General features: G+C 41.8%; 1 protein-coding gene across 3 annotated transcripts; it reads right to left on the bottom strand.

Annotated features, from left to right (window-relative positions):
• Positions 1-37,321: 37,321 nt before the first annotated feature.
• On the bottom strand, positions 37,322-94,656 carry DUSP22 (dual specificity phosphatase 22). 3 transcript variants are annotated; one of them, XM_077810712.1, is made up of 7 exons: positions 94,311-94,656; positions 86,799-86,832; positions 75,070-75,152; positions 58,760-58,809; positions 47,366-47,440; positions 45,542-45,713; positions 37,322-40,561 (listed from the first exon to the last, which is right to left on the bottom strand). In XM_077810712.1, the coding sequence occupies exons 1-7, from the start codon at positions 94,329-94,331 to the stop codon at positions 40,376-40,378; spliced, it is 621 nt and encodes a 206-aa protein (XP_077666838.1). In that variant the 5' UTR covers positions 94,332-94,656; the 3' UTR covers positions 37,322-40,375. The 3 variants fall into 3 exon arrangements, with proteins under 3 accessions (XP_077666838.1, XP_077666839.1, XP_077666840.1); XM_077810713.1 differs by lacking the exon at positions 58,760-58,809 and having other exon boundaries at positions 94,311-94,322; XM_077810714.1 differs by lacking the exon at positions 58,760-58,809 and having other exon boundaries at positions 47,388-47,440; positions 94,311-94,322.
• Between the last annotated feature and the right edge of the window lie 49,523 nt (positions 94,657-144,179).

Genomic DNA, 144,179 nt, shown 5'->3' with positions numbered 1-144,179 from the left:
TTAGCCATGGTTAAACATAACCATCTAAAGTATCACTAATATTTCCCAGAAAAGGCCTGATTTGGATATTGTTCATTAGAAGCAAGGATGATAACGATGGTATAAAGAACTAAGGCAGAAGTTTCATTGGATATATAAAAGTGTTGCATATTGATTTAGTTTAATTATAAATGGCAACTTTCCCCAGTCTGAAAGAACGAGCGCCTTCTCAAAGTGAAAAAAGTCAGAACAAGCCCTTCACGATAGAACTAGATCCTTTCCCCAATTTGGAGTAATGTTGTTGGTTTTTTATCTTACTTTTCAGCTGAAGTTAAAATAATTATTAGAAAAACCCTTAACCCGTAAGAGAAAAAAACAGCAGAACTTGCAAAAAAAAATATTTTATGAAGACAGTACAGATGACCAACAATGTTTGGTTGTCTTTTATCAACTTTGCCAAAAGCATTCTATGGGGGATTAGCCCCAATTGGCAGAAAGTTCAGACCTGGATGCCTAAAACTAGACTCCTAAATGCATATTTAGGCACTTCAGTAGAAGTGCCCTGATTTTCATATGCACTGAGCATCTGCAGTTCATATCAATAGGAATGTGAGTGCCAAGGGTTTCAGAAAATGAGGCCATTTAGGTGGATAATCAAAAGTTTAGGGGACTAATTTTAGGCATCCAGGTTGGAAAACTGTGTCCAATAATTAAATTATTATTAAATTTATTAAATTAAATTAATTAAATGTTATTTTAATTAACTATTGCAGACTGGTGACCTATATAATGTGCATATTGTATAGGCTGGAAATCCTAATCATCCACTGGCCTTGATTATGTTTTGAACAATACAGGAACCTTGCAGCATAATCTCCCTTTCTAGTGATCTAAATATTAATAAAAGGTTCAGCAGACCTGACACAAAACTCACATTTAGCTTCAATGGAATTTTCCTGTACGAATACAAAGTTTGCAGGCCTGCTGTCAGAAAGCTTGTATTGCTTTATAACCCCTATATTAACCACACTTTTAAGGTCACTGACTAAACTATCTAAATGTTTGCCAGGAAAAGTGGCTGTTTCTTCTAAACAGTCATTCACAAGTATTTCATGCACAGGGGGCTGATTCAGCTTACACATGAAGTCCCTGCTGACTTCAGAGGGAATTGCACCCTTGTATCCATGGAAAAAAATTAGGCCCATAATGTTTAAACATGGATGTGTGAAATGGTGCATTAGTCAGGGTCTAATAAGGTTGAGAGGATACTTGCATTAGAAAGTCCTGTTTTCAGAGGTTTCTAACTCATCCAAAAAAATTCCTTCCAAACTCCTTGGGCCCCATGTTTCCCTAGGCAAGTTATTTCCACGTAAATCAGTGTAAAGTCACATTTCAACTGGCAGAGTTTCCCTGGAATTCTTCTAGTATAAGGGTGAGGTTTGTCTCCTGGAGAAGAAGCTGTGAGCTCTACCGCCTAAATCAGAAAGTTATAGGGGAAATGTGCCAGCAGCAAAGCTTTAGTCTTACTGAGGTCCCTTGGCTCCACTGTTGCTAGAGGCCCCTGTACAGTGCCATTCATTCAGGTGTTCCCCCAACTGTGACTACCCTGAAATCCCCTTAGGGGGTGGTTAGAGGAGAAGGGGAGTTCCAAGCTGCACCAGGGGAACCTGTGTAAATTACTGCAGACTATCGGCCATGCTCACTAATACATTACTCCAGTTTACATCAGTGTATAACACCATTGGTTTCAATGGAGATGCACCAACATAAAATGGGAGTTATTACTATTAATCATGTTTATTGCAGTAGTGCCTAGGGACCAGTCAAGATCAGGGCCCCATTGTGTTAGACACTATAACAGAGGGCAGTAGCTAGTCCCTGTCTAAAGACCTTACAATCTAAACAAGTAAGTAGGTAAGGATGAATGCAATGGTGATTCAGGCTCTGTGTAGGCATTAAAGGCCCAATCCTGTACCATTTGAGTCAATACAAGTTTAGCCATTGACTTCAGCTTGAGTAGGATCAGGCCCCTAACTAGTCCCCTTCCTGTGAGTAGGTGTGGATCCCTTAAGAGGTGACATTGATTTGTTCCTTCCCTCCACCAAATCCCATGGTGCAGAGGGAAGGGAACAGGAGGCTCAGATCTGGTTTATATGAGCTTTGCCTAGTACTGAATAGCTCTGCCAAATTTGAAAGAAAATTAAACTGGTGCAGCCATTTTTGATTTATAGCAACAAAAATGCTACCACTTACGTCTAGGGCCCTACCAAATTCATGGCCATGAAAATTTACACGTCACGGACCATGACATCTGCCTCTCACTGTGAAATCTGGTCTTTTGAGTGCTTGTACCCAATACTATGCAGATTTCATGGGGGAGACCAGCATTTCTCAAATTGGTGGTCCTGAACCAAAAGGGAGTTCCAGGGAGATTGCAAGGTTATTTTAGGGGGAGGCGGTATTGCCACCCTTACTTCTGCACTTCTGCCTTCTGAACTGGGTGGCTAGAGAGCGCTGGCTGCTGACTAAGGACCCAGCTCTGCAGGCAGCAGCACAGAAGTCAGGGTGGCCATACCCTACCATACCATCCTTACTTCCGCACTGCTGCTGATGGCGGCTCTGCCTTCAGCACTGGGCTCCCGGCCAGCAGCCGCTGCTGCTCTCTAGCCGCCCAGCTCTGAAGGCAGCGCTGCCGCCAACAGCAGTACGGGCAGCAGTACCATAACCCCGCCCACTAACCTTGCGACCCACCCCCCCACAATGCCTTTTTAGCTCAGGACCCCCACAATTACAACCCCATGACATTTCAGATTTAAATAGCCGAAATAATGAAATTTATAATTTTTAAAATCCTACGACCCTGAAATTGACCAAAATGGACCGTGAATTTGGTAAGGCGGCACTTATGTCACCAGAGTTGGAGCTTCAGTGTCAGTGTTCTTTAAGAATCCAGTTAGCCACGTTTCAAAACACCAACTCTTTGGTAAATGATTTAGAGTGAATTTTTAAAAGTGCCCAAGTGACATAGGAGCCTACATGCCATTTTCAAAAGTGACTTAAGCACATAAAAGGATAAATCCCACTGACTTTCAAGGCTTTTGAAAATGTTATCCTTAGGGCTTATCTGCATGAACATTTACTCCGAGGCAAGCTGAAGCGTGAATCTGCTCTCACGAGTCTGCCTCACTCTGTAGGTTCTTGTGGACCCTGCAGACATGCATTAAGTTTGTTAGTAGACTTTGATCTACCCTGCTTTGAAACAAGAGTAGATTAAAGCGCACTAGCAAACTGTTAGTGTGAGTCAGCAGGATCCACCAAAACAGTTAGTATGCAGCAGGCTAGTGGGGGTTAGATTCACACCCTAGCTTGCCACAAACTAAATGTTCATATAGACAAGCCCTTAGTCCTTAATGCACACAAATTCCCAGGACCAATCACAGGCTATAACTATTTTAAAATAAACTTTGAATAGTTTGTCCTAGGGCAATAATCCATTTTAACAATTTTTGAAAGGTCTTGTTGAAAGAAACCATATAAAGTTATTATGGAGGGCTACTTTTATCTGCAAGCATAAAGAACTTCCAAAATTTATATAAGATCTTTCTACATTTCTAGGAGTGTCTAGTTTGATTGATTACAAATTAAAAAGAACAAAATATGTCACCACACCATGCTAGCTACATTTCTAACCAATAGTACAATCCTGGGGTGCAATCCTGCAAACACGTAAGCAATGAAGCAACTTGGTGTCATAGTTCCAGGGCTGCTGCACCTGTATTCCCAGTCCACGGTTTCTCGCAGGCATCCACTCTAGGCTCAGGTTCTTGAGCCATCACTTATCTTGGACAGAGACCCATGTCTCTCCCTGCTGACAGGGTTTTTTCCAGATTGCACAGTTCCCTGCTTATACAGTGATATCCCCAGCAAGTCAGACTGCCTAAACAGGCCAGAATTTGATTTTTGCCTTCTCTTCAAAGGCTCTGAACAGCTGTACTTGCCAGCAGTTACAAGTTATCATGCAACCCTTTATAAGCAAGCACATTTATTCTTAAGGCCAAAGTATTACAAAGAAAATATATACAATCAATAAAAGAACCTGCACTCATGCTAAAAGCTTACCAGACTTACAGGCTCTTAAAAGGTCAACTCCTTCCATAAGTATGCAGCAGGATTTGGGCCCTGCCTTGGCTTAAACAGAAGGTTCTGTCTGTTTGCTGGATTAAAGAGAAGGCCGTGAGTCAACAAACTCAGGCTATTTATCCAAAGGTCCTTTTTTTGTTGGTCTTTGGAGAATCCAGTTTGAACTAGTATATGAGGGCCTCCCTAAGAGATAGTACCTCTATGAGGAGATTACAACCTGGGTGATTTGTCTTCACCACCACCCATTGTTTTTAATTCCTGGAGGATCTGTGGCAGCCCTCCCCTCTGGAGGGAAACACAGCCATACATATACCATTCATGTAAAACAATGGACTCCAAGGGGTTGCAATCTTTGTCCCATCTTCTCCATGAAGAAGTTATATACAATTAGAGCCCACAATAATACATATACTTAATACCATAGAATCTTTCAAAGATATCACAAGAAATTGCCATATCTGTCACACTTGGGGTCAGATTTTCAAAGATAATTAGGCATCTAGTGGGATTTTCAAAAGTTCCTATATGAGTTAGATATCCATCTCGCAGTGAAAGTCAATGCCAATGAAACTCCCCTATGGCACGTCTAAAAATTCAACTAGGCACCTATGGACATCTTTAGACACTAAAATATGTTTATAAATCTGGCTCTTGTTGCCTAAGGCTAGAATTTTCCAAAGGCTTAAGAGTAGTTTCATTAGCCTTGACTTTCATTGAGAGCTGGGAGCCTAACTCTCTGTGGTCTCCTCAAAAATCCCAGCCTATGTGTTTGCAAGATGAAGTCCTGTAGGCTAAAACAAGGTTCAGCCATAAAAACATATTTACATAGCAAGATGGACTCTCACTTTAACTATGTTCAAGACTGTGGTGTTGAAACCACGTCACAAGTCCTAGTTGTTTTTACAATGTAAAAAGACCCTAAAAGTTGTCAACACAATTCAAGAGTTTAGAGCAAGAACCTCACAAACTCAGTTTCACACCAGAGCAGCATCTGGCGGCGTTTTGATGAACTAACTTCCACAGTAAAGAACATCTGGATCCTAAACATTCTCCCTTTTTTTTTTTTTTTTTTTTTTTTTTTTTGCCATGAGCACTGGTGATGTCTTATTTAGACATAGCTTCTACAGCTGCTCTTCCTGATTTTGTGACCTACTGTGCTCGCCTTTCATAAAATCCCCATATCATATTACTAATTATGTAATCATTTAAAACATTTAAAAGCAAAATACCACAGAAGTAAATGTAACTAAATATCTGCGTGACTAAGTAGAAAAAACCACACGCAATTTTATATTTTCTTACAACTACTTTTGTCCAAATTTGTTTACATTCTTTCCTTTTATTTCCCTTTTGCTTTGTAATCTAATGATCTAGAATGTTCCTCAAGACTTCATATTCCCCTAAATTAATGCGTGTTCTAAAAAGAGTTCTCTCATATGTAGTGACATCTGAAAGAGTAGTTGTAACCTTTCTTTAAAAAGAAAATTTAAGTAGATTTTCTTCCGAGGGTTGTTACTCTTTGCCACATAGGGTGAAGTCCTCTCCTAAACTTCAGAAATGGTACATCGCTGGCTGTGGAAGTTTCACTGTACTGTTGAACTAACATATCTCCCTCCTCAACTCACAAGGGGAAAAAAGAACAGTTCGTCCTCCATATCTATAGAATCCAGCAGTGAAATCCTGACTTCAGTGAAATCAATGGCAAAACTCCCAGAATTTCACCTCTTGCCTCTCTGTTGAGAGTCAAAGGGTGGATATTAGTTCCAGTTGGAATGGTGCTATTTTATAATATGGATACCTGTCCACCAGGAACTGGACTGAGACCATAACCCTTTTCACATATGGTAGGATACCAAATGGCCATCCTCAGCTGGTAACAAGGAGAGTTGGATGAACTATTTACAGTACATATTGTATTTTAGTTATCAAACACAGCTCTTTCTGCTGCTTGTGAATTGTCTGCAGACAGATCACATTTTCCATAAATATATTCATTGCTCAAAATTATTCAAAGATTGTACTATGCAAATATTTCAGCCTGTGCAGTGCTTGCAAACTGTTCACTTTGCACATTGCTTTGAGTATTTGATATTTGAAATTGGGAATTTGAGCTGTTTTAACCAAACACGCAGATTACATGGTACATTTTGTTCCCCTGATGAATGAGTTTAACTCTTAGAATAAGATTTCTGGCATGAATACTCAGGATTATAAGTAAAAAATTCACTTTCTATATTTTGTAATGTTTGCGTACATTTTGCTGGTTAGTAAATATTCATGTTGGTAAATTTGTTCTTAGAACATTTGTAAAAAGTTCACAAAAGGGGCGTGAACACAGGTGCAGCAAACTCCTTGAAAAATGGGAATGCTTACAAATAATCCTGCACTGTGTGCCCAGCTCTAATAATTACGTTTGGCTACTACCAAACTATATCTGATTATTTGAACCAATCCCATAGAGGTAAAAAGCTGCATATTCATAACCCTTTTCCACTGATGGACTATCATGAATTCCAGTGTGAGTAGATTTTCAAAACCTCTCCGGTCCCATTTAGGCATCTTGTCTACACTAGAATTTTCTTCGGTATAATTTATGCTGCTCAGGAGTCTGAATAACTCACACACTTAAGTGACGTAAATTACACAGACTAAAGGGCTGGTGTAGACAGCGCTATGTCAGCAGGAGAGCTTCTCCCGCCAACATAGCTACTGCTTCTCATGGGAGATGGAGTAATTAAGCCGACAGCAGAGCTCTCTCCTGTCAGCTTAATGCAGCTGTGCCGCTGCAGCACTTCTAGTGCAGATGCAGCTTAAATGAAATGGCCACATTGTGAAACGTGGCCAGCACGCAGGGACTTACACTGAAAAGAGCTGAGAACAATGGAAGTTGCTGAGGCTGAGCATTTTTGGAAATCTTGCCATATAATTTTGCTACTGATAAAGCCAATAAGATCAATTAATCAATTTTAGCTGTTTGTTTCTCAACATTGACGTACCTTTTATGAAAGTTACACTAGCTACAAAAGTATCTCACATCCCACCTCTATTTTCTAGTTATTTAGTTTATACTTTCTTCAACATTTTAAACATTGCTGGTCACTCTTATATCAGTTTCCGCATCTGAGAAAATTGGGATAAGCACTTTTCTACACCATAGGGAAGTTGTGGTGATAAATATCTTAAAGATTGTAGAACATTTTGAGATCTACTGATGAAAAGCACAATGTACAAGCTAGACATTATTATATGGTTATAAAATCTTCCCCCATTTCCACATCATGAAGATGGTCCTGTTCTCAAACTGCTGTCTGGAGCAGCATACTATAAGGCAGCCAAGGATGAAAAGCATCTATAGCTGGATATGAATTCTTTCTGGGGAATTGGGGTGGATGAATGGCAATAATTGGAAATACTACCAGAATTCTGACTTGTTTAGTCTACAGCTTGTAGTTAATTGTCCAAATGTAGAACTGGGAATTTTTTGGCTTTTTTTTTTTTAATTTTTTTTTTTAGGATGAGGAGGGCAGGGGCAGGATCAGTGACACCATAATGAATTTTCAAAATATTTTAGTTTCATCAAATTGTTTCAGTAAAAATAAAAAAACAAAAATGAAATGAAACATTTCAATTTTTTTGGTTCATAATTTTTCATTCCAAAAATTCCTTTGATTTAAAAGTTTAAGATAGCCAAAAATCAAAACAAAATGGTTCACTTTTGTCAAACCAAAATAGTTTGTTTGATCCAAAGTGAAATTCTCTCTGCGTTTTTGATTCACAAAAAAAAAAATTTTTTTTAATTTAAAAATTGGTTTTGGTTCAACCTGAAAGTTATTTTATTGTTCAAAATTGCCTGCAAACCATAGCTCTTTTCAAATTTGCTACCAAACTGTATGAGTCCTTTAGAATATATATATGTTATATATGTTTCCCAGCGTATTGCCTTGCCTCCTATCAAAGCATATCTGTCCATAACAGCAAATCTAAAAAGCAAATTCAGCCTGACTGGAATGCAATTTGGGATAATGGTTTTCATCAGGCCTGAATTTAGCTCTAAAGTGTTTAGACTTAGAGTAAATTTAGATTCAAGCCAGCAGGAGTCTTTCTACTGACTTTAAGGAGAGTTGGATCTGGGATGTATTTTGTATGAATTATATATGCCTAACCATATTTACCATATACAGTGTCTTATTGGATTCATATTTTTATTTTGCCTATGTACTTTTACAAGGTAATCTATCTAATTTGCTGTAGGTATCTCCATGTCTAGTTCTATTTAAGGAATACCCACTAATTATTACTGGGAACATCTGCAATACAGCCAGTATCCTGCCACTATTCCAGATGAGATTAATGTATGTATAATGTCAAGGAGAAAAAAATCTGTTGTGCGATAGCTCATTTGCAGTGCTGAGTAATGTGTATCTCAACCTGAGCATGACATATATGCCACATATCTCAGACCCCCCTTTCTCATGATTATATTTCTAAGAATCTAATTATTTTTGTTTTGGGAATATTATTGTTTTTGACTTGTGCAAAACATTGTCTTGTCTTCAGGCTGACTTGTATCTAGACATTTTTCCATTTAGGAGTTTGTTCTATCCTCATCCCTGCAGTAATCTGCAATTGCAGATTACTATTAAAGAATTATCCTTCATTAAAAAAATGAAAAGGAACTATATGAAAAAAATTACCTGTATTTGGAGCACAGATATTAGCTTACGTTTTCCTTTCACAATCAGTTTAGCTCTCTAACGTTAGGCTCTGACTTCTGCACATGTAATTTATCTCACATGAGTAGTTCTACTGAAGTCAATGGGACTATTTAGGTAGGTGGAGTGAAATGTGTACATAAGGCTATGTCTCTCTACATGTGCTCTTCCATCAGCATAATTAAATCACCCCCACAGAGCAGCTGTAGTTATGTCAGCAGGAGAGCTGTCCACACTGGCACTTCTGTCGGAGAAACTTATGTCAGTTAAATGGGTGTTTTTTAGATATAGTGTAGATATAGCCTAGTGTAGACATAGCAGAGTGTTTTCAGGATCTGGGCCTGTGTAAACTCCCAACTACTTGAATTCTCATATGAAACAGCCCACTAATTTCTTTTGACACTTCTTTTCCCATGTCAAGGTACTTAATACGTATCTTTTGCACGTGTCACCTGCATATCCACGCTCATCTTAAAAAATTAATGTCTTTTTTCTTAATATGATTCTTGTGAAAAAAGAAAAGCAGGATTTTTGTATATCAGGTTATTCTATATTTTTTTCCTACACGTTCAACTCACTGACATGCCCCATGAGTGCTATTACATTTTTTTCCCACTCTCAGGAATATTTTACTGGTGTTTCGTCTGTCACATTTAATGCAATTGTTATCATGGCATGTTATCAAAGTAGTAAACAGAGCTGGCGGAACCTGTCATTATGAACAACATTCTTTTGTTCTGATTTTTGACTATCTTAAACTGTTTTAAATCAAATTAAAGGAATTTTTGGACTGAGAAGTTATGAGCTAAAAAAATTATTTTTTTGGATAGCAAGTTGTTCACAAATCTATCCTGATTTCCATGAATATATTCATTATGAATAAGTATTTGCCAAATCATTTTCAGGTTATAGCTAGTTTGTGAACTCTTCATTTTCATTGATATTACAGACCAAAACAACTACTATAATAATCTATTCTTGCGGTCTGCATAATACATCTTATAGAATTGCTTCTGACTATTCTTGTAGTGGGACAGAATTCTTCCCTCGTACATCGATGAATATTATTGAGCCAATCACTGTGGCTGAACTAAAGCCTACCTTTTAGAAAGACATTTTGATAAAAAGACTCCAAGTGATGTGCTAAAAATTCATGGATGCTTCATGGATTAACATTCTTGAACACTCACACGTCATGTGACTACTCATTAGTAACTAATAATAGGGCCCGAGACAGCCGTAAACTAAACTAAAAGATTTTATTCACGAACATGTTTGCAAATCATGTTTGTCTTATGAAAATATATAGAGAGAGGAAAAGTATCACCAGGAATGGTTTCTTCTTTCAGTGATGGCCCTCATGACTGCAAGTTGTATTCATAACAAACATAATCCTCCTGTTTTGTGATCTGGGTCGCATGACAGATTACTATTTTGCACAATTCAAGATTTCATTTATTTAAAACATTATGGTTAGGAAGAAAATGTCTCCACACTGAACTTCTTCAGTGTGAGCCTGCAGACAGATTGTAAGAGCTCTGAGAAGGGGGATCTGCCCCCTTCATTGCAACAGGTTATTAACCCTAATCATACCAATTTGTGTATCAACATTGTCAGCCATTTTCAGCTAATCATTTTATCAGAAATACCCAGCTAACATGCTGATCATTATTGTCCACAATATTCACTCTTGTTGCATGCAATGGCAGATACCTTATGAGGGGCAGGAAAATGCACAGGTCTGAACAACAAGTAATCCTACTGTGCATCTTATCAATTTCCAAACGCCATCTCATATTCTAAGCACACCATGTGAACAAACCCTTCCTCAACAGCGAAGGAGAAAAATAAGTTACCTCTTGTTGAGTTTCTCCAGCCCCTACCAACACAGGACACCAGACAATTGAAACAGTACACTTCTGGTATGCTTTTTTGCTCCCTACTCATGGACTGTATTCTACGCTCACTCTCTCTGTAAATCTCACTGATACCTACCCTCTTCAACAGAAGAGCTTTAACACACATGCTCTAGTATTTTTTGTCCTCATAGAAGTGCTGCAAAGCGGCTGCCAAGTAGGAGACGATAGGCAGGCTTTAAGAGGGAGTGTTCACACTGGATGTGTGACTGATGTTCTTGGTGGGGTGGGGCTTTCTTTTCAGTGCAGTTGGAGGGTAGGGTTTGACACATTTGTTAGGGTTGTTGTTCATACAAGGGGATTTTGGTACCACTGGGCTGTGGTGTTACTCTGCCACTATTACAATCAAAATTGGGCCTTCAATGAGAAATTCTGAGGCTACGTCTACACTAGAGACCTTAAAGTGGCACAGCCATGGGTGGCAAGTGAAGCTTCCCCATGGGGAGGCCAGCCCCATGCCCACCTCTTCTGGCTGAGGCCCCACCCCCACTCACTGCTCTCAGCCCCTCCCATGGCTCCTCCCCTGCCCGGCTGGAGCTCGGTTGGGGCCACGGTGAGGGTGGGGAGGCTGAGAGCTTGGCCCTGGCTGGGACTGCAGCGGAGCTCTCAGCCCTGGCTGAAGCACCAAGCGTGGAGCCCCTCCCCCATTCTGCCCCTTCCTCTGCAGACGTGCCCCCATTCTGCCTGCCCTCCACCTCTCCTCTCCCTCTCTTGGCCTTGGCGGAGGGGGAGGCGGGGCTGAGATCTTGGCCCCGGCTGGGCCTGCCGCAGAGCTCTCACCCCGGCCTGGAGCGCCAAGTCCAGAGCCCCTCCCCCATTCCGACCGCAGCCCCACCCATCGCCCCATTCTCCCATACAATCATGATGGGCAGGCAGGACAATGGGATGGCAAGATTGCAACTGGGTCAGTGTTGTCAGGGCTCACTTAGCACAGTGGCTGTTATTTTAGCAGCACAACCATTATTTTGGAGAGCTGATTAAAACAAAAACCACAATAAAACAAATCGGGACTCAAGTAATTTAACATGCATAATGTGTTTAATATAGGTTAGTTGTTAAGGTGGGAATGTGTAAATCAGGTTAGAGAGACTCAGGCCATGTCTACACTACCACTTATGCCCACGTAACTTATGTCATTCAGGGGTGTGTTTTTTCATGATGGTACATATAACTGGAAATAGTCACATTCAAGGTGCAGAGGGTCGGCTAAACCTTTGGTATGTATCCATATTTTGTCTTCATTCTAATAAGAAACAGGCAATTGCATTCTCCACACAAGATGATTACTTTTTTCATCTTTCTCCCTGTAATTTTCCATTTGTGTATAATCATAAATGTTTAAAAAGAGTAAATATACAAATACCACAAGTTATAAAAATATAGCCTAACTCTAGAATATGAAGAGACAGGAGAACAATGTGCTCTCATTTTGAGACAACCCTTTGGATATGTAAGTGAGCTGCACAGTGGTTAAGGTGGTAGTTTCCATTCTCAGAACGTGGCTCCACGTTCTAGAAAAAACAGTGAACTCCTGCAGGCAAACAGTATTTTGTTCTTTCTTTCTGGGTTGACATAATCTATTTCACTTTATATTTGGGCCTTAAATTGAGGAACACACATGGAAAGCAGGCAGCTGCATGCTATCTACTACAACTTGCCTAAAGTGGGCTGCAATAAAAGTGGAGTTGGTATCTCTGAGGTATGAGAGGAGAGATTGTAACTGAAGTATTTTTATCGATAATTCTAAAATGGATACATAATATTACATGATAGTGGAAGAAGCAATAGTCTTAATTTTCTTCTAACACCATACATAATTTTTCAGCGAACAGAAGCTTTGCACCATGACTGAAATGATAAAATTGTGACCTGATTGAGTCATTTTATCATTCAGACGCTGACTGTGAGAGGTTCCGAAACCATCAATTCCTACTGACCCCCATAAGAGTTGAAGGTGCCCATGCCCTGGCAACACTGTTGATCTTACTTGCATGAAGATCATGGGAGGAATCCTCAGATGGTGTAAACTGTTAGCCCCATTGAAATCAATAGAGCTATATGACAATTTACATCAACTGAGGATTGGTCTCCATGTTTGAGCATCATAAGCATTCATGAACATCTCATGTGTAGTTCTTTGAATGGCTTCTGTATATCACTGTATGCTGGTCCGATTGCTAGAAGCGCTGAGTAGAGCTAGGCAATTTTTTTTTTTTGGCAAATAGTAAACTTGCCAAAAAATGCATTTTGGGGGGCCACCAAAACTATTCATAAATTTGGGTCAGATTCAGTGAATGATTTTGACTGTTTGGTTTTAAAAAAAAGAAAAAAAATAAAACCTTTCAGCATTTTCAAATCAACATTTCATTTAGAAAAAGTCATTTCAAATCAACATCTGAAATTTTTCATTTGAACCACATGATTTTTTTTTCAGTTTTCTGTTTTGGTGCGGGGGGGATCATTTTTTTGTGGAGGGAGGTGTTGATTTTTCAGTTAAGCCACTCACCTGAAAAATCAATTATTGGCTGAGCTCTAGTAATGAGTCTCCACTGTTCCTCTCATTGATTCTAATGGGAGCCGTGGATGCTTGGCATCCCTGAAAGTCAGGTGACCCCTATTCCAACATACCATTTGTGCATATCCCCTGTAATCCTTACTGAGTGTATAAAAAATGTCAAGAATTTCTCCTGGGGGTGGGGGCGGGGAAATAAGGAAGGGTGGTCGTCTGGATGAAGTATTTCATGTACCAGTTCCAGGCGACTTTGGCCATTTTCTGAGAGTTTCAATGAGGAATGTTTTTGCTTAGGGTTTTTCAGAGACCATACAAACATTTTTAAAGGAATATGGTATAGCTTGAATATATAATGGTTGACAGTGGACTTCTATGTTCATCCAGACTGCTGGTGGGCATGGTGGGGCATGGTTTTATGATGCCTTTATCCTAAAGAGTGGATTGTTAGGCTACAGTAATTCACCCCCATTCCCACCATTTATTTTGTTTGGTTTTTGTTAACTGCATAGGATGTTCTTGTGCGCGGAAATTTCAAAGAGATTATTACACACTGACTTACTGTTGGTTTCTCACAACCCAGAAAGTAACATCAAACATTAGATCTACTGCCTTAGCTAGTAAACGAATGCACTATGTTTTTTCAAAACCTTTAAAATCAATGCATGGGGTATTATGGTTCATTCAGCATAATATTTTACAGTTATGTAACAGCGGAGGATCCCAAAGCACTTTAGGAACACTCAGATACAACTTCACAACACCTCTCCGTAATAACATTCATTTTTAGAGTTGGGCTAATAATTGGCAAATAATTCATACAACAAATGTAGCGTGTCTTTTATTTTGTGATTTGTGCATGAACAGACTAGTTTGCTTGCATTTGTTATTAAAAATTTGCCAGATAAGGGCATGTCTACACAGGGAAACTGACCAGAATAGCTAATGCAGAATAAAATATTCTGGAGTAGCTCATTGTGTAGACACTCTTATTCCGGAATAGCTTTTAATTCATACCCTACCTGGACTAACTTCGTCATGCAGACGAGCCCTAATTCTTGGACTAGGTCATTTACAAACAGTTCACTGTATTTTCATTCATAAAGTGAGGTGTTTTGATTAGACACACAAGTCACACACTATATTTCTGTTCCTTCATTTTTGAGTGCAAATTCATTAGATTCCGGGTTTTGGTGCAAATAAAGTTTCAATTTTGATATTTGTTTTTTGCAAAAATTCTGTAATATTCATAGTTGAAAATCTAAATGAAGATTAGTAGATTATTTTTGCAATATTCACCCCATCCTAATCATATTATTGATATAAGTAAACAGTGATGCAGAGAAGGCTAATGACTTACCCATGGGTACAGAGAGAGAGTCTTCGAAAAGGCCTTCCCACTATAAAAATGATGCTGGCAATACGGACACTCTCTTCTACACACAAACACAAAATCAACCTCTCCATCCCCCCAAAAAATTAAACTAAACAATTAAAAATCAGAAACAAAACCCCCACACCAAAGTTCTTACCCCCAAAAGGGGGATGAGCCAGAGACTCCATAAAATCCACAAGGGACTTTGCTACTGCTATTGATTTTATGTGGTAGGCACTAGATAGTACAGCGATAGGCGCCAGCATAAAACCTTAACATAGTCCGTATGAACCTGGACTAGATCCCTGGTATTCCAACTCCCATTTCTTTTCACTACACCAGTAGGAAACACTTTCTCCTTTTCAAAAGCTGAAATATTTTACCTATTTATTTATTACTTCAGCAACTGATTTTTCCTTTTTTAAAAATAATGGGGGGGTGGGGGGAAGGAAATCTCACCAAAAGGAAAATTTTCTTCAAAAAATGATCATTCTGGTCAAAAACCATCTTTGTCAAAAATCTTTCAATGCACAAATTTCAACCAACAGAACACCTGACAATCAAAGAGGAGATGCATTACTGCTGACCCAATTACAGGAAAAAACTGGAGACTGGCAAAAAGATTTTAAAAGTCTGATATTTTACTAACCACAAATTAAAGTGCATATTACAATTTTAAAACAGGGAAAACACTTGTGCTAAAGCATCATATGACAATACATTTATAAATGCATTTAACACGGTCCCATCCTCATTGAAGAAAGCTTTTAGAAACACAGTAACATCAAAGCAATCTCTCTTTATGTCTCAGATATAAATAAACTAAAAGAAGTCATGCATGAAATGTGACTAGCCTGAGGAACACAGGGGCAAGAAAAAAATCACAAAAATAGCAAGCTGCCAAACAAAGTATAATTTCTAATTAGTAAAAGTCAAGATAAAAAATAAACATTTTCTTTTTTGTACTGGTAACAGTAAATATTTTCTCCTACTAATTTTTACACATAAGAGTGGTACAGTATTGTTATCTATTACATTAGGGGGCTCTTACACTGTGATTTGGGACCTTCTGGGATCTGAACAATCTCCCAGGAGCAAACCTGGATTAACTGATGTGCACTCTGTACATTTGCAGAGGGACCCTGATCTCTGCAGGTCCCACAACCATGTTTAGGCCTAGGTTTGCTGCCTGGCTGGTTTTTAGCTGGCCTGGCCAGCTTTTCTCCAGCATTGCCATTTGCAATATGCCTGGGTTTTTTTTCCCCCCACTTGTAACTAGGAAGGGGCCCCTAGGTGGGGAGGGTGGAGGGCTTCTTGGGCTGAGGCTCCTGAGAGGGGGTGGGTATAGACGCTCACGGGTCAGGAGAGTTGGAGGGTGATGATAGGGATGCCTGGGAAAGGAAGAGGAGGATCAAGCTGGTGGTAGTGCATGGGAAGGGAAGAAGAGGGTCAGGCTGGTGGGTGGGGCATCTGGGAAGGAAAGAGTGGCTCATTTTTGTGCCTCTCAGAGATGGCAGCCCTATTTGGGCCCTGACCAGGTTTGGCCCAGCTGCCTCCTCCTGGGTCATGACTCAAATGGGGCAGGGGAGGCAGGCCAAACTTCAGAGTGGTGTAATCCAGCCCAGGTATGGTGAACCAGCACCGTTCAGGTATGGTACTGTAGGCAGCTGGGTCTCTTCTCTGTCTAGTTTAAGGAAGATGATGGGGGGGGGGATTTCCCTAGTTCACAAGGTCCCCAAATTCTTTAATCTGGCCCTGCCCTGGGGGACTGCAGCACTATAGCTGCCCAATTTCTCCTCAGTGAGGAAAAAAACAAATCCCAAAATGTTCCCCACTGGGATTTCCTCCCTCCACCCCACACACAAAGGGAGGAGGTGTGTAAAGGAGGCAGGAATCTCTCTGCCCCCTTCAGCGTGGGGCAAGGGGAGGATTGAGGGAGTCAGGCTGTGCCAGAGCAAACTGTCACTGGGAATTAGGAAAGAAGCCTAGGTCAGAAGGATGCTGCTTTTTGACACATTGGACTTATTCTCCCTCTTTGTTAGGGCCCTGAGGCTTGTGTCCTGGGAGAAAGGTGAGTCAGAGCCCCCATGTCCTTCCACTATTAGCAGACTGAGGCAGCTCGGTTCAGGCAAAAATGCCAGAAAGCGAACATTGAGAACATTATGCTCAGCAGGGATTTAATTTTAGTAAACAACACTGCTGAGATTCTGAAGACCGAGCGCGTAGTCTCAGAGAGGTGCCGGTTCGACGTACGGGCATGTACTGGCTATTTGTGAGCCCTGTCTGTTGGTGTAATGAGCACCCCCATTTTTGAGAACCCGCTCTATCTTAGTCCTCCTATTTGCTGCTACTGCTGGGCACCCTGGCTCACTCCCATGGAAGGTGACAGAGAGGGGAAGTTGGGGGGGAGCAAAGTGGGACAGGGCAGCCAGAGATAGCCTAGAGCAGCTTGACAGGGGCGGGCTGGTTGTCAGGTGTGTGGGTAGGTGGTGCCAATTCGGATAGTTCTTGCAGGTGGGCAAATTCTCATCCTCCCCCTCCCCAGCAGGGGGGTCCCTGCTCATTCCCCTTCCCGCACGGACCCCAGGTCTCCCTTGACAGGGGACTGTGGGTCAAATTTCAGTGGTGCTGCAACCACGCAGCCAGAGGGATGCTCCAGACCTCTCTGGCAGCAGCCGTACTGCTTTAGTATGGAACCACTGCTTAAAAGTGGCGAGGGAAGGGGCCCCCCCCGGTCCATGGAACTTCCAGTAAGTGCAAAAACCTAGATGGCAGCAGCAGCGTTCCCCTCCCCCGCCTCACTCCTCCTAATTGGCACCACTGGGTAGCAGGTAGTGGGAGGTGGCTGATGAAGCGGGGTTAGGAGTTTCCTTGTAGACACCTTCTTCGGCCCCTGTCCTCTTCGGTATCTAGGGTTGCCAGCACTGCATTTTAAAAATAAGGGTCTGTTTTCTTAGCACTCCCACCCACCTCCCCTCCTGATGTCATCATTATTATGCATAATAATTAAGCAGCAGTACTCACCTACATTCGTCAGGGGTATTTCTTGCTGCTTTTTGCAGCATTCAGCAACTCCTGATCTTGTGGTACAGAGATGAAAAACATAAGGGGTTGTCCATTGTAATCAGGGACTGTTGGCAACCCAAGATTTGTATCCCCCCTTCAGCCCAGGCCCTATTCTGCTCTGATCCTGTCCCACTCCTTTAAATCCGTGTCATCTATCACATGCACCATTCTCTCCCCTGCCTTTCTGGCCTCTTTATCTTTCTTACTGCTGTGGGGAGGTTAGGAGAGGGAAGAGTTGGAGCAGAGGAGAGCTTTGTTCGCTCTCTGCTCCCTGGGTTGGGTGAGCAGCACTCCCATACAGCTCCACCTCCTTTGTTGGTGTGGTTAGAGCTTTCCTTTCTGTTTCAGACTTCATTGGGACAGCCAGGCACAACTCCTTTTCCCAGTTCCTTCATTTTGATTTGGATCCAGCAGGGGGAGCAGTAAGAGAGGAAAGCTTTGACTGCCTTATATTCCTCTCCAAGAGCTCAAAGAGAAGCTTTGGAGAAGGGATTCACCAAGGGTGCAGGCCTAAGATTCCAAAGGGGCAGTGGAGAGGTATAACAACTATATGAACATCACACCAGATGCCTGAAACTTGGCAGCCACCTCTGTGTTCCCAGGATTAAGCTCAGAAAAGTTTCAGAAGCCTCTCATTATGACCACCTGCTTGTTACAGGGAGGGGGAAAGAGGCCAGTTACCAGCACTTACATGCTGCCTTGCTCCACACTGGGAAGTGCTCTCTGGATCCCAATTCTTCCTCCTTCCTTTCCACCAGAAGGCAAGAAAAAGGGGAGTTGGGACTTAACCTCTATAGTAATTTTCCAAGACTAGGAGCTGGCAGCCATGGTTATAGACTTCCCATGCAACAATGAACTCTAGGAGCACTCCTTGTTTCTTTGAGGAAGCCAGGTCTAGTGGCCTGAACTGCTACAGGACGGAGGTTGGAGGATACCATATCTGATGTGGATCTGTGGACTTTAATGGGAATTATTAGTGCTCAGTATCTCAGAGAATCAGGCTGGTTATCTGGGTGCTTAACTTTAGGAATCCAGGTTTGAATATTCTTACCCTAACCAATTTGTACCTCCATTCACCCAGGTATAAAATGGGCATAATACTTAGATGGATGAACTAATTGTGCCTAATTTCAAACCCTCACAGACATTATGGGTTCAGAAGATCAGTTACATTTTGAAAGCTTCTGGGTAAGCGCTACCCTTCAGAGAGACTCAAAGTAAAGAGTAGAGAAAAACAAAAATGAACTGGGAGCAAAAGGGAGAGAGATTAGAGAAAAAATAGAGAGTCTAAGGGGTGTGGCGTAAAAAGAAAAAACCCTATATATAAGAAAGATATTTATAGGGTATTTTTCTTTTTACGCCACACCCCTTAGACTCTCTCTCACACTTTATTTTTATTTTATATATATATAAATAAATTAAAAAAGTGAGGAGGAAAAAACAATCCCGAAACATTCCCCATTGGGATTTCCTCCTTCCACCCCACACATAAAGGGAGGAGATTTGCAAAGGAGGCAGGTCTCTATCTCCCTGCCGCTTTCAGCAGGGCAAGGAGCTAGATCCTAGGGTACTTGTGGTTGTTTAGCTTTTGTGGGTGTTAGGGAATGGTCTTCTACCCTTATACATAGCACAAGCAGCTATGTATAAGGGTAGAAGACTTTTCTTAACTAGAAAATAAAGCATCTGGGGTTTTTTGTCCTTCTGTTTTTGTTTTTAAAAAAGACATCCTTGGGGTTTACATTACAGAAAAAAGGTTCATGAATGCAAATTTGTTTTGCAATCCCTAAGTACAGCTGGAAGGTTCACAACATCCCAAATGTCATGAAGTTCCCCAGCCCTGATGATAATATTTATTTGCCTCACGGAAGTTGTGAAGCATAATACGTGTTCATAAAGTACATGGAGATCCACAGATTGTAATGATATGTGGCGTGCATCTGAACATTCCAAGTGACTGCATGATCAGAGGTTTTAGAAAGTGAAAAATCATAGTGAAGGCACTATGTGCCTCATACAATTCAAGATATTAGTGTATTGTTTTGTCCTAACTGGATTGATGAGGAGCAAAGCCTCAACCCTGGGCCTGTTCAGCAACTGTTACTAGTGTGGTCAAGTGCTCCCTCTCCCAAAGCTTGTAATACCTTCTGAAAAGAAGAACTGCACAACCCAGAAAGAAAGACTGACCACTGAAGTACACAAGCAGGGACAAAATCTAAATTCTTCAAAGGAAAATCCCAGTGATTCATTATAGTGCTTTAGGCAGCTGAATAAACACATCTTTTTCTGTAGAACATTGGTCTCATTCGGTCTTCAGTTACATCACTACAACATGGTAGTAAAGTAAAGTAAGTGAGAGAGATCTATATGAATGTACACTGGCAAGTGCATTTCACTTTGAAAAAAGAGTCGGTGCAGCCCCAAAAGATGTGCAGAAGAATGATTTAAACAGAAATATCTGTAGCCAAGGACTTAATGGGGCTGCATGGTGTCTAAGTCCAGTCAGAATTTGTCCCACTGTCAGCGATCAGTCTGATCAATATAGAAGCCAGAAAATATTTCCATCTCATTCTCAAAAATAGATAACTCCCTCGCCCCTTGATACATGATGCAATCATACTTCAACTTACATCAAATATCCAAATGTTTTTTAAAGAAACATTTGTTTCACTTCTATAACATGTGGACCTGATCAAGTTGCATTGTGATTTGACAAGTGGGTAAATGCTGCTAGAAACAGAAGTGCAGGCAGTAGGTTGATTTTCTAAACGCCCTGTATCAGTGGTTCCCAACCTTTCCCATACTGCCTCCCCCACCCATTGCAGCTATCAGGGACATAGCTGGGATTCTTCCTCCCATTTAGCAATATGGGATGGGCAGGGTAGCCACAACTTCCTGATACCGGTCTGCAGCCCCCTAGATTGAGAATCCCATCTGATCGGATAGTTACCTAGATTCTGATTATTATTGAACATGATGGAATTACAAGGTTGGCTGCGAGCTCTATAGGGTTGAGACCATATCTTGTTCTGGACAGTGCTGATCACATTCTTGAGACTCAACAAATAGTGCTAAATTGTGCCTTTAAGGCATGGTGCACATTAAGGGGCACTGTAGAGATGCCCCACCCAAAGGGAAGCTCCTTGAGGCATTGTATCTCAGCCAATGAACCTCCTGAACCACAGTGAGACTGCGGTATTCCTTAGTGGGATAAAGTGCATGCTTATCCTGCCTAGGACAAGTTCCAGGGTGTGGAGGGGGACTCTTCACCGCCCTATATATTCTGGGAAATCCATTAATGCTAGATGCCTGGGGCCTAATTTTCAGAGGTTCCAAGAACCTGCTGCTTCCCCTGACTTCAGTGGTTGTGTGGGTGCTCAGCATCTCTGAAGATCAGGGTCATTGCATGCAGGAGGATACACAGCTACAGGTGATAAACTGAGCTGAGCCCTTGCTCTGAGATAAGGGGCTGTGTGACGTCTTAAAATGCCATGGGCAGGGGGCGTGGGGGGGGGGGGAAGGAGAATTATTTAAAAAGGAATCACGAAGACATTCAGTTAGAATCACAGCAGTTTGATGTCTCTGTGCTGGAGGGATGCACCTCTTTACAATAGTGAAGATGAAGTTTAACAAAAAAAAAAAATGGGTGGTGGTGGTGGTGGCAGCAAAGCCTATTATTAAGTTTGCCCAACACATCCCATTATAAGATCCTATTTTCAGTTGCTTATAACTTTGCCAAACTTTGACCATTTGGCCTAAAATTTTCCATGTCAGGGGTTTGCCTCAGGCTATGTGTTTTGGTAACATTTCAGCTGCAACAGTTGGGCCATTTCTGAAAACAAGAGTAGGGAAAGCAACAGTGTTTTTCAATGTTAAATACATTTTGGTAACCTTGTTTTTGAAAGCCCTCATACATTGAAGATGGGACTTGAAAATATTGCAGGTGGTGGACTGTCAGATGTGCCATTGATCTTCCCTTTGAAAATCTGTGCAAATCTGACCAAGTTTTAAGCCTCTGACAAATTGTAGTTCACACATGCTCAGTAGAGACTTACTACAGCTTGGCAGCTAAAATCCTTAAAAGTTCCATCCTCAGAGAGCTTCTTACAGTTTCTAGAGTTCTGACCAGAGCGTGCATGTGCCTTCCCCACGGAGCAACTCAACATATTCTAGCCCCAGGCTACAGGGAGAAAGCTGGATTCTCCCTATAATGCCTGCTCCAGCCTGGGGTGGGACTGAGCACTAGGACTGACAGCAGGTAACCTATCTTCAGCTCTGGGAAAGGTAATCAGAGTGTCTCAGCTAAATACAAGATCGATACAGATAAGTAATTAGCACATATTCTAGGGATCATTCAAGGGGAAGTGACCCCATAACAGTCCCTTAGTTTAGCATAAGTAGTTAGCATATATGTTATCTTCTCAATCTTATATTTATCTGGGACACTCTGAGTACCTTTCCCAGACTCGAAAAGCAACTCTGAGTAGCTTGAAAGCTTGTGTCTCACCAACAGAAGTTGGTCCAATAAAATATATTACTTCACCCGTCTTGTCTCTCTAATATCCTGGGACTGACACAGCTACAACACCATTGCATACAGCAGGGAACCCTCTCTCCTTTGCTATCAGCGACCCTCCTGCTGGCCTCCAGGCAATGTGGAGGAGGAAACCATCTGATTCAAGTGAAGAAAGGACAAGAGAGTGAGAACTACAGTGTTACGGGAGAAAGCTGGATAAGTAGATTGGGACAAGGACTCCTGGGGTATGGAGACTGGTGCTTGAGGCTAGTAGTGGGGCACGGACTAACCTGGCAAGGAGACTATGCCTGGGAGCTGAGGAGCAAAAGCAGTGGGGAAAGAGACTGGGAGTCAGTGAGTGAGGGAAATTGGGTCAGCAAGGCAAGGAGACTGGGCACAAGGGGCGTGAAGTAGAGTGCGGGAGGGGACGGGGACTAAGGGTTAGGGCAAGATTGGGATGGGTTGTCTAGAGGGGTGACACGTTTGTGGCACAACCTTAATTTGGCCCCTTTGTGCTTATGCATTATGATACAGTCTTTAATTACATGATCACATTTTTTCTGCAGTACCCCTGCCTCTAAGTTCACAGAATGGACAGTGCTCACTTAATGAACAAGCTATTCGATATTTCATTTTCTCCTTGTTGTTCAATGTGTGGCCCCAGGCCTTAAGTACTACATGCTATTCCAACCCTGCTTTGAAGATAGAATTAATAATTCCCTCAAGAGATTTTATATGATGCCTATGACTAATATCTGAGTGCTTCACAAACATTACTGAACATATTTTCAGCCTGTCTGAGAGAAGAGGATATTATCATCCCCATTTTACAGGTCGAGAACTGATGAAGAGAGAGGTCAAAATACCCATTAATTTTGGGTGCTCAATTTACGATGACCTGATTTTTCAGAGTACTCCACTTCATATGTTCAAAATTCAGCTCCCATTGACTTCAGTTGCCGCTGTGGGTGCCCAGCACTTGTGCATATCAGACACCCAGGTCTCTAGTAAAGCACCCAAAAAATGAGAAACACAATTAGTGACCACCTATGAAAAGCTGGGTGTAAGTGACTTGCCCAGCAACACATAGGAACAATGGCAGGAATAGAATCTAATTCCCCAGGGCAGCAATTAATTATCTTAACTGTGAAACTGTCTTGTCTCTTCCTGCTATTCCCTGCCTCATTCATTACAGCTCTTCCAGCTTCTGAAAATAAATGAAGCAGGGGTCCTAAAGACAACAGTCCCCTTCACTACACAACCCTGATTCATTCCAAGAGCTGGTCCATCCAGTGCACTGAATGAGGTAGGGGGCCAGTGGAAAAAATATAATCTGATCATGTACCAAAGATTGTACCATAATGCCTACATACAAGAGGGCTGCATTAAAGTTGCACCTGGTGTTGGCCACTGTTGGTAGACAGGATACTGGACTGGATGGGCCATTGGTCTGACCCCGTATGGCCGTTCTTATGTTCTTAACTGTTGCACAGACTACCTTAATTCTGGCACTTCCTAACTTTTGAGGGTTTCACTTTGCAACCTTGTTAATATTCTTTTTACACAGATTACACATGCACACGTGGACATAAAACCTCTCAAGATAGCTGGTGCCTTATTGTGCAATTTTAAAAACCTGTTGAATGGGCAGAACACAGAAGACATGTCTGTATTAATGTATGGGGAGGAAGGTTTCATGTACATAATGTGTGTTTTTAGAACTACTTACCCCACAGTAGCCGGTTGAAGCAAGGTACTTGGGACAGTAAAAGGGAGATTTTCAAAGGCAAAAAGAGGAAATCAACTTTCAGTGGCAGTTGGATGCCTAACTTTTTTTGTGCCTTCAAAAAATCTCCCACTTAGCCATTTAGAAACAAATGAATTCTCCGCCTTGATATTTCTATTTAACTTAAGGATATACAGGAGTTCTGTGATTTTCATCTGACAGTTGATGTTGGCCCACAATATTTTTGACAAACAGCCAGCTGCAGTGACTGTTGACAGCTGATCTAATCGGGATGGTCTATTTCATGAGCTCTGGCAACTTCTGTTCTTTTCTTCTGGTGGAAAAAAAAAAAGTCTCTGCCTGCATGGTTACTCTTGGTTAACACAAGCAGGAAGGACGTGCTGAAGGGGGAGTTCTTAGCATGGGCAAATGCTTCTCTTCTGAAGCAAAATAAAGCTTTGCACATTACTAATGAGGCAAATTTAGCCATGCACGATATGTTTAAGTAAAGCAGGATAGAAAACACCAAGAATTTCCCTCACCCACTCAATAGTACTCCATTTATTGCATAACTGTTTTGGTTTTTTTTTGGGGGGGTGGGGTGGGGGGTCTGGATTAGATTTAAAAATCACCTCTGTTCAAATAAATTCTGGCTCCTGTTTTTCATTTATGGTAAATGTGATTATACACATCACAGAAAGGGAGGTAGCATCGTCTAGTGGTTAAAACAAGGATCTAGATGTCAGGCAACCTGCCACTGCTTTGTTGGGACACAATGGACAAGTCACATGACACTCCATAACTCAGTTTGCCCAACTGTAACTTGAGGATGCTCATACCTAGCAGTCTTCACAGAGCGCTTTGAGATCCTCATCAGGCGTTATGTAAGTGACAGATGTTTTTATACTCCATGTACAGTAATAACTACTAAAGTTGGTTTAAAGACTGCTTATTTTATAGTAAAAATCTATTAAGTTTTAAGATCTTTATAACACCAATTTGCTTTCAGAGGCATGTATTCCTTTACTCCAACACACAAGAACTGTTTTTGCTGTGACGGGGTCTGGTATGTAGAGGAAGAAACTGACTTCTTTAAAAAAATTATATTTATACACACACACACACCCCACAGAATTCTTACAATATAAAGAATATTATAAATTCTTTTAATGATATGTTAGTGTTTACTGACAGCTCTCACTCTGTTCTCTTTTCTATAACACTGCTAGTGAGAGTGTTGAAAGAAAGAACTAAATGACCACATACAGTGAGTGTCCTTAACAAGCTTTGGGCCTGGGAAACTTAAAGATCGATCGTGTTCTCATTGTGGTCAATAGGAGTTTAGCCATTGATTTCAATGAGAACAGGATCCTGGTTTCTTGTCAATTACAGAAGTTGTGGACTGCAAGTGAGGAAGATGGTGCACTGAACAGATTGTTTCTGATCTACCTAGGTCCTAATACGTCTTCCATCAACACGGAATCTGAGAATCAAATACATGGGAGAGATTTCCACACGAACTGCAGGCAACTAGTTTTTTTAAGTATCTAGCAAAAAGATGGGAAGTAATACTTAAAAGGACACACAAGAAAAATCCTCACTAGTATAATTGTTCTCAGGTAAAAGTAAATGTCCTGTGAAAAACTGGAGCGACAAGGTGGGTGAGGGAATCATCTCTCTAATATCCTGAGAGCAACACAGCTACAACAGTGCCCACTGTGAAAAATTGTTCACTTATACATTTGTTACTCTGTGTTTGACTGAACTGAGAAATTAATTTGGATTAAGGGTGTGAATTTAAAGCAGACTATCTGTTCCTGATTAACTCCCTGCATGGATGCTCTTATTACAGAAGGGAAGAGCCTTATTCCAAATGAGCTCAATCCAAGTGGATGGGTGAGATACCACAGCTATATCTCATGCACTAAAACAGCACCAACAAGGGAGCTCAAGTTTACCTTTAAAAAAAAAAAAAACTTCAAGAACTACTCTCCCAGTCTACCCACAACTCACTGTGCACTTCAGCCAAGCTTCTCTGAGCACAAGATGCTGCAGAATCCCAATCTCCTATGCAATGGGAGGAAGGAAATTCCACTGCATTTGGGGTCTTTTGTGGCCCCTCTGCATGCAGGCAGAACTTTTCCTCTAACATATGAAATATTAGCATGAAGAGTCAAAGTTAGGGCTAGCATGAGGATGCCTATTAAAATGTCAAGATCAGCACCTGCACTGTAGGCTTTTCAGTCTTATATTTGCTTAACTAATCAGTTTTCTTAGTCTACATGATTATGGCCCTCTTTTGGCCAATTTAAAAAAAATCACTGTCTGCCTGGTGCTTGTTCCTGAAGAAATGCCTTCTTCATTTTGGTTTGCCTCTTTCCATCTAATAGTTGTAAAAACCGTATTGTTGGTCCTCTTTCAAGAAAGACATATTGCTCCTAAAAGCTGCCCTGGATCTCACATCTCTAGTTGCCACCATCCCCTATTTGTTTGATTATAAAGCCCCCACAGTTTGATAAAGCCACAGGAGCCTAATAAGCCAAAAATCAGAGTCCAGCCTAGCTCACATTTGCATGTGTTCCTATGTTTTCTTACCTTTAGTGACCAAATGAGCCAGTCCACTGTGACACTGGTTTAGTTCTCATTATCCATTATGATTTTCAGCGATCACACAATCTAAGCAGCTGTCCACTGCAGGGCAACACCACCAACTGTGATAGAAGCTGAGAGGTGGCTCATTGCTGTCATCCCTTGGGAGGGAGAATGAGTGTGGGGAATTTCATTATAGGACTGAAATAGATGATGACTCTGTGATCTTTCTTTTTCCATCATGTTCGGTAAATTACTTTCAAAGATGACAATCATTATCATCTGCATATCTCAAATGAAAGACTGTCCTGACTCCCATTCGAGTCATCAAGTGCTATGATGCTTTAAGACACACCACCTTACTGGAAATCCCTTCAAAATCTCAAACCAGCCTACATTCCATTTGCAATCTTGTAAAGATTACATAGAGCCCATCTGAGATAAAAAGTCTGCATGAAATGTTACCACACACCAATGTCTGATAGGGAGGCCTTGCTGCCAAATGAAAGAGGGCTGTTGTGATTTCACACCCTCTGATGGATTTCACACACTCTCCGGATGCTGCTAAACTAACTTCTGCCAGGGATGGCTTTTATCCTTAGGGCTCTCAAATATGCATCTGGAGAACAAGGCCCACTTTTTCCAAAGTGACCAATGATTTCAAGTGCCTCGACTTTTGAGTGCCCAACTTGAGACACCAGGACTAGGCCTGATTTTCAGAAAGCATTCAGCACCCATCCTCTTCAAAGGGGGCTAATTTTCAGCTTCTCAGATTGAGCACCCAAAATAAATTTGTTAGATGTTAGATGAAAAAATGCTCAGATAAATTTGCTAGTCTCTAAGGTGCCACAAGTCCTCCTTTTCTTTTTGCGAATACAGACTAACATGGCTGCTACTCTGAAACCAAAATCACTAGTCACTTCGGAAAAGTCTTTTTCTTTGGAATGCACCAAATGCCTGCAACTCCTGCTGAAGATTTGCATTCCATTCTTCTCCACGATCTGCTGCTTTCAATTCACAAATGGGAAACCTCCTACAATATCAATATACTCAGTATGTCTTTCAGGAAGCAGCCAGTGCGTGCACTTAATATAAACTTATTTGCCAAGTGGTGAAGCCTCCTTCGAGTACAATTTTGAGTTTCTATTTAAATGGGAAAACAAATGATTAGATTTCTCCAGTCCCTTGCCCAAGCTCTCTTCAAGCTCACGTACCCCATGCTTTATCTCCATTAAAGGATTTTTTTTTTTTTTAAGTTGTAGCCCCTTATTAAAAGATTGGAAGCACATCACTGTCCCCATATATATTTGTGTAGCTCACAGGTTTTAAAAACTTAATGGAACATTACTATCTAAACCATACTGTATTCTAGTCAATAACTAATTGTTTTTCTTTGTGGCTCATAGTGTTCCTGGTTTGAACAAAAGCCATGAAGAGACATTTTTAAATGAACCAAGCGGACTGATTCATGGATTGATGCCTCCTCCCCTAAAACTTTCCCATAGTAATTGGGCAAATTAAAAAGAACCTGTTCCCTTGCCCCACAGTTGAACTGTTTTCAAAACCCAAGTCCCTATATTATTTGGGGGGTGTATGTACATAATGTGCGTTATCAGTATCCAAACACTCTATTGTACACAATTAAAATAATCAGTTAAAGCATCATATTGATTCAAGTTATTTAATTGAACTCAGAGTTGAGTTGCCTTCCTCCTTCAACCCTGGAGTAAAAGGGGTCATTTGGGACCAGATTGTGAGTCTGAATCAATCTGTTTTCTTAGCTGCTCCTGGGCCAGTATAACTATGCACTGCCCCTTGCTCAATGCCCGTAGCAAAGCCCCAATTCAGACCTAAGGACCAAATAAATGCAAGGCTTTCTTGATCAGTACCAATATAAAGAATTCCAGCTCTTTGTTTGGCTGCAAGGTAGAACTGGCACATGGGTGTTATATGCTCTGTCTGAGAAAAACTGCTCAGAAGAGGGGCAGCCACATTCGGCAATGGCTGAAGTTGCCAAATATTTTTTGGGGAAAAAAGGCATTGCTACTTTAAATCAAATCCAAGCTCAACAGCAGCCCAGAAGCACCACCACTAGGACAATGGTCTGGCCCAATCAGCACTATTTTATGACCTGGTGAGTCACTTTGCCATACATTGTAACAGATTTCATTAAAATGTACTAGCTAGCCACATGTTTTTCCCTATAATGAGCCCATCTTTAACCACGGAGACTGTGGGCATCACTTCTTTTTAGCATTCTATTCATATGTCCAAAATACTGGCGGGACGGAGGTTCTCTCTCATTTCCATAGTGAATGAATTCTCGATCGTCTGGAATACCCTTTGGCATGTCTTATAGTGCTCACAATATTTTTGGTCAATGCTAATTTCTGATACCTTTGTATTCTCGGTATGCCATTTTACCTCTATGGTTTCACTGCTCTGAATAATACTATGGAGGGGTGTAGTTGCATGACAATTACGGCTCACTAGATCCTGTATATGGAAAGCATGTTCAGTGCTTTCCTTAGTTTAAGTCAAAATGCAGTAATTTGTAGCCAAGGTTTACTACCATGATTTGCCTCCACTAGGGTCAAAACTCGGCAAGCAAGCATGCTCGGTACGCAGCTACCAGAATGCACTCCACCTACCAATGGGAGTATTGATTTGCATATTCTCTTGCACCGAGGATTAACAAAATTCAAAAAGGAAATGTAATAAATTTTCTCCTATAGATGCTCACAATTTAATAATAAATACTTAACTCTTATGTAGTGCATTTCACCAACGTATCTCAAAGTGCTTTACCAAGGAAGTTAGCATCATTTATCCCCATTTTACAGATTAGAAACTGAAGTAAAGAAGTGAAGAGACTTGCCCAAAGTTTCACAACAGATCAGCAGCAGAGGTGGGAACAAAATCCAAACCTCAGACTCTGTCTAGTGCCTTGTACACTGGACTATGCTGCCTCCCTGACGGCTGATGGAAATAAATTGTGCCAATCATTCAATGTTTCCTTTAAAGTTGAATCTTTACCTTTTGTTGACCTCTGCAAAGGACAGTGGACAATTTAGGATCAAATCTCAGTCTTACTTACAGCATTTAAGCTGTTCACCTGACATTTTGAACCAGTCTTGAAATTTGGTGCACTTTTAATGGACCGCTAATTAGAGGGGAGCACAAGTTTGACATTTTTAACGTAGATAATCAAAAGATCTGTTAAACAATTTGCAAAAATTGAATTATTTTCCCCCTATCATGGTCATGTTTGGTATGAAGCATCCAATCTGGGGAAATTAAGGTCAGCTCTATTTACTGAATTTTAACCAAGAAAATTATTGAAGGTGAGTGTACTGCAGATGCTGAAAGTGATAGCAGTCTGTCCCTTGTGTGGACTCGGCTGCAACTAATATATTAATAGAATTATTACTGATTGTGGCTGAGTCTTTGTGAAACAGCCAAAAAACCTATTACTAATGATACAAATAACAAATGACACTGATAGTAGTAAGCCAGTAGGGGCTGAGAAAGGCCCAGGAAATCCTTGTGTGATCCCTAAGGTTTCTAGAATTACAAACATTATTCAGTATTTTTCCACCCAAAAGAGCATCTTATTTCCAGAGCAGAAGGCAGCATTACTTCTTATGGAGCTTAAAATGTAGGGCTGCCAATCAATCACAGTTAACTCACACGATTAACTCAAAAAAATTAATCACGATTAATCGCAGTTTTAATCGCACTGTTATACAATAGAATACCAATTGAAATTTAATATTTTTCATGTTTTCTATATTTTATATATATTGTAATCTGTGTTATAATGGAAATCAAAGTGTATATTATTTTTTATTACAAATATTTACATTGTAAAAATGATAAACAAAAAATAGGATTTTTCAATTCACCTCATACAAGTACTATAGTGGAATCTCTGTCGTGAAAGTGCAACTTACAAAAGTAGATTTTTTTTGTGACAACTTCACTCAAAAACAAAGCAATGTAAAACTTTAGAGCCTACAAGTCCACTCAGTCCTACTTCTTGTTCAGCCAGTCACTAAGACAAACAGGTTTGTTTACATTTACAGGAGATAATGCTGCCCTCTTCTTATTTAAAATGTCACCAGAAATCGAGAACAGGCATTTGCATGGCACTTTTGTAGCCAGCATTGCAAGGTATTTACATGCCAGATATGCTAAACATTCGTATGCCCCTTCACCCTTTGGCCACCATTCCAGAGGACATACTTCCATGCTGATGACGCTCATTAAAAAAATAATGCATTAATTAAATTTGTGACTGAAGTCCTTAGGGGAGAATTGTATGTCCCCTGCTGTTTTACCCGCATTCTGCCATATATTTCATGTTATAGCAGTTTTGGATGATGACCCAGCACATGTTCGTTTTAAGAACACTTTCACTGCAGATTTCACAAAACGCAAAGAAGGTACCAATGTTAGATTTCTAAAGATAGCTACAGCACTTGGCTCAAGGTTTAAGAATCTGAAGTGCCTTCCAAAATCTGAGAGGGACGAGGTGTGGAGCATGCTTTCAGAAGTCTTAAAAGAGCAACACTCCGATGTGGAGACGACATAACCAGAACCACCAAAAAAGAAAATCAACCTTTTGCTGGTGGCATCTGACTCAGATAATGAAAATGAACAGTCATCGGTCCGCACTGCTTTGGATCGTTATCGAGCAGAACCCGTCATCAGGATGGATGCATGTCCCTTACAATGGTGGTTGAAGCATGAAGGGACATGTGAATCTTTAATGCATCTGGTACATAAATACCTTGCAACGCTGGCTATAACAGTGCCATGTGAATGCCTGTTCTCACTTTCAGGTAACATTATAAACAAGAAGCGGGCAGCAGTATCTCCTGCAAATGTAAACAAACTTGTTTGTCTGAGTGATTGGCTGAACAAGAAGGAGGACTGAGTGGACTTGCAGACTCTAAAATGTTACATTGTTTTATTTTTGAATGCAGTTATTTTTGTATATCATTGTATATTTGTAAGTTCAACTTTCATGATGAAGAGATTACACTACACTACTTGTATTAGGTGATTTGAAAAAATATTTTTTTTGTTTTTTTACAGTGCAAATACTTGTAACCAAAAATATAAAGTTAGCACTGTACACTTTCTATTCTGTGTTGTAATTGAAATCTACGTATATTTGTAAAAAGTAGAAAACATCCAAAAATATTTAAATAAATGGTATTCTATTACTGTTTAACAGTGTGATCGCACAATTTTTTTAATCGCTTGACAGCCCTATTAAAATGGAAAGTCGACATGCCCAAGGCTTTAGCTCAGTGGTACAACGTTACTCCAAACATGGTTAGGACCCGTAAACATTAGAAATTGCAGCCATATTGTAAACGGGTCAGCCAGGTCCCGTGAGTTGGTGATCTTTGTAAAGAGGGTGGGACTTTAGACAGGAGGTAACAGCTGGCCAACCACTGCATGAGGCAGAAGATGTCCCCAAATGTGGGGGCGGGGGCCTAATCCAATACCCACTGAATTCAATTGAAGCCTTTCTATTGATTTTAATGGGTATTAAATCAGGCCCATGGGAAAGATACTACTAAAACTGAGCTAAATAATCATCATTAAAGGGTCAAATTAAAGAGCCACTGCAGTAGATCAAAGGCTTTATGGCAACAGACAAAGTTGGTCTCACATCTTTTTGAGGACACACAGGGATTGCAGAAGGGCTGTTACTTATTTATGAATGATGAAGGGAGGCACCCTCTGTGATGATACATGTTCCACAGGCAAAAGAATGGCTATATCAAGGTAATCTCTGCATTTGCTCAGAATATGGTGCCCCACTCTGTACTGATCACAAGCAGGATGCAAAACAGAAAGAATTAGGTAAGTTCATGGAGGACAGATCCATCAATGGCTATTAGCCAAGATGGTCAGGGACAGAACCCCATGCTCCAGGGGTCCCTGAACCTCCAACTGGCAGAAGCTGGGACTAGAAGACAGGGAATGGATCACTCAATAATTGCCCTGTTCTGTTCATTCCCTCTGAAGCATCTGGCACTGACCCTTGTCAGAAGACAGGATTACTGGGCTAGAAGGACCACGGGTCTGACCCGGTATGGCCATTCTTGTGTTCTTAAGCTGGATCTATGAGAGCGCCACTGCATAACTTTCTCTATAGCATATATGGATAATCAATAAGCTGATCACAACAGAGTGAAATGCTATTTAAAATCATTATGTAATCTAGAACCAACTTTTGGGTGGGTCATTCAAACAAAATCTCTCCGACATCTCAGGTAGAAGTTCAGGATCCTATGGCTCTTTTTCAAAACAGGTCAGGGACAACCTCAGCAATGTTGTGGGTCAACATGCCCTCTTAAGAGCAAACTAACATCCAGTGTTGTGAGAGCCATTACTGGGCACATGACTGTTGTAAATGAGGTCCACAGACGTCAAAGGACTGTCTGTACTTCAGGCATTAGTGTACACAGAGCAACAGCATACAAAGTTTGCAAGATGCTCCATGGCAAATATATTCAGTTGTATTAAATGTTAGTGATACTGTAAAGGGAGCACTCACCTCTTGAGTGCTTCCTAGCAGCTGGGTGTAGTACCACCGTCCTTTTCTCACCCCTCATGCCCACTGCAGGCTGCCAGCCAACCTTGGTGAATCTTCCCTGGCTTGGTTTCACAGTCCAAATGAACCCCTTCTGGGGTAGTAAAGAGTTCAATAAATGAACAGTCCCGTTGCCCTTGTGAGTGTCTTCCACTCCAGCTCTAGGCCCTTTAAATTCACCCCTTTCTTTGGGCTCTCAAATAAGACCTGTGCCCTCTTGGGGTTTATGCCACTGTGGCTCGTAGACAGGCCCACCCACTGCTCCAGGTTCCAACCCAGGGACCCTATAAACAGCAACTATGCCCTGCTTGACTTCAGTTTGTTGCTGCTGCTTCCCTGGGCCTCCTCCATACCTGGCCCCTTTTAGCTCCACCCTTACCTCAGTGTTAAGGTTCTTAGGTCCTCGTGCCCTGCAAACCCAGATCAAGCAAATGCAGCCAGAAAAACTCTCATTATCCATCAAGCTCCTTTGGCCAGAGAGGAGCACCCTTCCTTGCCCAGCCAGGAACTCACCTGCTAAGGCCCTGCAGCTCCTTTTATCGGAGCCTTCTGGGCTCCAACTGGCTGCATCCATGAGGCCTCTAGGCAGGCCTTTGCTGCTCTTTTCCTGTCATTTCGGTGCTTCCTGGGGAAAGGTGTAGCAGAAGCAAGGGGACTCCTGTAGGAAGCCGCAAAGGCCAGATATATCCCATCACAGACACAAATAAGAGATCTTGCAAAACTGTATAGTATGCTGGCATTTGCATTAGTTAACCTATCTCAGGGGTCCTGGGATAAACATCAGAATTTAAAAAAATACATATTTAAATTAACAAGGAAAAAGTTATTTAGAATTCACTTATTAAAAAGGTAGTCATAGCAAAGATTCTCTTCCTTGTGTCTGAATAGTCAAAACAAACATCACTGCCTTTTAACGCAACCTAGGCACAGATTTTCAAACAGGACCTCCAGTAAATGCATGTGCACAAAACTTAGGCTATATTTTTGCACCCCTGATTATCTGTTGGCCCAAGCAGCAGACATATTGAACTACATGTTTGAACCTGAAGCCAAGTAGTTTAGAGGTCAATCTCAAAATATTTGATCAGTTTACACCAAGCTCTTCTTCAGGTCTGGAAAACGTACTCAGAGCATCGCAGCTAAATACAAGATGGAACAGATTATGCTAAACAATTCATCCCACCTTGTATTTAGCTGCGACACTGAGTAAGTCTTCCAGACCTGAAGAAGAGCTCTGTGTAAGCTCAAAACCTTGTCTCTCACCAACAGAAGTTGGTCCAATAAAAGATATTACCTCACCTACCTTGTCTCTCTAATATCCTGTGACTAACAGCTACAAAGACACAACAACTTTTTATTCATAATTCGTTGGAGATGCAAACTGGAGGATACAATTTTTTATGTATGAGAATTGCACCTGGAATAGAAGCTGGAATAAAACCATCTGAAAAATCTATATTAGCAACCTAATTCTGCCTTAATTTGATGAAGTTGGACCAGGTTTATCTCAGGAAGACTTTGACCTTTCATTAGGATTATGAGCTCTGCTGTATTTCCATGGTAATAATGCACCTGCTTATACTGTTAGATGACAACTCCTAATAATTGTACTAGAAACGACACGAAAGCTACAGTATGTAATCTTGCAACTTGTGAGTGATTAACTCTTTGTAAACTGCAGTTTGCATAATTAGCTACAGCAAATGCAAACCTAAACTTGCAGATGTTCAGACAAGAATTTGCCCACTTGTCAAAGGATAAGAGAAAAATATTGGAGAGCTACAAAGTTTAGTCACAGATCGTTTAATTTAAATGAGCTCGGCCCATGTGGTAAAGCAAGAACCATATTTAAAGTTCTGCTGAGAATATAATTTATAAATAACTAACTTTGTAACAGTCACATATTTACATCTCCAGGGGATTCTATAAAAATATCATCAATGCCTTGAGACATTGCCCTCAAAAGAATCACCCCACTGTCACATTTAGCCCCCTGTATGCTAAGACAGGACATGGGAAGTTTAGTGAGTACTGTCATGCAGTCCTAATATGAGCAATAAAGCAACACTGAGGCTCAGTGCTTTGATTTATTAAGATCCCAGTAACCTAGGACACATCATCTTAATCTTCCTAAGTGAGAAGAGGATGGTGGGGAGATGAAAATGATCACTGGTGTCTGGTTATTTTATAGTCAGTGATATAGAAGAGGATGCACCTCACACTCATACTGAATAATTATTAAAGATTCATGGTCAAGTTAGCAGTTGGCATTGAATAGAGTCATGCAGCAGTCAGTTCTGGGTCTGATAAAGTCCAACATTTTTCATTAACACCATGGAAGATGGAATGGAAGGTACGCAAATCAAATTCACAGATAATACACATCTTAGAGGACTGCAAATTCATGGAAAGTATAGCATTACATTGGCGAAACAGATTAAGGCCCCCAATTCTCTCCTCATACTCGTGTCCCTTCATTTGATTTCTTATTGCCTACCATGGTGTAGATGAGAGAAAAATCAGGCCCTAGAACTCAGTGCTAGAACAGATTATGTTGAAAAAGCTGTGGTTCACAAAGGAATAAATAATAAAATGAATCAATATTATGGAATCATGCTAACTCCTCAGCTGACTTGGGCTCTGGCTCAATTCAGCAAAGAACTTACAAATGAATTTTACTTTTAACATGTGAGCAGTCCCAGCAATGGGCTCTGGATCAGACCCGATATCTGAAAATCGTTGAAATATATCAAATTTTGCATTAAATGTTTCAGAGCCTCAAAATTCTCTGGGACCAACATCTTGTTTATACGACAAATGCAACTCTTCCGTCAGCATAGCCGCATCTACGCTGGAAGTTTCGGAAGCATAGCTATTCCGGTTAAGGAGTGTGGGTTTTTTCCCCCCCATACCCAACCAACCTTTGTTGTGTAGATCTGGCCCGAAGTTCATTTGTTTTAAACCATGAAGCCATGTCTTAGGCAATGGCTAAACTGGTCAATAGTTTTGGTTTCCCAAAGACTACTGACCTGTTATGAAGCAATAATATCTTAGTGCCATAAAAACTATCTGAGTTAATTGGGCAGTTCTGGAAAGCTTAACTGTTTAACGCATTTCATATATTGTAAATGGAATACACTTTGTGATGACTGTCCCATAAGGGTCTGATTCATCAGCCTCTTTGATGGACCAGCCACTAGAGGGTGAACGAAGACCCACATTGTGGTAATGTGGGTTATAATTAGCACAGTGAGCTCCTAGGTGCTACGTTAGTAGAAGCAAGAAATACCACCACTGCCACACTGCAACACACGGTAAAATACAGTTAGTTGAATGAACAGCTAGAACAACGGCATACTAGGAAAAGAATACATGCCAAAGGGGAAAATGTCAGCAAGTCACTGCATGTCTTGTTCTAGCTCTCAGCTGCCTGGGGAACTGCGTGCAACAGTTCTCGTCTGCTACTGCAGTGATAACCAGTTCCAGACAGGCTACTTATATGAAGGGGGAACATAGATTCATAGATATTAAGGTCAGAAGGGACCATCTAGTCCGACCTCCTGCTCAATGCAGGCCACAGAGTCTCACCCACCCACTCCTGCAATAAACTTCTCACCTATGGCTGAGCTACTGAAGTCCTCAAATCGTGGTTTAAAGACTTCAAGGAACATGGGAATACACTAAGCAGAGCACAGGAGCTATTTAAATATATACATTAACACCGGGATTCCTGATTTTCAGTTTCAAGGCAGTTTTCACGCTAGTCTTTAATTGGCTGAACGCTGACAAGAATTCAGACTCTTACAGCCCGGGTACGGCAGACAGTGGCACTACAGTGACCAAGTTTAGCAAGGCTTCCATTGTTCAGAGTAAAAACATTTGCTAGTACTCCCTTCCCTTCCCCCTTTTTTTTTTTTTTTTTTTTTAAAACAGGTGGAGTGGGGTGGGGGAGGAGGGGAGAGGGACATTGACTCACCTGGCCGAGATCAATGAACCCATGGAAGGATTCAGGAGATCCTTCTTGGGCTGCAGAGAGCTCTGTGATGCAAAGCGCAACTTCACTTGAACACCAGAGTGAATCAGTTCATGGTAGGCTCTGTTTGTAAACAGTAGGGATGCTAGCCAAGGACCAGGGATCTAGCAGAGAATATTAATTTAGGTCTTTCAAGAAAATACACATATAGGCTATTAACATTTACTTTTATTTATAGAAAATTGTAGAACTTATTAAATACAAACCATCCAGAAAAGCAACCAAAGATGAGGCTTTATTAGAATGCCAAAAGGAAGACAGAGAACCAAGCTTACTGGGCTTATAGTTCCTAACTGGCTGAAGTATTTACTGTAATCTTTCACTGACGTAGTAATATACAGTGACCATTATAAACAACATTTTGTTTTGTTTTTTTTAAAGTTAGAATTTGCCATAATATTTTTCCAATCACCCCAGAAAAATAATCAAAGCAACAAGTGTTTCCAGGTTAAAATCAGGGTAAAATACTTATGAAGTTACCTGTAGAATCATGCTAAAAATGTTTGCTTGCAGTCACAAAAAAATATTAAGTTTACAAAATAGTACGTTATCCGTGTAAATCAGGATGCTCAATAAGTTGTTAAAAAGTTTCATGCATTTGATAGTGGAAGGCAAAATAAAGCAGAGAGGCTTAGAAATACAAATACAGAAAGTATGTGAAAAAACTGGACACAGTCTACACTGCTAAAGTCAATCACCTGAATGTTGACTGTCCTCTGGTGGATAATTATATATCCACATAGTCAATTAGCCCTTTAAGCTGCCACTGGAAGGCTGGTAAGAGAAGAGATTGTGTTATGTTTCTGGACAATGCCTGTTTCGCTCCTTTCTTAAAGGAACGGAGGAAGGTTTAGCTGCGACTGCCACCCCTTCTGTGCCTTGATAACTTACTAATGCAGGGGATCCTACCGTCCCACTCCCCACATGGACAGGGCAGCCCAGGCTTCCCTATGCTGCTGTTGCCCTCTCTCTCCCTTAATTCTGTTCTACTCTCTTGAAGGAGAGGATGGTGCAATTGTGGCCTAGGTTTAGGAGGGTAATACACAACCATTGAAGATCAGGGAGATGAAGATCTACTCTACCCCAGCTAAAAGTATCTATGCAGATACCTTCCTCTGGTCCATTAAAGAGAAAGTGTGTGTGCTGGGAACAAACACTCCAGTTCCCACCTATGGATCTTCTTACTTTACTCTTGAGTCTGCTTTCCAGTTGCAGCTTCACAAGTGTGTGGGCTTTATGGCTATTGAGACATGTCAACTATGCAGGCATCAAATGTTGTTTCAGAGGTTGACCCTTTGGAAGTCAACCAGCCAATTAAAACAAAAAAGCAAAGAACAAACCTGAACACAACACATTAGCAGATGTCTCCAACTGTTCCCAGCATAAAGGAACTTTAAATTTTTCAGCACCCACAGTGTTGCTGTGGAAAAAGAAATGCAACACCACATTCTGGAACATGTGTCATATGCAGTTAACATTGGTATATACAACTGTATGTTGTGTACACACACAGACTTACTTCTGCTGTAAATACTTGGAATACTTTTGACAACTGTGTCTTTTTTTGGTACATATCTTATTGTGAATACAGGTTTGAGTTCATCATTCTCAATCTTGTGTGTAAGACTCTTTTACAAAGAGGAAAGTCTCCAGTCTACAAAAATTAGTGACCGTGAACGGAAGCTTCCATCAGTTGGATGCATAGAAGGTAGTATTGTCTTGGGCAATTACTAAACCTGTCTCCTATTGAAATTCATATAGTCTCCTGTTTGCCTGCTAGCCAAGTGTTCTCTATGAACGATGGTGGTCTGCAAAGATTAAGTAACATGCACACATGGTATTCAGCAAGCTATTAGGTTAGAAACAAAAGTTAAGACTTTTCCACGTCTACAATATCCCAACACCTGCTACCAACAGAGTAACAATTTGTTCTGACCATATGTAATATACTAGCACTGTGTGGTGCGATGAGGCCCACAACATAAAGTTCTGGTGCAGACTGAGATGGAATATAGTAGTAATGTAAATCCTAATTTTTGCATTAATGGATTTTTAATATCCATACTTTCCATTCCATTAAAATGGATAAGATGTCAAAAATATTTTGGGGCTTACTTTACCCTTACAGTCCGTCTCCAGTCCATCCCAGAGTTCATCATTGTGTGAAGACATTGGCAGCAAGCATCAAGGGGACCACGTTAAATGTTTGTAAGTTAGGGTGTCATAGGACATGAAATAAAAAAAATTCTGGTTAAGTACAGTGTGCTGAATCTCTCTCTTACTGAATGTCCAAGTCATCCACAGTATACACTTGAAATGTCCTTGCAGGTTGGGAGAGCATCCTTTTCTGTTCTGGAATCTTTAAGCAATACCCCTGCATACTCTGAATCAAAGACTAAAAGTAAGGATTCTCCTCACCATAACACCAGTGTAAAACTGGAACAACTTCAGTAATTTGCTTGGAGTTACACTGTTGTAAATCCAGAATAACTACAACTGAGCTATTCCAGATTTATACCAGGATAACCAGAAGTAGAATCTGGCCTCTAGTTTTTTACTTTGGTTTAAAATTTAGTTTACATGTGCACTCTGACAAACTTGACCACTGGTTTTAAATTGGCAAAATAGATGGAATTCACACATCTTAATTTTTAATTCAAACCAGTGACAACTATGAATAATTTAAATGAAAACCAGAAACCTCTCAAATTTTTTTTTATGACACACACACTTTGCATTCATCAAGTGTAAAATTGAGATTATACGAGGCAATTTTCAAAGTTGCATTTACAACCTCAGTGACAAGAACAGCATTTTTGAGGTAGCTAAGTTCAAACGGCAACCCGCAGCACAAGCAAAAAATGCATAAGTACTCACACACTTTGGAAGCTCATTCTTTGGAGACAATGTTATCATGCGCATACGAGTGTCTTTTAGAGAGGCACATATTATGAAGGGGGTGGAGTTTGAGGGCAGTGAGAACCTGACATAAAGGGTGCCTCTCTGCAGGGAAGCTTACAGAGAGTGATGTTACATAAAACTGTAAAATTGTGTCTCACACACACACACGCTGTATAGTATTTTCATCACATTTTCCACAAGGGTACAGCTCGCATGACTTCTGTAGAGAGTGGAGGGGAAACTGGTGACATCTGTTTTTAAACAGGTCAAAGGAAAAAAGAAAGCGAATCCAGCCTGGAGTGATTAGGTCTCTGTTGTGTAGTTGTTGTATGACAGGGAAGGCAGTGAGGAAAAGTTATTATTCCACTGTCTCCCACCAGGACTTGGTTGCGTCATTGCCTGCTCTTTATATTTACTCAGAAGAACTTTGGCTTCTTGCTCATCCTGCAAAGAATTTTCTCCATATTCTTCCTTCAGCCACTGCCTGAACTGGAGAAGTTAAACACATAGTAGATATGCTAGTTATTAACACAAACCGGATGCAGAAAGAATACTCCTCTTACACCATCATTTAATAGTAAATAACATCTTTTTCAAGAACATTAAAGTAGTCAAAATAATGTCCAAATCACATAGTTTAAACCTTTTACAGTCTAACCCTGATTGTCTAAAGAAGAGTGCCCCAAATACTGCACTATATGGCTTTGAAACAGCAAAGCACTTAAAAACGTGTGATGAAGCATAGTTGTTGGCCCATTGAAGTCGATGGGACCACTCATACGCTTAAAAAGTTACACACATGCATAAGTGTTTTGCTGAATTGGGCTCTAAATTTAGAATAAGGGACTCCCGCAGCACGTGCTTGTCCACAAATACAAGCACACTTTGGGCGGAAGAACTGGCAAAGTAATGGCCATTTTTACCAATTTAAATGTCACAAAGGTAAATTATGGAACTATTCACAATCATGGTGTCCTTGTCTAAACAGAAGCATCAACAGAGGAGGTTTTAGAATAAATTAACAAATTAAACTGATAGTATTCACCCAAGAGTTCTGAAGGAACTCAGATATGAAATTGCAGAACTACTAACTGGGGTATAAAGAAAAGGAGGACTAGTGGCACCTTAGAGACTAACAAATTTATTTGAGCATAAGCTTTTTCCACTGAATGCATCCGATGAAGTGAGCTGTAGCTCATGAAAGTTTATGCTCAAATAAATTGGTTAGTCTCTAAGGTGCCACAAGTCCTCCTTTTCTTTTTGCAGATACAGACTAACACGGCTGCTACTCTGATAACTGGGGCATGTAACCTATTGCTTAAATCAGCCTCTGTACGAGATGACTGGAGGATAGCTAATGTAATGCTGATTTTCAAGAAAGGCTCCGGAGACTATCCTGGCAATTACAGGCAATTAACTTCATTACCAGACAAACTGCTTGAAACTATAGTAAATAACAGAATTTGTTTGGGGGGGAGGGATAGCTCAGTGGTTTGAGCATTGGCCTGCTAAACCCAGGGTTGTGAGTTCAATCCTTGAGGGGGCCATTTAGGGATCTGGGGCAAAAATTGGGGATTGGTCCTGCTTTGAGGAGGGGGTTGGACTAGATGACCTCCTGTGGTCCCTTCCAACCCTGATATTCTATGATTCTACCAGACACAAACATGAACATAGTATACTGGGGAAGAGTCAACATGGTTTTTGAAAAGAGAAATCATGCCTCACCAATCTAAGAATTCTTTGAGGCTGTCAACAAACATGCAGACAAGGATGAGCCAGTTAATACAGCGTACTTGGACTTTCAGAAAACTTTTGACAAGATCCCATACCAAAGGCTCTTAAGTAACGTCAGCAGTCATGGGATAGGAAAGAAGGTGCTATAAGATCAGTAACTGGTTAAAAGATAAGAAACGAAGGGTAGGAATAAGTGGTCAGTTTTCGCAGTGGAGAGAGGCAAATAACAGAGTTCCCCAAGAATCTGTACTGGGATCAGTGCTGTTCAACATACTCATAAATGATCGAGAAAAAGGGCAAACAGCGAGGTGGCAAAGTTTGCAGATGGTACAAAATTACTCAAGACAGTTAGGTCCAAAGCTGACTGCAAAGAGTTACGGAGAGATCTCACTAAACTGGGTGACTGGGCAACAAAATGGCAGATGAAATTCAATGCTGATAAATAAAAAATAATGCACATTGGAAAACAATCACAACAATACATACAAAATTAGGGGGTCTAATCTAGCTGTTACCACTCAAGGAAGAGTCTGGAGTTTGAGTGGCTAGTTCTCAGAAAACACCTGCTCCATGTGCAGCAGCAGTCAAAAAAACTATGATGAAAAGTTAGAGTGTCGGGAACCCTTAGGGGAGAGGGATAGAAAAGAATACACAACCCATCACAACGCCACTCGATAAACCCATGATGCACCCACACCTTGAACACTGCCTGCAGTTCTGGTTGCCTCAACTCAAAAAGGATGTATTAGAACTGGAAAAAGGACAGAGAAGGGCAACAAAAATGATCAGGGGGATGGGACAGCTTCCATAGGAGGAGAAATTAAAAAGACTGGGACTGCTCAGCTTGGAAAAGAGACGATTAAGCGGGGGGGATAGGAGAGAGGTCTATACGATCATGACTGGCATGGAGGAAGTGAGTAGGGAAGTGCTATTTACCCCTTTATAACACAAGAACAAAGGGTCGCCCAAGGAAATGAATAGGCAGCAGGTTTAAAACATAAAGAAGTACTTCTTTACACACACGATATACTCATTGTCAAGGGATGCTCTGAAGGCCAAAAGTATAACTGGTTAAAAAGAGTTAGATAAGTCCATGGAGGATAGGTCCACCAATGACTATTAGTCAAGATGGTCAGGGACATAACCCCATACTCTGGGTGTCCCCAAATCTCTGACCTGCCAGAAGCTGGGAGTGGACGACAGGGGATGGATCACTTGACGATTGTTCTGTTCTGTTCATTCCTTCTGAGGCACCTGGCATTGGCCACTGTTGGCAGACTGGGCTAGATGGACCACTGGTCTGACCCAGCATGACCGTTCTTATTTCAACACATCAATGCTGGGGCGGGGTGTAGTATATCGGCTGTTTAATACATACCTGGAAGTGCATTACTGTGCTTTTTAAATGGTTTAGTTGGATGTGGGGAGAAGGGAAGGAAAACTTAAATGTTTAACATTTTGTAAAATATGCATCTGCCAAAAAAAAAAAAAAAATCCATTGCAGAGTGTGAGAGTGTGAGAGATACAACTTCAGCCTCACATCCTGATTCTGCAAAGATTTATGCATGTGCTTAGTTTGATGTTGATGGGGCTACTCATGTGTGTCAAGTTAAGTATGTACATAAGTCTTTGTGGGATCAGTGGCTAAACCAGGCGTTTTAAGCATTCAACGTTTTACATAAGGCCAGTTCCTCAGCAGGTATAAGTCAGCATAGCTCCAATGACTTCAATGGAGGCATGTCAATTTACAACCAGCTGGTGACCTGGCCTATATAATCTCTTGCTGTATCAAATAAACACATTACAAATGTGTGCAAATTCTTTAACCTGCCTCTCCTTCTTCCTGCCCTGACTCTTCTCCCACTTACCTGGCAGTGAAGCCTCAATGCAGGAACAATTACAATTGCTCCTACTCTGCTCAGCTGTTGCAGGGAGGGGGAGGCCCTCAAAGAATAAGTGGTTCCTGCTCTTTCTTCTTGCTTTTGTAGCTCCACTGCTGTCTATCAGCTGGGCAAAGCAAGGCTGGCAGGCAGCACCTTCCCACTCTAAGCCCTGCTATCACTGATTAGCTATGAAGGCAAAACTATTTTAGGTCACATGACTCTTTCCTAATCAACTGTGTAGTGTTTGGCAAGTTTAGGAAGAGTATGAAATATATTAGATTGGAGGTATCCATTCAGTTAGTAACTATACGGAGATCGATTCTGTAAGAAACTCAGCAATTGCGCCGTGACCCAGCAAAGCACTTAAACACAGACTCAGAAGCATGCAAATAGTCGTAAAAGTATTAATGGGACTGCTCACGTCTTAGAAGTTGAGCACATGCTTAAGTGCTTTGCTGGATCAGGACCATAGTGCTCAGCATCTTGCAGGATCAAACATACTGAATAAGCAAAATATATTTATATTGTAGTCATATCAAAGATGAGAACTTAAGGCACATTTAAGGGAAATTTATGAAGGATACACAACACAACACGTTAGGATCTTCAATGCCTAAAAGCCTAGAAGATCAAATCTAACGGATCAAATGTCCTGAAACCCCAATATACTTTGTACAGAGCTACCATGGACAAGTGGTGCTGTAATTAAAAACTCAGGCCCAGATATTCAGCTGGTATAAATTGGCATAGCTCCATTGAAATGAATAGAAGCACACTGATTCACATCTGCTGAGGATCTGGTCCCAAAAGTTGTGGTTGAGAGATACAACCGTTTGCAACAAGTTATGTCCACAGGTGAGCATTTCTTTTTGTAGCCTAGTGCCTCCCTTTCAGGGAAGAAACTGCTGCACCCTTCCATTGTGACATTAAAAAAAAAACGTTACTCTCTTCTCAAGGTTATTTGCATATACAATGACAATTAGGGTTATTAGCTCAGTCCAATTAGATCTGAAATGACTGTAAACCTTCATATAAGGGAGGAAGGAGACTAGTCTGGAAAGTCCCTTTATATTGTATCTTAAAAAGTCAGTTACCCACCCATTAATATCAGTTCTGAATGATCCAGGAAATATTTAATTAAATAGTTTCCAAAAACAAATATTTACAGTTGAAAACTCCATTACTGAAATGCCACAATAATTTCTCAGCTCTCTGCTGCAAGAAATCCTGGAAGAAAAATGAAGCCACCTCCCTACCTCATTTACTTTCTTTTAAAAAAAAAAAAGAGTGACTTGAGAAAGTAGAGAGGACAAATGTGCTGAGCAATGTAAAATGGAGTTATGGTCAGAAAAGTGATTATGTAAAAACAGTGCCTCCTTACTCAACAGACCTGTTCCCAGTGTGTGTTCAGCTGTATTGTTTATGTTATTGACAAAAACAGGTTATTACTATTTTTCTGAACTCCCGTTAGCCCTGCAGAACCAACCCAGCTCAAGGAGAAGGAGCTGGATTCCATTCTGGTTCATGCATCATCCCCACAATTGTTAGTTAAGTTCCAGTGATACACAATGTTGGTTACTGGTGATGATGCATAAGCCAGGAAGAGAACCCAGCTTGACTTTCAGATCTCAAGTTTTGTTTACAGCATTGTTAATTTGAAAAAACTATTTTTTCTTGCTTTAACATCCTAGGTAGATGTGAAAAAACAGTTTTTACATTAGCATCATTTGTACATTTGTATTATTGCTGCATTCTGGGCCATTTATCTTCTAATCTTTAACCTTCTAAAGTTATGAGACAGTCCAAAACTTTATGGCTTAAGCAACCAAATTGGTCAACAAAAATCACCTACATGGTCAACATCATGTTTTTCAAACTCCTGTAGCTGCCTCTGGAAGCCCATATTAGGATTGGCACAGGATCTCGATGCTCTTACAATAGACAATGCATCTTCCCAACCAAAGTCTGTGATTGTCATGACGTAAGCGACTACCAAAGTTACGCTCCTAGAGACTCCAGCAAGACTGCAGCAGAAATGAGACAAAATAAATAGATACAAAATATAAAAAGTCTTAAAATAAATACGCTCATTGTCTCATATAGCATCATAAATTTACACAGCACTTTACCAGGTAAAATATATTACCTAAACTAAGGAGATTAAAGTAATGAGCACATTGTGGTGGCTGTTCCTATATAACATTAAAATATCTTTAGGTCAATGTACTGGACTTTAAAATGTAGAGAAGTGAATCCATGTGCAGTATGGGCACCCCAAGAGAGGAGCTGTACTGAAATTCAGTTCAGATGAGAGTTTTTTTAAACAAAGAACAAATACAAAGCCTCCATGAGAAAGCCTGAGAACAATTTTGTATTTGTTGTTTTTCTTAAAAACTAGATACGAGTCACCCAGACATAAAAAACAAAACATGCCCCCAGAGAGAATAGGGTCATGAAATAAGAAGACAGATCTATATGTGCTGGAAAAGACTCATTTTAATGAGATTGGGTTTAAATTCATTAAAAACTTTCAGACAGAGTTGAACATTAGAGCACAGGACTCAGAGTTCTCAGTTCTATTTCTGAGTCTGCCACTGACATGCTCTGTGACTTTATTTCTCAGTGCCTCAGTTTCACCATCTGTGACACTGGGAGAACGAGAGAACCTACCACTGTCAAGTGGTTTGACAGCTCTGGATGAAAAGTGGTGTTATTACTATAGATAAAGAATACATTTGAGTGACAGTTGTAGATTTGCTCACTTAACACTTCACACTCTCAAAGAATATAAACAATAAAGCACAATATCAACCATCTCAGAACACCCTCATGAAGTAGGTCAATATCCCCATTTTACATATGAAGAGAGCGAGGTACAGAGAGGTTAATCGACTTGTTCAAAGCTACACAATGAGCCAATGGCAGAACAGGATTAGAATGCTGGAGTTCCTACCTCCAAGCCCAGTGCTCAAACTACTGGACCTGACTCTAGATACAGGTTCTGAAATGCTAGTTAGACATTGCAGCAATGCACAGGGACCACAAGCAACGACAGTAAGAAAAACCATGATGGGCTTTCCTTTTCTATATTCTAACTCTTTGAAGGCAGTTAATGTCTCAGGACTCCCTCTCTAATCAGTAATCTGCTCGCAACAGCTGTGATATTTGAATGCTTCAGTGAAGCTTAAAACACCAGTTTCTGTTGAGAGGAACATTTCCAGCAGCCCTAAAGCAGCAAAAATAGTTGCAGCTGGAACTGATAAAATTATTAGGATCACAGGAACTGTCTGTGAGAGAAGAAAATGGTGACTAGCATGAATCAGACAAATAGATGATGCAACACTATTGTTAAAATATAACACAGGGAACAGATAGTCCCAAGGTCTGAATGGGGGACCGGAGTCAGCAGCTCTGGATTTCACTCCTGGCTCTGCCACTGACACATTGTGTGTTCCGGCAGCCACTTAACTTCTCTGTGCCTCAATATCCAGAGTGGAGCGAGGCTTAACAACCGTTTTTAATTTTGGCGGGGGATCCTCAGATGTGAGGTGCTGTATAAATGCAGAAGTATTATTGTTAAAAAAGAGCAGGGTGGGCAACACTAATTTATCACAGACTTAAAAAAAAATATGGAGGGAAAAAAATTAGAATATTCTTAAACAATTGACATACGTACCAGTGAACAAGACAGCTCTCACCTCTAAGCCGGCACTCATGGATAAACTTGATGCTCTCTTTGAAATGTCTTGTCCTGAAAACAGAAGCAAGAGGGAAACACAAAGGACTTAGTTTTAGTAAAGTCATGACTCAGAGAGAAAAAATAAAAACTGAGAAAAAGATCTGAAAAGCCACTTCATATTGTTCCCAGAATACAGTACATTAAAAAGGCAACCAACAGATACTACGCAGTTGCCTTAGATTATTCCTTATTTTAAATATGAATGGAAACTTTGGTATCTCAGGCACCACCGTTGACAAATACTTTCTGTGGATGACTGGCAAATCTCCTTCCCTCCCGGCAAGCAACTATGTTAGTTTGTCTTTCTGACATTTCCTTGTGGAGGTCCTGCCATCAACTGAAATTTAGCACGGCCAAAACAGAGCTCCTGATTTTTTCCTGTAAAGACCTCCCTTCCCTCCTCTTTCTCTGTCACAGCAGACATCACAATGACTTGAGCTCATCCAGGCCACATCTAAAACTTGCCACTTCTTCCTGCACAATATCTCCAAGATCCACCTTTCCTCTCTGATCACACTGCCAAAAAGTCTTGTTCAGCCCTTGATCACTTCACACTTTGACTACTGCAGTCTCCTCTTCTCTGGCTTTGACAATTCCGAACTCCGTCCTCCCCCAACTCACATCTTTCCAAAATGCTGCTAAGATCATCATTCTTGGCTCATTACTCCACCTACAGCAATCCACTCAAAACTCTTCACTGGTTCCTCCTCTTCCACTGCATGAAATACAAAATTTATTCTCCTTAATTTCAAAGCCCTCCACAGTGTAGCCCCACCACTACGAAGAACTTGCGCTCCTCCTATTACAATTTGTTTCCCTGTCTTTCCTGCTTTCGGTCCCAGCCTACTTGTTTGGCTCATCCACTCATTAGATGTCATCTTTTAGACTGGAAGTTCTTTAGTGTAGGTAGTCATTGTTATGTATTTGTACTGCACCTAGCATAATGTGGCCCAACCTGGTTGTGGCCATTAGGAGCTATTGCAATATAAATGTCTCATAACAAAAACCCAGTTACTTACTGGTACAGTCACGGTTGTTCTTCGAGATGAGTTGTGCACATGTACATTCCACTGTAGGTGGATGTGCACCAAACACACTCCAGCTGGAGACTTACCAGCCATACCAGCAGGCAGCACATGCGCCCCTGCTGTCTTCAGGCACCAAACCAAGGGTATAAAGGGGTGTGATCGCCATCTCCTTCTCCCTTTCTTTGCACTGCTGGTAAGCTAAACTCAAAGTAGTGGGGAAGGTGGGAGAGTCGCAGAATGTACATGTGCGCAGCACATCTGGAAGAACAACAGTTCCTGTACAGATATGTAACCATTTTTTCCCTCCGTGGAGCGACTGTGCGCACACACAGTCCACTGCAGGGGATTCACCAGCAGTTTCCTTGCAGCTGGTGGATATCAGATAACTTGAAGAGAGATCGCAACACCAACTGGCTGAAGCTGGCGTCCCCTCATGAACCTTGAGGTAACAGTATCTGGAGAAGGTATGTACAGATGACCACATTTCTGCTTTGCAAAATGTCTGCTATTGGAACATTACTCAAGAAGGCTGACAAAATGGAAGGAACCCTAGTGGAGCGGGCTGCTTTCCTTTGCAGAGAGACGTTTGCCAGATCATAACAAAGCTCAATACAATCTGAAATTCAGTGTGAAATATGCTGAGCTGTGACAGGTTGCCCTTTAACCCAGTCCCCAGTAGTGTAGGCAACAAAACAGTCTAGAAGAGGATCTGAAAGACTTTGTGCAGTGCAGGTAAAATGTCAGAGCCCTCCCAAACATCTTATCATTTTCACTGACAGCAGCAGCAGGGATGTTGTTGCCAAAGGTTCAAAGAGGGGTCTCATCAAATGGGACAGTATTAAAATTCAGGTCCCAGGAAGGTACTGGTTCAGACTCTGGAGGGTAGACATGGATAAGACCCCTTCAAAATATGGGTACCAGAGGATTGAAAACCTCTCCACTCATGGGCATACTGCAGAAATTGATGCTCAATGGAGAGCTGAGAGACCAGAGGATTTCAGATGCAGTAACAGTCTGGCATACATATGTCTAATCTCTGTGTTACCAGGAGATAACTGATGCAATTCCACCCAGACTGAAAACCTTTTCCATTTTGCTTCCTACATGGCTCTGGTCTAATCCTTTCTGCTGTTCACCAGAACAGCTTGGACTTTTCAGGAGCAGCAGACTTTCTCCTCATTGACCAACCAGAGATCATCAGGACTGTTAGGTGAAGAGATTGTAGGTAAGGGTGCAGTGACTTCCCTTGGTTTTGAGGCAAAAAATTCTCAAGCAGAGATAGAGGTGTGGGTGGCCAGATGGAGAGTTGCTGTACGTCCATGCACTAGTACTGCCTTGGCCAGGCAAGCGCTATGAGGATTAGGGTTCTTTGTCTTACTTTTCTTATCATCCTTGGAATCAGAGGAACTGGAGGAAACATGGGCAACACATGGGAAAAAAATAAAGCCATTGATAATGGAACCTGGGCTGTGACCTGCCCTAGAACAGAACCTCCTGCAGTTATTCTTCAGGTTGGTTACAAAGAGGTCTATTATTGGATAACCCCACTAATGGGGTTCTACTGCAGACCGGCCTCTTTATTGACCACTCGTGATGATCTATGGAGGTATCTGATGAGGGAATCTGCAATACAGAGTTCCTCTCTCCCAAGAGGTGAAAGGCATTTAGTGAGATATTGGTCTTTATACAGAAGTTCCACAAGTGGATCGCTTCCTGGCATAGCTGAGACAACTTTGCATCTCCCTGCTTGTTCAGATAAAACATATCGGTGATGTCTTTGGTAAGAACTGGAACCACCTGATGATGGTAATGAACATCTCACAGTCCCAAAGAATACCTCAAAGTTCCAGCATATTTATATGGAATGAAAGTTCCTTAGATGTCCAAAGTGCTTGAGCCTGAAGTTGACCCAGATAGGCCCCTCAATCCCTGGTGGACGCATCTATTATAAAAGCCATAATTGGTTCTGGTGGAAGGAATGGAACCCCTCTGCCTACATTCTGAGGTGTTAACAGGGGCTGAAGCTCTTGGGCAGATACACAAAGCAGCAAATCCAGAAAATGTTTGCTGGATGCTATGCTAAGTGAAGCCAGGTCTACGGACATCTGAGGTAAAGTCTGGCATGCTGAGTCCACTCACGCACTCTAGGCCATGTGACCCAACAATGCTAGACATTAATTCACTGTGGTCCTCAGGTTGGAACTGAGGCCCTCTGACAAAGACCATGGACTGGAACTTGTTTGTCGGGTGGTAAGCAATGGGAATCGTGGCATCAAGATCTACGCCTATGAAATTTACTTGCTGCATTGCTTGTAATGTTGATTCCTCTACATTCAGTTTTCAATCTGGACAAAAGAACAGATGTCTGACGATAAGATTGCTTTTTTGACTGTGAGATCCTGACCTTCCCTGACCAAGCCTACTGTCCAGGTAGAGAAATATTTTAACTCCTAAATGGTGCAGGTGAGCTGCCACTACCATCATACACTTGATAAATACCCTTAGGCCAAGGATAGGCTGGCAGGCAGCACAGTGTATAGGCAGTGCATGTTGTTTCCCATGAATCAAAGATACTTTCTGTGGCCAAGATGTATTGCCACGTGAAAATACGCATCCTGCAGGTCGAGGGCAGCATACTAATCTCTAAGAGAGGGATAATAGATGTCAGGTTGACTGTCTTTTTGATAAAATGGTTTGGATTTCTTAAATCCAGAAAGGGCCGAAGGCCACCTCTCTTTTTAGGAATCAGAAAGTAGCATAAATAGAAATCTTTCCCTGTGTGTTGACAAGGAACTTCCTCTCTTGGCCCCAATTCCAATAGAAACTGTAATTCTTGATGTAAAACAACCTCATGGGATGGGTCCCTGAAAAGGGACAAGGAAGGCGGGTCAGGGAAAGGGAAGTACATGAACTGGATAACCTATTCTTCTCTTACCGGGCTGAGCACCTATTGGTCCAATGTAATCTCCGTCCATGCACTATAGAAGAGAGAGAACATTTCCAAAATGGAGGGTCTGGATGTAGAAGATGAAACAGTCAGCATGCAGTCATCGACTGAGATATCAAAAAACTGCTTCAAAGTGAACAAAGTCTGATGAAAAGGGTCTATGATGCTAATGGGGGACATCTAAGTGGCTTAGATCTCCTTCTAGAGTCACCCTGAGATCTCTGCTGGTAGTAAGATCTGTATTGTGTTCTGGGCCTCAAACTGCTTCCTCTTTTTGTTACTGGGGTGTAAACACCCAGCAAACAAAACGATTGACAAGAATCTTTCAACATGTGCATTGCATCATCAGTTTTCTGAGAAAACAGTTTAGCACCTTCAAATGGTGGATCTTCTACTGCATTTTTAATTGTTTAGGAATGCCAGAGGCCTACAATCAAAAAGAGTGTCTCATTGAAATGGCTGTAGCCATCAGAAATGATGCAGGATCTGATGCACCAATAGCTGCCAGGACAGACGTTCAAGCAGTGAGATGACCTTGGAGACTATGACCAAAAACTGATCCCTATATTCTTCAGGCAGTTTGTCAAAAAAAATTCTGAGCAGTTAATAAAGGTGCATTTGGCCAAAAATGCCTTGTAATTTCACACCCTCATCTGAAGGGTCATGGTAATGTAAGCCTTTTCGCTATATAGGTCCAGTCTCTTACACTCCCTATCCTTCAGGGTAGCCTGAGGGCGAGACTGCCTCAAAATGTTCTTTTGTTGCTGTTGCCACTAATGAGTCTGGGATGGCATAAGTGAAGAAATACACAAATTCTTGCTGGGGAACCTGATACCATCTGTCCATTCATTTGGCAGTGGGTGGAATGGAGACCAGTGTCTGCTAAAGGATCTTTGCAGGTTCAAACAAGGCTTAATTAATGGGATGGGCAACCCTTCCCAGAATGGGAGTTTGTAAGATGTCCAGGAGTTTGTACAAATGCGGCCACCCTCCTAATGAGGTCTTGAAAACCTTTAAAGTCCTCAGGAGGTAGTCATGTTTCCTCTGGGGAAGAGGAAGAAATATGTGGGGGAAATATTCTGGGGTTCCTCTCTAGGTGCCAAAAAGGAGGGAGGTTGTAGATTAGGAGGAGGAGGATCTTCTCTGGTTGCTATAGATACTGGAGAAGTTGACTCTCTCCGGGACTGAGTGGCTGAGAGGGGGCATAGATGCTCTTGGACCAGTCCAAGAGGTCCCATAAGGCCAAGTTGAGCAGTCACTCCTCTGATATGGTACCCACCACCAAGAGCATCTTTATAATATTGTTCCTTGCTCTCGATATTCACAGCCCTGGCTGCGACTCTGTTCCTGGTCCCAGACCTACCCCCACCTGTGGCCCCAGCCTCATCTTGCTTACCCCGTCTTCCCTCCCACCCCTGTCCCCCAAGCCATGGCCCTGGTTCCAGGAGGGCAGAGACATGGACAGGGGTAAGGGGGACTGAGCGTTTGGAGACTACTGGGTTAGATACTAGGAAACACTTTCTAACTATAAGGGTAGTTAAGTTCTGGAATAGGCTCACAAGGGAGGTTGTGGAATCCCCATCACTGGAGATTTTCAAGGACAGGATGGACAAACCACTTGTTAGGAATGGTCCAGGTTTACTTGGTCCTGTCTCAGCATGCCGGGAGGGATGCATTTGATGACCTCCCAAGGTCCCTTCCAACCCTACACGTATCTCTAGGATTCTATGAATGACCCTTTCAGAAGAGGATCTCCTGGAATTGCAGAATTCCTCAGACTTTAAAATGTGTGTCTATTCTAACATTTTGACTAGAACTGGTCAGGAAATGTTTTTTCCTTTGGATAAATTATTGACATTTTGTTGAAAAGATGAAAGCTGAAATATTCTGGTTTTCAGTTACTGAAAACCTGAAAAATGTAATCTGAAAACTATGGTTTTCAGACATAAGTTTTTTGTCTGAAGACAGACAAAAGAAAGAAAGGTTGATACTTTGCGCAAACATTTTCATTCAGTCAAGAAAACTATTTTCCACTGAAAAAAGTTTTGACCAGCCCTAATTTTGACACCATATGGTGCTTGTGTTTGCTTGCAGGGATATAACCTGTAGGCAGCAGCTGAACCTAACAGACTTTATTAGCGGTATGCATGGCTTTTTAAAAAGAACTGTATCACAGTTAAGCAGTATTTCTCCAAGATCTAACTGCTTAGGTCAGTTAAAAACGTGATGCTTTTATCTGGATTTTACTCGACCCCTTTTTGCCCCTAGATCTCTAGAAAAATGACACAGGTTGATGTATGCAGTATAGTTGTAGCCTTGTCGATCCCAGGATAGAGACTCAGACAAGGTGGGAAGTTGGTCCAATAAAATATATTATCGCACCCACCGTGTCTCTCTCTAATACGTTGGTGTGTTTTTCCACAGTAGCGCCAAACACCAATACATCTTCTACAATGACCTAACAAGTTTTTCTCACTTTCTTATGGAACATGCTTTGGGATGAAAAAATATCGAAGGTAAAGGGGTGATGTCTTTCTCGGGGAGGGAGGGAGAGAGAGTAATTAAGCATGGCTAATAGTGAACTTTAGGTCCAGTTTTATTAGTCATTTTCCAGATATGACATTTAGTATGCTGAGTCACTATGCAGCTAGTTTACTTGTTACAGCATCAAATTTAGATGTGTGGTAGTGTTCACCCGCGATTGTCTTGTTCAAGTTTCATAAAAGTTAGAAGGGAAATCCTAATGCAGTCACGCCTGTCGAATTCATTACCAGTTCATGGAATCATGGAGCCCTGACTCTGATCAATGGGGCAGTTCACACGTCTTAGAGCTACTGTTTCAAGCAATCTGCCAGCTCAGCCCGGTACTGGTTTATGTTCACCCCTTGAATAGCAAATTATTCTATAAAAAGAAAAGGAGTACTTGTGGCACCCTAGAGACTAACCAATTTATTTGAACATGAGCTTTCGTGAGCTACAGCTCACTTCATCGGATACATACTGTGGAAACTGCAGAAGACATTATATACACAGAGACCATGAAACAATACCTCCTCCCACCCCACTCTCCTGCTGGTAATAGCTTATCTAAAGTGATCATCAAGTTGGGCCACTTCCAGCACAAATCCAGGTTTTCTCACCCTCCACCCCCCCCCCACACAAACTCACTCTCCTGCTGGTAATAGCCCATCCAAAGTGACCACTCTCTTTAAAATGTGTATGGTAATCAAGGTGGGCCATTTCCAGCACAAATCCAGGTTTTCTCACCCCCCCCATCCCCCTCCAAAAACCACACACACAAAATCACTCTCCTGCTGGTAATAGCTCATCCAAAGCGACCACTCTCCCTACAATGTGCATGATAATCAAGGTTAACAGTGAAATAGGAAATCAATATTTGCTACATAAAAGTAAAACAACTGTCCTGATTAACCATCTACGCACTGGACTGACAATTCAGTGTAAAGACAATGTATTGTACAACATCCAACTTTAACACTTCTCTTGCCAACTTAATATTATGAACTGCAGCTTCTTTATAGTATCACTGGGCACATCCCACACGAAGTAAAGTAGTGAATGGGCTCTCCAATCATGCTTTAATAAAAAGGGTAATCTGATACAAATTAAATGAGGGATTTTCCATGTCAGCTCTACACTTCAGTGTTTAGTTGAGCTTTCAGAAATGCATTAGGGTTGAAAAAAGCATCAGTAGGGAAAGAAATGTAGTGGTATTGTCTCTTCAGCAATCCAACCTGGAATAGTCAAGAACTAAGAACTACTTAGAACTTTTGTATGATTCTTTAGCATTTTGCTACTGTAGCACTATCAGACAGACTGGCTGTAATATTAAATCTAAGCCAAAAGGAAGAGTTCAAAAGGCAACCATGAAGCCCAATAGGCTCAGGATTACCATACATCCCATTTTGGCAAGGAGAGTCCCTTTTATTGGCCCTGATCAGTTGGCAAGAGCAAACAGGACAAATGCCCATTTTTTTTATTTTTATTTGTTTTAAATAAAAGTGGGGTGTGGTGAGGAGGAACATAAGCAGAGATGACAGCCCCGTGCAGGGGGGAAGCAGGGTTTGAGTGACTAATGATAGTCCTGTGGGAGGGGGATGAGGGAGGGCGCCAGCAGCAGCCTTGGGCAAGTGGCTGTGGGGAGCTTGAGCCAGCACCCCATGGTTTCCTGTTTTCACTTTGGGAAATATGGCCACCCTAAATAGGCTAGCATAACTGGGTATTAATTCCCTAGAAACACACAGTACAGAAATAAGATGGAGTGAGGAAGGGTATATTTAATTTCTACAGAATTAATTTTAGAGTAAAAGTTCCTTAGGAGAGGACATTGTCAGGGAAATCAGTGACCAGCAGAAGTTAATGGTCTGAAGCCAAATTCCCACTGCAGAGGCCAAACTCACATTAAACTCCCAGGAAATGACCTAGGCCTCAATGATTGCTTAATTCAAATTCTAAGCAGGAGCAGAAAATGCTAGTAGAACTGAATCTTCTCACAGTTTGAAAGAACGTGAGCGTATTCTGTTTTCACTGTTGTATTTTATTGGGAATTGATTTCTCTCAGGAACAGGAGAGCCCTTAATATGCTTACTGTAAGTGCATCATGTATATTATACTTATTGAAAAACAAATTTCCGTGAGGAAAACATAGCTCATGTGAACTTAAGTTAGCAACTCCACAGTCCCAAGATCCACTCTGACCATGCATCAAGCCAGTCCCCTTCGACAAATGCCAGCAGCTGCAGAAAAGTAGTACCACCACCTCAGAAGAACTTTACCTGAAAAATCAGCTGCTGAGTAATACAGACAAGCATCTTATGTGATCCTAGTCAATTTCACTCGGCAGCAATCACTAGGTAAAAGCACTTTATATGCGATGCTATTGTTTTCCTCTACAGCTGTCAGTCTCTCTCTGAGAAGGGGAGAGACACAAAGAAATCAGAAAGGGACAGATCCTCTCTTTCCACAGCCCCCTCCCCCCTCAAACTGATAAACACCCTATACTTTTAAACAGTGTTTGGATAAGATCATATTACATTCTTATGACCTGAATAAAACAAACTTCTTTTGACCTTATGAAGTTTTTATATTAAAAGCAAGTACCATCAGTATTTAGAGGCACCGTGCATTATACTTGAAGTTTTCCATCGTATAAAGAAGAAAAGAAAAGTCAGTTACTCATCCAGTTTTCTTTTAAGTGATCAAATGTATCAATATCAGAAGTACCAAATTTGTTTGCAACCATCTGATACCGAAGCAAGAACCGTATATGCTTGCAGCATAACAGAAACAATACTCATGCAAATATCTTATCTTATTAATGCTTTAAGAATCTTGGTACAGTGCCAGAAAGCTAATTACTTTTGAATGCTTTTCAATGTATTTCCTTGACATGCAATGACTAGGGCTGGTTGCATTGCATGTGTAATTAACATTCGCTGGAAATTGTGTCCTCTTTCTATTCACAAAGTGGTCCAGATTTCTAACACAGACGGCAGATTTGCAAACATTTTCACAACTACCCAGTACAATGACAGGTTTCAGAGTAGCAGCCGTGTTAGTCTGTATTCGCAAAAAGAAAAGGAGAACTTGTGGCACCTTAGAGACTAATGAAGTGAGCTGTAGCTCATGAAAGCTTATGCTCAAATAAATTGGTTAGTCTCTAAGGTGCCACAAGTCCTCCTTTTCTTTTTACAACTACCCAGTGGATCTCCAACTACTGACAAACGATTAATGACTACCCAAAAAATGCGAATGAGGCCTCTGTAGTTTCTTAAGTTGCTTCCTTCCTAAAGGAAATGAAATGAAACTCCACAATTTTTCCAACCCTCCCTCAAAACAATGCAAAAAATTGCTTCCATATCCACCGTCTTAGTTCTGAAAATCCTATTCTGTTCTCTAACCTGGATTCCCACTTAATAGCCTATGGACTACTATTATTTTTAAGGGAGTAATACACTCAGGGTCTGATTTTGAGAAGCACTGAGAACATGCAGCTCATTGACTACAGTTGCCTTTGAGGGTGCTCAGTACCTCTGACAGGGAAAAAACAGGCTCACGGGCTATGTTCTTACTACACAAAATTGTGTTAAATTGATTTTTATAAGTGCAGAAACATGCCACTGAAAAGGGTGAAAAGAACAATTAAGAAACATCAAGTGTCATGTTGGAATCTCTTCAAGGTATGAGAAACAAAACACTCTAAAAATATCCACTGAAAGCATCAGCCGGAATATTGCTCTGATCTGAGAGAAAAAGCAGTGCTGCATTTCCTTCCGTAGGTACCAGGCCCTTTCAACTACTTCTGTTTCTCTACATAACTAGTTAGCAGGAAGTGGCTGAAACCCCCCCACCTCTCCTCAACATAAACAGTGAGCACTAGAAGACAGAGTTGGTCGCCATCCAAGTCTTCTTATGAAATATGTTTTGATTACTTCAAGATCATGGTTTCCTGCATACCATCAATTCAAAGATTTGGAATGTTAAACCCAGGGTCAGCTCAACTAACTTTCAGGACAGTTACATGGACAGTGGATAGTTAAATAAAATAACAATTTAATTTAATTAAAAAAGAAGCAGCTTCTCATAGATATATTCCTATTACAAGAAGCATAAGACCATAGGAATGGACATACTGAATCAGGCCTAACCCAGTATACTGTTTCAGCAGTGGCCAGGACCAGATGATTTGGAGGAAGGTGTAAGAACCCTACAGTAGGAAGACGTGCCATAATCTGCACCCCACATAGGTCTCCTCCGGGTCTCTAAAATGTAGAGATTGGCTACGGCTAAGGCTCTCTCTCTACCAGAAATGCTACAGTGACGCAGCTGCACAGCTGCAGCTGCACTGCTGTGGTGCTGTTTTTCCATCGTTGTATTAAAAGTCGACTCAGAGAGGTGGTTGCTAGGTCAACAGAACAATTTTTCCATCAACCTAGCAGAGTGTACGCCAGGGCTTAGGTTGGCTTAATTACATCACACAAGGTCTTAATTTTTTCATAGTCCTGGAGGAATCTAGTTAAACTGACCTAACTTTGCAACACAGACCAGCCCTGAAGCACAAGGTTTAATATCCCTTCCAAAAATTTTGCTGTAACAACTCTGGATATTGTTGGTAGCAAAGCAGACATACCAAGTAGGAAAGCACTTAAAAAAAAGGGGTGGGGGGGCGCTATTCTTCTGTCACCTCAATATAAATCAGGAGTAATTCCCCCTAAACCAACAGATTTAAACCTACATTGGTGTAAAATTGCTCAGAGATCAGAATCAGGTCCTTCAACATATTTCAAAACAAGCATTCGTACTGAATTAAAAAAAAAACCAAAAAACCAAACTTACAAATTCTGCGAGGGTGAATCGGCAGCAGGAATGCACAGATATTTCACTCCCTGTATAAAGCAGTAAACAGGAATGAGAACACGACATTAGGACAGAAGCATAATGGTCACAGATCAATGGGCAAATTCTGCTCTAGTAGTTGTGCAGCTCCATTGATTATGGAAGAGGTGTAGTATTGCAAGTAACTGCAGATTTTGCCTCATCTGCCCAGATTTAAAACAAAGACAAGGTGGGTGCGGTAATATCTTTTGTTGGTGAGAGAGACAAGCTTCCCCAGAGCTCTTCTTCAGCTCTGTGTAAGCTTCCATATGGGCTGGGATGGTTCAGCTTGGAAAGAGAGACGACTAAGGGACAGATAGCAGAGAGGTCTATAAAATCATGACTGGTGTGGAGGAAGTGAATCAGGAAGTGTTATTTACCCCTTCGCATAACACAAGAACCAGAGGGTCACCCAATGAAATTACTAGGCAGCAGGTTTAAAAACAAAACACAAGAAAGTACTTCTTCACACTATGCACAGTCAACCTGTGGAACTCATTGCCAGGGATGCTGTGAAGGCCAAAAGTATAACTTGGTTCAAAAAAGAATGAGATATGTTCAAGGAGGATAGCTCCATCAACGACTATTAGCCAAGATGGTCAGGAATGCAACCCCATGCTTGAGGGTCCCTAAGCCTCCAATTGCCAGATACTGGGACTGGAGGACACGGGCTGAATCACTTGATAATTGCCTGTTCTGTTAATTTCCTTTGAAGCATCTGGCATTGGCCCCCGTCAGAAGATAGGATACTGGGCTAGATGGACCTTTGGTCTGACCTACTATGACCATTCTTATGTGATGAACCCACCCACCTTGTCTCTCTAATACGGGGGTTCTCAAACTGGGGGTTGGGACTCTCAGGGGATCACAAGATTATATGGGGGGTCGTGAGCTGTCAGCCTCCACCCTAAACGCCGCTTTGCCTCCAGCATTTATAATGGTGTTAAATATTTTTTAAAAAGTGTTTTTAATTTTTAAGTGGGGGTCGCACTCAGAGGCTTGCTATGTGAAAGGGGTCACCAGTACAAAATTTGAGAACCACTGCTCTAATATTCTGGGACCAATGTGGTTACAACACCATTGCATACAGACTTAAAAAGTTGTTTTCACAAATGTTTTGTCGCTAAGAGACAGACAGCTTAGTCATGTTTACTCCAAAGATCCTTAAGTGAATTTTTTAAATGGCAGCATCTTTATTAGAAAGGTGTAAAACTTGTTATATTCATCATCTTAAACTATTATTCTTGTTATGTTTCATTGGAAACTAGTCACATCTTATACCGTTCTGACTTGTCAAAAAGAATGCTGAAAATGAAATTTGTGAAAAACTATTTCTCATGCAGAATGCCACATTCAGTTTTTCCCTTATGTATTTAGCAACACAAACAAAAAGGAGGGCATTTTGGAAGAGAAAATCGGTTATTTTTTTGAAAGCGAGGACTTTAAAACTCAGGCGTATCTTCCAATAAGAAGTCCTCACTTTATTAGTCAGCTATTAGTGTAATGAATTATGTACTGAAATAAGGAACCGCAATATATATTCTTAGAAGAACTCTGATCTGAAAAGTCAAGTAGGCAATGCCTTTTCAGGAGTGTTTTACAAAGGGCCACAGAAACAAGTTTAAAAAATGAGCTTGTCACTTTATTGTCCAAAGTAATAGATAAGTAACAAAAGGAGCGATGACAAAAGAAGTTAGTACTCCATACTAAACACACTAGTTTTAAATATACCTAGTTACTTCCCTCTTTAGGACATCTCCAGGATCTCAGATAGTGATCAGGCTCATTATGACCTCCTCAAATATAAACCTCTCCCCAGGCCATGATCTCCAACCCCACCTCTGGCTACTCCACACCTGAGCCGACAAACCTCTGATTGTGCAACCGTTATGTTCTCAATCTGAAGAGCCAGAGGTGGTATGTCAGAGCAAGCCAATGCATTCTTCACAGCCATTCCACTACCGCTTTCCAACCTCTTCCTAGCCCTTTAATCCACCTGTGGATTGTCAATTTATTTCCACCTGAAGCGTGTCACAGAGTATACTGGTGCACTGTCAATGGTTCACTGAATAAGTGGCACAGACAGAGCGTGGGGATTACTGGAAGTGTGGAAGGCATAGCTGGGGGAAATCATGACTTAGGGAGAGGGGAACATTTGAAGAGGGGTTTACAGTGAAAGCGAGCATAATCTCAGCTAAGCTCCTGCAGAGTGGGAGCTGGTAATATTTCTGGAAGGTAATGTGGGGAGAGTTGTGTGGGCATGACAAAACATGGTTGGGGGTGGGGAAGAGAAGAGATTCAGCTGGTGAACAATGGAAGCTTGCCAGCTAAATGGCATCTCTGACATCTGTCAAAAAATGAAAACTGTCGAACATGGCAGCCACCCCCACTTGAATCAGGGCAAAGCAGCCCTAGTGTGGATGCAAGGATAATAAACCTTACAGAGTCAAGATGGCTAGCGGAGATGCACTCAACTGGTGGTAGAACAATGTGCATATAAAACAATAGATTGCTAATATCATGGATTGATTTCTCTAGACTAGACAATGCTACAATATAGAGCTGGTATCATTACCTCCTTACACAGTGGTATTCACCATGAAGCTTTAGCTTTGAACTTAAGAGGACTGCTCAGATGAGTAAATTTTATAGCATTAGGCCCTACATTTGCTGAAGCTTGGCAATTTACATTTTCAGGTCATATTAAATGCTCTTTTCTCCTTTGGACAATTCAGTACCAGGAGCCCAGTACTCATTAGCTACCCTTCAACAAGGCAGAACATGGGAATGAAAAGAAGGTGGGGAAGGGGAGAGAGAAAACACATTGAGGCCAGCATTGTATCATGCAATTAAAGGTCCCAATCCTGCATCCCATACTCATTTAAATAGTCCCACTGATTTCAACAGTTACCACACATACTGAATGCTTCCAATAGCTGAACTAAGAGGGGCTTTCAGAACATGTTCACTTTAAAAAGAAGAAGTACTGTCAGTTTTAGAGCACACAGTGTTCTTTTCTGTCACAGATGGCTGATTCCCATTCTGCGTGATGCCAAGAGTGACGTGAATTCACAGCTACCACAGAACCACATGCAAGCATGAAACTAGCCTACAAGAGACCACATATTGTGCAAAATAGCTCCTCCAAGGCCTGATCCTGGGAGGTACAACCCAATAAAGCCAACGGGAGTTACACTCAATGGGAGGTGCTCATCACCTCTCAGGGTCAGATTAACAGGGCCATTCAACACAAAGGTTCTGGAATTCTGTGCTTTACCAATGCGTGCCACCTTGGAGCGTTTTGGAAGGCGGTGCTAATGAACTCCCCTCCCAGGCCTCCCAGGAAATCCCCCCTCCTCCAACAGGAAAATGAAAATTATGGGTAGAATCTCAAAAATGCTCAGTGTTGGCCTCTCTCTGTCCCACTGAAATCAACAGTAAAACTCCCAATGACTTCAACTGGAGCACAGTTAGAACAGCACCGAACAACTTTTTAAAATCCCACCCCATAATCAGATTTTGATCCTAGATAGTTTTTTTAAAAAAAAAAAAAAGTCTTAGAATCAAAAGCGTTAATTTTAATTGCATGAATTAAATAGAGGGACTATACTGGTTGATACTGGGCAGTTGTTTGTAAATGAAACACTTCGGCCACTGTCCAATAGAGATAATTTATGTGTTACTGTTGATAACAAGACTTGCCATGCTGAATTCGCTTTTCTTCAGGCAATTTTGATATATTTACAAACTTAGTGCACTTTAAAAAAAAAAAAAAAAGGATATTGGTAACAGGAAGTTATTTAATTTCTGAGCCCTCTTGTCTATGTGATAATTAAAAAAAACCACCCAACATCGTAGTGTTCTTGTGCAGTTATGCCCCAGAGACATCACAGTCTTTCCTGTGCACGTACAATGCATATAACATCTAAGAATTGTCCCAAAGGGACTCTAAACAAAGCAGAACAGTTTGTGTCAACGTAACAAGTAAATACTGTAGACTAAGATTTTCAGATGCTCATAGCTTGTTCATTAGTGTGCAAATATGCCATAGACTTCACAATTTCAGTAGTTAGTAGCGTTTGCAATCTTAGAATCGTCAACAAAGACCAAGCCAAAGGAGGAAGCAAAAACATCACTGAGGTGTCTGCTTCCTTGCTTGGGTATGTGCTCATCATGACAACAAGGAGTCTGTGCCTGGTCATAAGATTGCTGAAGTCAATGGGAAGACTTCCAATGCCTCAATGGGCCTCAGATTTATTCAGGAAGCTATAATATTGCTAGAAAATGTCAAGAATAAACCCTACTATGTGATTTAAATTAATAATATTAACAAAGATGGGACAGGCAAACTAAACATTAAGTGTATGTGTATAACTCAGTATTTCTTTCAAAAGGAAACTTGCATTTTGTCATCTGGTAGAATAATAGATGGATTTTTCAGTGAAAAAACTGGATTTAGGTTCCAGCAGACCAGTTCCACTCATTACATTTGTTGAGTTCATAGAATATTTGCCCTTCTCAAAAATGGAATTTTTTTAGGTCAGAGATAAAACCTTATTACAAGAGCTGATGACAAAGCAAATTATTATAAATCCAACGTGAAGGAACGAATCCACATTACTTATTTACTGCTGCAGTTGGTATATTCACATTGAAATATTCCTTCAACCGATATCTTGCATGCCAACATTTTTTCCTCTTTCTCCCTCCAAACAGACCCTTCCCTGGATTAAACCAAACCAGCTTTTTCATAAAAAAAATTAAATATTTTCTCAGAGTTATGAAAAATGACACATTGCTGTAAAGCAAACCGAATTCTATGCTCCAACTGAGGGAAAAAAACAAACCCTCAGCAGTTCACCACACAAGTTCAAGTGTTCGTACAAGCTTCCTAGATCTATACATAAGCTGAATAACCAACTACATCATAGTGCCTCTCTCATGACCACTTAATTCAATGCTATGCTCCAGCTGTTGCTTCTAAATCCTTATCATCCCACCCCCACCCATACACCTACATTCATTTTTTAAGATGTTTTCTAAGGTTATTGATATTAGCTAGTTTTCGTATGATGCCAGAAGCAATTGAGGTCACGCACGTTTTTTCCAGTGCAGTTAATGATACGTGATAGACTGGAGAGCTAATATACTGAAAAGAAAATGATCTTTTAGTTTTCTATTTCAGCAGACAGAGTAACCACCAAAACTAGAATTTTGTCTCTTAGGCCCTGAAACTAAAGGCTACAGTTAAACCGATACAGTGAGAGCTAACAAAACCAGAACAAGTATTCTGATTTCAAGATCGTCAAAGCTGAAACAAGCGAGAGTTAAGTAAAATTTCTAAAATTCACTGTTATTTGTGAAACAATACCATGCTTGCACCATTTCGCCATACATCGTAAAATAAAGCCAAATCATTACACTATCTCTCTCAAGTTTCCAAAAATGAGAAACAAAATTTAAATATATTTTATATAGCCAGGGTTTACACTGAGAGCTAATAAAAACCTATCAACTGAACAGCAAATATGTTATAACTTCTAATTATTTTAGGTGTCATTACCTATTAAGTTCTGAACACTGCACACTTGTTTAATGTTTGGAATCTTCAATGAAACCATAACAGAGTGAGTGTGAGAGAGAGTGTGTGTGTGTGTGTGTGTGTTTATTAGCTCTTTTTTTTTTTTAAATATAAAGTCTTACATTTTTGGATTATATTCAATATTTTATATAACACAAGAAAAAAAGTACAGGAAAAAGAATGAGTATCTTTTATGACCTAGTTTAATTTTTTCCTATTCTACTTATCTGTGGCTAATTTGAAATGAAAAAAATAAAGTGGATGTTACTTTCCTAGCTTAATTTTATCAACCGAACTTAAACAATTTGAACTTTCCTATGCAGAACAAGACTTTGCAGCAGCAAAATGATGCAACCACATCTAGTGCACTTGAGATAGTAGGTTTGTATGTGAGAATGGGAAATCCAAACAGCACATTGCAGATTTCATCTTGACAAAAGCAATACCAAGAATCTCCAGCAAGAATAAGCTAATAGAAGCATGACAAAACAGATACGTCTTGTTATTTCTTCAGGTTACAAACATAGGATAGTTTGTTATAATCAAAGACACATTCTGAATTCACCAAGAATGATGCCTGATTAACTTAAAACTATAAATAAATAGTATTGTATGGTGTATTCAGAAGTATAAAAAAATCTAATAAAGTATTGGGGTATTTTTGCTTTAATGTTTTTGAGTAATCTAGCAACACTATGTGGGGGGAGGGAGAAGAGAGTTATAGAACTTAAAAAACAGACTCATAATGCAAAGTAACACTTAAGATAGAGTTTGACTTCAATGCTCTATCCCCTTTGAGAGTTCTCAGTTTTGTAACTTTAACATCTCCATTTCTAGTCAATCAGTGGTGGGGGGAAGAGGGTGGGGGGGAAGAGAAATACGAACCCTGAGTTGTCCAAAACCACCACCACAATTTCTATTCTAAAATCATTATTTTTTAAAAGATAAATGTTACATTTTTGGCATTAAACTTCTCGGTATTTAAATTTATGTAAAGATACCATCAACGACTTCCAAGAAATTCTTTTTTTTTAAAAAAACAACCAAAACCCCTCAGCTTAAATTTGTGAACCCAGATGCAAATAGGAAACCTCTAGCACCTGGCAAGTTCTTTCAGGTTAGTCAAAAGCCATGTGTTAATCTGACTTGTCACATCAACAGATGAGGATGGGAGTACTTATTTTTGTTTAGGGGCATTTCAGCAAAAAAGCTAAAGTGGGAAACAGCCAGCAGATAAGGTTTCCTCAAGGCAAACCAGCAAGAGGTTACCAAGAGTTTTGTCCAGTACAGCTACAGAACCATCTAACTGAAAACCAGTCAACCGTTGTTTGTCCTTTCAGTTACTTTCTGGAGCAGTTACAAATGCTGTTGATTTTATTAATGACTCATAGAAAACACATTTATATTTCAGCAATAACCATTAATCGACCACATTGTAGAGTTATTTCATGTTTGCTTTTGAGGGCATCATAAATAAATGAAATAGACTTATGGGGAATCTGAACTATTGAAGCTGGGAAGGTCCTGTAATATTTATTTATTTTTAATAATACAGTAGCCTTTTTATATTCACAGCACTTGATTACATAAGGATCTTACAGCAATCTTATGAAGTATTTTCAGATTTTTTAAAAAAATCATTAAGATCAGAAACAGCTACATCTATTTTTAGAAATGAAAATTAACACACTTTCCACATCTTTTCCTAGATGGAAGTAGAAGGGCTCATTGTGTTCCAGTGAATGTGGTATGGGTCAATAGTGACCCATACCAATCAATGGGTCAATACTGACCCGTACTTTCAACAACCTAACCCCTAGTAGAGGTGCCTCAATAGTGGAAAGATTCTAGAACCACCCTTCCACCAGATGTTAGTGCTACCCAACAAAGGCTGGAGTTCTCCTGGAAGGTGGAATAACTAGGGAAACCAAAGAATGAACCGAGTCAGTATATCGCCACAGCAGTCTCCACCAAAGATGACTAATGTTGAGTGTCTAACTTGAGACACTACAAGGAACCAACATCAAGGGGTAAGTGCTCAGCACTTCCTGGAATTCAGGCCTCTTTCAGGTGTCTCATTGTGGACATACAAAATCACTAGTCACTTTTGAGAAATTAGGTCAGAGTTCCCAACTCCTCATGAACTCAGCCAAAGTCAGAAGAACTGTATTTTGAATAAAGGAGTCTTCTCGCACCACTACAGCTGAAAGAAAAATGGTAGCTATTTTGCTCAGCACAATCTTTTGAAACCTCTCGTGGGGAAATTCTTCTAATCATGAATAAGCAGTGAAATGTATATGAAAATTATATTTATTTAAAATGGGCACTTCTGAGCTTCCTCTTGATTGTGACCAGACTGTTGAAGAATAACAATTTGTGACACTAGTTGAGGTAGGAGCCTATTGGAAGAGACTCAAACAGAACAGTTTAAATCTGACTTTAATTATTTAACAACTGGAAGAACTAATTTTCACTCTGGTAGCATGTTAATGACTTGGAAATTGCATTTTGTTGTATGCTATCTGGCCAGCAGAACGCACTCATTAAGAGTCCCCTAAGACTGGCCTACATACAAAAAGATTGCAGAGCCAGTGTACAGAATGTGCTACACAATCACTACTAAAGGATCCATTTCTTCTCCTCATCGGTTCCTCAAGAAGCAATTTTTATTTACAAATAGCTTCTTGCATCTCAAGAGCTGCTCCATGATATACAGTACAGAAGCTGTATTTTTTTAAAAGGTCTGGAGGTTTACACATAATGAGCAGCATCAGTCCAGATTTAGCCTGAACTCAAAAAATGCATGGATTGATAGGGGAACATTAGGAAACCAATTTAGCCATCATGTGTCAGAGCAATGATGCACTTCTAGTCCAAACCAAAGACTTATGGGCTGGTTTCTGAGTGTGGATATTCCCTTGAGATTACAGAGCTAAAGAGAGAATACTAAGGTTAGTTATCTTCTGCACCTGTAGTTCTACCAATTAGGGAGATGGAAATTGCTTCTTTCATCTTAACCCAGGGTTTTTCCCCAGAATTTTGGAAATCTCTTAAAGTGCATCAAAGGGGGGGGGGGGAAGAGTCCATTTCAAAACTAAAGTTAAAGGTAGTGGAGGAAGCTTTCAGGACATGGAACATGGTATTAGAAAACTGAAACATGGTGTGGCTATCACCATTTAATATTTCAGTGGAAACCCTATGCTGAGCATGCCCCAAATAACATTCTTAGGCACCAAGAGCTGATATCTTAGGCAGCAGCAGGAATATCAGCCAAAGACTGTGTTGAAGCAGCTGATCTGCTCTATGCCAAGAAACTAGCTAGTTCCTCCGCTCTATGCCAAGAAACTAGCTAGTTCCTCCGCTCATCTGGAACTTTTTTGAACCCAGAAGCTGCAAAATGTACAGCCCACTTTAAGTTTGATATCTGAAATGTTTGGCCATACACAGAAATTTAAGAAATTTCCACAAACAGCAAATCTAAGTGTAGGCCCATAAGGATATATTATGATTACCAGGTCTCTAATAAGTATCAAACTGACATCTCTCTTCCAGGATAATAGCTGATAGTAGAGAGATTGCATGGCTTTTGCTAGCAGATCAGCCACTTTTGTTAAGTTTCCTCAGAACTCCTAGATCTTCCATCCAGTCCAAGGAACTTGTTATTTATCAGCTTGTTCCAGCACATCCTCTTTTGACTTCTCCATCCCTAAGAGTGCCTGAAAAGAACAGGTATGTCCGCAACATCGTCTGTGGTGAAAAACTGACGCAGAGAAGCTAAATGATTTCTTTGCAACGTCCTCATTCTTTTACTTCCCCTCATTCTCTCACACTTACTGATTTGAATATAAAAACCAAGATACTCTAAGTATATATTTGCCTCTATACTCAACCATTCACTTGTTCCTCTTAAACTCACCTTATATTTTACCTGCCATGATTTGGGTTCCTTTCTATTAGCTTTAATTGGGCTGAATTTCCATTTTTTAAGAATCCCTTCAAAAAGTATGTGGGCTTTACTCTAAATCAGCTCTTAACTGCAGGCCTCAAAGAATTTGGCACACACTTTGTTGGAGAACTATTATTTTAATCCTGGAGTCCAAATTAACATGCTGTCAACCTCTTGCCACTAGATGAACTAGCATCATTTATGCTAGCAGAACTGAAAATAAGCCATGCATTGACTACTTCTGCAAACTCAAGGAGCTTGAAGGATTGTTTTCATGGCTCTCAGAAATATTCCTTCTTGCCTCCCCCCCATCAGTTTCTGAGTGACTGTATGGAAGATCAAATTTGGGATCTAAATTCTTTACAAGGGTCCCTTGAAACTTCAGTCTTAAAGCTACAGTTCATTCAAGATATGTGACGACCGGAGCACAAGAAAAGCTAATAAAATTGACCAAAATAGATAACTGCATTAAATTGTCTCGAGGTTTTTTGTTTTTTCCCTTTCTACAGAGCATACAAGCCATAGCTTATTTTACATAGCTATTAGTATGGGGGAGGGGAGGTATACACAGCACTATTCTGGAAATATTGTGCACAAGATCTATCTTGGCATAGTGAATGGGATCTGAATTTTTTTTTAAAAGAACAAATAACTCTGCTTCCTGCAGGTGCTCTGGTTAACTATAAAGAATGAAAAAAACCACACTACAAAAATTTACATTATAGAAGAGCTAGTGGAGGCAGATTATGATATTTCATTGGCATGCACCATAGAATGTTTCCTAAGCAGCAATCACAACTATTTTATGCTCTAAACAACTATGTATAATACTTTCAAATCCCTATATTTGCCCTAGAAAGAAACTGATCATCAAACCACAGAAGCTCCAATGACAGGACTACCTTACTGATGGACCACTTATACAGACTTGTATCCCCACATAGGCTAGATATCTCTTATAGACCAAAGACTGCACCGGTGTGTGGATGGGCTATAGACATGTATTACAACTGCCTACAATGTAAAGGGAGCGGTCTGATCTTAAAAAACCCAAAAGCTTGTCTAGTTTGGTGGGATTTAAATATAACTCAACTACTTTAGCCTCACCTGGATGGTTTCAGATTAACAATTGCAACTATATATCCCTTTCTCTTCTAATACCCATGAAAAAAAAAATCAATTCTTTTAGAAACAGAAAGCAAGAAAAAAAATCACACACGTGCACACAGCACAAAACCTACACAAGGGCCAGCTTCAAATGTGACTCACTGTAAACGGAATGGTGAAGATCCAAGCGTTCTGTGACAGAAAACAGCAGTACAGGCTACTTTAATGGGAACATTAAAATGCCTCTAAGGTCATGCTACTCTTCATTTTTTCCAGAAGCATGAGTCTCAAAATGAAAATGTCTTAATTACGTCATAGAATCATCAAATCATAGAAGATTAGGGTTGGAAGAGACGTCAGGAGATCTAGTCCAACCCCCTGCTCAAAGCAGAACCAACCCCAACTAAATCATCCCAGCCAGGGCTTTGTCAAGCTAGGCCTTAAAAACCTCTAAGGATGAAGAGTCCACCACCTCCCTAGGTATTCCATTCCAGCGCTTCACCACCCTCCTAGTGGAATAGTTTTTCCTAATATCCAACCTAAACCTCCCCCACTGCAACTTGAGACCACTGCTCCTTGTTCTGTCATCTGCCACCGAGAACAGCCAAGCTCCATCCTCTTTGGAACCCCCCTTCAGGTAGTTGAAGGCTGTCATCAAATCCCCCATACAAATCTGCTATACAACAGTGTTCCATCACAGCAAGTTCTGTACTGAGGCCAGTCTGCAAATGACAGAATATTGTAAATTAATGTCAGGAGACCAGATAACCCCATGAGACGGGGGAATAGGAATCATACACTTACTGTTTCAAGTCTGGTCTAGCTTAACAGCAATAATAATGTACTAGTAACTGACAAACATTTGTTGGATTCTATAAGAAGAGTTCATAGTGTTAATCCAGTTCTTGATGGACATATGGCTACTTCTCTTGCACACATCTTCTAGAGAAAATCCAGCCTTGACTTTACAATTGCCAGTAATGGAAAATCCACCACAAACCTTGATAAGTTGTTCCAATGGTCAATTACCCTGTCTGTGAAAAATATGCATCTTCTTTCTAGGTTTGAATTTGTATAGCTTCAACTTCCACACATTGGATCTTGTTATATACCTTTGTTGGATACACTGACGAGCCCTCTATCAAATTTCTGTTCCCCAGGCAAGTCCTTATAGACCGTGATCAAATCACTCTTTAAACCTTCTTTTTGTTAAGCTAAGCTAATGCTTGAAGACAGGCTAATAGTAACTTACTTAAGCCCTGCTCCAAAGCAGAGTTGGGTGACATTTGCTAAAATAGAAAGCACTCAAATGCACTCTCTCAGTATTTATGTTGTGCTCCTCACTGCCGGCTCTGAGCACCTCAATGAATGCAACACAAGAATAAAATAAAAACAAAAACTTCCACCATGAAACAATATGGGGAAAGCTCGTATTCCTGCTGCCAGTGTTGTACCTGCCTTGAGACAGATTCAAAGCCCACAGAAGTCAATGAAGAGACTTCAGTGGGCTGTGTGTCGGGTCCTTTGTGATAAGTTATCTCCCGTCAGCCCACAGCAACAGAAATGAAACCTGTAAAAATCAGCTTTAAGGATCATGTGTTGGCATTGCTGAGAGCCCTTGTAGATTCTTGTCTTCAGAGGTTTCAGAGTGCATGTGGACAACAACTCTAATGGCTTGGATATTCCTGGAAGCCACGGACTTTTTGGGTGTTCCACTGCAAAAAGCAGGGCTGGTTACATGCTTGTTCTCACCTCTGGGTTTTGTCTGAAGATCAGATATTTTGATCACACCCCTGGGTCAGGTCTGCCCATCAACCTGTGCATGTTGATGCTTGGTCTATTCCAAACCTGTGTCACCACCAGAGCCTATTGCTTGTTGCATCAGAGGCGCTGATGCTAAGGCATAGCTGACATTCCCTTCATGCCATGGAATCCATCAGATCACTGACCGATATTATCTTTTAGAGGAGGCTCCCAGCTCACCGATTCCTTGTTATTTCTCATGCCCAGAGAGCACTGGAGTTTATATCTGGAATTTGAAGCATCCAAGCAGCAAATTGGTGAGGTGATGGCCTGGAATCTGAGCATCTTCTACGCTAGGATTTTGTGTGACATACAGATCTATGAACAATCATCTGTGGCCATGCAAGTTCAGCCTCTGCTCTGGAAGAATGCTTGGATTATACTGAGGAACTAACATGTCAGAGATACCTACTCCTTGCCCAGGCAAAAACAGAAATGATGCTGGTAGATAGAGAATGGTGGCCCATGTGTCCCTGTTTATTGGGGGCACTCATTTGAAGTAGTTCATGATCATATTTTGTAGTCCCTAGTGTGTTGGGCCCACCACAATCACTTCATCCGTTTTTTCCTGACAAACTTTTAGGCATGTCTTTTTAAATTACAAATGGCTGTATGCATTGCTAGGATATCTGTATGAAGACTGTGTTCAGCATTTAGATTGCTTCAATATTGGGGCTTCATAAACAAATTAATTACAGGCTCTTTTTTTAAAAAGATAACGCTAGTTTACATTAAAATAGTGTTACATAGAGAGCAAAAGAACTAAGCACACAACAGTGACAGATTGCTCAATTCATGTTCTGTTAATTTTTTTCCAATTTAAGTCATGTCAAGCTTCACCACATACCTATAATATGCCATACCCTTCCCTACAAAAAGTAAAAACAATCCTTTAAAAAGCTGTTTTCAGCCTTTATTGTACCACAAGTAGAATACAAGACTTTATTTACTTTAAAAACATTTTGTCTGCAGATATTCCATTCTGAAAGCAAGCAATAGCTTCCTGAGCCTAATCTTTGTTAATTAGCTAACTATAAATAGCAAACTCAGAGGATTTATAGAGTTGAACTTTACCAGAAAGGGCTTCTGAAAGCAAAACCAACTGAAAAGTTATTGGTTTCTCAATTACTTCTCCTGAAAAAACTTAAAGCATTTTTATATGAACCCCAACCAGGCAATCATTTTCTTCTGATGTGGCAAGCTGTGGGGGGGGCAACAGACATTTCATACTTCCTAATAGTGCAGAAAACAAGGAACAGAACAGGAAAAAGTAAGTTATGAAGGTATTTGGTTCAAATACACAATCATTCTCAGGTCAAAAATAATTTTTAAAATGTCCTCATCGGCATCAACAGATTTTTAAAATTAGATTTTAGAATATACACCAAATATACTATTCATTGTTTATGATGGCTGTTTGCTTTTTATTCTTGACTCAACGTGGACAATGAAATTAGACTGATCAATTCCATTTTCTGGTTCTCACGTACTAGCAAGATGCTACCGTGTTGCATATTCAAATTGAACAGAAGAATTATTATTACATCAAAACAAAAAACTATTATTGAAATTACAAAAAAAAAAAAAGTAACACCTGGTGGTAGTAGGTTTTGCAAGAATTTTTGAGAGCTAACCTATGTGACAGTGACCCTTTAAGCATGATTCACTAGAATGAACACAATTTTTCTGGTCAATAAAAAGAACTTAACACATTATGTGAAAATGAATGTGACTTCATAGTACTGATCATCAGCTAACTGAATACAGCCATCACTTTAATGTACTATAGTTATAATATTTCTTAAACTTAGGATAGGAAATTAAAAAACAAACAAAAGAAACCCCACACACTTTGGCAAATGTTCAATTCAACTACCATCTTGATTTTTAGGGGTGACTATGGTATCTATGTAAACAGGAAAGTTTACTAAGGGTCTGATTTTAGTGTCATTCCCTGTATTAATCTCAAAATGATTTCAGTGGAATTTCCACTGACAGAGCAGCTACAGAACTGGGTACTTAACGCTGTGCCATTGAAGTCAATAGGAGCTTTGCCGTTGACTTCAGTGGGCAAGAGAAAAAGCCAAAGCTACTAATCTTTTAAAAGCAAATGGAATTTATAGAAAGCCTAAACCCTAAACATTATTTTTCAATGCTCCAAGAGCAAGACAACCTGCAAAGTACCAACACATTGTTTTCCACATATCTTAATTACAACCTGACAAATAATCATACCTAAATAGAACTAATGAAGTGCTGTAACAAGATTTTCTAAACCTTCGTTCATCAGTAAGTACTTAGTTGCAAGTGAATACCGGATTAAAACCACGAATTAGAATGTAATTAAGAATAATTTTGCTGAAAAACAAAAGGAACTTGCAATCTTCCTTCTACTTAAAGAACTGTGGACAAATTGTAACACTGGTTTTCCACATGAGAGGAGGTTGTAGACTGAATACTGTGACTGCACCTGGATTCTGCATCGAGTAGTTCCCCTACCTTGACTAGAAAATCATGACAAGACAGATGCAAGCTTCTGTTTATTTTAGAGGACAACACCCCAGAGGAAACACATGCAGCACAGACATAAAAGTGTGATTACATCTTCCTTAGTGAGTGCATCTGTATATCACTCCAGTTAACAGCAGTCTTGAAATTCAATGTGTTTTTAGACCATACAGTAGGCACACCTTAATAAGTCAAACACACACTCAACGAAAAGTGAGCAGGTTTAGTTTTGCTGATCCACAGTACTGAGCCCAAAGACAATCTTCAAATTCCAGTTCACCTTTAACTGCCTTTCCCCTAGGGATGCCAGCCCTCCAGGATTGTCCTGGAGTCTCCAGGACTTAAAGATTAATTTTTAATTAAAAGATTATGTGATGAAGCCTCCAGGAATACATCCAACCAAAATTGGCAACCCTACTTTCCCCAGGTAGGAATTTTTTTTTTTTTTTTTTTTTTTTAAATACACCCAACCTATTCACTGGCTTGCCAGGTCAAATGGAAATTTTACAGGAGTGGCTAAATCCATTGCTTTTTTTTTTTTTTTTAACTGGAGGGGAAATGGCACTAGAAGCAGAAGCCCTCTGATTGGTGGAGGCATTAGGAAACAAACAAAAAAAAGCCATATAGGCTCAGAAGGAGAGCAGTAGCGGCAGCAGCACCAGCAGTCATCTTCTATATTGTGAATGCGTTCACAATAAGTAAAATAAAATGGGGGAAGGAATGGATTAATTTGCAGAGGGGGCAAATATCTGCCCACGTAAATTGAATGAGTGGTTTTTTGGGGTGTAGCAGCACAGGTGTATTCCCTCCAGGCTACTAGGCTATGGCATTTTTTTTTGTCAAGCCTGGATAATTACATTTTAGATAGAAAAGGATTTGAAGCCTCTTGCACAAACAATTTGCCGTGCAGTGTTAGCAAGGGGCATGTTATGGTAAAGGGATATTTTTAAATGGGTTTTAACATCCTAGAAATCAACACAGAATATTTAGTAATCTCTGCTACTGGGCGAAGAACATGCACTCTCACCAATAGAAGTTGGTCCAATAAAAGATACTACCTCCCCCACCTTGTCTCTCTCATAAAACAGAATGTCAATCGATAAAACACCGTAACTGAATCCTCCTTTGACAGCTGGGATTGCCTGTTGTAACAATACCAGTGATGAAAACTGTGACTGACTCACAAAACTGTGACTGCCAAATGTTTCCAAGAGAAAATACGGAAAATTGTGTCAAACAACTGTAATAAGGATCAAATTAAATGAAGGTTGACAGGCCATTATTTCATGTTCAGTTTAACGAGAGGCATGATGGATTCCCCCTTACCTCAAGCATAGGCCTAGCACCGTCATGGATTGACAGAATGTGTGTAACATTATTCTTGCTCAGTTGCTCCGCATCTCGAGCATCTGTAGTGGGGGTAAAAAAGATTATTTTTTTAAGTTTCTCTTAAAAAGCTTTGTTCCTAGTTCGCTCACACATGTTGAAAATCATGATCATCTGTGAAGTTCTTCTAAAAACACCACAATCAAAAAGACAAGAACTCCAAACCAAACGATATACTATATAAAGAACAAGGTTAAGAAAACATCCCTAAATTATTAAGTCAACAGTTTCACATATTTTGCATCTGAAAATTGAGTGTGTCTGTGTCACGCACACACACCACGTGCGCAGATAACAGACATATGATAAATTTTAGAGCCATGTGATAAATGCAAGTTATCATACACCTTTGACAGTCTCACCTATTCTCTGCCCACTAATACTAATCCATCTGCACTTGGATTTATGCTTACATTTCAAACCCTGTAGCACTAAGCAGCTTCAAAACTGCCATCGTTGTTTAAGATCAATTTACCACACAAGTGTTCCTACTACCTTCCAAATAGAGAGTCCCATCCTTCATGTCCCCTTCCACCACCCCAACACACAAGTTACACTGGCCAAAGCAGGCAATATTCAGTCATTAAAGGTTTATGGCCTGATATCTCACAATTCTGCAGAGCTAGAAACATGAGATTTCTTACACTGCACAGGAGAAATTCCCAGCTTCCCAAGAAAAAACACCCCAATTGCTTCTAACCCTGGAAGACCCTAAATAATCACATTTTAAGTCGAGAAAAATAATGTTAGAGTTTTTTTTAGAGGGGGCTTACATTTATCATTTTCTCTTCCATCCAAGATTTGTACAGTTGTATCCCTTTGTTGGTAAAATCAAAAGTCCAAGAAACAGTGTATGTGTATATATACACACACAAAAATTGAGGAATATGCAATACATACACTATATACATAGTGTATGTGAAAATGTGGTATTACGATTTTATAGATATTTGTTTGAGATGACCTGCAAAACTCACTAGGAAAGTTGGTGGGGAAAAGTTTAGGATTTTTGTTTTGTTTTTAATCTCCCCCGCCCAAATATTCAACATTTCATCAAAACTCACAAGATTTCTATTAGCTCTATAGGAAGCAGAGCAACACGGGGAAAGGGAAATTTATAACAATTTAATCAACTTTTGAATTTTGAAATTTCTCATTACTTCAACCAGCTCCACTCATGGCTAAAGTAGCCACCCCAACAAAGCCTTTACATCATAGTACCCCATCATGTATTCACTATGCATTATGCACAAAACACACACAGGGTTACCCTCACAAACAAAAGTATAATAGAGTCCTTGCCTGAGATGTTTAAAACAAGATTAAAAGTTTAATAGTCATCAGTGAGGAGTGAATCTGTGGAAAAAAGCAAAGGCCCCTGCCACTTCAGCTTCTGGAGTACCGTCAGCGTATAGCAATACTGGGTTCTTATTCTCTGTAGACTAGCTACTAGAGAGGGACATAGTAACTGTAACATACCATACCTGCTCTACTCCTTTTAAGTTCGGCCAGTGCTTATAAAAAGATTTGATAAGTTTCAACATGGGAGAGGTACCAAACCACATCTTTAACTAAGTTACATCAAAAATAAGAAAACATTGTACTAAATAAAATCAGATTTATTTAGTACATTTTAATACATTTTATTAAGTAACTTTGAGGAAGAAATTTTCCCAAGGTGACTTTTAATCTTGAGCCCTTCATTATAGGTACATGAGTATTCAGAATTACCATTAGGTGCTCAGAACTGGAATGCAGGTTAAGGCCTGAAAATTTGATGCTAGACATTTTAAAGAAGTTTAGTTGGATTATGTCTACATGAACGGAGTTAAAAACAGCAGCTCTGGAGACTGAAATCTTCTGTAGCCACAGTGCAACTTCCCTACACTGGCCCATCAACAAGACCAGGAGGGAAGACCCATGGGGGTCAAAGTTCAGTTTGTCTCTAATCTTTATCTCTTGACTGAGAAAGGCTGCCATACGTGTCAATTGTAACAGTGTTCTTTGTTATGTGGACACCTGTCTTAAAACCAGCCTATACAATTAGTTTGTGTTAGCCTGGTTAAATAGATTTGAAACCTTTGTGGTCTGTGCTTTTTTAAATCGGCTCTTCCTTGGTACAAAAATAACAATAATATCACCTGTATGTTCTTTATGTACGTGCAAAAGATCAATCAGCATCTCTTAATTCGAGTCATTACTCTCTACTATGAGGTTTCAATACCCTTTTTAAATCAGAAAGCAGAAGGTGGCATTTAATCATATTGTCCAACAGACAAAATGCTGAGGATCTGAACACAATAGAAGAGAGTTAACAAGTCCATACCCGATTATGAAAAATACTCTATCTTAAAGGTCTTAGCAGCTCTTAAAATCAGAGAAAAATCAAAACTGTCTAGTTTCACCTACTCTGAAGGTCCAATATGTGTGACGAGAGCATAGGTGTTTATTCATTTGGATTCCTGTGTCACCATTTCAGACAGAATTCAGCACCAAATAATTCAAATTCTTTAAGGTCTCTTCATAACAAGAATGAGCACTTCCAAGGATAACTATGAGACTTGCTGACACTGTAACCTGCTAGAGCTTCAGAGGAACAGAGTTGTTAATAATATTAAGTGCATCCTTGATTATTGAGGTCTCAGAAATCACCTGTAAAGTGATGGGTTTGGAAAACTACAGAAGCCAGCCCAGTTGGGCTTTTAAGTCTGTACTGTGCACCCTCCAATATAGTTGCATACTTCAGGGCCAGCTAGCTGGAACCTAAATTTTAGTTTTAGGGAGGTAGCATTTCCCAGTGGATACGACACTGGATGGGACACAAGGGATGTGGTTTGGCCACTGACCTAAATGTAGCCTTGAGCAAGTCACTTCATCTCTATGTGCCTTCGTTTCCCCCTCGCAGCCTTTAGCTCTCTTGTCAATTTAATAAGCTTTTCAAGACAGGATCATCTCTTATTATGCGTTTGTACAGTGCCTAGCATAGTTGGGCTCTGATCACAATTAGTGCTAGTGTAAGACAAATAAATTATAATTTAAGAGAATGCTAATGGCTCAGGAGAAACTGTGCTCCAGGTTCCCAAAGCCCTGTCAAGGCAAGCAGCTTTGCAGCTCAGCCAGCTTTACAATACAAATGATTCCCTTTAAAAGTTGACTGGCTAGCAGTGTCATTAAGAACACGCAGTACTACCCTTGCAACATTTTAGTCCTTCAGTTAACTGGAGTTCAATAAAATCAAGGCTGTGTAGTAAGACAGTGGTTTTGGGATATTCATAGAAGAGGACAGGAGAACTACACATTGATCCTGAAACTGTGTACCGAGATCAATGAGGTGGGTGAGGTAATATCTTTTCCCTTACCCACCTTGTCTCTCAAATACCCTGGGACCAACACAGCTAGAACAACACTACAAACAATGCCAAGATAAACTGCAGTTCACAGTATACATAATTCAAACAGAAAATATACAGAGGAGGAAAAAAATACAGTCCCTGGCTGGTATGTTATCCAAGTCTCTAGACCCATGGAATATATAAATTTAAAGAAGGGAAATTCCCTTGCTTCTCCCCAATGCAAATCACTGATATAACAGACAAGATTGAGAAGCTGTCCTCAGTAGCTATACAGATTAGATACCCTGTTCCTCACAATATTTCTGCATAACAGAGATGTTCAATTTCATATCTAAAATGGTTATGTTAAGGGACCAAAAAGCAAGAACATTCAGTGCTAGAACTATAATTCTGATTCATTATTTAGCATATCCCTATAGTACTGCACCATACAAAGCAGGCTGATGTTTCAAGGTCACAGTGTTAGATACACTCTCTAGAAAGCAGAGCTAAAAGAAATCTGTTTAGGTCCTGCACAAGATTCTTTCCTACAGCAGGCTGTCTAATGCTTCATCCAATATAATTTAAAACCTCTCAACCCATGGGGGCATCAAACAGTTTCCTTGGGAGAGTCCTTCCTCACATATCTTGATATATTTCCCCCTTTCTCCTCTTCCCCCCACATTCAGCCTAGGTTTCTTTTGCTTCATTTTCTTCCACGCTCCTAGCTCTAGCTCCTCATACTAGTATGGACAGGGTCACAGCCACATAGCCAAGGAGGAAGATTAATTTTGTAGTTAAGGCACTGGAACAGGATTGGTAGAATCTGGATTGAGTCTCCACTGTACCACACACTTCCTGTGCCTTATTTCCCCATGTGTAAAATGGAGATAGTACTTCCCCTACCCCACAGGTTCCTCTGAGAATATGTTAATTAATGATTGGGAGGATCTTCAGTACTGACATAATGGGGCCAAGTAAGTACACAGGCAGACCCAACTCATCATTAATAATCCCTTCAAGAGATGTGTGGTGAAAACAATTATTTCCCTTTCATTCGAATGACATAAGAAGAATTTCTCTAAGATTTTGTCACCTCCCCTTTCTTCAAAATTCCTAGAGTTTTCCCCATCCCTTCTTATCCAGTAAAAACCAAAACCATTCTGGTGGAGAAAGCCAATTACACTGATGCAGGTCCATGTCTGTGGCATCAGACTGTGAGGCATCCCGCAGCTAAAATAATCAGATCAATGAGATTAGCTCAAACTAGATTTGTATTTCTTGGGGTTTGGGGGCGGGAGGGGGGGAGAAGTGGTGGGTTATCATCTTTCTCTCACCATACAATGTCCTCTAGTTCAGGGGTGCTCAAACTGGGGGCTGGGAGGTTATTACATGGGTGGTCATGAGCAGTCAGCTTCCACCTCAAGCCCCGCTTTGCCTCCAGCATTTATAATGGTGTTATTTATATATAAACTTATAAACTATATATAAAGTTTTTAATTTATAAGGGAGGGGGGTCACACTCAGAGACTTGCTATGTGAAAGGGGTCACCGGTATAAAAGTTTGAGAACCACTGCTCTAGTTTGTATGCAGTCTCTCCCTCCTCCAAACCACACAACCCTGCAGCCTTGCCTTCACTAGGGAATAAAAGTTGTGCTCTTATGTGTTAAACTAACACATAACTAATGAGGTAAAACCCTAGTGAAGACAAGCCAGCTATAGTTTTATCACATGTTAGCAGCTTGAGGCAAACTCTCAGCTTCCTGCTAACATTTACCTCAACCTGTGAATACATTTGAAAACTACCTTGCCTTCACTAGGCTTTTAACACATGGTAAGAACACATCTTTTCTCCTAGTGGATACACCCTGACGATATTTTTGAGAAGAACTAGCTGGAGGCCTAGGCCAAAACTTTAAAATTTTGGTACCTTAGTTAGGCACACCTACATAATAGGTTTCCCAGGTGTTCCGTTTTCAACTGGAACATCTGGTCGAAAAGGAAAACTGGCAGTGTCCGGTCAACACAGCTGACCGGCCACTAAAAGTCCTGTTATCTGCAGGTTTCAGAGTAACAGCCGTGTTAGTCTGTATTCGCAAAAAGAAAAGGAGTACTTGTGGCACCTTAGAGACTAACCAATTTATTTGAGCATAAGTTATCTGCAGTAACCAGCCTCCACCACTGGGGGTGGGAAGAGCAGCAGCTGCTGCTGGAGCAGCCTTGCTTAGCAGCTGCTACTCTCCCTACCACTCCACAGCCTGACTCCCAGACCAAACTCCAAAGTATATACTGGTGCCGTCGGGGGGTGGGGCGGGGAGACCTGTCTGCCCCTCCCCCCACCCCGCTGTGCCCTGATTTCCCCACCCCCTCGGTCTGGGGACTGACTTCTGTGTCAGCTCCTCCCAGCCCAGCTCTACAGGCAGCAGGGGAGGAGGCCAGGGGATGGGGGGTGAGCGAGCGAGCAATGGGGGGAGGGAGGGTGGACAGGTGGGACAGGGGGCAGAGCCTCGGGGGAAGGGGCAGGGCAGGGGTGTTTGGTTTTCAGGTATTAGAAAGTTGGCATCCCTACTACATAAACTGCCTAGTTTTCAGAGATACTGAGCACCCACAGCTCCCACTGAGGATTGTTTCCCACCTCCCCTCGCTCCCCACCTTAGTTCCATCCATAATATGCAGTTTGTCTGTGACATCACTGAGTGCCTAGGCAAAACTTCCACCCTTCCTGTTCCCGAAACTTTAATTCCTGTAAATAAACTTGTTCAAAATTTTAAGTAGTTGCATTGTAAGTGGGGGGGGGGGAGGGGGGATCCTGCAGGACTCGTGGCCATAATAGCAGGTAAAATGTACTTTGCTGCAGGCGGGGGGGGGGGGGGGTGGGTGGGGGGGGATGAGGGGGGAAAACCAGACTGCAGTAATTTGTGGGAAAACACTAAATCTCCGTTTGTCAAATAGAATTTCGGCAATTTTTTAAATAAAGGTTTTAATATGTAAATTTAAGCAAGGGATAGAAAGAGTTGATGTCTATTACAGCAGGAGTTAATGTATTTTTTTACATGGTTTAAGCAAGATTTATTTTATTCTTTTAGTGGTAAAAATTGTGTCTGAATTCCATTTTTATTTAAAAAAAAAGTCTGTTAATGTATTTTATAAAGTAGCATGGAGGAATCGGTCTCTCTCGTGGGCTTTGTGGGATCTAAGGTTTTTGTGGGTCAGACCAGGATAAAAATGCAAGAAACAACATGGGAGCAGATGGGAGTGGGAATTGCAGGGCAGGACAGGAGCGGGATTAAAACAATAGTCCCACAGAGGGCTCTACCCTGTACCTTCTTCCCCTCCTAGGGCAATCCACATTTGAAGCTTTCGCTGTACTAGCCTGTAAATCTAGATTATCTGTGAATTCCAGGAGGGCAAACCTGAAAGATACTAACCCCCTCTTCTTGCTTGAAGGCTGAACCCCAAATGGGCCCCCACAAAGGGAACTTTTCCTGAAAGAATCTCGAACAAGCTTATTCAGAGGAATTCAATGGCACTGTGAACACAGCAGAATCATTTGCTGTGCACTGCGTCTTATGTTGAGGAACAGGAAGAGTGGAAACTTCAGCTAAGCTGTCCACTTCATCCATAGTGCCACTGGACTCTTTGGGGGAAATTAAGCCTCACATTGTGGCTTTCCCCTCAGAATCAAAAATCCCCCAAATATTCCATTGGAAAAACTCAAATCTTCCAGACACGTTTGCAAGCAGAAAGGACATGTATTACTTTGTATTCAAGCTTGAAGAACTGCATGGCCTTTAACTCTTATTACAGTTTATTGAGCCTTGGTTTTTGGAATCAATTGTACTTGAAAGACCCAGCTGGCACTCATGTAGATGAAAAATATTTCCCTACTGCTGCATGGGAAAAGAGGCAAAACCCTTATACTGTCCCACCAGGGTATTAGAAAAAAACAGGAAATTTCTTCAGATGGGAATACAGAAAAAGCTGTCAGCTGCTGCACAGCAGACACCAGCTTTCTAGTGGGAATAAAGGCATACGGGGGCTTTCAGACCTACAGCTGTTGACTGACAGCTTTGCACTTCATCAAGGGAGATTACACTAACTTGTGAGTGGACTGCAGGACTTTGATTTCCATTTGACAGACCAGAATTCTTTCAAATCGGGGGGGGGGGGGGCAAGGATTTATTTTGAAGAGGGCTTCTTCCAACCTTCAACCCCTCCATCCCCACATCTCTTATCAAGCTACCAGTCCGAAGATAATCAATCTGTAAGATTAATTGTCTCCTGGGTTTTAAAGGTGAACTCTTCCTCAATATTTTGTAAGAAAGGCAGCGGTTCTGCTTGAACTGCTCAGTTCTCTGGATGCACATTCTCCTAAACTTTGTACCTTAGGAATGTAATTCAGTTTTAAGTTTTAGCTGAGGTCCCAATTCAAGAAAGCTCTTAAGTTCCTAAATCCATCTCTCTTCAGAAAAATATTGTGAGCACATGCTTAAAGTCCTATGGACTTCAATGGTTTTCTGAATCAGTACTCTACAAAGCTTTCCACTCCCAAGGATCCCAAGACGCTATCAAGGCACTCTCACTCTGCCTGAAGCAGTCTTTTCGAAAGATTAGAGCAGTAGCCTGCAAGTCAGGAGTCCGGAGTTCTATCCTCATCCATACCACTGACTTACTCTGCAACCATTTCATAAACCATGCTTCAGTTTATCCATAAGTTAAACGTGTCTGAATCTATTTACCTTACATAGACAATTTGAGGCTTAACTTCAGAACAGCAATTCAGGAGCCCTGAAAGACAGGTTCTACATAGCTACAAAAGTAGGACTGCTAGTCTGGTAAAAAAATTCCATGGTCAGAACATCCAGTCCCTTCCAAACAATGGAACTTCCAGAAGCACAGCACCCTCTAACATCATGCTGGGGTATTACAACAATTTTGATGAGAATGCAGGGAACCACCTGCTTGAATCACTCATACCACTTCCCATAGCATCTCAGTTTCCTTAGAGGTTTCCCATGCAATTACTAACCTAGAACAGCACTAGTCAGCTTGTGAAGATCTGTGATTTTTAACCACCTAAGGGGACGTCTGTATCACCACACATTTTTAATACTCAAAAAAAAAATCACTTGCAAAACCCAAGCTTTCTTTGCATGAGACACCATAGAAGGACCCGATTGTCAGAAAGCACTGAGCACCAACTCTCTGACTATGGGTGTCTCAAGTCCAACACCCAAATCACTACTCACTATTCAAAGTCTTGTCCTGTCTTTCGTACATTGCATGTGATATAAATCAGAACATTTGCAAAAGAACTCAGTAATCAAATTCCTCTAGGCAAGCTTATATTTGCCTTGTTTCAGCAGCACTGTATTACTTCGCAATGTTAGCACTCTGTCACTGTTGCTATTAGCATTATTAGACTGTTAAGAAATTTTTTTAGAAATTCAAAGATTAACTTTATTAAAGTGTTGTATCTGTGCACAAAGTAGATGAGGTAATATCTTTTATTGGACCAACTTCTGTTAGTGAAAGAGAGAAACTTTTGAACATACATAGAGCTTTTCTATAGGTCTGGCAAAGGTACAGTGTCTGAAGAACTCTGTGTGGCTTGAAAACTTGTCTCTTTCACCAACAAAAGTTGGTCCAATAAAAGGTATTCCTTTCCCACCTTGTCTCTCTAATTAACAAAGTGCTTTAACAGCATCTGATGCTTTAATGCATCCGATGAAGTGAGCTGTAACTCAAGATAGCTTATGCTCAAATAAATTGGTTAGTCTCTAAGGTGCCACAAGTACTCCTTTTCTTTTTGCGAATACAGACTAACACGGCTGCTACTCTGAAACTTAACAGCTATTGTCACTCTTCTGCTCCAGAGATGTAACTAACTCAGAGATCAATTTACCTACTGACATGACCTCACAATGGTGGAGAGTATTGATTAAATACTATGTGAGCAAAGGCCATTTAAAAAAAAAAACCCCACCTTTATTTTTATTAAACAAACAAACAGCGACAGTCACTCAAGCAGACATTCATATTGACACCAGCCCTTCCCCCAGATAAGAAATAGCTGATGCACTTCAGCTTCATTTATTTTTAACTGGATCCCAATACTACACACTCATCCCACCTTCATTAACACCATGTTTTTATCATGCTAAAAGTTATTTGACAAACCATTTATAGACCATTTTCAAGGCACATAGCTGAATGGTTACGGCAAGACAAGCCAGAAGGGTTCTAGGATCTAATCTGGGCTGAGGTGCTGACTCACTCTGCAACTTTGGCCTACTCCCCTTCATCTTGCCTTGCCTCAGTCACTCAGTGGGTGAAAACAGTACCACACTGAGAAACAGATGCTGGGTCTGAGTTTCACTCTCTTGGGAGTATTATCAAAAGTTTTGCCACCACGGCTGGCATGACGACAGGGCCAGTTTCAGAGTCAAACACCATGCACTATGGGCCCCTCCCCCTCTCACTGCACTTTGAAAAACTGAAGCAATCCGACATCAAATGCGAGATATCATTCACCCCTCTCCAGTCCTCTCCCACTTTGTCTCATCCAGCAGTGAGGCCAAGATTAGCTGTCAGTCACAAGCAGAAGGTACTGCCTCAACTCAGAAGATACACCGTCTCTGGATTTTCTCCCTCCTTATTTTCTCCTCCCAGTCCCCCCACGCGCCCTTTCTGATTTCTGTATGTTCTTTAAAAGAAAAGGAGTACTTGTGGCACCTTAGAGACGAACCAATTTATTTGAGCATAAGCTTTCGTGAGTTACAGCTCACTTCATCAGATGCATACGAAAGCTTATGCTCAAATAAATTGGTTCGTCTCTAAGGTGCCACAAGTACTCCTTTTCTTTTTGCGAATACAGACTAAACACGGCTGTTACTCTGAAACCTGTATGTTCTTTGTTTCCAGACCCTGTATCCCATCACAAACTTGTCATTGCCTCCACTCTCGTTTCCTTCCCCTCCATCCATCACCTACACAGCTGACACAACCAACTTCCCTCCACCCCACACAGCCCAGCACCATCCTCATGTTTGCCACCTTGCATGGGAGTGCCCCTCAAACTTGTCCTGCATCTCTGGGCACGTTCCAAAGATGCTCCACACAGAAAGGGGAGCAAAATAACTATCAGGATGGACCCTGCAATTCTGTCCCCCTGGCAACAAGGGACAGCAGGATCAGATACAGACAAGACAAACAGTGCCAGTATCCTGTTGCAGGTTTATGCTACCAAATACTTCACAGGGGGAGGGGTGGAGAGGAATGTTGGTGCAGCACCACCTAAATATGAAATGAAAGGAGCAGACCTTGTCCAGTCACGTGAACAGACCAAATATATGGAGGCATGTGCAGTTTCCACTCAGCACACTGCTGTTGCTCACAACTAAGCGTAGCTCTAGGTAGACGTTACCAGTTATTTATTGGCGGTATTGCAATAGCACCTAGAGACCCCAAGCTGGGATCAGAGTAGCAGCCGTGTTAGTTTGTATTTGTAAAAAGAAAAGGAGGACTTGTGGCACCTTAGAGACTAACAAATTTATTTGAGCATAAGCTTTCGTGAGCTACAGCTCACTTCATCAGATGCATGCAGTGGAAAATACAGTGGGGAGATTTTATATACACTGAGAACATGAAACAGCCCCTCTGTGCTAGGTGCTGTACACATATGTAATGAGCAGATGGTCCCTGTCCCAAATACTTAATAAGTAATTTCAGTGGGAACTGCTGGGTGCCAGGAACTTTTCTCAGCCTTAGCCTTCTTAAAGATAAGGCTCTACAAGTACTAGGTTAAAAATCAAATGGAAAGAAAAACCACACACAGAGAGGGAGAGGGAGAACAGGTCTGAGTCTACAATATGAACACTATATACTGCTGCTCAAACATCAAACTCTGTATTTCTCAGTTTCACAAGCATTTATAATAGGGCTCCTGAACACTTCTGATCTATAACCACAATAATGAGAGCAATGAATTGGAGGCAAATTAAGCCACTAATAATGAGGAGGGCTTGCAAAAAATGGTCTGGCTCACAGGCCAGTCTGAAAAGTGCACTACCAATTTACAACAGAGGCCAACATTTGGGAATTCTAGGTGAAGCATGCTCCCAGGAGAGTGTGTGCATTTTTAACCAGTTGTGCAGTGCATGTACAGGTGACAGAGAAAACATTCTCTTCTTAGTGCTAGCAGGTAGATTCAGAAATTAAGCAAAATGGGGATAAAGAACTTGCACAGATTTTAGCAAATATTGTAGGGCTGTGTATGACCCAACACTTTCAGACTTTTAAATAATCCTAAATTGTAACCATAAAACTAATCTTACCTTTAAAGTTGCCAAGGAACAAGCCAGGCAGAATCTGTGAGAAAGAAATATAGTATCAAATATAGAGGTCTTGTGGTAGCACAGTTTGACAATGTTTGATTTGCATACAGGATGGAACAGATTTCTGTCGTAGACTATTGTCTAATGGAATCTAAAGGTGCTGGCAGCATTATATATTTCTCCTTGTAACTTTCCCATTCTATAATGCTTCAGGCATGCTGCACTTTGAAGTGTTTCCAACATGACTAAAGGTTGATAGTAATATTTGACAGTTACACACCATCTTCCACCCAAGGATCTCAAAAATAGGCCCTGTAAAACCCTTGTTGTAATGTATTATCCTGATTGAATCAATAGGGAATCAAATACAAAAAAGGTTAAGTGACTTGTCTAAGGACACAGAATAAGTCAGTGAAGGGACTGGAAAATAAAATCCAACAGATCTTGTAGTGCTTGAAGCGGAGGAAGGCAAGTCAGATCACTGTCACCCTACATTTCAGTAAGAATATATAAGAAATATATAGAATATATTTAAATATAAGAAATCACTGCAAACAGCACTTATGAACAGAGTGAGAATCAATGAAAGTCACTCAGTTGCGCTTCCGCGCCCCTCTCCCCCAAACTATGTGCTCCTCAGCAGTGCTCCCATATGCTCTTGCTATTCTCAGTTACATTACTTTCTTTAACTTGGGAGTTTCAAGGTCTTCTTCAGGGTCAGCTCTGTGCAGTCCGAGTACATATGGTTAACAGTGTGATGTTACCCATTCCCACCCTTTCATAAACCTCCTCTACACTGAAGCCAACACACAAAAGAGCATGTATGGAAAAAAAAGAAAAGAAAAGGGCACACACCACAACACAAAAGTAAAACCTTTGTTCTCTCCCACTACATGACAGACACCTGGACATCTATGACCAACATCTAATTCCCCTGAAGAAGCAAAAACAAGATAGCTAAAATATGATCCATTTTCCTTTACACGCCTGTAAAGCATACCACCATCAATGACATGTCAGCACCAACTTCCTACTGCCTTAGCAACGCCCTAATGTCATCACAACTGCATCAACAATCTCCCTAGCACTGCTATTTAAAGGAAAAACTCCCCCCACTTTGCTCAGTCCAGCAATTCGGAAGTTCTAAAAGGTATGAAGTACTTTTGCCAGGGATTGGCATTTGAGACCTTTCTTCACAACAACCATCTTGTTGAAAAGGGACATGATTTGTGTCATGGAGCGTAGCAGCCCAGCATATGGGACTGTAAATTAGTTTCTAGGATGTTTTACCATATAGGTTGCACAAACAAAAACAATCTTTAATACTTATTATGCCACTATCAATCAGGTAAGAAAACAGAAGAGCCACACTTTCAGGCCAACATTATTTTGCATGAACCTCCCTCCCCTACATCTTTAACTTACATTCCCTCTCCATGTCAGGTCACATCATATCCAACCCTCGGGTTCAATCCTGTCAAGCTAGAAGGCCATGTTGCCTAGACCCAATGGACCTTTGCAATTCCCTTAACTATGTACAGGGCTGAACGACGCCCATCCATTTCATTTTTATTTTTGATTTTGCCATACTGGGATCTGAAGGAACGTGAAACTTAAAGCGAAAGTCAAGGGCTGCAAAACCACATGAACCAAAGCTGACAATGTTTGACAAAAACCTATGCAAACAGAGACCTGCAAGTTTAACACAGCTAATGCGTGCTCATGATTTATCCCTGTAGCGGGAAAAGATTCACCAGTGCAGCGACTCCTGCTGGTAGTCCAGGGAATTAGCTCTTCACCAGCACTGGAGCGCCCTCTACACTCCGGTGTCTCACCTGTCACTGGCCCCATGTCCCTTCCAGACCTCAGTTCCTTTTTCCCTGGGGTTCTGCCCCAGCAGGATCCCCACTCTGGGTCTCCCCTCACAGGGAACCCCCAACCCTCTAGACCCACCTTGCCTCAGTGGCTACTGCCAGTCATCAGCTAGCCCCCGTTCACGGGGGCAGACTGCAACGTAAGCCACTCATCATTGGTAAGAGGGTAGGACCTACTGCCTTTGCCTATCCTCAGACTGCCCCTCTGCAGCCCCAGTGCCTCTGTAGGCACTCACCAAGGCCTGCAGCATTGGGGTTTATCAGGCTGGAACTCCGCAGCGCTACTCTGCTTTAGCACTGTTTCCAGGCAGCTAGCCCTTCCCACTACAGTGGGACTCTTTGCTTCTAGCCCCCAGCCTTCTTATAAGGGCCAGCTGGGCCCTGATTGAGCTGGTCACAGCTGTGGTCAGCTACTCCCTCAGCTTCCCCAGCTGTTCTTAATCGCTGTAACCCAGCTGCAGCCCTCTCCAGGACTGCTTTTAACCCCTTCAGGGCAGGAGCAGGGTGACCACCCCACTACAACCCCCCTTTTGGAGTTTTACTAATTAACATCCTTTATAAAGAGAGCAAAGGATGACCCATCTAGAAAGTCATTACTTCAAGAGTGCATGTAATTTGGTCTCCTTAGTATGGACCACTGTGGGGACCCATCCCTGAAACTTTTCACTCTCTCTCAAACGTGCTTGAAAAAAACAAAACAAAAAAAAAAACAACACACACACCTCATAGTACTCTGGTTAGTTTTGTTTTTTTTAAAAAGATGTGGTTGTGTCTCTGACTCAGCTTCAGTCTCTCCTAGTTAAATAGGTGTGGGCTATTGCCTCTGTTCACATTAGCAGCTTCTCCCAGGAGTATTGTACCTGTGACATAAGTGAAGGGCCACTGGCCTAACATGCTCCCAAACAGATCACAATGGCACAAAATTCAACAACCCAACCCAGCCAACTACCTCAGTCTGAGTTTAAATTTCCAAATACAAATGCAATATTCTGTATGTGTATGTATGCTATAGTATTTCAGACTGGACTGCAGCATTTATCTAACAAGCGTATATTCCCAAGAGAGGATTATAGCTTACATTCTAGTCATTACCACTAGGGTTAGAAACCATAAAGAGAAAATGCCCAGACTGGGTAGACGGACAGACTGGAGGAGGGATAAAAAGGAAGATGCTCTTTAAATAGGATGTCCTTAGTGAAGGTGGAAAAAACACAGAAGTGTGTATTTGTGCATTACGAAACCAATAAAGGAAATTAGGATGTCTTGCAAGGAAGAGGCTGCCTCAGGAGTCATTCTAAAAGAATGAAACCTTACCTAGGAGGAAAGCTACCTGGAAAAAGGTGACTCTTCCTATAGTGCTTACTAATATTTCGGCACTATGCTATGGTTGGGAACTTTCAGCTGTGTCATCTCACCCTAACTTCAGCAAATGCAATTTCAGACTACGGAGAAGGGAGGATTAGAACCAAATGAAGAGTGATGGATGGGTGTTTACATGTGAGAGAAGAGGGGAGGGAGAGGAGAAGGGTGGCCATATCATGAACTTTTCAACCACTGCTTTGTGAATAAAACAAGAGCTCTTCATATGAGCTGAAGCACAATATGAAGCAAATGCTATTTAGTAAATACGACCATGGACAAGATCTCTACTTTGCCACCAATCACCAAGGCCATCTAAGTCAGTCATCAGTTCCTAATTGCATTAATGAGAAAGTCAGAATAAATATTGTGATGGCACAGCCCTTTTAAGAGAGCTACTGATACTTATCAACCTCCTAGTAATTCTTCAGATCCACTTAAAAGATTTATGTATGTCTGAATGCCCCATTATTTTCTAAATAGACACATACTCTCAGACTACATTAACATAACTTACTGCATAAAGTTGTTTTGACTAATATCTATTAAGCAATCCATGGAAATTCACTGCAGTTTAATGGGTTTTGTGCAGAGATTATGAGAAGAATGTGATGCAGGGCAAGAACAAGAGGATTAGCCTATTTCACTAAGCGTCACAGGAAAGTCACATAGGTCGATGGGCCAGATCCTCACCTGATGTAAACTGACATAGGTCTATTGATTTCCAAGGAATTATTTACATCAGCTGTAACTATTAGATTAACTTAGAAAAAATGTAAACCAATCTCTTTATTAAATACTATTTACCTATGCAATTTACATAAGGCACTTATTACAAGATCACTAAGCACATGATATATAACACACCTACACGAATAAATACCAAATGCCATTTTAACAGTGCCACTAAAAGAATCTTCCCCTATGAAATACTGAGACTTCCACCATCCCTTCAAGAAAGCCTGAGTGAATAAGAAGAATTGATCTTCAGAGTATCAGACCAAGAAGGGAATGAATCCCAGTGGAAGGCTCTTCACTGGGAATGCCTTTCACTAAGAATGCCTTGCTTACAGATAAATAAATCTAAGTTTTATCAGTTAGAGCATTATCTCCCATCTGATCTCAGCTGCCAAACCACAGAATGAAAAAGAGGGGGTTCTAAGGTCATGCATGATTTTGAAACACAGAAATCAACATGAATCTTGAACTAAAACCCAGGTCAGAGATAAAGCATGAGCAGTTAGAATAAGAAAAGGAAAATGTAGACTATTAAGAAAAACTCTCTAGCAATCAGATCAGTTGGACTGCAGAATAGTCTTTCCATGGAAGTGGTGGAAAGCCCATCACTGGAACCATTTTGACTGGACTAGAAAGATCTCTAGAAACTACTGTGATAGAGGATGGGCTAAGTAAAGAAAAAAATCTGCGGGAGTTTAACCCTCAACTGAAGAGGTTAAAGACAGAGAGAAGGTTAAAAGAAAAGGAGGATTGTGGCACCTTAGAGACTAACCAATTTATTTGAGCATAAGCTTTCGTGAGCTACAGCTCACGTCATCGGATGCTCACGAAAGCTTATGCTCAAATAAATTGGTTAGTCTCTAAGGTGCCACAAGTCCTCCTTTTCTTTTTGCACATACAGACTAACACGGCTGCTACTCTGAGAGAAGGTTAAGGCATTGAAAATTAATTGCAGTTAAGTGATGAATTTGCAGTTTGAGAGGGCTTGCTAGCCAGCCATTTTCCCATAGTTGTGTTGCATGGGAATAATATTACAATAATAATAATATTACAAACAACTTACTTTGGAAGAACCTGGAGGATGACTAGGTGCCAGGCTTGAGAACAACAAGCACAGCTGTTTTTGCTAAGATGTAACAGACAAAAAGTGCCTCAGTCCTCTGCAAGCCTTTCTATAAGCTGCAAAACCCATATAAAAATCAGGTACACTTACTCCTATGAAATACATGTATACCACATTTCTAACTAAACGCAAAACATAGGAACCCCACTGCACTCGTGACTAGAAAACACAACAGTGACAAGGGCTCAAGAACCAACAGACGCTGTAACAGTCTCTGGAGCTTTTCCATTTCTGAACCATTAGGGGCAACAATTAATCTTCTCTTGGCTTCAGTACAAAGAGATGCTCTTAATTGAAATAATCCGCCATCTGATAAGCTGCTCAAATCATGTCCCTCTGTAGTCTCCATCATATATGGCTATACTGCAAGAAGCACTCAAATTACCAACTAATGTCACTGATACTGAGAGGCACTGATGACTCAGGGGGCCACATGCATCCAACAATCAGCTTTGATGATTCCAAGCCCCTCTTAATCCCTTGTGTTACTGCTGGCTCACAACACTGACAGAAAAGGCAATATGCTTGGTGCCACATTCTAACAATTCCAAGAATAAAAACAGCAACCAAGATCTTCAAAAATGATTCTGGATTTTGAGGACCTCAATTTTTGGGTATCCAATTTGAGATACATTAAAAGGAGCCTGCTTTTCAAGAAGTGTTGACCACCTACCATCTGTGAAAACCAAGTAGTTAGAAGGTTATGTCCTAAATAGCCCAAATAAAGCAGAGGGAGATCCATAATTGATTTTCAATTGACCACATGTCCCCAAAGTCACATATAAGGCAGGTATGTGTTACTATTCCCGTTTTGCAGAAGGGAAAACAAATAGGGAGAGGTTAAAGATCTGATCCTGCATCCATTAACTTCAGTGGATCCAGGATCAGGCCCTCAGTGATTTACCCAAGGCCTCACAGCAAGTCAGTGTCAGAGCCAGGAAATCCTGGCTCCCACCTCATGTTCGGTCTACTAATCACATGGCCTTCAAGTGCTAGACAGATACATAAAAAGTGGGATCCTTGACACCCCCAATAGTAAGTGTGAGGCAAAAGAACCACCAGGAGTGTGTTAAACCTTCTGCCTATAGTAATCAGTAAACAATCAGCCTCCATATGTTAGTTTGAAAAATCTAATTAACTTGCATTAAACAAGCGTCTGAACACAAACAGAGCTGACGCTGGAAGAGAGAAGAAAGACATCCAGATTCCTCTGTACTGAATGGCATCAGCTAGGAAAATCCAGATAGTTATAGGTTTCAGAGTAGCAGCCGTGTTAGTCTGTATTCGCAAAAAGGAAAGGAGGACTTGTGGCACCTTAGAGACTAACCAATTTATTTGAGCATGAGCTTTTGTGAGCTACAGTAGCTCTGATGAAGTGAGCTGTAGCTCACGAAAGCTTATGCTCAGATAAATTGGTTAGTCTCTAAGGTGCCACAAGTCCTCCTTTTCTTTTTGCAGATAGTTATAGAAATTCAAACATTTCTTCTAGAACACACCCAAAAACCCACTTAAGAAAACAAATAATACAACAAAAGAGCCAAGAACCACAACAATCACGATAAAGGTTTTTTGACTTGGCTTCTTCAAGGCATGTGGTATAACACATGTCCTGAGACTGACTCATGGGGGGGGGGGGGGTTACTGTGGAAGTGTTAGATGCCTAGGAGATTGCGAAACATAAAGAACGCCATTTATTTTCCTCCAGCAGCTTCACTAGATACCCACGCAGTCAACAAGTCTGGCATCTTGATCTTTCTACCCCTCTGCGTGATGGATGGTTTTAAAGAGGGTGCCCAGAATACTCCTTGAACATCTAGGTAGCTGTAAGGACTCTGGCTGCCTGAAGCATTTCCGTCTTCTCATGCAAAACCGAGAAACACACACACAACAAGGAAACGACAACCGAGAAATATACATATACGCCCTGAGTACTAGTCATGTGGACAGCAGGTTTATAAAGGCGCGTGAGGGATCAGGAGTAGAATTGTCTAGCTCTCCCACTTTGCTAAACTAGTCTACAGCAAATGTATTTTGCAGGGAGAGGAAGGAAGACAGACCTACTTAGTACCAGCTGAAACCAAATCATCGTGCATGCATGGCAGCTGCAGATTGCTAACCAGGAAACGCACCCCCAAGGGGAATTTCAGCCATCGTCTCCTTCCCTTTCCAAAAAGCCAAAATCGAAGTTAGGCAGAAAAACCTCATTTGACCTTAGCTGGCCATAAACGCCTATAGCAACGGCTCGTTACCCCTCATTGTATAAGGATGTTTACTGCAAAACAAAGCAGGGAGGGGGAGGAGACGATGTGGGGAGGCGGTGGATTGATCTTTACAGCAGCTTTTCGATCCTGGGGAGCCCCGCACACCCCGACGCACACGCACACAAAGAATAACAAGAAGAAGCAGCAGCAGCATTACCTTGTTCATCCCATTCCCCATGGCTCTAAGCGGACTGAACTTTAGTACTGCGGGAGAACTCTTGGCTGCAGGCTAAGCTTGCTTGCACGCTGCAGGTCAACGTGCATGGGAAAGTGTTTGCCCTGTGATGAGAGTGTGTATGGGGTGAGGGGGTTACTGTCAATTCTTAGCTGCAGCGCGCAGGATCATCTCTGCCCCCAGCGTGGCCAGGCTTTTCTCCTAGATGCCTTGTGATCAGAGGAGGTTTTCCGCTTGGCTACCCCTGGACCTCGCTGCACGGGAGAACAGCTGAACTAGTCACCAGGGCGTCATTGCCAGGAACCACCTCTCGGCTCTCGCCCTTCTGTTTGCAGGGCTCGCCACCCCCACGTGTGATTAGAGCCCAAACGCCTAGGAAGCGTCCTCCCCCACCCCCCGCAGGCTGCCCTGGGGCTTGTAGTTCCGCCGCTGCCGGCTCCCCCGCCGAGACCCGCCTGAGAAAACTACACGTCCCGCCGTGCAAAGCGACCCCGGCCCTCCCCCGCCTGTAGCACACGCGGAGAGAGCCGAGGGTGAGGCCGGCCCACCCTCATTCCTGGAAGGGTGAGTAAGCGGCGGCGGCTGCTGCGGGTGTGTGGGATGAAGCGGGAGGTTGTTTAGTTTCCTAGCAGTCAGGGCCAAAATAACACAAGTTGCCACACTGAAATAATCAAACCTATTTCTTGCCGTTTATGCAAATCAGGCTTGGTTTTAAAAAAGAAAAACAGGAAAAAAAAAACAACACCTTCTGTTCAGGGCCCTGCGCCAGGAAACCGCTGCTGGGCTTTAGGCTGATCTGTACAGCGGTTTCCAAGGGTCTCTGTAAAAGCCCCGGTACCCCAGCTTTTTTCCGGGATCAGTCTGTGTTCCCAATAGGGCTGTAGTGTAGACGCTACTGCGATGGAAGGGGTTCTTCTGTTGTGGTCATAAATCCACCTCTCTGAGAGGTGGTGGCTAGGTTGAGGGAAGCTTGGGGCTGCTTAGGTGCCGCACAGGGTGTGAAATTGCTCACCTGAGCCATGCTGTGAGGTCGACCTATTTTTGTAGTGTAGACTAGGCCTTAGGACGTGTCTACATTGCAAAGTTCAGTTGACTGAAGTTACGTCAGAAGCCACTTTAATTACATCCACCGTGCACACCCACACAACGTTCCTCGTGTCGGCGGAGCGTGTCCACAGTTGGTGCTCTTGCATCGACAGAGCATTGCAGCGTGGGTAGCTAGCCTCCTGTGGAACTCGCCACCCTCTGCCGCTGGGAGCCCTGGGAACAGATCGCAGCGCATCCTGGGGGTGCGCTCTCCATCCCAAGATGCAGTTCTTTCCCTCCCATCATTCCATGGGCTTCCAACTTCATTTTGCACCTTTTTTGAATAGCCCCTGTAAACCCGCCATCTCTGCCCCCGCCATCTCTGCCTGAAAGCCTGGATCCTGAACTGCTGACAACAAGCTCCCTAGTTGTTTGATATGTTCACAATTAAATGGGAGATGAGAATTAAATGGAGGCAAGGGCAGGTACAGCCAAGGTCTCAGAGTTTGGTCCTGCTCCTGTTGAAGTCAAAACCAGAAGTTCCATTGACTTCAGTGGTAACAGAATTAAGCCCTTAATTTGATAAACTGGCAGTTATTTGGAAAGTTTAAGAATCACTGCTTTAATATAGTCATGACAAGGCCATAGCTGTCTAAATGCCCTACAGTGTCATTCCTTATGTCGTTTTCTGATGACAGCAGTTCTGTTGAAGGAGAAGAACATAAATTGGTCCGTGTGCAGTAGTTAGTGCCTTCCTCCTCCCCTCCCTTGTGCCTAACCAATGGAGAATAGGAACAGTCTTTAATATTTCATTGGCAATGCTCCCCCAAATGTATTTTATTACAGTATTTTTGTGAAATGTAGGCTAAAAAGAAATTAATTGCAGTTTGCCATAATATTACTTCTGCTAGAATTCTGCACCATTGCGCAATGGAGAATTTGCACAGAATTAATGTTCCTCGCAGAATTTTATATTTTCACACAGAATTTGTGATTTCCACCAAAATGTTTTTTTTCTGGTTTTGCAAATCAAATGTATTAGTTATGTATACACATAATGTCTTTGCACACACATGAGCACTACTGCTGTGTGAGCAGCAAGTCTCAACGTAAAAACCTTATGTATTCCCTGCCATCCTGAACCCATCCCCCTCTGCTCCAGCCTGAGGGCGTTCATACCACCTCCAGAGATGAATGGGTGTTGGCTGGCAAACCATGTACACGACCCAACCCACACACACAGAGTTTACCCTGGGTCTCCTTTCCCCATGCTAACCACTGGCTATCCTACAATTAAACTACCACAACTCACCAACCCTCCCACCCATTACAGTGGCATGACCCAAAAAACTTACAATACACATAGAAGCTTGAACTTGGACAAGACATGACAGACACAAAACAGTCCTTAAGGCTGCTATCCTCCTTTTAGGCCAGGTCATTACAATACTTTTGTATAACATACTTTTGTATAATGATTTTGTTTAAATGAAACATTTAGTTTCACTGAACCAGAAGATAGTTGTCAACAAAGATACATCAAGTTCAGTATTAATATGCCTACTAAGGAATCTATTTGTCAAAAAACATTTCCTGAATCTTTTTCGTTGTCTATATTGTTACAGACATACTTGCTGACAGGTATTTTGAAATAAATTACCAAAATAATTGAAACTGGCATGATTATATTGTGCTATTTTGACAAACAAAATATGTAGAATTTTGCAGAATTTTAAAATATGTGCAGAATTTTTAATATTTTTTAGTGCAGAATTTCCCCAGGAGTATAATATAGAAATGTAGAACTGGAAAGGACCTCGGTAGGTCATCTATTCCAGCTCCCTGCATTCTGTACCATCCCTGACATGTGTTTGTCTAACCAGTTCTTAAAAACCTCCAATGATGGAGATTCCAGAACTCCCTAGGTAATTTGTTCCGGTGCTTAATTACCGATACAGTTAGAAAGTTATTCCTAATGTCTAACCTAAATCTCTCTTGCTGCAGTTTAAGCCCATTACTTCTTGTCCTGTCCTCAGTGAATAAGGAAAACAATTTATCACCCTCCCTTTTATAACAACCTTTTACATACTTGAACACTTATGTCCCTCCTCTGTCTTCTCTTCTCTAGACTAAACAAACCCAGTTTTTTCCATTTTTCTTCATAGGATGTGTTTTCTAGACCTTTAAACAATTTTGTTGCTCTCCTTTGGACTTTCTCCAGTTTGTTCACATCTTCCCTGAAGTGAGGTGCCCAGAACTGGCCATCCACACAGTATTCCAGTTGAAGCCTTATCAGTGCTGAGTAGAGAGGATGAATTACTTCTTGTGTCTTGCTTACAACACTCCTGCTAATGCTGTTCAATTTTTTTTTTTACAACAGTATTACATTGTTGACAAATATTTAGTTTGTGATCCACTATAGCCGCAGATCTTTTTCCTACACAGTCATTTCCCATTTTGTATTTGTGTAATTGGTTATTCCGTCTTAAATCTAGTACTTTACATTTGTCCTTATTGAATTTCATCCTATTTATTTCAGACCATTTCTTCCGTTTGTCAAGATCATTTTTGTCAAGATCATAATCCCCTCCCAGCTTGGTATCACCCACAAACTTTATAAGTGTACTCTCTATGCCATTATCTCTTGCACTACCAGGTTATTCTTAGTACTTATTTTCTTATTTTGTTGTTGTATAATAAACTATTTTATATTGCACACATGTCCAGATCCTCAGCAGATACGATCAGTTAAAGTGAATGGAGCATACACTGATTTATACCTGCTGAGGATGTGATCCATCATGTTAAATATATGCATTGTTTTCAAGCCTTTAAAGCCAAAATAAATGATAGAAATATAGGGCTAGTAGGGACCTCAAGAGGCCATCTAGTCCATCCCCCACGGCTAACGCAGGATTAATTACATCTACACCCTCCCCAACAGGGGTTTGTCTAACCTATTCTTAAAATCCTGCATTGAGAGGAATTCCACAATCTCCTTAAATAACCTGTTCCGGTGTTTAACTATTCTTATAGTTAGACAGTTTTTCCTAATATATAACCTGAATCTCCCTTTCAGCAAACCAAGCCAATTACTTCTTGTCCTACCCCCGGTGGACACAGAGAACAATTAATTACTGTCCTCTTTATGACAACCTTGTACATAACTGTCTTCAACTATGTCCCTCCTCTGCCTTCTTTTCTCTAAACTAAACAAACCCAGTACTTTCAACCTTTCCTCATAGGTCATGTTTTCTAAGCTTTGGATCATTTTTGTTGCTCTCCTCTGGATTCTCCAATTTGTACACATCTTTATTATGTGGCATCCAGAATTGGACACAGTTCTCCCCCCGAGGTGTCACCAGTATGGAGTAGAAAGGAACAATTATCTCTCATGTCTGACATACAACACTCTTGTTAATACATCTCAGAAAAACATTTGTCTTTTTTTGCAGCAGTATCATATCGTGTTCAGTCTGTGATTGACTACAACCTTGACTGGCAAGAGCAATCTATAACCAAGGTGATCACATTGAATAAACGCACACTCTAGCTGGGTATGAAAGCACTTGCTGGATCTGATAGCTTTCAGCATTCCTGAGAAGTGGCATTATTTTAGCATAGCATATAACCACAAAAATCCTATTTTTTTGTATTGCCAGGTAACATGTGAAGCATATGCAGAGCAATAGCCACTTTTTGACATTGCATACGTGAGTTCAGTGATGCTAAGTTCCCTGATTGCTGCATCTGTCTTTGAGGCAATTGTCTGGGTAAAAATCAGAGCCAAACTGATGGCGAAACTGACCATTTTTTTAAAAATCTAGTCGTCTGCTTTAACTGCAGGTTAAGTTTGACACCCTTAAAAGAAAAATAAATGAATAACCCATGCCTGTTATCTTCTGATCCCTTGGTAAATACAATGGGCTGCTGTGTTTACACTATACAACAGGCAGAAAGCAACCTCATCCTTCCTTTATCTGGCAGAAACTGATTCAGAGTGGGGCTGGCTTCCAATGAAAGGGATTCATGACTAATTTTGCAGGGCTGGCAAGGAAGAAGATTTAAAAAAAAAAATCAAAAAGTTTCCAATGGAACAGTTTTCAACTGGAAAATGCTGATTCTATGACATCGAAAAGTTTTGTGGGAAATAAATTGAGCTTAAAACCAAATTAATAAACAACAAGGGGTTAGGTAGTGATTGGTTTGGGGGAGTGGTCAGTAAAGGAGAGAGAGCTGGATGAAGGGCAGTCTCACCGAATTCTGGGATTCCTGCTGGATAACTGTAATGTATATAGTTACATAAAACTACTCTAGCCCATACTACATTACTAGTGCACTGCAGAAGACATAGCACTTTGAATATGAGTGATAAGCATTATCGTTTATTATAATGATGGTTTCCACTGAGCTGAATTCAGACACAATTTTATTAATTCAAGGCCTTAAGGGCAAATTTTGCTCTCATTTATGCTCGTGTAAATCTAGAGCAACTCCACTAAAGTCAACTGAGTTGCTCTTATTCAAATCCCCATGTAACTGATGAGAGCAAATTCTGACCTTTAAATTTTATAGCAAACCGACTTAGGGCTGCACCTGCTGGCCAGAATAGCTGGATCACAGTCCTTCCCTAATCGCACCCCTGATCCACCCCTCCAATCCTCTCCACCAGAAGGTGGCCTGGAGGACATTCCAGGATGTATGGGGTGAATCCACAACTGAGGACGTAAGGCAGAAATGGCACAAAGGAGCCTTACAAGAGGTCAAGGACCTGGCCAAAAAAGTAATGGACAATTCAGACAGAAGGAGCAAACCTAGCAGTCTATCAAAATGCTGTCGGAGGAATGTAAATGTAAAAAAATAGCTCAGACTTGTAACGCTTTTTGGAGAAATGTACAAGATAATCTAGATGTAGGTTAGCTGCCATAGCAACCATTGATCAAATAACTGCATTTTCATATCTGTAAAGCTATCATTCAGCAACCTCTGTTTACATGTACCTAAAGCAATTAAAAAATTAATCTAGCTGAAAACTCAACAGGAATGGCTGATGGGTTGCAGCTACTTGGTTTATTTGACTGTTACGAATTTCTTGGTTAAAATATGTGGAAAAAGAGTACTTAAAAGGCCTTAACAATTCTGATTTTACTCCATTTTTGAAAGGCCGTTTTGGGGAGGTGGGACAAGTGGAAAGAACATGTTAAAAATAGATCATTGCTATAACTTTTAGAGCAGTGAACTCTAACCAATGACTCGTACTGCCTTGACTTTACCATATCCACTTACCTGATCTGTCTTCCACCTTCACTTTTGCTGCATATGTAAGAAAGTAAATGGTCCGGTCAACAATTCGGTTTATCTTTCATAATTAGATAGCAAAGTGTTACAAAAATAGTAACACATTTTCCATCAATTAAGAATCTTCTTCAAATATAATAAAATACTGAATTCTGGAACTCTACGTTTTGCAAAACATTAAACATTTTCAATGGAGACAAGAACATTAAAAAGCATATTGCATATATGATTAGTTACTATAAATAACCCGTTGTTGAGTGGGAGTGAAATACCAAAATTTACTCCTGCTCATAAGCTAAAAATTTATTTGTTTCTGTTGCTGTTCATTGTATACAAGGACTCTAGAGGAAAAATATTGTTTTAATAGGCCATTTTCTGCTCTCAGTTTACACCTGTGCAATCTCACTAAAGGTAATCTTCACAACTCTCCTGTGCAGCAGGTAAGTAAATAGCAATATGTGGAAGAGAGATCCCTAAGAGGCGACAAGAACTTTTTGGAGTGGGCAGAGCTCAATTTCTTGAAATTACCATTTAAAAAATTACTTTGAAGCTTGGTGAGGAGCAGGGGTCTCATCAACACAGAACCATCAGGAACATGAGCTGACGTTTATTGAATCCAGTAGGAGTCTTTGAATCAGGCTTTAAAAGAAGCTGTGACTATGCCCATGAGGTTAGCCTAGCACATTGTTTTCAGCAGACATGCACCATAGATGTTTTTCTGGAAGACACTGCAAACTGCTGGGTAGCAAGACACAGGAGACAGTCTCCTCACCCGTTCCTTTCAATTTCTTGACTTTCTTCACCTCACTGCATGTGAAAATACTTTGCATGGTGGGCTCTGAAGAGGAGAGCGCTCTAAAAAGATCCGATCATTCTGCTTTCATACTGTAAATATATCTGGTTGTCCTTTTCTCCATCCCTGCTTATTTGTTTAGATTTTAGAAATGCTGATGCAATCTACAAGGTTTGTACGACTAAGGGAAAGTTACAGTCAGTCAGATGTGGTCTGCTTCCATTCAGTATAGCCAAATGGTGAACTGAGAAATGGCTAACATAAGTTAGACCAGCAAGTACGTCCTCCTCCATTCTTGGAAACTTGACTGAAACTAAACGCCTTGGAATGTCTTGACTGAATTTGTGTTTTGATAGTCCAGATGAGCTGTGTGGTGCACCAGAGAAGACACAGCATAGCATTGCTCTTAAAATGCCACTAAGCCTTTCCCTGAGACAAATGTGCAAACTCTTGGGTCAGATTCCCAGCTGGTATGAATCATCAGTGTAGCTCCACTGAAGTCAACAGAGCTACATGGATTTACACTAGCTGAGGATCTGGCCTTCTTATGTTTAGCAAGTTTTGTTTTGTGTGATTTCAGTAGGAACAGGATGGGGCCCACGAAGAACAACTGTAGCAAAAGAATCACTTGACCTTAGTTTTCTGTAAATAAAGAAAGCAGACGTGAGGAAATTTCACAATATCCTTTTCTCTTCTTCTTATTTCACCTGCTTTGATGGTTACTTTATTTGTCACTGGCAGAAAATGAAACTCATCTTATTCTCTTTTAATATCTGAATAGCACCATAATACATACAGATGGATTTATATTTAGGAGTGGTGCCAGCACTGAGTAATTTTACTATTTAATATAGTTGATAATATCTGACCAAATATTCTAGAATAAGTCACTATAGAAATGAAGGTAGGTTTCCTGTGTGGCTTGCAATATCATGCTAAAGTACAAAAGAAACCTGACTTGGTTTCAGTTTTGAAATAATAGATACTGAGCCATTTTCAAAAGTTCCTTTGTATTTTCTTCATTGTTTAAACAGGTGTGCTTCTCAGACTTAAAAAAACAAAAGCTTAGCTAAAAGCAAGTTGACGTTAGGAAGCAAAACCAGAGCTGAGTGATAGTGCTTCAAAATTGAGAGACAAGAGTGGGTTTAAACAAGAACTGAAAAGTTGCATCAGTGCTTTTAAAGTGTCATCTCTTGTATTTTAAAAAAATGTACTAAATGTACGACCGTATTCTACAGTTATGTTCCAAAACACTACAGCTTATAGTAGTGTTACTGCAATGTTTTGGATTACAACTGTAGAATATTACAGTCCTTTATTTTTAATACAAGGGATGTTACATTTTCATGCCAGTCGGATGCCCTGTAGATTAGGAGTCAATGTTCAAGGTCATAAATGTTCAAAGCTTATTTTTTCAGAACATTTGCTTTGTGTATGCGGAAGACGGGCAACAGTCTTTTAAAAAACACTCTTGCCTTCCCACTGCCAGTTTACCAGAAGTAGAAAAACCCATATATAGTGAGCACAATTTCAAGTTATATACAGGGTATTCCACTCCAGTGACAGCTACAAGAAGACAGATTTTCAAAAGAACTCAGCTCCTGTTTAGGTACCAAAGTAAGTGTCAAGATTTTAAACAGAGAGCTTTAAAAGTACCAGTTCACAAAACCACTGTCTACTGACCTACTTCAGTCTGAGCAATATGACAGGTCATCTCTCTGAAGCAGGATGAGACCGGACAGCAATACAAATATTGGTCTCTGAACCAAATTCTGTCTGTAGGTGCATGTGCTCTCTTCCAGTGAAGTCAAAGTTTGGACTCTGACAGTTTGGGAAATTTGTCTGGGTAAAACTTAGGAATTCTGGTTCATTTTTAAGAAATTGCTATATCATGGAATACCTCAGTGTACATTGAATCAGCCATTTACTAACAGGGGCCTTGTCTTCAATGTTAAAAAAAGGTGCATTTTTTAACACAGGGTAACTAATAATATGTATGAGCTATCCTACGGTAATGACACAGTGAAGACCAGACACCACGGTAAGGTAAAGAGCCCTATACCTCTTCCAGGGGTTAACCTCAGTACATTTACCTCACGGTAAAACTAATGTGCCTGGTCTTCCTGAGGAAAAACTGAAAATTTTCCAGTAAAACGGTTTTTGTTTGGTTTTATCCAAATTTTCCATGGGAGGAGAGGGAGAAACCATTTTCCAGTCAACTCTACTCACCAATGCTTTCCTTTCAAACACCATGGTTAAATTCAGGAGGGTTAGGCCTTGAGAATTAATTCCAGGTACATCTCACTTGCACCCCCTTGACCCAAAAGCAATATCTTTTCATACGTTAACACCTACTCCATTCGTGTGTTCCCCTACGGCAGTGTTAGACTTTAGAGATTAGATAAGATTCAGCATTTAAAGTGCAGCTCTATTCTGAAAAATGATTCAATACCAATGGCAGTGAGATATCATGTTTGCTATCTCACAGTGGTTTGCATAATAAATGTGTTCAGCTTCCAAATACGATGTTTTTATAACTGCCAGTGATATAAACTCAGCCAGGCGTTTAAGAGTCAAGATAGAATCTTTCCTTCTTGCACATCCTCATCTGTAATAGAGGGTCTGCAAACCAAATTATGTCCTCAGCTGATGCCTTTAGCCTTCCCTGGGCACCTTGATGTGGTGGGAAGGCTTTTGTGTTCCAAGGATTCCGAGAGGTATACCAGTGGGAGCTTTAACTCCGGGTAGGGCTGCATAAGCCAGACAGGTCAAAGGGTAGGGTCCAGACAAAAAACAGGCCACTGGGCCTCCAGGTTGAGGGAGGGCAATAGGCCAACAAACTATCCTTGTTAAAAACAAAAAAAATTAAATGCTAGAAACAGATCAAGGTAGCCATTCCAGGAAACAGCATGGTAAACAGGGGTGTTTGTGCCCTAAAGTGATGTCTGACAGCACAAGAAGGATTCAGATTCAGTCTGATGCCTATATAGTCTCATTGTCTTCAATGAGTTTGAGCATGTAAAATGGACAGGAATTTAGCCAACAGCTCTGCTGCTGATGCACTAGATGGAATGGAATCCAGTTCATTTTCCCTTAGCGGTACGTGGCTCCAGAGGACTCACGGGAGTAAAAACCAGGAAAAAACTTACTTTGGGCACCAAAGTGAGCAGCTAACTCTAACTGCATGCAGGGACTGCTTCTATAGAGTAAGAAGGTGCCGGTCTTCCATAGTGGCTTTTCAGAGTAGAACCACACTTTAACCAGCTTGTGGTTCTCCTTAGGCACGCATACGACTCTCTTCTCAGGGTGGATTGAAGCATCAGGTACTGACCTACCATGGCATTAATTTGATGGTTGGGAAAAGAGAAAATTGTTACTTCAAATAAAAACACAAATGGAGACAAACATATGGGTGTCAGCAAAGTCAACAGAATCAGACTTCTGGAAAATGATGGCCAACCAGATCTCTCCCTAGGTCAAAGTGCTCATATTGTAACCATTATTAGTAGTTTAATGAATATTTCAGGGGTTACTCAGCAATAAACTTGTTACATACTGTTCTTGGTATTCTGAATATTGTTTCAATCGTTTGCGGCTTTTCAAATTTTCGTTTAATGATGTGGTGGCTTTTCACCTGGTAAAGGCTGAATGCTGCTACTCTGTTATATAGGAGTCATTGCAGGAGTGGTATGCGTGTAAAAAAAGTTGAGCTGGTCTGGCACCTACACCAAAAATACATTTCTAGACTGTAAAATGTAACCCCAATCTTAGATTATATTAATTTTAGACATTTTCCCATCTCAGCTAATATTCTGAGCAGTGTCATTAATCATCTATGAGTGGGATTTTCAAAACCACACTGTATTGGCCTAATTCGGCCTGTATTACAGTCACTTGTCATTTTACCATTAGCTTCAATAGGAGAAGTTGTTGAAGGTCAATGCTGAGCACATCTGAAAATTCTGCCCTGTATTTTTTAAACCTGAGACCATCCACAAAACCGAATGTTGAGGAGAGCCTCTATCAAAATATACTCAGGGCTAAATTAGAAATGTCTAAATTTCACTCTTAAAAACAATCCTAATTTCTAATTGTGGTTCTGTACTTTACCAGCAAGTTTCTGTCATCCTGCTGTGGATCTGATCCCCAACATTTCACATGTTCAGAGTCGGGAATCCAGGTAAGAGAAAGGGGCAGTTTAGCCATAGGAATAGGTGACATCTATGAGAGAAGTAGCTATTTACATAAACAAAACCTAAATAGGGCTAATTCATTTCCCCCATTTCTAGAACGCACAGGTGCTGCTTTTTCAAAGTCTCAACATTTTCTATGCCAAATTTCAGGGCCTGCACAAACTTCTCCTGTACTTGTTGGCTGACTGACACTACTGACCATATTCTTCTTGAAATCTTGTCCTTCCTTAGCTTTTGACACCCCACTTTCACCTAGTTCTCTAATCATTCCTGCAGAGATTTTGTTTGGGGGATCATCATGCTTTCTCACATTTGTTGGGGTCCCACCAAGCTTCACCCTTGACCTTTCTTTAATCTTTCTATATATTATCACTAAGGCTAAGATTTAGTCATGGGTATTTTTGGTAAAAGTCATGGACAGGTCACAGGCAATAAACAAAAATTCACGGCCCCTGACCTGTCCATGATTATTACTATAAATACCCATAATGACTAAACCTCTGCTCCCAGAGCCTGCTGCTTTGGGGGCCCCCTGCTCCAGCAGTGGGGGCTGACCACCCAGCAGCCACTGCTCCAAGGCCCCTAGGGACCACTCTCCTGATGGCCTCCAGGGCCACCAATGCTCAGGTGCTCCCCAGGGCCAGCTGCCCAGGGCCACCCAAGCAGCAGCCAGTGCGGCTGGCCTCAGGGTCACTCCAGCAATGGCCAGTGTGGCTGGCAGGCAGCCCTGGGGTCAGCCACACCAGCCACTGCAGCTGTGGAAGTCAGAGGTCACAGAAAGTCAGAATCTGTGACCTCCGTGACAGAATCGCAACCTTACTTATAACTGGGTGATTTTGTTTGAAAACAGTTTCAGATATCATGTCTACATTGACCACTCACAGATCTGACTCTAGTCTGGATCTTTCTCTTTCCATCCAAACTAAAATTGTGACCAGTCTTTCTGGTTGTCCAGCCAACAACTTAAGGTCAACACAACTAAAACTAAGCTCTTTATCTTTCTCCCTCCTGTCTTCCCCACTATCTCATGTACCATGGATGTCACCATTATCTTCCACTGAGACTCATAATCTAAGTGTCATCTTTCACTTATTCATCTCTCTAGACTTACATTTCCAAGCCATGTCTAATTCTTACACAACATTTCTAAGACCCATCCTTCCTTTCCTCTCAGTCTATAGAGCTAAAACTCTCATCCAAGTTTGAGATCCAGAGATACAAGGTTTTCATTTGGGACCATCTCTGCTACTTATGCATCTTCACTCTCTCTGATCTTTTGGAAGACCCTTGATACTCTATACCAGTGGTTCTCAAACTTTTGTACTGGTGACCTCTTTCACCCAGAGCCTCTGAGTGTGCCCCCCCTTATAAATTAAAAACACTTTTTATATATTTAGCACCATTATAAATGCTGGAGGCGAAGCGGGGCTCAGGGTGGAGGCTGACAGCTCGTGACCCCACCCCCCATGTAAGAACCTCGTGACCCCCTGAGGGGTCCTGACCCCCAGTTTGAGAACCCCTGTTCTATATTATCATTAATTCTCTACTTTCCATTGTAAAAAGGTATATTATCTACTACATATTCTTTTACATCCTCCTAAAATAACTGACACTTCAAGTTAGTTGAAAATATTAAATTTAAAAAATATCTTTAATCTAGGTAGGCTACAAATGAAGATGGCTCCCTTGATCTTAGTACCTTTTCTATCAATCTGTATTTTTGTATATTTCTTTTCTTTTTTAAATGAGAGAAGGACGCTCTTGTGGTTAAGCCACTGGATCTGGGATTCAGGAGATCTGAGTTTAATTCACACCTTTGTCACAGACTCTGTGCCCTGGGAGAAGTCATGTAATCTCTCTGGGCCTCGGTTTCCCATCTATAAAATGGGAATAATACTACTTCCTTTCCTCCTCACTTTGTCTGTCTGTGTAGATTGTAAAATCTTTGGAGCTGGGAGCGGCTTTTAGTATGTGTTTGTAAAGAACAATGGGGCCTCAGTCTTGGTTGGCGCCTCTAAGCATCATCTCTCTCCACCGCCTGGTCTACACTACACAGTTAGGTCGATATAAGGCAGCTTGCATCGACCTAATTATATCAGTGTCTACACTGCAGCCTTGTTGTGCTGATATACGTGTCCTACCACACTGACATAATAACTCCACCTTCACAAGAGGCATAGTGCTTATGCTGATGTAGTTAGGGCGACAAAGTGTCTGTGTAGACACTGCATTACTTACATTTGCTGTTGGCTGTCTTGCTCCTGGCTCCACACTCCCAGCTGGGCTGCTGCCTGGAGGCTCCCTGCTCAGGGAACTGAGAAGCTCGGGTCGCTGGCCCCTTCTCTCCCCCGCATCCCCAGCTGGGAGTGGGGAGCCAAGAGCCCTGGTAGGCAGCTGGGCTCTGGGTGGGGAGCAGCCCAGAGCTGAGAGCCTCTCAGCCCCTGAATTTGCTCTCTTTCAGTCGGTGGAAGCACTCCCGGTGAGGATGTGCGCCACCAACAGAAGGAGGGTAGTATGCTGTAAATTGGCCTAACATAGGGTGACTTAGGGCTGTGTTGTAGACATGCCCCACCACTCACTTTCAATCAGCACAACATGAAGCCCAGTGACATCACAACATGGAAAAGAAACTACCTTGTTAAATAAAAAGCACTTCTGCAGACCAGCTGGAATGAGAGATCCTCTTGCACAGAAATATTATAAAGGCAGTAAGGAAGCTGCTCTTGCTGTGTGTTTAATTCCCTTCAGTCAGGTCAATTTCAACTCTGTTGCTGATGGTAGAAGATTGCATTATAGTAATACAAATAACAACAATAAAATACAAACAAACCTGTGTACACTAAAACTAAAGTGCTTTTCTCCCCTGATGCCGCTTGAGTAATTTCTCTGAGTATGATAGTTACCGTGGTGCAATTGAAAGCATAATTTTGCACCTCATCCATTTTTTTAAATAAGAACATAAATGAATGCAAGTTTTGTGTGCAATTTTTAAAATGTACCAACAAACTTTACTAACTGACCTTTTAAAAAGATACTCAATGTGGTCTTGTGCAATATGCATTTCCTGTTTCATTGCAGCCTCCAGTTGAGATTCCCAGTTCCTGAAAGAACGACTGAGATTAGCTTTTGTGATTCACTTTTGATCCTGCAAGTAAGGATAAGAAATACAGCTGAAACTAAAGTCTTCCTTAAACGTTCTTTCTTCTGTGAGTACTTTTGAATATCAGGTGTTAAATGAGTGGGTGGGGGAAATTCAAGTTTGGGTTGAACCAAACCTCAGAAAAAATGGTTTTGGTGGAACTTCCCAAACCTTTTCTCACCCTCTGGTCCATTATGAAAGATTTTGCTGATTTTTGCATGATTTCCATATTCAACTTGTTTTGGGTCATTTACACTTGCAACATTTCAAGTGCCTCCAAATTTAGTTTTGTAAATCTGATCCCTCTATTTACTTTTCAATCCTAATACTAGTTCTATAGGATTGGATGATACAGTCCTTATTCAGGCAAAGCTCACACTGACTGTAATGAGAGCTGTACCTAAATAAGGAGTGTAAGATCAGGACCTCAATTGTCCTCTATCAGCAATGGAGTTGAAATTGACCAGACCGAAGGGAATTACGCACTCAGCGAGAGCAACATCCTGATTTTGTATTAACAAGATAAAATGAAAGATGCCTTTCAATATTTCTGTGTAAGAGGAGTGTTCATTCCAATTAGTCTGCAGAAGTGCTTTTTATGTAATAGGGTAGTTTCTTTTCTATGTTGTGATGTCACTGGGATCCTTGGAGTGCTGACTGAAAATGAGAGGTGGAGAGAAAGCAAACTACACATGGCGGACTATTTTAATATTTCTTGCATGAAACTATTAAGCTTTAACCACCAAAACATGACATTATAGAAGTGAAATGAAATTTTAAGCTTTGAAGCTGAAACTGAGATACATTCTCATCTCATTCTCACCTGAGGTCAATGACAAGTAAAGAAGGTAAGATGTTGGGAGGTAGGGTCTGAAATCAGTTGGGCTTTTGCCTTGGACATCACTAGAAGCAGGTTCAAGTCCATTTTCTATCAAAATTATTGTCTTCATTAATTTTGGTGCATTTTGAGGAGCGGTACCTATGGAAATGAATAATCTGATGGAATGTGAACACATCAAAAGATAAAGTTGACTGCACACATAACACCAAATACAAAACTAGCTCAACTTTAGGCTGTAAGTTCTTTGGGGCAGAGATTGTCATTTACTTTATATTTATACAGTACCTAGTACAATGGGGCTTCAACCTGTCAGGGTGGTGGCCGACAGTCCATCTCAATGGTTAGAATCGGGCTCAGGGGGGCCGGAAGTCGAGCTGGAAAGTAAGGGTCAGAGCTGAAGTTGGAAATCAGGAACCAAAGGTCAGGAAGCAGAGCCAGTGTCAAGAACCGGACCAGAGGTTTGACCCTAAGCCAGGAACCAGAGCTGGAGTCAGGTGCCGGAGCAGGAACCAGGAAGGAACATGGGACTGGAGAAGGACAGGAACAGGACAGGTTAAGAGCAGAAATGTTGAGCAGAAACGTTGAGCAGCCGGCAACTAGCTGCTGCTACTGATCTTAAAATCAGGGCTGTCTGACTGCCTTCAGCCAATCCTACCACAACCCAGCTTGCATGACCAGATAGCAAGTGTGAAAAATCGGGACACTTTTTTTTTTTTTTCAGGGGCAGAGGGATAGTTGCCTATATAAGACAAAGCCCCTAATATCAGGACGTCTGGTCACCGTAAACCCAGCTGAGCTCATTAATTTGCCTGGAGGCTGGCCTGGTTAGTCCTCAGGCTCATCTGGAAGTGCTCAATCCTGACACAGCCTGGCTGAGGCTTCTAGGCACTGCCGCATAATGAATGATAAATAATAATAGATCTTGCCAATTTCTCCCAAAATAAAATTGATAAAATACAATGACCTTCCCCTCAGCTTGCCTTCTCTTCCCCTTTCCCCTCCTAGAACTCTCTCCTCGTCCCCTTTCACAGACACAAGAATTTCTCATCCACTTTCCTCCTCTAACCTATCCACTTGACACAGTTGGCCATGGTCTTCTTGAAATCTTGCTCTCCCTTGTCTTCTGTGACTCTGTCCTCTCCTCTTACCTCTTTAATTGCTCCTTCAGCATGTCCTTCGAAGAATATTCTTCATTCTTCCTTCAACTTTCTGGGGGGTTCCACAGGGCTCTGGGCTCTGTCCTTTGTCCCCTTCCCTTCTCCCTCTACACTTTACCTTTGGGTACTCTCGTCCACAAACACAAATTCAGCCACCTTCTCCAAGCTGATCACTGTCAGAGCTATCTGTCTCCTTCTGTCAAAACTACAGTTTCACCTGCCTTAAAGCTGGTTGGAATTTTTTTTTTGAAACTGGGTTTTTGACGGAAAATGCCAATTTTAAAATCAGAACATTCAGAAAAATGGATCTCTTTAAATGACATTTTGTTTAGAACCCCCCGCCCTGAAGTGAAGCATTTTGAAAATGTTAAAATGTCCCCTGACAACATTTTCAGAACAAAGCGTTTTGATTGTTTATTTTTGAAATGACTATTCAAAAGAAAATTTATTGTTTTTATATAAGCCGCATTGTTGAAGGTTGAAATCAAAATGGAATGCTTCAGTTTTATCTAAACAAGACATTGAAATTGACCCCAAACTAGTATTTTTGTGGAAGTTTGTTTTGTGGGAAATTTTCAATTTGTACTTGTTTTTTTCTTTTTGTTCCATTTCAGAATGGAAAAAAATTCAATATAATGGATTTTCCCATGAAATGGAATATCTGGTTCCTACCCAGTTCTAGCCTGTCTCTCTGATGTCTCCTCATCAGTTTAAGTTCAACATGATCTTAATTATCACAGATCTTAATTATTCCCCCCAAACCTTCCCTGCTACCTTCTTTCTCAATCACCATGGACAAGAAAGTGTAACTAAGGTCCACAACCTGGGTGTTATCTTTGGGTCAGATTTCTCTCTAGGTCCTCACACCCAGGCTGCATCTAGATCTTGCAGATTCTTTCAGTAGAACATCTCTGCAATTTGGCTTTTCCTATCCATCCTCACAGCTAACATGCTCACCCCAGCTCTCAGCATCTCATGATTCAATTACGGCAACATCCTTATTTCTGGCCTTGACCAATGCAATCTTGCCCCTCTCATATCTATTCAGAATGCTGCTGCAAAGATCATTTCCTAGCCTGCTGCTTTGTCCAAGTCACCCGTCTCATGAAAAATAAGCCACTTGTCTTCACTTTCAAGGTCCTTCCCTCCCCCCCCCACCTACTTGTCATTTCTCATTCGCTATTGAAATGTCACCACCCCCCACCTCTGATCAGTCCGTGACACCAGCTTCCATCTCCCACTGGTTAAATTTTCAGACAAGCAACTTTGTTTTCTCCCAGGCTGCCCCTCACACTTGGGAGGAGCCCCTCATAAATATCTGCAAAACTCGTGCACGAGCCTCCTTCAAATCCCTCCTTAAAACTCTCCTTTGCCATAATTCCTATAAAAACTTGACAAGGATTAGGCTTCCAGTATGCTGAAATCACGGCCTATCATGCTGACCAGTAGCGTCTCTGTGTTTCCTTGTGCTTCCCCATCTGTCTGTATTCATTTGTTGTCTCTTGCCTTATACTTGCATTGTAAGGTCTGTCAGGCATGAGCTTTCTTTTTGCTGTATAATTGTACAGCACCATGCACAATGGGGTCCAGGACTATATTGGGGCTCCTAAGTGCTATATTATTACAAATAATTATTAATAGCACTAATAGAATTATATATTGCACAGCTAACAGTGCTAGTAACTTTCTTTGAGATGTGGTCTACGCTTAAAAATTAGATCGACCTAGCTACTTTGCTTAGGGCTGTGAAAAATCTCATGCCCTGAGACCCTAGTGTAGATGTGGCTAAGTCAACAGAAGAATTCTTCTGTCAACCTAGCTACCGCCTCTTGGAGAGGTGGATTAACCACAGTGAGAGAAAAAACGCTTCCATCAATGTAGCTGTAATGTAGACTCAGGAGATACTCAGGAGAATCACACATTTAAAAAAAAAAAAAGAGTTGGTTTTCTCACACAGCGTGAAACGTCCATATAGAAGACTAGTAATATTTGGAGAGTATAAAGGTATCCATATTACTCTAAGCAACCACACCACCACCACATCATATAGTTTGGGCCTCATACTCATTCACAGTAATACCTCTGTACATACTCTGGCAACAAAGCGTCCATAACGTGGATACAAATGTAATGGATGTCCACTGCAAGTCTCCTTTACACTGGCAAAGCATTGTAAAAGGCCTCAGCGCAAACGAGAACCAGGGCCATTCTGTATTCCAGGCACAAAGTGTAAATCGTATCCTTTCAGTCTGGATGACTTATTGTAGACTGAGGAAGCCAGCAGGCAAACAAAGAGCAAAGACAAAATTCCCAGAACAGAAGGCAGCGTGTGCAACTCACTCAGTAAGATCCTCTCCACGCTGAGTGCCCGGACAGCTGTGCCCCTTAGCAGACAGAAGTGGGAATGCCTTACATTTAAATATGCAGGACACAGAAAAGAGTGAGAGCTACCCTACATCCCACTGCAATACTGTATTAGTTCTGGGTGGTGCAGGCATGTTGGTGGATGACTGAAAAATCTGTTGTGTAGCTATTCCTTTAGCCAGTTAGGATGTGCCAGGGTTGAGTACCTTCAGCTGAGCCTGTTGACTAACCAGGCCAGCCTCCAGGCTGATGAATGAGCTCAGCTGACTTGTGGTTGGAGCCAGCCCACCCGATTGACTGAAGGGCCAGCAGGCCTGCTTTCAAGCTCAGCAGCAGCTCAGCATTGGCCACCGTGCTCCACATTTCTGCTTGCAGCTCCAGTCATTCTTATCCTGCCGTACTCTTGTCTTGCTCCAGCCCAGCTCTGCCCTTCCTGACTCCAGCTCTGACCCCTAGCTCTGGTTGCTAGCACCCTCAGCCTGGTTCTAACCATTAAGCTGCACTGCCAGCACCCACCCCTGATGGGATGCTTGAGATGTATTTGTTTTCAGTCTAGTCAAAGGAAGCAGCCCTGTGGCCACAAGTTCTATGGTTATTAGAAAACGAAAGTATTGACCAGCAACTGATTAATACCTTATAAATATACCTTGTGCCCATTTGTTATACAGAGACATGGATAAAAATCCCCTCCAAAAGATCCTGAGATTGCTTACTCAGGCAAAATTTCCATTGGTTTCCATGAGCCAGATTGTTCTTCCTGTGGAACGGCCTGAGGGAAAGAAAACTCTGAGTTTTCCCATTGGGGACAGTTTGCCCTGCTACAGAACAGGCAACAGGATCAGCTCCCAAGTCTGCAGATCCCCTGAGATCCAGGCAAATGTGGGGGGATCCCATAGACGTCATTTGTACAGAGGCCATTGTTCTTCTGCAGCAGCTTCAGGGTCCCCCTATTCCCTCTTTCTCCCCAGCTCCAAACGCCAGGGACTCCCCCACCTGTGGCTGAACCTGGATTTCCCCCTAAAGGGGGAGTTCCCCATAGTAGAGGGGACTCACAGAGAATAAATGCAGCCTCTGGCTGTTAACCTCTCAGCAGATTCCCCAAGGGACTGGTGGAGGGACTATGAGTCTCCTCCCCTAATCCACCCTCTCACTGTACCTGGTTCTCACACACTTCCTGAACCCTTCAAAAACTCCATGGACGGGGTTATGGTGTCAACTGAAAATGCCAATGAAGAAGTGGGAGGATAGGGGTAAAGGGGGGCTGACATCCAAGTACTGATCTTGGGGAGATGGTCCAGGTCAATCGTTTTATCTGAGTAAAACCTGAGAACCAAATTCTGCTTCGCTACACTGCTGTAAATTCATAGGAAATCCACTATAAGTGGAATGCAGAAAACAGAAAATATGCGATTTGTGAAGGCAGAACACAGGGGAGATGGCAGGAGAACAGGGGAAGTTTACAACCTTACACAATGGTAGAGTTACTCCCAGATAGCTGTCAGAGCAGAATTTGGTCCTGAGTAAGGACTTCAAGATTTGGCCCATGATATGTTGTGATAAGGTGACTCAGCACTGAAGGGAAGAGTATGACATTTGAAATGACTATAGAAGTAGGGTTAAACACACAATATAGATATAGCTTTCTAAAGATTCTCGGAATTTAAGAGGAAAGCACTGATCCTGAGCACAAAATACAGATCCGAGCCGATCCAACCCCATAGGAGTGAATGGGAGTTCTGACTGACATCAAAGAGAACATGAGGATTAGGCCTCACATTGTGCCAGAGGTTTTTAAATCATTTCCCCAACTGTTTTTTTTCCCTTCGATGTCTAGCGCTTTGTACACTTGTAAACTTCCCCTGTTGTCTTGCCACCTCCCCTGCGTTCTGTCTTCACAATTCACATACTTTCTATTCTCTGCATTCTTCTTCTTTCATGTCGGTGTAGTGATTCACTCTGCATCTTCTTTAGGGTCAACCGTGGTGGTTTCACATTCCAGACTGAGTATTAAGTGTGGGGGCATTTACAGGAACTTGGAAGCATTACTATAACACTTGAAAGAAACCAAGGAGCTTACAAGTAAGGTTTAGGGTTTTTCACACATAAGCATCTTCAGTGATTTCCCATTGTATAAACAAAGAAAGTAAAAATAATCGTTAATGTATCATGATGACATATCAGTGTGAACAGTTTCAGTGTGATGGTTTATTAAATCAATCTGTCTTTTTTTCTGTGTCTAACAGTGACATCTTTTGTTTACCCTGAATTAGTGCAATTCTTCGTTTTATTTTATTTCTATGATGGGGGAATATTGCAGCTAGAATTTGATGGATACAGTTTACCATGCCATTAAGCATGTTCACCTCATTATTCCTGCTGGAACTCTCTTTTGTTCTTTATTAGAGATGAGCCCAAACAAAAACTTCAGACCCAACCCCACCACCACCAAACTCTGTAATTCGTATCCAGACCTGTTACTGGATCAGGTTCTGAACTTTGTGGCTTGGAGCCCATCTTTCTGCCTTATCTCTACACTACATCTTGGGACAAAATTCTTCTCTTTAGATCCATATGGCCACAAACACTAAGCCAGGCTGATCAAATGTGTGCTCCACCCCACACACTTTTAAGGAGGGCAGAGTATGAAACTGCCAAAGAAAAAAATTTGAAGTTAATAGCTTCCTCTTCCCCGCAGTGTATCTTGTCTTGTCTGTGTTGTCTTTTAAGCCTCGGGGCAGCCTTTATTTACATCTTTTCTATCAGCAGTGCTCACCAAATAATAACAATGGCACATCTCAATGCCAATATTCTTTTCTCTCACTCAGATCTAGTAATGGGAGTGCCATAGGGAGAGTGGAGCTCATATCAGCCAGGTGGACTGAAAACAGAACAGGAAAAGAAGTCTTGGCCTTAGGTATTGTTCAGGACTAAACTGTTTTATTTCCCACATTGGAAACTAGCGTCTTAGTCAGCAGAACAGCAAATATTTCAGCCTGATGAAGCAAAATTTAGATTCCTTCTATTCTAAGGGGAAAAGCCAAAAAGAAAGCAATAAAATGAGTCTCAGTTAGGGCTTGTCTTCACATACAGGGCTGCAGCACTTTAGTGAAGACGCTACTATGCTGACTGGAGAGCTGCACCCATTGGCATACTTAATCTACCTCCCCAGGAGGCGATAGCTATGTCGATGAGAGAAGCCCTCCTGCCAACATAGCGCTGTCTACACAGGGGTTAGGTGGGTATAACTACGTTGCTCAGGGGTGTGGCTTTTTCACACCCCTGAGAGGAGATGTAGTTATGCCAATATATGTTTGTAGTGTAGACCTGGCCTTGGAGAGGGAACTAAACCAAACTCCCAAGGCCAAACCCATCTACACTTTGGGAAAACTGGGATTCAGATCTGAGCTTTTCAGCTCGTGCCCATCTCTCCTTGGTTTAATAAAGCCCAGAAGTAAAGAGTAAAACAAAATAAGGTATTCAAATTGGTGGAGTAAGTGTTCTGTGGTGAAAATGGCAGAACTTTCATGCAACATTTGGCAATTTCCATATACAGGGACTTGTGCCAAACCATTTCAGTTGTCATCTGTTCATTTCCCATGAGTTTTACTCCACTTCAGATTTGAATGAACCCAAAACCTCAACAAAAATTTCTCTGCTGAAACCATCAGGTTCAACTTGACTCTAGGCTGAAACCAAGGGAAATGGCCACATTGTGTGCAGGTCACCCAACAAAATATAATCCTGCCCCAGTTCACCAAAAGAATCCCAAACAACAATAAATCTTTTGACAAATCTGGGCCCAGGTTTGTAACTCAAGTTTTGGCACAGCTACAGTCCACTGTCCGTGTACCACTGTTTAGTGGATAACATTGCAAAATGCTGGGCAGCATCCCAGCATTCGGGATGCAGCTGTAACAGTAAATACTGCAGCTAGTTCTCACGGGTAGTTTGGAGGTCAAATGGCTAACCAAGGTCATATCATGACTTCAAATAATTTCTATCAAAGTGGGCAACAGTCACAGGCAATGGCTGTGGGTGAAACACGAGTGAAAGCTGCAGGTGCTCTATGTCTGATACCACTATCGCAAAAAACCCTGACAGTTTGACTCTTCCCTTCTACCTTTTCTCTCTTCATGCCCATTCACCTCAAACAGCATGTCATTAATCTGTGCTGTAAGGCCACATGCTTAGAGGCTAGAATCTCTTTGGTTTCAGAGAATTTTCATCATCAGGTATAAGCAAACCGTGAGGCACAATCAAGATTTTCTTCAGCATTAGACAGATGAATATTCTCTTGACCCACCTCTAGGTTTTAGTCCTGTAAGGAAATGTTGATTATGGCAATTGTAAAGGGTCACTCAATATTTCTGGCATTTTAACAGGGAGTGCGAAAGTTAGGGACCTGAGCCAAAACCATACATCCAAGCTCCTCTGAGGGTTGTGACTGTGTGATAGGATCTATCAGGTGACCAACAAGAGAGTCCTCCAGAGGCCTAGAAAGGTCAGGAGAAAATACAGACCAATCAGGAACTAATAGGCCATTTAAGAAGGCTTGCTGCCTTTTGCTCAGGAGCAGAGCTGGGTGAGACTGGGACAGAGGAAGAGCTCCTCAAGGCTAACGCAGAACCCAGGCCAGTGCCTTGCCCTAAGTGTTGCAATCAAGCACTTGCATTTAGAAGGGTTTTTTCCCCTCTTTGTTTAAAGATGCAGACAGCTGAATTCTGAGTTGCTATTTTGTTATTTGGTTGTTTAGAGACTGGTGCCAGTTTATAGGACAGAATACCCTGCCCCAAGCAGGTGGCCAAACCTTTCAGACTAAGGCAGGGATCTCATGCAGTCCCACATGTGGCCCTGAGGCTGGCTGGCCCCCATGAAGGCATACACTCTCTCCACTCTCCCATGCACCTGCACAGTCATAATCCATCCCATGAGAGGGGCTGTCAAAGCAACAAAACCTAAACCATAGCAAATCTGCTGCGTGTCAAGGTTCATTAAGAAAAAGAATCTCTTAAAATAATGTTTTCAACTCTGGTCACCCTGAAAACCCTTCACCAGACAGAGGGGGCACAAGAGGCTTGCTTGCTGCCTTGCTCCTCAAAAGAGCTAGGTGGGAATCAGAGGAGAGGCTATCATGGAGACCATGAGCCACAGAAGAAAACTTTCCAAGAAGGGGAACTCCCAGGACTCATCGGTGGGAGGAGAGTCCATGAAGAAGTTGATTTAGGCAAGTTTCATTTCACAGTGAAACTGACAAACCTTTCCCATGTTTGCTGGTGATGCTTCAGATTTCACTGAATTGTCATTTGCACATGAACCCAAAACATAAAGTGGAGCGTGAGGGTAACAGAGCCATGTGAAGCTAATGCATGGGTTTCATTTTGCCAAAATTGTGTGTTGTGTCTTTTGCCCATTACACAACAAATGTAATCTGGAAGAAATACACAATGGGGTCCAAATAATCATGTGTACTAGCAATGTACAACATGCAAGGCTTAGCTACATACAGACACTGCTGCTCTGGCCTGGTTCTGCTAGCTTCTAAAACAGACAAACCAGTGAAGCTACTAAAGGGTTCAAACTATTTATAAGGTTATGATGACCCACTTCTTCTATACTACACTGTACAAACAGAAACAGGCATATTTTGCATAGCTTTAATGGCTGATGAGGCAAAAAGTGAGGATACTGTGGCAGATCCATTTCCATTTGATCTGGTGGTGAGTGGCCATCATACTGGACTCTTCCCTTGCTACCTTCTTTGATTCTGCTCTTGAAAAAATGCTAACTTTTAAATGATCCTTGAAACCCCCATGCCTACAACTCTGAGTTCTTCTGTGCTTCCTTTGGCCCCACACAGAATCCCAGGGCATAAGGCAGTACAGCAGGGATGCTCCTGTGGATAGGGCAGTAGAGATTCAGAAGATATAGGTTCAGTTCCCTGCTCTGATACTGACTTCCTGTGTGACCGTGGGAAAGTCTTTTTATACCTCAGTTCCCCATCTGTAAAATGGGGATAATAACACTTCTCTATCTTACAGGAGAGCTGTGGAGCTAAAGGCATTAAAGATTGTGAGGTGTTAAGGCAATGGGGGCCATATAAGCACCATGGATAGAGGCATCACCTTGTTCTAAGCCTGTATTTGTTGCTGAGAGAAGTGATTTCCCTTGGCTGGAGATCTATTAGTAGCATTTATTGGCCTTTCAATCGCTATTTACCTTATCTAGACCTATGAGATCCCCAGAGTGTGCAGGGCCCCTTTTATCATCACCATCACCTCTCACTGGCACACACTGCAAAGGATATGGCTGATGCAAGCTGTCAGAAAATGCTTCCTCTTTACTTAAGGAAATGGTACAATGTGTTCTACTGACAGTTAAAACTAATTGTTTGTTAAGTGTCTTGAGCTTCACCAGTATATGGATGGGAGATCTCCAGGAAAAAAGCCAGGATGCTGAAAGGATGCGGCAACTGGGATTGAGTAGGTAGCACTCTTCCCTCTGAGACAGCACACTGGAAACACTGTGCTGTTTGTATTTGGATAAAGCATATTAAAGGTTCTAGGTATTAAGGATCTCTTGACACTTTTGGGAAGTACAGGTTGTTAACCTCAGTATCCTGGTCAAATTCTAACTTATCATTTATATATTTCTCCCCTGCAGTTTCATTTGGATGCAATAGTTAGTTTGTTTTTAACTTTCTGCCCTAACCTGTGGAACACTATTGCTATGCATTATTACATATATTTTTGAACCCATGGGGATAAAAGGCACTATATGTAAGACAGTATTAGCAGAAGTGACCCCATTTTTCAAATTTGGCAGGTAAATCCAAAATTTACCCATCTCAATACACACACTGATTTTTCAGAAGTTGGCTGTATCCCTTGAGATCACTGGGAATTTGATTATTGAGTTTCCCACAGTAGTTTCTATAACAGATCTAGTACATTTATTTTATTCACTTTTCTAATTGGGGAAACAAATCTCTGAAGCCAAATTGTGCGATTGTCAGTATTAAAAACCACAATAAAGACACTAAGCCTAACCTCCCCTATCTAGATTTTTAAATTCTGAATTCCTCAGAAGATTCTAAACCAGATTTTAATCTCAGTTACAATTGATTTCAATGAAGTTTCTTCAGATTTCTACTAGTGTAACTGAGAGCAGAATCTGATTCTGTGATTTCACTTGTCTTTGAAAGCATTGAGCAAACTACTCGCATTTAACAATAACCTTTTTTTCTGTTGTTTTCTCAGTGGAGGGTAGAGGAGATCTTTATTATAGAATTTTTTAGACTAAAATATACACTCACTGCTCTTGTACTAGTTATAATAATTTATGTAAACCTTGAGGACCAAATCCTGCAGTACCTACTAAGGCAAAATTTGGAATCTTTGCTTGAGTAAAGGCCTTAGATTTTGGCCCTTAATATTATTCTTTCTGTATACATGCTTGTTACACACTTTTTTTTTTTTATTTGAAATTTAAAACCAAGGTGGATTAATGTCACTGGAAATGTCCAATTTAAATAAAACTCAATGATCTGGTGTTTGTGGGTTTGGATTTTAGGGCACCAGATTCTTGGATCTGGTCAAGTTATGCTCAGCATGGCACTCAAGTAGGCAGGTGAGCCAAGGAACTTTTCTGCCATCATTGCTCCCTTACTCATGGAGATAAGCAGTCGGTGGCTTGTGGCAGTGTGTAACAATTCTCTAAGGGCCATTATGACAGAGAGCAGCAAGCTCTGCCCATGCCCCCTGCACAGATGTGGGTTTTTGAAAGGGGTAGCTCAGCACCAACTGGGGATTCCCCTTGCTGGGGAATTCCCCAGCTGTCCCACTTTACAGCCAACACAGAGAGGGGCTAGAGCAGGGCTGATGATCTGGCGCTCGACATTTTGTAGACTGAAAATTTACAATTACATAAAGTGATGTGCGCTGAAAAACAATGAAGAGTTTATGCATAACACAATGCATATAACAAAGCTACATGTAAACAACTGGCCATCAGCACATTCACTGCTCAACTTCTCATGGGGTTGTGAAGGCCCAAACTCAATTACTTATGGTGGGGAAGGAAATGTTTAGCAGAAGAGTAATTTATCAGTCACTGATAGATTATAATGTTATGTAGACCTCCTTGAGCAGCTCTCACTGGCCTCAGGTAAGTAGTTGTAACCCACAAAAGAAGCACAGAAGTGAAAGGGAAATTTAAAAAAACCAAAAACTAAGGACAATGAGAAAAGTAATATAAAGGGTGGGCACATGCTGAAATGAAACATGGATGAGCTGGTTTCTCACTATGGAATTTTCTAAGGTTATTCAGTAGAACAGGTCAACAAACTCTGGCTCCATTCACATTATTGCAATTATATATCATAGTTTTATGTTCACCCCATCCATTATCCTCCTATGTAGTTCAACTGTGACCTCTAACCTATGAACTCCCTTAAGGAGCAAACCCCAATGTCTTTTTTTTCCTAATCCATCCTCCAGGAACCCTAAAACAGAAGCACTGGTGTAGTTCCACTTTGCATGGAAGATGGCAGCATGTTGAGAAGGCATGCAGGAGAGGTCTACCTCCCCCATATAAAATAGAAATGGACTCTGCAGGGCCTTATCCATAACAGTGCAAGGAGGTGGCCAGCAGATCTGTGACAAACTCCTCGGTTTCCGGCCAATGGGAGCTGCAGGGGCAGCACTTGAGGGCACGGGCAGCGCATGGAGACACGCTGTGCCCCTTCCCCCATGGGTGGGCAGAGATGTGCCAGCAGCCAGCCACTCCCGGGAACAGCGTGTGGCCACGGCATGCAGGCAGGCAGCCTGCCTGAGCCCAGCTGCGCCGCCGGCCAGGAGCCACCTGTTGTATACACCTCCCAGCCGGAGCCTACACCTGCACCCCAACCCCCTGCCTCAGGTCAGAATCCCCTCCTGCACCAAACTCCCTCCCAGAACCCACACCCCTCACCCTCTCCTGCACCCTAGCACTCTGCTCCAGCCTGGAGCCCCCCTCCTGCACTCAAACTCCCTCCCAGAAAGAAACTAGTGTAACAGCTGTTCTAAAGTAAGAAGTAGGCTATTTTGAATTAACTTAACTATATTCTACATGTTTTAAGACTGAAATGTAACCACAGGACAGGTTTATGTTAATTAAAAGGTAAGTTTAATATAGCGTTAATAGCCTCAGTGCCATAGTTGTGATAATTTTGTTTTAAATTAGGAAAAAACTTGTATACAGGGGCCCCCCAAAATCTAATAGCCCCGGGCCCACAGGAGAGTTAATCCAGCTCTGGTATGGATCAGCTGTGAGCTGCATTGAACATTCCTGTGTGTAGCCTATATACTTAGGCTGTGCTGAGGGACTGAGGTTTGGCCGTACAGGAGGCCAATCCAGCACACTCTAACAACTTATATTTTTACTCTTTGCCTGCTCATAAAGGTTCAGCTGTAACCTTTTTATAACTATTCAATATAGACACACGTAACTGTGACTTATATAATAAATGATGTTATGTAAGGACAAAACTGCTCTGCCTCCCTCTTGAGAGTTCAGGGGTATTGGTAAGGGATTTGGGAGTTTAGTCTGACAACTAAAATATTGCTTCAGTGACACAACATTATAACCGCCGTGATGTTGCTCACGTGTACTGTATTTTCAGCCATAAACCCATCATTTGGAGATGTTTTCTGAACAGTTAGGAAAATTACTCCAGGCCCTAATAAGAGTGTACATCTATATTACATAATTTGCCATTTCTTTATTAAAAATAAACTAAAAATGAAATACCCAGATTTCAGACAGAAAAGGATACCTGCACCATAGATGGTACTTTCATTATTCATAGCATGGTTTCATTATGCATGTGGTCCCCTTCGCTTTCTCTCATCACTGAGATGCTTCCTTTTTCAAGATGGGTGAACTATGCATGGCTGAGATATCATGCTCTGGGGGCACCCTGCACATCGCTGTCAGACCCTTAAGGATGTCCCCATTCTCCTACTTCATGCACCACATTTTAGCCACGCTCTTTGTAAATGAACTGGAGGAATTTTCTCTTCTGTGTTTCTCAACACCACTCTCTAACTGATTTACAGAGTCACTGTTGAGCAGTGTTGGGCAAATGTAAAGGGGATGAGGGCTTAGCTATAAGGTTGAGCAAACCCAAAACAGACAAGGTGAGATAACTACTGAGATGCCAGCCCAGCAGAGCCAACACTTCATGGATGGAATACAGGGGGCAGGAAATTTAAGCAGTTTATCCTTTCTCCCAGACTTTAAGGGGCTCTTTAGGCTGACGACATCATCAGGGTGCATTCTGATGCATAGATTCATAGATTTTTAAGGCCAGAAGGGACCACAGTGATCATCTAGTCTGGCCTCCTGCATAGCACAGGTCACAGAACTTCTCCAAAATAATTCCTAGAGCAGATCTCTTAGGAAAACATCCAATTGTGATTTAAAAATTGGCAGTGATGAAGAATCCACGACGAACCTTGGTGAATTGTTGCATGATGTGATGACTTTGCAAAGTGTGAGTCCTTCAGACTCACGGTGTTCAACATCACTTTGAAGGAACTTGAACAGAGCTAGTTTGAATGTGCTTTTATTTTGTTCTAACATTACATAGTGTCCATAAAGTAAAAGTGTACTACTCACTATGAGCGAAGTACTTCTGCAGGACGCCCAGCAGAAAAATACACACACACACACACACAAAAGTGGCTGACAGAGACAGAGAAGTGCCACAGTCTTTTGTTTTGCAACAGGGCTCACCCTACCAGTAGACCAATTATTATTCTTTATCATTTGCATTGTGGTAGCACCTGGAAGCCCCAGGAATGGATGAGAATCCTATTGTGCTAGGTGATATACAACAGAGATCAAAAAGATGATCCCTACCAAAGCATGCGTGTTAGAGTCCCTGGAACCATAGGTTCAAATCCTGGCAAGATCAACTCAGCCCTCCATCCTTCCAAATTAGAAATATTGAGTACTATTCCAATAATTACATATGCAAGATTCTTTTGAATGAGACCTTAGCTTGCAAGAAAGGAAGTTGGAATGTAAATATACAGGTGCAACTTTAATAGAAATTACTCTGGGCTAAAATCTTTTGGCCTGGATTGTGACTAATTTAAGGAAAATATCTATCCATGTTTTCACTTATACTTGTGAGAGACTCTCTATGTTAAGATATCCTGACCACTAATTACCCACACTGTCACATGGCTGCTTTAGTTAATGGCAATCCAGGATTTCTTAAACCCATCGGATGACTTTCAGTACCAAATAGGCTTTTACCTGAAGTCAGTGATTTAGCAACAAAATGAATGATTATGAGGGTATCTGTGTCACCCACATTGTCTTAATAAACATAGATCACTGTGTAATAAAGAGTGACATTCCATTAGCTCAGTCTCTTGGGGTCTACTCCTTGTAAGGTACGTGTGCCCTCCACTCCCACTGGCATCAACAGGAACTGAAGGTACCTTCCAGGAGGCACTCAGGCCCTTGCAGGATCAGGGCCTTTGGTTGGATCCCCACTTCGCTTGTGGATCAACAGCTATGAACTACATCTACATCTCACTCTCTGGTTTTCTTCATATTATGTGGTTTGGTCCTGGGTCTTGCTGAAAATCCTTCCTTGGTTTTCGTGATTCCAGCTCTTTCCCTGTGGTAAGGCTCTTTTATTATTGCTGATGGCAGAGATTGAGATTGTTAAGTCATCAAACACATCAGGGACAGGAGACACTGTTTCCTTCTTTGTCAGACACATCACCTCCCTCAAACACAACCATTCTTCTTCCTCTCTCCCCTAGTCTTGATTTAAAAACTATTAATATATTGAGTATGTTTAGTTGTGGGGGCAGTGGGAGGAGGGAGATGTGGGGACAGACCAAGGCACAGCCCAGGCTGTAGAGCCCACCCACAAACCCTGCGCAGCCCCTTGGCACTGCATGGGTCCCAGGAAATGAAAGGGAGGCCAGGGCCATCCTCACAAAAGCAACATCCTCATGTGCTGTCAAGATTTCTATAAGCAGCAGCTGGCCTTGGGGCCCTCCACCCCTGTAAAGGGGAATCCCATTGTAGAAAGGGTCGGCACAGTGTGTCTACACAGTGTGTAGATTTACAGCCCGGCTTGCCATGCGCTCTCTGATCATGTAGACAAGCCCTGTGTCTTTTGTGCTTTGAAAAGTTCCTAATATGCTCTACATTCCATAGAAATAAATTGTAACAATACCACTGAAATCACTTAACAGAAATGAAAAGGGAACTGTGGGCTTGACTGTGTCCCTAAGACATGCCAGGACCCCCTTTGCACACAACTCTCCCTCTTCCATGTGGGAAAAGAGTCAGTTGCATCCATAGCAACATCCTTTCTCTGGAGGCCACAGAGAGTTCTCCTTAGGTCTGGGATACCTGTGTGATGGGAGGGGACTGACAGTGGTCCAGCCAGATGACAAACATGCAACAGGGCAGAGAAGTAATTCAGCCTGGGGCATAATCCAGGTCATGGCTGCATTGTGTTGGGTGCTGTGTAAAGACATATAAAGACATGGTCCTGCTCCAAAGGCAATTAGGCAGATCATAACAAGTGCTAACAAAGTAAAGGTTGGGAGAACAAGAGTTAAATGAGACACGTCAACATCCTCGTTGTGTACACACCTTGCAGGCTACTCCAAGGTTGAGTGAATGACCTCTGCAGAGAGCTGATCCAGGATGGCAGTCAAATAAGTGGGTGAGTGAGGGGAACTGAGGGCAGTGGGGTCATCAAGATGGACATTGCTGTCCATAGGGAAGAGAGAGACTGGGAGAATACGTCCTTTGATAATAAATGTAATACTCCTTCCTTGAGAATACTACTTTCCAAAAGCAACGTTGTGAAAAGAAGAAGCTGGTGCTAGCAGGCCAAATAGCATCTCAGACCAGAAACCCCAAGAAGCAACTTTAGGACTGCTGCTTTCCCTGGTATTTGTGGAAGCCATGTGCATGTATTGAAAGCACTGAGTCATCATCAAAGCATGATATTTAGTAAACACTGATGGACGGCACAAGTTATTCACACAGCACTCACTAACCTTCAGAAGTCCTTCCCCCGCATGCAATGAGCTCAGTGTAAAAACTGGGAAAGATTCTCTGAGTTTAGCTTCATCTTCAGTTATTTAAGTCCTGGTTGGGAAGTTGAAGAGGGTGTCCACAGCCCATTACAGACTCTACAAAAGAGTCACTCTTGCCTTACTCAGTCAGTTAGCACTGGTTTCACCACTGGATTTTTTTCAAACAGGGGTTGGAGGATTTAGTCACCCACATTTAAATATATATATATATCTACACACACACTTTTCACAAACTTATGCTAAAAAAAAAAAAGTCAGATGTTAGGTTGAGCTCAGCTTTCCAAAGCCAAAAACTCCACTGTGTCGTCCCCTCACACCCCCCCACACTTTGATCCAGACTTAGCAATCAATATGTGGCTTGAGGGTGAAAATTGCCACCCACAGGTACATTCTCAAGACACCAGCAGAGAGAGGAAAGCACATGTGAAGCAGAAAGCAGTGAACACAATGGTGATGGGTGAGAAAGTTTCCAGCAATAGTGGAAATAATGCTTCTCTGTGGCTTGTACTGATTATTAGAATGATTGGACCAAGTTCCTCTCTAGTGTAACCATTGACATCAATAGAGTTTCACCAAGGATTCATTATTTGGCCTGTTATTGGCTACTATTTATTATTTCAGAGTAGCAGCCGTGTTAGTCTGTATCTGCAAAAAGAAAAGGAGTACTTGTGGCACCTTAGTAAATTATTTGAGCATAAGCTTTCGTGGGCTGCAGCCCACTTCATCGGATGCATAGAATGGAACATATAGTAAGAAGATATATATATATACATACAGAGAACATGAAAAGGTGGAGTAAGAGGCTAATTAATTAAGATGAGCTATTATCAGCAGGATGTTCTTAACGGCAGAATTCCATGTGTTTTCACAGTGAAGAACAAGACAGTGCTGTTAAGGAAATGATGAGTGGAGTGGCAATGGAAAGAAAGATCTGTCTCCACTAGAACAGGTGTGACATTTTCCAGCAGTGACAAAAAAGAAAGTCATTTATTGTACCCACCTCATGTGTAAGGTACTGAAAGTACATTCTGGGAGGTATTTTTAATGAAATGTATTGGTCTTGAAAGGTCCTGATTCCAAACCCGGGAAGCCACAGTTATGGCATAAACAGCAGCAAGTGCCATCTTTCCCAAACTCCTCTGCTAAAGTGCCTCAATCTTCCTGAGCCAGGGATAAAAGGAACATCTCGTCATGACTAAACCCTGAGCCTAACCCTCAGGAGCGGCTGTTTTTGGGTGGTGTTTTTTGTGATGTGGATGCCCACTGGCAACTGGATCAAGGCCACTAGACTTGTGTCATGTGGACCACTGAAGAACTAGGAAAGAATAATTTCTGATCACTGTTAATCTGGGCTGGATTAGAACATGTAAATTGGTGGTGCAGCTCTTTATCTTATTCTGCATCAAATTTCTGTAAGAATGTAAGCCATCTCAGATACGACCATTCCTAGCGGCTGGAGCTGAAAGGCCCCCATTGTCATCTCCAGCACCCCCTGACAATGTAGGATTGTTTCCCACAGTAGAAGCTACTAAAGATTGACCCAGAGAATGTAAGTGTTCCAAACAATGGGGCTTTGCCACTTCCTTGTGGAGATTCCACATTCTACTAGGACAGGGGTGGGCAAACTATGGCCCGCAGGCCAGATCCGGCCCCTCAGGGCTTTGGATCCGACCCTCAGGATTGCCACCCCCATGGCGCCGCAGGCCCCGCGCCTCTCCCAGAAGCGGCCGGCACCACGTCCCTGCAGCCCCTTGGGGAGGGGAGCAGAGAGCTCCACGCACTGCCCTTGCCTGTGAGTACCTCCCCCAAAGCTCCCCTTGGCTGCAGTTCCCCATTCCTGGGCAATGGGAGCTTTGGGGGAGGTACCCACAGGCAAGGGCAGTGCACAGAGCCTTCTGCCCCCTCTCCCGCAGGGGCTGCAGGGACGTGGTGCCAGTCGCTTCCCGGAGCGGCGCGGGGCCAGGGTAGGCAGGCAGGGAGGGAGGGAGCCTGCCCTGGCCCTCCTGCACACCGCTGCCACCCCGGAGCCACTCCAGGTAAGCGGCGCCGAGCCGGAGCCCGCACCCTGAACCCCTCCTGCACCCCACCCCCCTGCCCTGAGCCCCCTCCCACATGCCTCCTGAACCCCATCCTCCTGTCCTGAGCCCCCTTGTACACCCCGCATCCCTCCTGCACCCTGCACCCCAACCCCCTGCCCTGAGCCCCCTCCCACACTCCTCCTGCGCCCCAACCCCCTGCCACACTCCACACCCCCTCCTGCACCCCAACCCTGTCCCGAGCCCCCTGCCACACCCCACACCCCTCCTGCACTCCAACCCCCTGCCCTGAGCCGCCTGCTGCACCTCGCACCCCTCCTGCACCCCAACCCCGTGCCCTGAGCCCCCTTGTATACCCCACACCCCTCCTCTGCCCCAACCCCTTGCCCTGAGCCCCTTCCTGCACACCACACCCCCTCCCACACCCCGCACTCCCTCCAGCACCCCAACCCCCTGCCCCAGCCCTACATTCATGGTCCTGCATGCAATTTCCCCACCCCGATGTGGCCTTTGGGCCAAAAAGTTTGCCCACCCCTGTACTAGGAGGTCCTCAAACTAGAGGAAGATTTTTCTAATACTGAGCCTAAATTTTTCCTTTGCTAATATCATCCCTTTACTTTCATTTGTATCTACTTATATCATCTTCAAATAATTCCTCTGAAATCTCTGGTGTTTACAGCTGACAAATACCTGTACAAAGTTTGTACATCCTTCTCTTGCTTCCAGGATTCTGTCCTTTGCTTGTTCTTCTGTGACCTCTTTAATTGCTCCTTCTTAGCCAAACTATACGCATTTAGCTCTAATCTTTCCTGATAAATCCTCCCCTTAAACCACCTGATACTTGTTGCTCTTTTCTTAGTTCTTTTTAGTCCATCTAAAAGACCGGGAAAACCGAGAAGTCTGCTGCTTGCCAGGAGCTAGGATTCATGCTGTGACTCATCAAGCCCTCGGATCGCTACCCCTTCCTGCTTCTCCATGTGGACACCAGTGATACTGCCAAGAATGACCTTGAGTGGATCACTGCGGACTACGTGGCTCTGGGAAGAAGGATAAAAGAGTTTGAGGCGCAAGTGGTGTTCTCGTCCACCCTCCCAGTGGAAGGAAAAGGCCTGGGTAGAGACCGTCGAATTGTGGAAGTCAATCAATGGCTATGCAGGTGGTGTCGTACAGAAGGCTTTGGATTCTTTGACCTTGGGATGGTGTTCCAAGAAGGAGGAGTTCTAGGCAGAGATGGGCTCCACCTAACGGACAGAGGGAAGAGCATCTTCGCAAGCAGGCTGGCTAACCTAGTGAGGAGGGCTTTAAACTAGGTTCACTGGAGGAAGGAGACCAAAGCCCTGAGGTAAGTGTGGACGTGGGATACCAGGAGGAAGCATGAGCAGGAGAACGCGAGAGAGGAGGGCTCCTGCCTCATACTGAGAAAGAGGGATGATCAGCAAGTTGTCTCAAGTGCCTATACACAAATGCAAGAAGCGTGGGAAACAAGCAGGGAGAACTGAAGTCCTGGCACAGTCAAGGAATTATGATGTGATTGGAATAACACAGACTTGGTGCGATAACTCACATGACTGGAGTACTGTCATGGATGGATATAAACTGTTCAGGAAGGACAGGCAGGGCAGAAAAGGTGTGGGAGTTGTACTGTATGTAAGGGAGCAGTATGACTGCTCAGAGCTCTGGTATGAAACTGCAGAAAAATGTGAGAGTCTCTGGATTAAGTTTAGAAGTGTGAGCAACAAGGGTGATGTCATGGTGGGAATCTGCTGTAGATTACCGGACCAGGGGGATGAAGTTGATGAGGCTTTCTTCCAGCAACTAACGGAAGTTACTAGATCACTTGCCCTGGTTCTCATGGAAGACTTCAATCACCCTGATATCTCCTGGGAGAGCAATATAGCAGTGCACAGACAATCCAGGAAGTTTTTGGAAAGTGTAAGGGACAATTTCCTGGTGCAAGTGCTGGAGGAACCAACTGGGGCAGAGCTCTTCTTGACCTGCTGCTCACAAACCGGGAAGAATTAGTAGGGGAAGCAAAAGTGGATGGGAACCTGGGAGGCAGTGACCATGAGATGGTCGAGTTCAGGATCCTGACACAGGGAAGAAAGGAGAGCAGCAGAATACAGACCCTGGTCTTCAGAAAAGCAGACTTTGACAACCTCAGGGAACTGATGGGCAGGATCCCCTGGGAGAATAACATGATGGGGAAAGGAGTCCAGGAGAGCTAGCTGTATTTTAAAAGAATCCTTATTGAGGTTACAGGGACAAACCATCCCGATGTGAAGAAAGAATAGTAAATATGGAAGGCGACCAGCTTGGCTTAACAGTGAAATCCTTGCTGATCTTAAACACAAAAAAGAAGCTTACAAGAAGTGGAAGATTGGACAAGTGACCACGGAAGAGTATAAAAATATTGCTCAGGCATGCAGGAGTGAAATCAGGAAGGCCAAATCACACCTGGAGTCGCAGCTAGCAAGAGATGTTAAGAGTAACAAGAAGGGTTTCTTCAGGTATGTTAGCAACAAGAAGAAAGTCAAGGAAAGTATGGGTCTCTTACTCAATGAGGGAGGCAACCTAGCGACAGAGGTTGTGGAAAAAGCTAATGTACTCAATGCTTTTTTTGCCTCTGTCTTCACAAACAAGGTCAGCTCCCAGACTACTGCACTGGGCAGCACAGCATGGGAAGGAGGTGACCAGCCCTCTGTGGAGAAAGAAGTGGTTTGGGACTATTTAGAAAAGCTGGACGAGCACAAGTCCATGGGGCCGGATGTGCTGCATCTGAGAGTGCTAAAGGAGTTGGTGGATGTGATTGCTGAGCTGTTGGTCATTATCTTTGAAAACTCATGGCGATCGGGGGAGGTCCCAGATGCCTGGAAAAAGGCTAATGTAGTGCCCGTCTTTAAAAAAGGGAAGAAGAAGGATCCTGGGAACTACAGGCCAGTCAGCCTCACCACAGTCCCTGGAAAAATCATGGAGGAGGTCCTCAAGGAATCAATTCTGAAGCACTTAAGAGGAGAGGAAAGTGATCAGGAACAGTCAGCATGGATTCATCAAGGGCAAGTCATGCCTGACTAACCTAATTGCCTTCTATGACAAGATAACTGGCTCTGTGGATGAGGGAAAGCAGTGAATGTGTTGTTCCTTGACTTTAGCAAAGCTTTTGACACGGTCTCCCACAGTATTCTTGCCAGCAAGTTAAAGAAGTATGTGCTGGATGAATGGACTATAAGGTGGATAGAAAGCTGGCTAGGTCATCGGGCTCAAAGGGTAGTGAGCAATGACTCCATGTCTAGTTGGCAGCCGATATCAAGTGGAGTGCCCCAAGGGTCGGTCCTCGGGCCGGTTTTGTTCAATATCTTCATTAATGATCTGGAGGATGGCGTGGACTGCACCCTCAGCAAGTTTGCAGATGACACTAAACTGGGAGGAGAGGTAGATACGCTGGAGGGTAGGGATAGGATACAGAGGGACCTAGACAAATTAGAGGATTGGGCCAAAAGAAATCTGATGAGGTTCAACAAGGACAAGTGCAGAGTCCTGCACTTAGGACGGAAGAATCCAATGCACCGCTACAGACTAGGGACCGAATGGCTAGGCAGCAGCTCTGCAGAAAAGGACCCCGGGATTACAGTGGACGAGAAGCTGGATATGAGTCAACAGTGTGGCGTTGTTGCCAAGAAGACCAATGGCATTTTGGGATGTATAAGTAGGGGCATTGCCAGCAGATCAAGGGACATGATCATTCCCCTCTATTTGACATTGGTGAGGCCTCATCTGGAGTACTGTGTCCAGTTTTGGGTCCCACACTACCAGAAGGATGTGAAAAAATTGGAAAACAACCAGCGGAGGGCAACAAAAATGACTAGGGGACTGGAACACATGACTTATGAGGAGAGGCTGAGGGAACTGGGATTATTTAGTCTGCGGAAGAGAAGAATGAGGGGGGATTTGATAGCTGCTTTCAACTACCTGAAAGGGGGTTCCAAAGAGGATGGCTCTAGACTGTTCTCAGTGGTAGCAGATGACAGAACAAGGAGTAATGGTCTCAAGTTGCAGTGGGGGAGGTTTAGGTTGGATATTAGGAAAAACTTTTTCACTAGGAGGGTGGTGAAGCACTGGAATGCGTTACCTAGGGAGGTGGTGGAATCTCCTTCCTTTGAAGTTTTTAAGGTCAGGCTTGACAAAGCCCTGACTAGGATGATTTAGTTGCGGATTGGTCCTGCTTTGAGCAGGGGGTTGGCATAGATGACCTCCTGAGGTCCCTTCCAACCCTGATATTCTATGATTCTATGATTCATCTACAATTAAACTGTCAAAATGTAAGGTACAGAGGGTATAGCCTTTTTTCAAATCCCAAAATTGTGCAAACTATGAGTTAGTTGTAAAGCTGGCATTCTTTTATCATCTCATCCAGTGTTCCCGGAATAAATACTGCCCAGATACAGACGGAAGGACATAAAAAATGGATTAGAGCATTAGATGCATCCATACTCACAACTGAAAGGGAAAACGTTGCACAAGATTCATTACTACAATCATTACTAATGCACAAATGTATGGTTTGAAATCTTGGTAACTAATGTGCTGGGATGGTAAGAGTGAGAGACTTTTCAATTTCATTCTCAGTCACTTCAGTTTAGTCTGACTGAAAGTATAGAAAATAATGACATGTTAGCAAAAGAAGTGGTTCAGTTGTTTGCTGTACGTGTGTGCTAGTTACAGTGATCTGAATGGCAGAAGAGAGCATAAGCACTTTGTCAATTCATAACAGTGGATTGTGCACAGCCTTACGACGCTGCCTGTCCTGCAGGGGATTTCACCTGCTGCTGAGTGAATTCCTTTAAATAACACGGTGTTCCTGTAAACATAAATACTCTTCTCTCACAACAGGAGACAGTAGACGGTGCATTATTTCATTTCCAGATACAAGCTTGTTTGTACCAAGGACATGATCCACTGGAAAGTCTCACTGTTGGAGTTCACCCAGCCTTCTCCTAAGCAGGGCCACTGAGAGAAAAAAACGAAGAGCAGAGTAGAGGTACTTTGGCCAATATTTCTGATAGACAAAGCAAAAGAAAGAAATGTTGGTTACTATCATTCTCAGGCCAAAGGAGACTGCTCAGCTCCTGTTACGCTCCCAAGAAAGAAAAGCCTAGCCGATGAAGTAGATGGTCAGCATGGGCTTCCATTATCTGATAATGAATTAACTTCTAAACTTTGGCTCACTCCCATCTAGTTGTGCACATTGCTGGCCTACACAAATGCCTGTTCTTATTACCATTTTCTCTCATCTTTCCAGTGATGTTTGTTCCATCCATTTGTTGCATCTTGTCTTAGATTGTAAGATCTTTGGGGCAGAGGTGTCCTTTTACAATGTGTTCGAGTTGCACCTAGCATATTGAGGCCCTGATCCTCAATGAGGTTTACAGGTGCTACTGTAATATAAGTAGTAATAAAAAAAAAAAAAGCAAAGCTACTCAGACAGTCACCGGCCATATACATGAAGTAATTCTTCCCCCTAATCACAGGCCCATCATACTGCATTTCAAGGAGAGTGCAAACACTAATGAAAACACATTTTCATACCACAAGTACAGTACAGTTTGCTATTGCTTAAGCAGGACAAGAGGAGGAACTCAGCAACATAACAGGCTGGGCTGACTAATTATCCATTCTGTCTTCTTTAACACGAATACAAACATTTATTGGTTGAGTAAAATTCTCATTTCCATGACAGCAATCACCTAGTGGGACAGCAACTAAACAAACTGAAACCTGACTTCCTACCTCAGTTTCCCTCCAGCTTCGAAGGAGCCAATATTGCTAGTATTGAGAGATTTATATTATGTGGTGTGGAGATTCAGGTTCACAGCCTTTACTACCAAAACAGGAGACTGTGGATCATCTTTCTGTAATCAGAAATACACCCAGGATTCTTTTGACCTCAGATTTGCAATTTATGTAGAAGGTGGTGGGTGGGGGTGGAAGTCGTTCTCTTTCACCTTTCCATCCTGGGTTTGTTCATCATCCTTGACTGCTGCACAGTAGGATGTTTCCTATCTTGATGCCCAGAATTTCAGGTTGAGATTTATAAACCACAGCAATTAATCACAGTACAAATTACTGTAGCTTGCGTGATTGAGTGAGACAAGAAGCTACGTGGGGATAGGTCAATGAAAAGGTCAAAAAAGACAAGTTGGGGGAAAAGGCCTCCGCAGGGTGAGTGCTGACAGAGGTGTGCTAGATAATGACGTAGATGAAAAGGGGCTTAGGAGATTTCTCAACGCTGCTCACATGCTTTGGGGGTTTGCAGTACTGTGGGCAGCACAAAGGAAATGTGGCGGGGGGGAGAAGAACCACGCAGATGTACATTAAGGAAGTAATTCTAAAATGTGCGAGTTCTGTTTAAAGCGGTGGTGGATCTGGAAGACTAGTTAGAGTGTTTCAGGGAAGTTGGTCTTCTGTGTGGGAGGGATGTGTACGGGGGGGATACCCCCACACTGGTGTAACAAAAAAATGAAAATGTGTGTGGCAGTATGTGATAAATGCAAAGAGTCTGTTCCACCTTGCATTTTGCTATGAGGCTGGGAGTACCTGTCCCAGATCTGAAGATGAGCTGTGTGTGGCTCAAAAGCTTGTCTCTCTCACCAACAGAAGTTGGTTCAATAAAAAAGATGTTACCTCACCCATCTTGTCTCTCAAATGTCATGGGACCAACACAGCTACAACTATGCTGCACACAACTTATCACATGGGCCATGCCTCTTTGACTGCCTCACTTAAGCTTTGCCAACTAACTAATTCACACAGACATGTGGCAAGATACTCACTCTGAAGCAGCAGATAACATTGACCAGACACAGTTTCGGTTCATTTTACACTGACAATGCTTCATCAGATAAGGGATACATTTCTTAAAACCAGAACTCTCAAGAGATGCACAAAACACGGTGCCCACACAATAATTCAGCCCACAATGACCTGCATCTATGCCATATCTGATTTTAAATCAACACAGTGTGGCCATATTCAGCCACATGCCAAAATCTAACTATAGTCCTAGATTTAGAAGGTTGTAATACTCTAATTTAGTTTCACCAGTAGTCATCCTAGGCTGTGTATTTAGAATGCAGTAATAAGTTATGCCTATCAAGAAGAAAACATCCCTCTGTAGGAGTGCTTTCTGGTGGCGGGCAGTTGGAATATTTCTGTTAAATCTACTCTTGAGAAGGCCCTGACTGCTCTTTTGTAGGGGGTTGATGGGCATATGGCAGATCAAGCTAAAGCCCCAATCCTGCAAAAGATTTACACACATGCTTAATGTTAGGCACTGTGAATAGACTTCAAATGAGACACTCAGGGTGTACAATTAAGCATATGTGTTTAACTTTTGCAGGATCATGGCCTAAATCTCTGTGTCTCATTTTCCCCACCTCTAAAATGGAGATAATCATATTTCCCTACCTCACAGGGTGTTTTGAGGATAAATCCATAAATAAAAGGGACGTGATCAGATATTAGGGTGTGTAAGTATATAAATAATAGTTTATCTATATAGGTATTTCTGTGCTCAGCACCACAGTAGCTGAGTGCTTTTCATACATTAGTGGATTTACCCATAGTGCAAACTATCCATATTACAGATAATAGTAGCTTTGTCCTTCAAGAAAGGACCACTGAAGTAACTGCAGTTACAGCAGGGTGACATTTTTTTTCCAAAACTTGGGGGTGGGGATGGGAAATGTTTTGTAAATTTGTATCAGTTTTGCCAAACTGTATACCTTCCGGGGGGGGGGGACCTGAAAAAGTCAAAAAGTTACAACATTTCCTAAAGGAAATGTTTCCATTTTGTAGGTCTAAGTGATTTTGCATTTCAGAATTACCTTCTGTAATTCTGCAGAAAATGCAAAAACATGTTTAAAATCTAGAGATTGAAATGAAACATGTTGTTCAACCCAGAATGATTTTTCTTTTTTAATTTTTTGGATGTGATGCGGAATTGAAAACTCCATTATTCGCCCCCGGGAGAAGCAGGGAATGAAAGCACTAAAATGAGCCATATAATACATTTGAAAAGATGGCGCTCAGGTTCGTGGGAAGATTTATAAGGGGTCAGGCTAACACAAGAAAAGCTTTGGATAATTGTTTATTTAGCCAGTCACTGCTGTAGGAGAAAATAAGTGAGAATTTATTGGTATGTGGACCCATTGTTGTATAACTACCCATTTTTTTAATGGTGTTCTTAGCTCTCTTCCTCCCTCTAGTGGATTTTCCTCAAGTAAGCAGAGCACTGTTCTCACTAGAACAAGAGTACTTTTATTTCAGTTGTTCAGAGCGGGGGCAAGTGTTGAAGACATAGATGTTTGTTTGTCCCTACTAAAGTCTTGAAGACTCTCTACTGCAGTAATTCAGAGACTTCTCTGAAATTGTCCGTGTTACCATTTATTCCATAGGACAATACAAAGGGTTTTGTGTCTATCTTGAAACTATCTGAACTTCATAGCTGCCTGCTGTCCCAGATGCCAGGTTTTAACCTATATGGTATAGGGGAAAGATTGTGCTCCAAGTCACTTGTAACTATGGCCAGCCTTATGGGTGGGTGACATGGGTGACCGCCCAGGGCACAGTGGTCAGGGAGGTGCCATCCGAGTGCCACAAGCTGGTGGGCCTGGGCTGCCAGAGCAGAGGTGAGCGCAGGTGAGCCCAGGTCTGGAGCCCCTGGCCAGCCAGATGGGGGGTGGGAAATGCCACCCAGAGCTACCAGCCTGACGGGGAGGTGCAAGCAGCAGGGCTCACCCCTGTGAAGCCAGCGGGCCAGCCCCTTGCCATGGGCAGGAGCCACGCACCCGCTCTCCTCCTGCTAGGTGGTCAGGGGGTGTATGGCCAGAGGACCCCTGGGCTCAGAAACTCCTCCCTGTGCAGCCTGACCAGGATCTGGGGCCAGAAGCTGGTCCTCGTTCCCTAAGGCCCACATTGCTGTTCTCAAACTCAAAGAAAGGGCACCACAATATAAGTTTGACCAGTGCATCATTTTCCCTAAATCATGGAACACTATTCTAGTGAGGGCTCTCTTGGTTTTTGGTTCCTCCTCAGCTGGCTTTCAGCTGGACAGACGTAGTATGAGCAGATGTTGCTCACCAACTAGTAGTAAACTGTTCAGTCCCCTAACCCCTTTCAACACAAAACCCACCACAACACAATGGAGAATCAGAACCCCCCTATAAACTACTGTGTAAGAGGAACCTGTGAAAAGCAATCTGGAAAGAATAACTAAAATTAGTTGTTTCTTAAGCACTTTTTGTCACACATGATTGACTCAGCAGGGGCAGCACCTTATGCACCTGGTGAGGTTTACTTAGAGTTCATTATTTTAGATGATGAAATTATAGTCTCCCTCAGCCTAATAGTTTACTAGAGCTCCCTCTTAAAGCTTTATTTTCCCTTCATATGTGTATTTATTTGCCTAGAAAGTCAAAGTCCCAACTTGACCCATAATTTTTACCCCTCACCAGATAGATGAGAACTGGACATCTATGGCAGCGAGTAACTATGAAGTCCAGTAGCTTAAAAACAGACATCCCCTACCCCCCCAAAGCCCTTTATTTTGTTCAAAGGTATGTGGAAAAAATCAAAGCTCCTTAATACTAAAATCCATCACAGAGCTAGAGTTTAAAACTAAATTGGCAAAGCCCTGGAAGTTATACAGGTGAAAAAAATCATTCTGAAAACAACCGCTCAGTCAGATACACATAGATTTTTTTCAAATGTCATAAGACTAACTTCTTGCATTCTGGGATTTAAAACTCATACAAAGTGTTTGCCATTAAAGTCAGTTTTGCAGCCATCACCACAGTTTTTACATGAAGACACCTGTGGTAAGTAGGTGGCAATGGCTTAATCTGTTGACTTGTCAAGGATTCCTGCTGTAGGAGAATTCTTAATTGGGGAGAAAGGAACCAGACTAGCTTTAAAAAGAAAAGGAGGACTTGTGGCACCTTAGAGACTAACAAATTTATCTGAGCATAAGCTTTCGTGAGCTACAGCTCACTTCATCAGATGCATCCAATGAAGTGAGCTGTAGCTCACGAAAGCTTATGCTCAAATAAGTTTGTTAGTCTCTAAGGTGCCACAAGTCCTCTTTTTCTTTCTGTGGATACAGACTAACACGGCTGCTACTCTGAAACCTGTCATTAGACTAGCTTTAGGATCTGGTTGTCTTTTTTTTTTTTTTTTTTTTTTGCAATGAAAAGGATTTTTACATTGAAATGGATATGTCAATGTAAAATCCTTATGAAGACAAGGCACTGTAATTTTTCCCTTGATGTAACTGGTTGAAGTAAACCCCAAATGGGAGTATAGGGTTCACTTCAATTTAGGGCTTGTCTACATGGGAAGTTAAACCAAATGCACTAAAGGTGTGAATTTAAGGTGCACTGAACCCTTGTATGGGTGCTCTCATTCAGAAGAAAGGTGACCAGATAGCAAGTATGAAAAAATCGGGACACTTCTGTTTTTCGGACGGGGCGGGGCATCCTTGCTTGTACAAGACAAAGCCCTAATATCATGACAGTCCTGATATTATCGGGACATCTGGTTACTCTATTCAGAAGCAAAGACCATGTCTACAGGATGAGGACTAGAGTGGCATAACTATGATGCCATAGCTATGATAACATAACCCCGTAGCGTAGTTGCAGCCCACACTGATGTAAGGGGGATTTTCGACTGATGTAGGAACACCTCCTCCCCAAGTGATAATAGTTACGGCGATGGAATCATTCTTCCATTGACCTAGCCACATCTACACTGAGGGTGGTGTTCCCACACCATGGAAAAAATGCTTCTGTCCCCTGCCTATACACTGCAGGGTTATTCACAGCGTGAGTGCTATAACTATGCAGAACTAAGTTTTAAGTGTAGACCAGGCCTTAGGGCTTGGCTACACTTGCGAGTTACAGCGCAATAAAGGAGCCCCAGGCGCACTAGCTCACTACCCGTCCACACTGGCAAGGCACGTAGAGGGCTCTGACTCCGTGGCTACAGTGCTGCTGGTACTCCACCTCGGTGAGTGGAATAACATTTGCTGTGCCCCCGCTGGAGCGCCGCAGCACCAGTGTGAATGAGGTGTTGCATTACTGCGCTCTGATTGACCTCCGGAAACATCCCATAATCCCCTTAAGTCAAGTGGCCACTCTTGTCATTGTTTTGAACTCAGGGTAGGAATGTGGATATGCCCTTTCAAAGCTCCGTTTCTGACAGCTGGCTGCTTATCTGCTCCGAGACAAAGGAACCATTACTGAGGAATGCTGCTTGCTGTGAGTGAGTGAAAGAGAGGCCGGGGGGAGGAGGAAGAGGGAGGTCTGCTGCTGTCTGAACTTACAAGACAGCATGCTGACATGCTCTCAGCCCCCCAGAAACCCACTCTCTCTCCCTCGACATACACACAACACACTCCCTGTCACACTCCACCCCACTCCCCCACATTTGAAAAGCACGTTGCAGCCACTTACATACTGGGATAGCTATCACAATGCACTGCTCTTTGTGGCGTTGCAAGAGCTGCTAATGTGGCCACGCCAGCGTGCTTCCAGTTGAGAGTGTAAACACTCAGCAGCGTTGTTCCTGCTGCGCTCTCCGAAGGCTGGTTTAACTCCCAGCGGCCTACAACTGCAAGTGTAGCCATGCCCTTAGTATCCCTTCAAAGGGAATTAAGCTAAAGTGAACTAAGGCCACTTTACCTCTGAATGACCATCCACACAGGATGCACTTTCAATCCACACCTTTAGTTGATTCGTCTTAACTTTCCTGAGTGTCCACAAGAGATATGCCCTAAGTCCATAGAGGTAAAAACTATCTGCTGTGCCTGTGGGTCCACTAGGATTTTATGTTGGGATAGCTAATCCAATGTAGAAACATACCTTTTTGTAGTGAAACCAAAGCCTGCATCTTCACAAGTAAAAGGGTCTGTCTTCTACAATGAGCCAGCTACGTCATTGTAAAATCTTAGTGAAGACAAGTGGTAGTTTTACATCAGTGCAGCTGGTGTAGGCAAACCCCAGCCCTCTGCCCTCCGACTGCTTCCAATTACCTCGACTAGCTGCATCAAGATAAAACTAACAGTACCTTAAGGTTGCCTTTTCTACACTAGGATTTTACAATAAGGTAGCTAACTCTCTCTCTTAAAACACACCCCTTTATTGTAGTGAAGACACACTGTCAGTTGTGTCTGGTTTAACTTGACCCATGAAACTAACAACTAGGTAACATGGATGTTCTTGGAGATATCACGTCTTTATATGGATGAAGATGCCTGCTGTTCCTATTTTGCTCCTCTCGCCCCACTTGGATCAGTTATATATTTAGGGTATAGTAGAGTAGCTAAAACTCTCACAAAATTCTTAATTCATGGAAATTCATCCACTTGGTTATTCCCTGGGATATAATTACTGCCTTGCTGCTGAGGATTTCTTACTCTTACTGAAAAACTTAGGGGCCAATCCCCTCACTTCTTGGTAAAGATTTAGTAGCAGAGGCTGTGAGAAGTTTCATATTATTAAGGCTTTTTAAAATGTGTAAAGAAATATACTACATCATATTTACTAGTCTGCTACAAAATATGACTGTAATTACAACTCAGTAGTTAAATAGGTGATAGTGTGTTCCAAGATGCATTATCCTTGCAAATATTGTATTTTACTTAGAGCTAGCGTGAAGATTTCTCAACTTTAGTTGTTGCCATTGTTGTTCCTATTACTCGCTACTGACCTCAGAGACAGAGGAGAAAAAAGCCACATGTAAGTAGCTCTCTCAGTTACACACTCTTCCTGCTTCCTTTTCCTGTGTTACCCAGCCCTGCTGTCACCTCTGCTGCTCTAAAGATTGGTATCACTGAATGACTATGCCTCATCACTGCTACCTGAGAGGAAAATGTCAGGTACTGCCCAACATACCCTGTGGTGATACCAAAAGCGTCTCCTGTAGTGTTGTGATCCTCAGTTGCTCCTGCAAGCCCCACTAGCCCAGCATGAGAGAATTCACTAGAATAGTCACAGAAAAGAAACATGGGAGGGGGATAGACAGAGTGAAATTTTTCCCCTCCCCTCAGGATTCACTCAACTCTAATGAATAGGATTTGCCTTATGCATTCTTGTGGTGATGGGAATTCTCTTTGTTGAAATGTGTCCTGCCAGGGCCCATTGGCTACTTAAAACGCTTTCTTATATAATTTACTTTGGGTCAGGATGTTTGTTCTGTTAAAAATGTAAACCCCACAGTCCTGTCACGTAGGACTTTGCAGCTTATATTATCAGGACATTCCCTCGCATTAGCCACTAGGTGGCACTACATGGACACACTGAATAGATTTCAGAGTAGCAGCCCCGTTAGTCTGTATTCGCAAAAAGAAAAGGAGGACTCGTGGCACCTTAGAGACTAACCAATTTATTTGAGCATAAGCTTTCGTGAGCTACAGCTCATATGCGATTTTGAAAGCCCAAAAGATTTCATCCCAGAGAGTGAACAATGGTTACAAAGACAGTTGGTCTTGTATTGCTGGTTTAAGTGACACAGGTAAGAAGAAAGAGTTGCTTTCGAGGGATAAAAGAAAAGGAGTACTTGTGGCACTTTAGAGACTAACCAATTCATTTGAGCATGAGCTTTCGTGAGCTACAGCTCACTTCATCAGATGCATACTGTGGAAAGTGTAGAAGATCTTTTTATATACACACAAAGCATGAAAAAATACCTCCCCCCACCCCACTCTCCTGCTGGTAATAGCTTATCTAAAGTGACCACTCTCCTTACAATGTGTATGATAATCAAGGTGGGCCATTTCCAGCACAAATCCAGGGTTTAACAGGAACATCTGGGGGGGGGGGGTAGGAAAAAACAAGGGGAAATAGGTTACCTTGCATAATGACTTAGCCACTCCCGGTCTCTATTCAAGCCTAAGTTAATTGTATCCAATTTGCAAATGAATTCCAATTCAACAGTTTCTTGCTGGAGTCTGGATTTGAAGTTTTTTTGTTTTAATATTGCGACCTTTAGGTCTGAGATCGAGTGACCAGAGAGCTGAAGTGTTCTCCGACTGGTTTATGAATGTTATAATTCTTGACGTCTGATTTGTGTCCATTTATTTCTTTTACGTAGAGACTGTCCAGTTTGACCAATGTACATGGCAGAGGGGCATTGCTGGAACATGATGGCATATATCACATTGGTAGATGCACAGATGAACGAGCCTCTGATAGTGTGGCTGATGTGATTAGGCCCTATGATGGCATCCCCTGAATAGATATGTGGACACAGTTGGCAACGGGCTTTGTTGCAGGATAAGTTCCTGGGTTAGTGTTTTTGTTGTGTGGTGTGTGGTTGCTGGTGAGTATTTGCTTCAGGTTGGGGGGCTGTCTGTAAGCAAGGACTGGCCTGTCTCCCAAGATCTGTGAGAGTGATGGGTCGTCCTTCAGGATAGGTTGTAGATCGCTAATAATACGTTGGAGGGGTTTTAGTTGGGGGCTGAAGGTGACGGCCAGTGGCGTTCTGTTATTTTCTTTGTTAGGCCTGTCCTGTAGTAGGTGACTTCTGGGAACTCTTCTGGCTCTATCAATCTGTTTCTTCACTTCCACAGGTGGGTATTGTAGTTGTAAGAATGCTTGACAGAGATCTTGTAGGTGTTTGTCTCTGTCTGAGGGGTTGGAGCAAATGCGGTTGTATCGCAGAGCTTGGCTGTAGACGATGGATCGTGTGGTGTGGTCAGGGTGAAAGCTGGAGGCATGTAGGTAGGAATAGCGGTCAGTAGGTTTCCGGTATAGGGTGGTGTTTATGTGACCATCATTTATTAGCACTGTAGTGTCCAGGAAGTGGATCTCTTGTGTGGACTGGATCAGGCTGAGGTTGATGGTGGGATGGAAATTGTTGAAATCATGGTGGAATTCCTCAAGGGCTTCTTTTCCATGGGTCCAGATGATGAAGATGTCATCAATATAGCGCAAGTAGAGTAGGGGCGTTAGGGGACGAGAGCTGAGGAAGCGTTGTTCTAAGTCAGCCATAAAAATGTTGGCATATTGTGGGGCCATGCGGGTACCCATAGCAGTGCCGCTGATCTGAAGGTATACATTGTCCCCAAATGTAAAATAGTTATGGGTAAGGACAAAGTCACAAAGTTCAGCCACCAGGTTAGCCGTGACATTATCAGGGATAGTGTTCTTGACAGCTTATAGTCCATCTTTGTGTGGAATGTTGGTGTAGAGGGCTTCTACATCCATAGTGGCCAGGATGGTGTTATCAGGAAGATCACCGATGGATTGTAGTTTCCTCAGGAAGTCAGTGATGTCTCCAAGGTAGCTGGGAGTGCTGGTAGCGTAGGGCCCGAGGAGGGAGTCTACATAGCCAGACAATCCTGCTGTCAGGGTGCCAATGCCTGAGATGATGGGGCGCCCAGAATTTGCAGGTTTATGGATCTTGGGTAGTAGACAGAATATCCCAGGTCGGGGTTCCAAGGATGTGTCTGTGCGGATTTGATCTTGTGCTTTTTCAGGGAGTTTCTTGAGCAAATGCTGTAGTTTCTTTTGGTAACTCTCAGTGGGATCAGAGGGTAATGGCTTGTAGAAAGTGGTGTTGGAGAGCTGCCGAGCAGCCTCTTGTTCATATTCCGACCTATTCATGATGACAACAGCACCTCCTTTGTCAGCCTTTTTGATTATGATGTCAGAGTTGTTTCTGAGGCTGTGGATGGCATTGTGTTGTGCACGGCTCAGGTTATGGGGCAAGTGATGCTGCTTTTCCACAATTTCAGCCCGTGCACGTCGGCGGAAGCACTCTATGTAGAAGTCCAGTCTGCTGTTTCGACCTTCAGGAGGAGTACACCCAGAATCCTTCTTTTTGTAGTGTT

Source organism: Eretmochelys imbricata, chromosome 2 (assembly GCF_965152235.1).
Source record: "Eretmochelys imbricata isolate rEreImb1 chromosome 2, rEreImb1.hap1, whole genome shotgun sequence".
NCBI lineage: Eukaryota > Metazoa > Chordata > Testudines > Cheloniidae > Eretmochelys > Eretmochelys imbricata.
Note: the sequence above shows the minus strand (reverse complement) of the source record. Positions and strands in the feature narration are given on the sequence as shown.

Coding starts and splice junctions, on each gene's coding strand:
- DUSP22 (XM_077810712.1), bottom strand. CDS start 94,331: ATGGGGAATGGGATGAACAAG. Junction 86,833..94,310: donor TGGGGAATGGGATGAACAAG/GTAATGCTGCTG, acceptor TCTTTCTCACAG/ATTCTGCCTGGCTTGTTCCT. Junction 45,714..47,365: donor GAGAGCTGTCTTGTTCACTG/GTACGTATGTCA, acceptor TTTCTGCTGCAG/TCTTGCTGGAGTCTCTAGGA.